The sequence below is a fragment of the Neoarius graeffei genome, chromosome 26, assembly GCF_027579695.1.
Source record: "Neoarius graeffei isolate fNeoGra1 chromosome 26, fNeoGra1.pri, whole genome shotgun sequence".
Lineage (NCBI taxonomy): Eukaryota > Metazoa > Chordata > Actinopteri > Siluriformes > Ariidae > Neoarius > Neoarius graeffei.
This window is the reverse complement of record NC_083594.1, coordinates 53,216,917-53,361,095: the sequence shown is the minus strand read 5'-3', so window position 1 is coordinate 53,361,095 and position 144,179 is coordinate 53,216,917. Positions and strand designations below refer to the sequence as shown.

Here is a 144,179-nt window from a genome sequence, read left to right as displayed (position 1 = left end):
TCCATCTCCTCCTGTCCTCTGTATCTTTTTCTGTCACACCAACTGTCCTCATTTCCTCCTTCACCACATCCATGAATCTCATCTTTGCTCTTCCTCTTTTCCTTCTACCTGGCAACTCCATCTCCAGCATTCTTTTCCTAATATACCTTAGATCTCTCCTCTGTACACGTCCAAACCGTCTGAATCTTGCCTCTCTTATCTCACTTTGTCTCCAAGCCATCCTCCATGTCCTGCCCCTCTAATATACTCATTTCTAATCCTGTCCAACTTTGTCACTCCCAATGAGAATCTCAGCATCTTCAGCTCTGCTCCCTCCAGTTCAGCCTCCTGTCTTTTTATCTCCAAACCGTACAACATCGCTGCTCTTACTACCGTCTTGTACACTTTCCCTTTCACTCTTCTGTCCCAAATCATTCCTGATGCTCTCCTCCATCCATTCCAACCTGCTTGCAGTCTCTTCTTCACTTCTCTTCTGCACTCACCATTACTTTCTACAGTTGACCCCAGATATTTGAACTCCTTTGCTTTGACCACTTCTATCCCTTGAAGCTGTACCATTCCACTTTAGTCCTGGGTATGACTTTAAACTGCAACTGGTGGTGAGTCTCAGGTCCGGGAGGACTTGAGTATTGGGGAAAGTGGAGTTACCCCTTAATCACCGTTGCTCCTAGGTCCGATCTGACCCGGAGTGGTAGCACTTGCCTGGGTTCCAGCTATGGGTTAAATAGTACATTACCAATAAGGCACTGGCAGCATCAAGGGCGTAGGTTTGCATATGGACCATAGGGACATGTCACAACCAATATTTTAGGATGGCAAAATGGTCCCTACCAATATTTAGCATTTTATTTTTATATAACAAAATATGAATTTATTCACATATTTTTTGCGAACTCAATAGTAGGCTATAATCTTAGTCACTAGTTTTTTCGACGTGCCAGAGTGACAGGGTTATCCATGCTGCAATTTCATTGGCTGAAACAGAGTGTCTGCAGGCTCACGTTCTCCTCACATGGACGTAAACAAAGCGTTTCTAGTGGTGGTAACGACGAAGAGACCACAGGCCCATGTGTTGTGCTGATAACGTAAGTCGTCTGTGATAGCCTGCTACTGTATGTCTTCAGAAAAGTGTACAGCTTAACATTACTGTTACCTTGGTATTCAAACTCATTTTGTCCGATTATCTGCTTTGTAGATAACCTAGACAATGCCACCAAAAAAGAAAAAAGATATACAGAGCTATTTCAACACACAGAGAGTAAGTAGTGCCCAGAACAGGTTGACGTTATTTAGCTATAGCCTACAACGCGACGCAAACCTATCATTGCAAAATGTTATAGGCTAGGCTACCACCAGTCTTTCTACTGTGGTAAATTGTGAGACTGCTAACGTAGCCTACATATTAATGACAAGGGGTAATAATATTAACCATGCAATTCATGCCAAAATGCTAACCATCTCCCGTTTTGCTGTAGAAATTGGTAGGCTAAAGTTAGCATAGCCGGTTACTAAGGCTACTATTAAAACTGACACTATGAAAGCTAATTAATGAATCATTTGTGTACAGGAAAGACAGCATAAGGCCGATGCAAACCTAGAACAGGTTAATGAGGAATCAGTGCTTGAGGTGAGGATGTCATCATGTCATAAGGGGTGTTCACACGGCAACTTTTACTCCGGTGTAGCGCCGGGGCTGCCCCGGTAGAGCGTTCACATGGTACAAAGTTATACCGGTGTAGCCCCTGAAAGCTGCTTAAACCGGTGCAAATCTAACCCTGCTCGGGAGGTGGTTTAAGAAATTTACTCTGGAGTAAATGCTAGTTTGCGGGGCAGCACCGATATAAAATGGGACATCTGAACGCTACAGGGGTAGACTTGCTACGCGCGAGGAGAGTTGATTACATACGGGTATTACATAATTTGCATCCTGGTATTTTGCGCTTCCAAAATGGCGAATATCAACAACAACAGAACTGCGTGTCTTCCAGTGTTGCCAGATTGGGCGGTTTTAAGTGCATTTTGGCGGATTTTAACATATTTTGGGCTGGAAAACGTCAGCAGTATCTGGCAACACTGGTGTCTTCATCCACGTTGTTTTCCCGGCGCTTGGTGATGCCATGACAACCGGGAAAAGGAAGTACATTTTCACACATGCACATATTTAATTTCCACATTATTACTATCGTATAGCACGGTCGCAAAAACTGCCGTGTGAACGCAAGTGGGGCTGCACCGGTGCTAACACGCTTCTCTCTAGTAAGCAGGTTTGTGACGTGTGAACGCTCCACAAAATTTACACCGGTGTAAGATATATCGCAACAAAATACATCGGTGCAGCATCGATGCAAATATGTGCCATGTGAACACCCCTATATTAATATAGTCATGTCAAGTCATGCCATAATTTCGGTTGTTTTATTAGTAGCTTAGGCCAAATACATTTGCATGATAAAAGGTGTATTCCTACTAATGTTAGGTTTCTGGTTAATTTTCATTAACACATTATTTGATTACATAGGAAACTTAGAAATCCAGTACAAAGGATCAAGAGCAGGTTGAGAGAGAAGAAGCTGGAGGGCTTCAGGTGAGGTCTGAATGTTAAGGCATTTAGAAGCATCAAAGGATTAGCAATGAAACGGAAGGCTCTTTGGAAAATTAGGACTGTGCGTTTTGGTTGTGATGTATTTTGAATAGGCTAGCAGAAAATTTCAGCTTATTTTCTTAATATTTCAAATTGATGTGAAATAAATGTAGGTGTAATACATAGAACTATGTATCCCAAGATAGGTCTGCAATTTATTCAGTATACAGTATATATTTTTTAACATATAGGATGTTCAGACATCCTGTGAAGATACTATAGGACGGGTAGAGTCAGAAGTGGCTGAAACTGCAGGGCTCCAGGTGAGATTTTGACTCGGTGATGGGAGATGCTATGCATTACAAGCAAATTATTTTAGTCAACCTACTTCGTTGTTAGTGTTACTCTTTATAAAATCTTGCTACTGTGAATACAGACCAGGTTAAGTTTTGTTTGCTCTCTAGGAGACAGTCAGTGTGAGTGACAGTGACTCTCAAGCAAGTCAGTGTAGCAGTGACAGTGTGGACTGTACGTGGTCAAGCTGTTCAAATAGTACTTAGTCAGTATGAGGCTGTCTTGACCAGTCTGGAGGAAATGGCTGCAGTTAGTTCTGACGCCGGCACTAGGGCCAATGGTCTCCTAGAACGCTTTCAGAAGGGCAAGACAGTTCTTGGACTGCTTCTAGCCACAGAGGTGCTCGGAGAGCTAGAGCGTTTAAGCAGGTCTCCGCAAAACCGCTCCCAAACAATTGGAGGTATGCAGACTGCTGTTGGCTATGTAAGCTCAACTCTTCAAGACAAAAGGAGTGAGGAGAAGTTTACAGAGTTGTTTGAGAAGGCAGTGTTAATGGTTGATACTCTGGGAATTGAACCAATTGAAATCCCTCACCAAAGAACCCCCCCCCCCCAAAAGATTTACTGGTGGGACTAGTCACCATAAGTCAGAGACACCAGAGGAATACTACAGAATTGAATTTTTCAAGGTGTTGGACAGTTTGGACATTCAATTTAAGGATCGATTTAACCAACCAGACATAGAGAAACTCAAGCAAGTTGAGAATGTGCTCCTCACAGGGAAAATGAGTGATGTGATTGGAGAGTATCCAGAGATGGATAGGGAGAATTTGAGAGTTCAGCTTTCAATGTTTCACTCAAAGCATACATTCATGTCAACTGGAGAAGCTGCAGATATCCTGAGAGGGATGCATAGTGAAGTAAGAGGCTTGTTTGATGAGGTTGAGAAGCTTGTTAAGCTCTTGTTGGTTGTCGCTGTGGCCTCAGCTGAAGCTGAACGAAGCTTTAGTGCACTGAAAAGGCTAAAAAACTGGTTAAGATCTACCATGACACAGCAGTGCCTTAATAATGTAAGTGTGTATGCCATGTGCATCAAACGGAACTTGACCTAATAGATCTTGAAGATCTAGGCCAACAGTTTGTGTCTGTGAATGACAGACGGAGGCATCTGTTTGGAATGTTTGAATGTAATTATGTATAGAATAGATTATTCATTTCGGGTGCAATTTTGTTTCATCAGCTCAATATGTCACTATTTTTTTTGTTCAACTGTACTCGAACTTTGTGTACCATTTGCAGTGTTTGTCATTAGAAATAGTAAATAAAGCATTAAATTGTTCAGCATAGGCGGCACGGTGGTGTAGTGGTTAGTGCTGTCGCCTCACAGCAAGAAGGTCTGGGTTCAAGCCCCGTGGCCGGTGAGGGCCTTTCTGTGTGGAGTTTGCATGTTCTCCCCATGTCCGCGTGGGTTTCCTCCGGGTGCTCCGGTTTCCCCCACAGTCCAAAGACATGCAGGTTAGGTTAACTGGTGACTCTAAATTGACCGTAGGTGTGAATGTGAATGGTTGTCTGTATCTATGTGTCAGCCCTGTGATGACCTGGCGACTTGTCCAGGGTGAACCCCGCCTTTTGCCCGTAGTCAGCTGGGATAGGCTCCAGCTTGCCTGTGACCCTGTAGAACAGGATAAAGCGGCTACAGATAATGAGATGAGATTGTTCAGCATTATGTCGTCATATCATATGTATTATGCTCTACTTGTGCATGTAATAGTATGGGTGGTTAAGTAAGTAGTTCGGCAGAGGATTGGTGTTGGGGGGGGGGGGGGGATTGGTATTGTCCCTACCAAAGCTGAGACCAAACCTACGCCCTTGGGCAGCAGGGTGCTTTTCAGTGCAATATGGCAGATGAACCCAACAGAGTCAATGGCACATCACCAGATAGCATGCGGAAGAACCACTCAAATGGCCAGTGGATGGCATCACTCTGCAAGTCAGTTGTCACTGCGGGGCAACTTCCATACCCGTCAGGTCTATGGCACTTTTGTGCACCACTTGGCATCAGGTCTGGAGGTCCAGAGAGACAACACAATGGGGTCACGAGATCGCTTGTCTTGCCTTAATGTGCAAGGCGCTTCATTAGGAAATCATGGTGCATCTGCGTTTCTGCGCATCCTAATGAAGCAGTCACCATTGCTAGCGATGGACAGCCGATGACCATTCCACTGTCCTCACTCTCGTTCACGCACATGTCCTCCGTCTCTCTCCGACTGATTTTCATTCCTCTTCTCTCTAGTGCATACGTCCATGTCTCTCAGTTTTCTTCCACTTGCTCCCTGATCTCACTACAGATCATAATATCTGTCTCAACAATATCTGACTACAATACTTTTAGTTTTATTTATTTATTTATACAGAATTTGAAGCTCAGTCAAATCCCTTTAACTGCTGTCTCCTTTGACTCTTGCTGGGAGTTTTCTCAGGTGGTCAGAGCGATACTGAGGCGCTGTGCTTCTGTCATTGGTTTTCACATCCAGACGGCACGTTCATACACAGAGGCACCAGCCATCATTTAACATCTTACTGGAGTCCAGCGTTAAAGTCCATCCCCCTTTCACTGGTTTATCGTCCAGCATCACTGATCATTACCCATCATTCAGGGAGATTTAATAAACTAAACCAAATTTTATTCTTGGTATACAGTAGTTTTATTACTGTGACTCAGGAAATCTAAGTTGTTGTTGTTCGACTTTTCTCCCTTGATGTTACAGGTTGCAGGATGCTCAAATGTTTCAGCAACAAGATGGAAAGAAAAACTCAGTCGACACCAACAACCCTGGTGACCGGTTCCCAAAAGCATCGCCAAGTTACGATCTTAACTGGTGTTCGATGTGCTGCTCACTCTGACATCTCCCAGTGGTCATTGTTCTGGGACACCTTTTGGGAAACGCCACCCTGTGTGGTTGGGAGGCGTCTCAAACTTAATCCTCTCCTCCCAGTTTCATTCGGCTGCTCAGTTTTTTTTTTTAAACCAAATTACGAAAATCCAACAGACAGCGAAGCTTGAACTTTCATGAATCAAACATATCAATTTTTTTTTAATGGAGTTGTGAAGATTGTGGCATTTTTTGTTTGGTTGGTTGTTTATTTTTTAGTTGGGGGTTGAATTTTAAAAGACAACCCCCCCCCCAAAAAAAAAAAAAAGCTGTTAGGTACTGTATGTGGTGGTGCAGTGGTAAAAGCCTTGTCTTTCATCTGTGTGGTTGTAGGTTTAAACCTCCGAGAGGTTGTGTGAGTTGCTAATGAGAGGCATGAAAGTGGGATGGAGGAAGAAGAAGAGGAGGTTGCAAAGGTGGTTATGAAAAGGGAAAGCTTATTATGAAAATATTTCTTCATTTGCCATCTCAACTGTCCCCCACTTTATCACCTCCAACCCCTGCTCATCTTCCATTCACCACACTCACCTGAGGCAACCACTTGCCCCTTTGACCCTGATTTTCTATTTCAGGGGGCACTACCACTCATCATTCCACTTTCACCAGCCCACCTGCTCAGCCAGCACTAACACTCATCCACTGTCCCTTTCAACGGGCACCGCAATTCACCTCTTTGACGTGCTCTCATTGGCCGTCGCCACCATTTGCCTCTTTGACGCGCTCTCGTCGGCTGTCACCACCACTTGCCTCCGTGTCACACTCTCGTTGGCTATCGCCACCACTTGCCTCTTTGACACGCGCTCTCGTCGGCCATCCCTCCCAGTGGGCACCACCACTCACCCACTAACCACCCCACTATGGGTGTTACACTTTGAGGGTGACTCCTCGACCAGGGCTTTGCTCCGACAACCTCTCCTACCAGAGGTAACCTTCAACCCACTGAGCCGGTAACCCAACTGCTTTTTAAAAACTTTTCTCTTTTTGATTCTTAGTACAGTGGTGCTTGAAAGTTTGTGAACCCTTTAGAATTTTCTATATTTCTGCATAAATATGACCTAAAACATCATCAGATTTTCACACAAGTCCTAAAAGTAGATAAAGAGAACCCAGTTAAACAAATGAGACAAAAATATTATACTTGGTCATTTATTTATTGAAGAAAATGATCCAATATTATGTATCTGTGAGTGGCAAAAGTATGTGAACCTTTGCTTTCAGTATCTGGTGTGACCCCCTTGTGCAGCAATAACTGCAACTAAACGTTTCTGGTAACTGTTGATCAGTCCTGCACACCGGCTTGGAGGAATTTTAGCCCGTTCCTCCGTACAGAACAGCTTCAACTCTGGGATGTTGGTGGGTTTCCTCACATGAACTGCTCGTTTCAGGTCCTTCCACAACATTTCGATTGGATTAAAGGTCAGGACTTTGAATTGGCCATTCCAAAACATGAACTTTATTCTTCTTTAACCATTCTTTGGTAGAACGACTTGTGTGCTTAGGGTTGTTGTCTTGCTGCATGACCCACCTTCTCTTGAGATTCAGTTCATGGACAGATGTCCTGACCATTTTCCTTTAGAATTCGCTGGTATAATTCAGAATTCATTGTTCCATCAATGATGGCAAGCTGTCCTGGCCCAGATGCAGCAAAACGGGCCCAAACCATGATACTACCACCACCATGTTTCACAGATGGGATAAGGTTCTTATGCTGGAATGCAGTGTTTTCCTTTCCCCAAACATAACGCTTCTCATTTAAACCAAAAAGTTCTATTTTGGTCTCATCCATCCACAAAACATTTTTCCAATAGCCTTCTGGCTTGTCCACATGATCTTTAGCAAACTGCAGATGAGCAGCAATGTTCTTTTTGGAGAGTAGTGGCTTTCTCCTTGCAACCCTGCCATGCACACCATTGTTGTTCAGTGTTCTCCTGATGGTGGACTCATGAACATTAACATTAGCCAATGTGAGAGAGGCCTTCAGTTGCTTAGAAGTTACCCTGGGGTCCTTTGTGACCTCGCCAACTATTACATGCCTTGCTCTCGGAGTGATCTTTGTTGGTCAACCACTCCTGGGAGGGTAACAATGGTCTTGAATTTCCTCCATTTGTACACAATCTGTTTGACTCTAGATTGGTGGAGTCCAAACTCTTTAGAGATGGTTTTGTAACCTTTTCCAGCCTGATGAGCATCAACAACGCTTTTTCTGAGGTCCTCAGAAATCTCCTTTGTTCGTGCCATGATACACTTCCACAAACATGTGTTGTGAAGATCAAACTTTGATAGATCCCTGTTCTTTAAATAAAATAGGGTGCCCACTCACACCTGATTGTCATCCCATTGATTGAAAACACCTGACTCTAATTTCACCTTCAAATTAACTGCTAATCCTAGAGGTTCACATACTTTTGCCACTCACAGATATGTAATATTGGATCATTTTCATCAATAAATAAATGACCAAGTATAATATTTTTGTCTCATTTGTTTAACTGGGTTCTCTTGATCTACTTTTAGGACTTGTGTGAAAATCTGATGATGCTTTAGGTCATATTTATGCAGAAATATAGAAAATTCTAAAGGGTTCACAAACTTTCAAGCACCACTGTATGACCCTGACTAAAAGCAGATTTGAACCAACAATATACAGGACAAGAAAACATGACTCTAACCATTGTGTTAGGAAAGAGCCAGTGGGTTCTTGGCAATTTTAAAATACAAACTCCTCACCAAAAACAAACAGTGATGACAAAAAACACAACTCGCAGAAGACTTCGTGGTTCTGTGATCTTCATTTTGCCTTCTCTCTGGAGGTTTGCTGGTTCAAATCTCACACTGTTTGGGTGAGTTGATGATGGGCAACCTGAAGTTGTGCTGGAGAGCAATGGGAGGTTGATGGAGAAGGAAGTTGAAGGATGTTGGACAGGGAGAAGGAAAGCAAAGGGGTGGGGGGAGAAAGAAAAAAGGAAGAGAAGTGAGTTGCCTTACTCTCTCAGTGCACTCCTTTGTGAAATAGTGGATTTTCAAGCCCTGAGTAGCCTTCAAACTAATAACCTCAAAGGCAAAGCTGAACCAGCTGAGCCATGAATCTCAAACCTTGCGTGGATTTTTTTAAACAATTCTCTTTCAAATCCAGGTTATTCAATCAGCAACTGACCAAAAGCAAACTCAACCCAACTACATGAGAGCATTACTGTAACCAGCACACTATAGAAGGGCAGGAATAACTATGGCTCATTGGACTTTTGGCTTAATAAATGACTGGCGTTTCATTCCATCATCACCAAACCCAACACTCTTCAAACACACACCAGTGTGAATGCTGATCACATTATCCCTCAGTCACCCTGGCTGTCTTGGCACACAGTTTCTTTTAATGACACCGTACAAGTGGAGATTGTCGGGTTGGTCTTTCCTTCACATTTGACATCTGATTGATTGATTGCTCAGTCCATTTCCTCACTGCTGGTCCAATCATCACCGTCCTCCAGCTGATTCAACCAACTTACATTACTGTTGTGTTTATACAAAAAAAAAAAGACTTTGGCTTTATCAGTTAAACTATTTTCTAAACTTTCACCACAACAGACCAACATGGTGGAGAACTAATGCTCACTTCAAATCAATTATTTCACTTTAAACATAAGCCTCTGACTTTTCTTGCAGTTTCATTGATAACTGTTCAGTTCGTAAACATGAAGAAATAATTTATTCACCAAACAAGACTCAAAAGCCACAAACACATTTAATCTCCAAGACCAACCCAACGTTCTCATTCCAAGTTGGAAGAACAAGCAGTTATTACAAACTCTCCAGACACACACCACTACAGAGAAGACAGGGGGAAGCTTGCAAAGCGAAGCAAAGAAAATCTACGCAACCATTTTCTCTGAGACTCTCCCAGATTGGAACCTCCTCTTTCTTTTCCTCATAAAGCACTGCACATAGACATATAAACATAGACGCCGCATTGAACTGGTGGCCCGTTGCTGGGATACGTCAGAGTGTCCGCCATATTGCATGTGGCAAATCTTCCCCGTAAACCAATGCAAGTAAATGACTGAACTTCATAAAGCCCCTTTCTACAATAATATTTAACTTGATGCCTTTTATTCACCCATTAAGACACACACGTATATATTTGGGAAACAAACAGGCATCAAAACAACACATATAACTTTTAATGTGATGGTTATAAATAGTGGGCGGCACAGTGGTGTAGTGGTTAGCGCTGTCGCCTCACAGCAAGAAGGTCCTGGGTTCGAGCCCCGGGGCCGGCGAGGGCCTTTCTGTGTGGAGTTTGCATGTTCTCCCCGTGTCCGCGTGGGTTTCCTCCGGGTGCTCCGGTTTCCCCCACAGTCCAAAGACATGCAGGTTAGGTTAACTGGTGACTCTAAATTGAGCGTAGGTGTGAATGTGAATGGTTGTCTGTGTCTATGTGTCAGCCCTGTGATGACCTGGCGACTTGTCCAGGGTGTACCCCGCCTTTCGCCCGTAGTCAGCTGGGATAGGCTCCAGCTTGCCTGCGACCCTGTAGAAGGATAAAGCGGCTAGAGATAATGAGATGATGAGATGAGATGATTATAAATAGTGTGCGAAATCCCCTGTACACTGCAAACTAGCGACAGATACACGATAGGTAGCTCAGGTAAGCTAATCAGTCAGCATACCGTAGCAAGCTACCAAAACCTGAGGCCACAATAACCAACCGACAAGACTGAATATGATAAATGATGGAAATAGTGGAAAAACTGGAAATAGTGAATGAAAATAAAAATGTACTGTTTTATTTATTGAGTCACCACACAGACCTGCTCTCGCTGAATAAAGTGAGCTGAATGAGCGCCAAACTGAGTTCAGCCAGGTTCTAACGTCATACCAAAACAAAATACATCACTGATTCCTTCACATTCAGAAAGGTTAAAAACATTCATCATACGTTCAAAAACGTTCATCATAGTGTGGCACTGTATTCTCTAATTCTCACTGCTTATAACTCTACACCCCCCCGGTGGAGATGAGCTGGGAAACTGAAGACTGAAGGAACAGCTCCCTCTCTGATCCTGACTGTCTCACCTGTTCTGTCCAAATCCTCCGTTCTGAAGTGTTCACTGCAGAGCATGGATGACGGAGTAGCAGAAAACCCTTCCCGTCGCACAGCTGTCTCCCACTGCTTTTTCATCTCTTTATTTTTGGGAAACCTACATAGTATGTGAAAAGTTAGCTAAGCAACTAACAACAATCAGTGTAGTTACGAAGGAAATACTTCGTTGTTTGGAGACAGGTTTCACCGAGCGGCTATTATGCGCGAGACTTCATATTAGCCACAAAGTCAGAAAAATCTGTTCGTAAAATTACATTATAATGACCAAATACAATGAAAAGTATTTTTCCAGTCTCACCTGTGAAAGGTAATCCCATGTGATCTCGTTTGGATGGTAAACCTGTTGGTACAGTTAAACGCAGCACATGAATGAGGCATCTTTATTCTCGGCTACTGTCTAGACCAGAGGTGGGCAAACTACGGCCCGCGGGCCACATCCGGCCCGTTGGCGTTTTTAATCCGGCCCGCGGAAGACAATCATATAAACACGATTGAGCAGATCTATAAACTATAAGCGTCAGTGTTATCACGTAGACAGGTGTTCTAGAGATACATCTTTCCAGTCAGTCGTATTCACGCGAGATTACATTTGCAGAGTGGTGCAGCGGTTGCCATGGAAGTCATTCTGGCGCCCGTGCCACTGATGATCTTGAGAACACAGGATAAAACTTTACAATGAGTGGTCCTAAAAAAAGAAAAGTGGACAGTGAGTGCAGGGTGTTCAATAAAGAATGGACAACTAAATATTTTTTTGCTGAAGTCCGATCAAAGGCTGTATGCCTTATTTGCAAAGAAACCGTTGCAGTTTTAAAGGAATATAACATCAAACGGCACTTTTCCTCCAAGCATGCTAATTATGCTAACAACCAGTCAGCGCAAGAACGGATGAATACAGCTCAGCGGTTGCTGAGTGAATGTGAGTATTAACACTTTCTCTTTTTACAACTATGTTGGAGCTGTAACATGTTTACAGACATAATATAAAAAGTATAACTCTTAGTAATTTTGGTTGTCGTGGGTGGCTGCTGTAGTGCTGGTGTTTGTTTTTAAGTACCATGTGCTTTTGGGTGTCTGCTCCGCCCCTCATTTATAGCCCTGTTCACACGGCACATATTTGCATCGATGCTGCACCGATGTATTTTGTTGCGATATATCTTACACCGGTGTAAATTTTGTGGAGCGTTCACACGTCACAACCCTGCTTACTAGAGAGAAGCGTGTTAGCACCGGTGCAGCCCCACTTGCGGTCACACGGCAGTTTCTGCGACCGTGTTATAGTAGCAAAAACTTTATTACTATCATTTCCTTTGATAGTAATAAAGTTTTGATATCATTTCCTTTTATTATTATCATCATTTCCTATCATTATTACTATCATTTCCGATAGTAATAATGCGGAAATGAAATATGCGCATGCGTGAAAATGTACTTCCTTTTCCCGGTTGTCATGGCATCATCAAGCGCCGGGAAAACAACGTGGATGAAGACACCAGTGTTGCCAGATATTGCTGACTTTTTCCATCCCAAAATATGTTCAAATCCACCAAAATGCACTTAAAACTGACAATCTGGCAACACTGGAAGACACGCAGTTCTGTTGTTGTTGATATTCGCCATTTTGGAAGCGCAAAATACCAGGATGCAAATTATGCAATGCCCGTATGTAATCAACTCTCCTCACGCGTAGCGAGTCTACCCCTGTAGCGTTCAGACGTCCCATTTTATATCGGTGCTGCCCCGCAAACTAGCATTTACTCCGGAGTAAATTTCTTAAACCACCTCCCGAGCAGGGTTAGATTTGCACCGGTTTAAGCAGCTTTCAGGGGCTACACCGCTATAACTTTGTACCGTGTGAACGCTCTACCGGGGCAGCCCCGGCGCTACACCGGAGTAAAAGTTGCCGTGTGAACACCCCTTATGTCCCTGTCTGCTATTATAGGTGTATTATGAGCAGCTGACCTTGCTTCTGCTTATATCTGTTCCTGGACTTTTGCCTGTGGAGGTTATTCTGATCTATGAGTGGCCTTTTGGAATATGAAAACCTGTTTGGAACCTGTGTTTTGATTTTTTGAGGACTGGAAATATTTCAGTGAGTGACTTTGAACCTGAAAACCAGTTTGGAGTTTTTTGCTTTCTTGAGCTGTTTTGTTTGATTTTGTGGGCTGGATGGATCCAGTGCCAAACCATTGATCTGCAAACATGTTGGCATGGTGTGGTACCCAAACTGTTGAACTGCAAACATTCTGGAATGGTGTGGTACCTCTCCTACTAATGGTGGTTGGTTGGACTGGCAGGCTGGAAGTGGATGGTTAAAAAAAAAAACACTCAGGTGTAAATCTACGAGTTCAGTGAAATGTACAAAAATGATATGTACTGATATGTAATTTAGTTCAATTTAATGATATGCAATTTAGTTGTATGTGTAAAATGATACAAATATACAAATACACTGGCATCCTACTCATCCTGGCAGCTCAAAGATGTAATTTAAGAATTAAGTGTGCTACTTTTCTTACTGTCGTGTGTGTGTGTGTATTACTTTTCTGGATGGATCCTGTGCCAATCTATTGAACTGCAAGCATTTTTCTGCTCTGCCTTTGTTGACTGAGAACTAAAATAAATGTCAATCTGATCTGCATTTGGGTCTCTGTCAGTGAAGGCCTTACAATAACACTAAAGCTTTTCCGGTTTATGTTCGATATGTATGAATTTGGTGTTGGCCCGGCCCGCCTGGCAAATTTCAAAAGTCAATGTGGCCCCTGAGCCAAAAAGTTTGCCCACCCCTGGTCTAGACGCTATACCAGAGATGGTTGAAGAATCTCCACTTTGCCACATCCAATATGGCGGCGAGGATGACGTATGATTCTACGCAGAATGCGGCGTCTATGTTTATATGTCTATGGCACTGCACATGAATATGCAAATGAGGCCATTTCTGATTGGATGCCAGTTGGATTCATGAGTAAAGTTTACACTGAGCCACCTTCAACTTGGCTGGAATAAATGACTGAAGTTTTCCACATTCTTTCTGAAAATCCCACCAGAAACAGACTGAATGAAATACGAACTGTTCCATTATAAATGGAATATAATATTCAATATGACATCAAAGGAAAATAAAAGTACGTCTAAAAAGTCGGAAGGTGAGGGTCGTTGTGAAATGATGAGTTAAAGTTAAAACATGTCATTTAATTATCCTGATTTTTTTTAAAAGGTCTTCAATACACATTTGTTTGTGACTCAGTGCGTCTTCATTATGTAAAAATCCACCGAGTTGCTGTGTGTGTGGAATGTTAAAAGCTGTTTGTTTTCACCAATTATGAATAAATTACCTCCCATTTGATGGATTTTCTGGCTCTGCTCCTATCATTATCACGGACTGGCTTCGTTTCCATCATGCCTTCGTTAATGTTGACTTTAAACTGCAGCAGGTTCGAGGTGTTGGTGCATTTGTGGAGGTTGGAAGCAAGTCGCAGGGAAACACAGAAACCCAACACGGTCTCATGCAAACAATCTCGATTCTGATGAAAAAGGGGTGGGGTTAGGGTTCAAACCTTTTCTTCTGACATCATTTGAATAAAATAAAATATAATCTAACCGCTTTTGAAAACTCGTACAAATCTTTTCACAAGCTTCATCACATTAACACCAGAGTAAGAGGATAATGAGTAAATATCATCGTCACTAAAGCGAGGACAGAACGTTCCCTGGCATGGTTCAGGATTACACTCATCTCTTCATGGGATGGATGTGTGCTGTACGATGTTGCATGGATGTTCACTGTCTCGCTTATTTTCCAAGTCAAATTCCGATGCAGTTAGTAAATAATTTGATGAGCTTCAAATTTGGATTTCATTTCAGTACCTAAAGCTGAAATTCAGAAGCCAGCTGTTGATGTTTATATTTTTTATTTAAAATGTGGACGCTGAATAACATCTGCAGCAGAAACACAACCAGGACATCGAACAGTGACAGCATCAGTAAAAACCGGTCCCCTATGGGTCCATGTGGCTACTGCTTATAAATAAAATAGCTTTCTGATCCCATGTCCATACAGTCAATATCGCATATATACATGTTATTAATGATATTCGCTTCATCTCTTACAAGCATCACCAAGCTGTGAGCAGCATCAGGGCTTGGAGTATTCTGGTTACCAACTTTATTTACTGTGTTTTGTTCAAAATACAGCGCTGTGAACGAGATCTGTTTTCAAAAGAGTAAGAAAGCACTTGTTCATGAATTGCCTAAGAAGCATTATTTTGTACTAATGACCACATTTTGTTTCACAAGTGTAGTGTAAAGACTCTAAAAAATAAAATTTAAAAATTAAAGTGAAAAGCAGAAGTTTAACCAATTATACTTTTACCTTTTAGTTTTCACGAAGGCACTGATTTGTTCCCACATGGGACTTTTGTAATTGCAAACCGAGCGGATCGCTCAAAAGATTCCAACGTTGTCTTCGCTGCCTTCTCAAGTTTTCGTTGAATGGCTGGAATTCTTGGTGTAAATATCTGCCACAAAGCTAAAAAAACCTTACAAAACCTTTTCATTTGACCTTGCAGAAGGACCAAACAAAAGCTGTGATAATCGAAAGGTAAATTTTCTTCAAATAAACACCACTTACTTGATATCGAATCAGTAGCCTTGGCGAACCACGAGGTGAATTTCGTTTATCTTTTTATCTGCTGATTATCTTCCGATACTACGAAGTTATAATGAGGTTTCTCTTATTTCGTTTCTGGTTCTGTAATGTTTATGCGTATGTGTATGCACAGTGCGCTATTGTTCCACTCATTCTTACATTCTTACAACATGATGACATCGTGGCTACTGCCTCGCTTCGCTTTTATGAGGCAGTAGCCACAAAAATGAAACCTATAGAGGTTTTCGACCTGACGTCATAGGGTCACGTGATACTGTTTACGCTGCCATTTTGGAGGTCAAACAAAGCCACGCTTATCAGCAAACAATGCTTGTAATATCCATCTTCTTCATCGCTTACTTTTATCGTAGAATGCCTGATACGTGTTGTGCAGTTAGCTGCCACAACAGAAGAGGGGATAAACCTGGATTAACGTTCCATAGGTTCCCGGCCGATCGACAGCATCGCGAAAAGTGGATCGTGGCGATCAGGTGAGAGAATTGGCAGCCCACCGAACACATGCGTTTGTGTGGCGAACATTTTGTCTTGGGTAACTTTTCCAAAAGTTTAAAGATATCGTATGTGAGATAAATGACAAATTATGCATGTAGCCTAGCACCCAGCCTACACGTAAGCCCTGTTAGGCGGTGTTCAGGCTACCTGGCACCTAGCCCCACTAGTCAGGCTACGATGGTTTTATCTTTATACATCCATGGTTTTATATACGTGAAACGGGGACCGCTCGGCCTCATCAATGGGGCTGCCTGGCACCGGGCTTCTTACTAGTGTTTGGGCGGCTTACGTGTAGTCTAGGTTTAACATACACGGTGCCCTCAGGCGAGGCAGAGCCATGTTGTTGGGTGGGTTGTACTTTTTAGATGTGAATATGCAATGGACAAAACTAGAATTCGATTTTAGACATATTAATTATTATGCATTTTTCTATATGATTAATGTAACTCTCTCTCTCTCTCTCTCTCTCTCTCTCAACCTGGACACTATTTTTCTAACTGCAATGAATTTACTTTTATTTGGTATCACGTTGAAGTAGACTGTTATGGAATTTTTTTGCCACAAAATGTTGGAAATCTTTGCATATGTTGCCATGGCAACCATTCAAACAGTGCATGCTGTGAAAAGGGAAAAGACATATTTTTTGACAAATCTTTAAAGTAGGTTTTTCTATTTAAATATTAAAAGTAGTAGCCTACTTCTTAAAGTTATTCAATTTAGGTTTAGTAGCATATTGACAGTGTAATGTCGCTCGATAACCCACATGTTGGGCTAGCGGGAGTCGCCATTGTTGTGACTGCCAAAATGGCGCCATCTACTACTACCTCTATAGATAGTTTGCACATGACGTCACAGAGTCGGGGATTCCCTAGTGGCGGCCATCTTGTGGGTCAAGCTTACCGTACGGGTCACTGAGCACACATTGTAATGCGCTAGTACAAAGTCTTCAAAAGAACCCAAGCAGGCTATTTAAAGCTAGCAATGGTGCACACCTGTTGTATTCACGGCTGTCGTAATAGGTCAGATGATGACGTCAAGCGGAGCTTTTCTGGAATTCCCACTGTACAGGAGCATGAAGGTGAGCAAACAAAGAAACTCAGCATACAAAGGAGAAATCTATGGCTTGCGAGAATCAACCGCAAGGATTATCAGCCTTCCAAACACAGCAAAGTCTGCTCCGATCATTTTATAAGTGGTAAGTTGTTTAAATAAACAATCAATTGTGTTTAAGTTTGTTTTTGGAAACCAAAACATCGTGTAAACAATCTCTGGAGAATGCTTAACTGGAACCGCTGAGTTTACGTTTACATTGTAATGTACACTTAATATCGCTTGTTTGTCACGTTTCTATTTGACACTTGTCACTTCACTCACGCAAGGGTCATTTTTGAAAAACATTTTAGGTCTATTCTGTATGCAGGGATGCAAACAGCGCGCCTTTTGTCGGATGCCGCCTTTTTCACGGCTGAATCGCGCAGATCCGATTTTTTTTTTTTTTTTTAGGGGGGGCGTTGGAGTGTCTGATTATAATTTCAAAGTAAATTCTGTATTAAAATTACTAAATAAGCAAATCCGTTACAGTCCATGAAACAGGAAGTATAAGGATGAGAAAAAAAACAGTGAATCGGAAAGCTGCGCACATTTGCGCGAAGCTGTGCAAATGTGCGCAGCTTTCCGATGCAAAGTAATATTGCACAGTATTCATAATAGTCTTAAATCAACTCGATATTATACACACACATATATTTATATGCAGTGTTGAGAGCTCTAAAATTCCAATGTTTACATACCTTGGCTGTAATTAGGACACGACTGTCGCTTGCTTTTATATGGTGGACTTCACGGACCCAGCCACAGACAAAATAATTGTATGACTCCAGCGACTTGTATGCTTTGAGGTCGTCAAGTGTGTAGGCACTTTTACTATTCACGAAAGAGTTCACAATATCAGGGTACGATATGGATGGCAGCCCTGCATAGTCACTTGAAAATGCATCTTTGTCCACTTCGTAGGGGTCAATTCCCCCAATCAAGGCCAGTTTGGCTGCATACCGTTGTTGTGAAATGTCGTCCAATGTATCTATATACTTCTGTTTGCTTGATTTTGCCGACATTGATCTTTATTTTAGAAAACTGACTATATAACTTCATAAATTCGTCCGAGATAACATAGCCGGTAATGGCGATGGTCCTTTGTTTGCCCCACAATATGGCGGCTGGAGGGCGTTCCCCGGAATGCCGTGACGTCAGTGAAAACTATCTATAAGGAAAGAAAAAATGAGTGTTGCACTGAAGATGGAAGGTGACGGTAATTGTGACATCATCATTGATGTGAGACACTGAGTAATTCTGACATCATAAATGAAACAATGTAATTGTAACATCATAAAAGAAACAAAAAAAGGTGTGACATCGGAAATGAAATGCCAAACGTATTTGTGACATCATAACTGACAATATAGTTGTGAAAAATAATTGTGATATAAATGAGCACCAAAAGGTGTTGCAACATCATAAACAAAACACAAAAAGTAATTGTGACATCATAAATGTATTAATTTTAGTTAGGCACTGCCCAAACTGATTGTCGCTTCATCAATTTTTCTTTGGCTAATCAGACACAAGGTACACCACCACTCTTACCAGAACAGAGGAGCCTTGCTCAAGGGCACTTCAGCCATGCCTGCTGGTGCAGGAACTCAAACCAGCAACCTTTCAGTCCCAAAGCTGCTTCGCTAACCACTGGACCATGGTCTCGATCAAAAATCCACCACTAGAAGTAATTGTGACATCATAACTGAAACACAAATCTATTTGTGATGTCATGAATGAAACACAGACGTGATGGTTGCATTCCAAATGGAAGGTGAAATAAAAAGTAAAAGTAATTTTTTTTGTACAGTTGTGACATCATTAAAAAGATAAAATGGAAGGTGAAGATAATTGCTCAACCCTAAATGAACCATGCAGTAATTGTGACATCATAAGCATAAGCTAAACACGAAACGATTTACGCTCTGAACACACCGTGTGTGCTCTGTGTGGTGTTTCGCCGTGTTCTCACACACAGTGTACAGAGAGCGTGGTGTGTGTCACTGGAGAGAACACAGGCCAAATGTGTCGTGTGTGTGTGTGTGTTTGGATACAGAGTCAATTTGATTTTCAGTTCTGCACATATTTCCCGTTTGCATTACACACACACACACACACACACACTCAAGGACTTTTCTTTTTTGAAATTTATTTCTGCTTAAATCTTTCGCTCTGTCATTTTTCTCTGTATTCTCTGTTCTGTCTCTCTTTTTTTTCCTCTCTGTGGAGATGGCACTCTCTGGATGAGTACAGTACACACACACACACACACACACACACACACACGTCCTTGCTTACGTAAACCTGTTCCTGCAGCACTTATGCCTCCTCTCTCGCTCTCCATTTATTCGGCCCTCAGCGCAGCCGCTTTGTGGTGCTCCTGTTGCCTTGGTAACTGCTGTCCTGACAACACGAATGCTGGAGGTTGCCAGAGCAATGCTCAGATTCCAGTATGTAAAGAGAGATACAGAAATGTTGCGTGCCTTCATTTATCTTTCATGTTACTTAGTGTTTAGATAAGATTGAAAGCACCCTCTCTCTCTCTCTCTCTCTCTCTCTCTCTCTCATTTACAGAGCTTCTGAACACAGTTGAGATGCTCATAACTGCTTTCAGAGGTGTAAATGTTGTGAATTATGGATTAGGATCAGCATGAAGAGAAGTGTGTGTGTGTGTTTGTGTTTTCATGTGTGCACACAAGCTTGAACAAACTGAACTCGATGCATAAAAAAAGCATTTTTCATCCAGAGCAAATTTTTTATTTGATCAGAGGAAATGAGAAACACACACACACACACACAGAGCTGTGTCGAGTTTCGATCTAAGACCAGTTATGCCGACTTGCATGCTTTCACAAAAACACTGCAGAGTCTTTGCCATTTTGTTTGTGTCCAAAAGAAGAGCGGATAATTTATCCAGTCGATTCATGACATCCCATAATGCACTGCACCAGGTCAGCATCCGAGTAATGTTATCCATAATCCTCTTTAATGGGAACATGCGGTGCTGCAGTGTGGAGGAAAAAAAATTTCATCTTTCCAAAATATCATAAAAAAAGCCTAGATTTAATTTGCCCATTTATTAGGGGCTTTACGGTAGCCATGCTACTCCAGTCGTTACGGTAAAGCTATGTACATCAATGTTAGCTTGAAAACCCCATAGTCATGTGAGCACATCGCAATATGTGCTTCCTGCTAATAATTGAACAAACAAACCACAAAAAGATGTTCACGTGAGGATGTCCATCCCAGATTGGCTCAAAAGTCCAGATTTAAGGATGTTTTGTTTGTTGATCACTAACCAGTCAAACATCCTGCAAAGACTCGTCCTTTGCAATCGTTACAGTATAAACTAATTTATTAATTAATATGAATTTAAAATCCTCTCAGAAATCATGTCAAGTTTTGAATTTTTTAAAAATTTATTTTTATCTGTTTTATTTATTTATTTTTTCTTTTCCCTTTTCTCATTTTTTCTTTTATTTTAAACCCCATTTATGTTTCTTGTGTCTTTTATAAATTGTTTATCTTACTTTAATATGCTTTGTCAGGGTGGCACGGTGGTGTAGTGGTTAGCACTGTTGCCTCACAGCAAGAAGGTCTTGGGTTTGCGGCCGGCGAGGGCCTTTCTGTGCGGAGTTTGCATGTTCTCCCCGTGTCCGCGTGGGTTTCCTCCGGGTGCTCCGGTTTCCCCCACAGTCCAAAGACATGCAGGTTAGGTTAACTGGTGACTCTAAATTGAGCGTAGGTGTGAATGTGAGTGTGAATGGTTGTCTGTGTCTATGTGTCAGCCCTGTGATGACCTGGCGACTTGTCCAGGGTGTACCCCGCCTTTCGCCCGTAGTCAGCTGGGATAGGATCCAGCTTGCCTGCGACCCTGTAGAACAGATGATGGATGGATGGATATGCTTTATCATATTGTACGGTAAATTTGTAATGGTTCAGATTGCCAATATTATCCATAAGGATTATAATCAGTCATGAATATTTTCTCTAAAGTCTTGTCAGGTTCACTAATGTTCAGGAACTTTAGCAATTTAGAAATTTAGCATTCAACACTGTGAGTAAAAATCTCAGAAATTCAGCGAGGATAGTTAAGCTAGCTAATGTTAGCAGTAAACACAATACTAAGCTCTAACTTAAAAAAAAAAACTCTGAGAAATCCTGTCATCCTGTTAGCTCGTGTTTTCCAGCTAGCTTGTGTTAGCAGTGTGGAGTTTGAATCTAACATCCAAGAATATGACTAAAATCCCATCAGGTTAGCTTCTAGCTCATGTTAGCAATGACTCCTAAGAACATCTAAACTATTCCTTCAAAATGGCTTAAAAATCCTGTCATGTTTTCCAGTGACGTGGTGTGAGCAGGAAAGATTTTTAGCATTCAAGAGAATGGTGTAAAATCTCCTTCCCTAATGTTGGCCAGCTAGCTTGTGTTAGCAGTGAATGAGCTCGCTAGGAATATTTATAAACGTGGCTTCAAATTCGTACAGAAATCCTGTCAAGTTAGCTCACATTCGCCAGGTAGTGAAGAACCCTGACTGAAAATCTCCTCAGAAATCAAGCCAGGTGAGATTCAAGCGAAGTGTGTGAGCAGTCAAGACAAAGAAAACAGAAATAAAGAAAAAAGAAGAAGAAACCTTTATTTGTCACATGCACACTTCAAGCACAGTGAGATTAATCCTCTGCATTTAACCCATCTGAAGCAGTGAACACACACACACACCCAGAGCAGTGGGCAGCCACAGTACAGCGCCCGGGGAGCAGTCAGGGGTTCGGTACCTCGCTCAAGGGCACCTCAGCCCAAGGCCGCCCCACATCAACCTAACCGCATGTCTTTGGACTGCGGAGGAAACCGGAGCACCCAGAGGAAACCCATGCAGACACGGGGAGAACATGCAAACTCCACACAGAAAGGCCCTCGCCAGGTTCAAACCCAGAACCTTCTTGCTGTGAGGCGACCGTGCTAACCACTACACCACCGTGCCGAGGTTAAGCTATGTTCTGTAGAAATATAAATACACAAAAACAAAGTGTTCTTTCAGTTCAGGTGAATGAAGTGGCACATTAACGCGAATCCATCATCTCATGAGTTTTATGCAGTGATAACTTTCCGGGAAAAAAACGGCTCATTTGTGCAATTGTGAGGCTGAAGTGCTTTTTTTTTCTTTTTTAAGAAAGAGAACATTCATTAAAGAGTCCGAGTCCAAGTTCGTCCCGTTCATTTCAGTTTCATCATCATTATACACTTTCACACAGTGTGTCTGGAAATGATTATGTGTGAGATGTGCAGTAGTGCCACACACACACACACACACACACACACACACACACACATGCTGAGAGAACGTGTGATGATGATAATGCTGATGATTATGCGACTCCTCGTACAGAAACCACAGAAAAGCTCTAAATTATTCACCTTTCTCCGGCTCACCGTTGGTCTTGCCTCAGGCCTGTGGTGAACGCCGCAGAGGGAGCGCGGTAATTACTGCTTCCTGTCCACAAGTGCTGTTAATTACAGATCACCTGATCAGAACCAACAGGAAATCTGGATGATATTCAGGAATCATCTCGGATTGAATCCGGAACACACTTGCATCACATGTAAGGAACAAAACGCTCCGTCTTGTTGCGCAGTTGTCGGAAAATCATCAGTGACAGGGTGGTGAGATGAAGCGGAAATACTTTTGCTTCCCTGAAGGTGGTTATTTTGCGACAACAACACATCGCCGTCCTGAAGCATTTTATTCCTTCCACACCACAGCAGTTTCTCAATGAGAGGAATTTTTCATTGAAGAAAGAACATGTCGTACTTTTTATCCATTTACAGTCACAGTTCAAGGTGCTGACTGCAAAGTCGTCTGAAATTTTTCACAATTTTTTATAGTGCGTGGCATTTTCCTACATCTCAGAAGAACAATATCATGCGGACGAACGGGATGTGATCATTTTGATGTCCTGAGGGCTGCTTTTCTCCGTTTTGGGATTGTTTTCCTCCATTTTGAGGTAAACAGTACAGCTCTACGGAAACAGGAAACAGCCGGGCGTGAGGAACTTGGACGAATTAGCATGACTGTGGAACTGTGTCACACCAAGATGGCGACACGCGGAAAACATTGTGACTCTGTATCGACCTTGGACAATTTTGAATGGCAGGAATTTGTGTAATTTCTTGTTGACGTTTGCGAATAGATCCGTGAAACAAAAGAAAGACGAATATTTATATCTTTTCTCTGTTCCTGCTTTTGTGTTCTCGTTTCTTTCTCTCTATAATCAAAAGATTAGGTGTAGAACTCCATACTCATGACTGTGAAGTCAAGCCCATGCATTCTAAGGCTAAGATAGCTAAGGCAAGGCAAGGCAAGTTTATTTATATAGCACATTTCATACACAATGGCAGTTCAATGTGCTTTACAGAAGTAAAAACAAAAACAGTAAACAATAGAGAAATAAAATTACATAAAATAATTTTATTTTTATTCTAAAAACAATTAATTAAAAGAATTAAAAGAAAATAATAAGAATTAAACAATAGTAGAAATAAAATAATAAAATGAAGTAGAAATAGGAGGAGAAAAAAAAGAAACCAGCAGAATAGAATAAAGAATAAAATAGAATAAAGTTAAAATTAAAGTAAATTTAAAACATGCAGAGAAAGTAAAAATTATTAAAAAAAAGAAGACAATATTAATTATTTAACAGAAAGCATCTGAAAACAGCTTGGTCTTTAACCTAGATTTGAAGCTGCCAACAGCAGGAGCATTTTTAATGTCCTCTGGCAGTTGGTTCCATAGCTGTACTGCATAGTAGCTAAAAGCTGCTTCACCACACTTTGTTTTAACAACAGGTTTTAATAGTAAATTTTTCTGTTGTGATCTGGTAGATCTGATTGGGTTAGGCCGCTGCAACATATCAGAGAGGTAATTGGGCCCTGAACCATTTAGAGATTTGTACACCAGCAGCAATGCTTTAAAGTCAATTCTGTAGCTTACTGGAAGCCAGTGAAGGGACCTTAGAATTGGAGTAATGTGCTCTGTTCTTTTTGTTCGTGTGAGAACCCTCGCCGCTGCATTTTGAACCAGCTGAAGTCGTTTGATGGTCTTTTTTGTCAGGCCTGTGAAAAGGCCATTGCAGTAATCAACCCTACTAGAGATGAAGGCATGTATTAGTTTTTCCAGATCATTTTTTGACATAAGTCCTCTTAGTTTGGAAATGTTTTTTAGGTGATAAAATGCCGTTTTAGTGATTGCTTTCATATGACTGTCAAAGTTTAGCTCTCTGTCAATGAAAACACCAAGATTTTTAACCATTTCTTTAGTTTTCATCCCTTTTGTGTCAAGAATAGTGGTAATCCTGAGTCTTTCATCTTTTTTCCAAATAGAATTACTTCTGTTTTATCTGTGTTCAGCTGAAGAACATTTTGTGACATCCAGCTGTTGATTTGATCGATACACTGGTAGAGACATTCAAGGGGGGCATAATCATTAGGTGATAGAGCAAAATAAATTTGGGTGTCATCTGCATAGCAGTGATACAAAATTGAATTTTTATTGATAATTTGCCCAAGTGGGAGCATATAAAGGTTGAAAAGTAATGGTCCAAGAATCGACCCCTGGGGGACACCACAGGTCAAGGACATTGACGTTGAGGAACAATTTCCCAGGGTAACAGAGAAGCTTCTATCTTTTAAGTATGAATTTAACCAATTGATAACTTTACCAGTCAATCCAACCCAGTGTTCAAGTCGATATAGCAGTATGTTGTGATCAACAGTATCAAAAGCTGCACTGAGGTCCAGTAATACCAGGACCGATGTTTTGCCTGCATCAGTATTAAGACGTATGTCATTTATAACTTTAATCAGCGCTGTTTCAGTGCTATGATTGGCACGAAATCCTGACTGAAAATTATCAAAACGGCTGTTTGCTATCAAGAAGGCAGTTAATTGATTGAAGACAATTTTTTCAAGGATTTTCCCAATGAATGGTAAATTTGATATTGGCCTGTAGTTATTTAATACTGAAGGATCCAGATTATTTTTTTTAAGAAGGGGCTTTACAACGGCTTTTTTTAGGGACACAGGAACAACGCCAGTCTCCAGGGATGTATTTATAATTTGAAGCACATCTGTAATTATAAGATGAAGAACAGACTTTAAAAAGTTGGTGGGCAGAATGTTCAGTTCAGATGTTGAGGAACTGAGATTTTGTACAGTTTTTTCAAGAGTCTCATAATCAATTAAACAAAATTCTGACATTGTGTTAAAGTTATCTATCTGTGTCATTGGTGATTGCAGTTTTTCAATTTTTTGCAACTGAGATATATTATGAGCAATATTCTGCCGTATTTTATCAATTTTACCTTTGAAGAAGGATGCAAACTCATTGCATTTATTAACTAAGAGAAGTTCAGGTGCTAATTGTGGTGGGGGATTAGTAAGCTTCTCTACTGTTGAAAATAGCACACGGGCATTGTTCATATTCCTGCTGATGATGTTGGAGAAGAAAGACTGTCTTGCTTTACGAATTTCATAATTATAATTACAAAGCATCTCTTTATGGATTTGATAATGGATGTGAAGTTTAGATTTGCGCCATTTTCTTTCAGTCTTTCTACATTCTCTCTTTAGCAGTTTAACAGCCGGGTACTGCTTCCATGGTGCTTTCTGCTTATCATTGACTCTTTTGATTTTGAATGGAGCAATATCATCTATAATTTGGGTCATATTTAAATTAAAAAAATTCCAGTAAATCATCTACAGAGTCTGACATTTTGGTTGAGTTCTGAGAGAGAGCTTGCTCAAAGAGAGCACATGTGTTGTCTTTTATGACTCTCCTACCTATAGTCGTTGAGCTATTCTGAATGTGAGGAGGCATAGAAACATCAAAGAAAACACAGAAATGATCAGATAAGGCCAGGTCAACAACAGTATTAGAAACAGTAAGACCCTTTGTGATGACGAGGTCAAGAGTATGACCACGAGAGTGGGTCGGCCCCTGTACATGTTGTACTAGGTTGAAGTTGTCAATAATTGCAAGTAGTTCTTTGGCATAAATGTTATCAGTATTATCTACATGCAAGTTAAAATCCCCAGATATAATAAGACAATCAAACTCTAAGCAAATGACTGATAACAGTTCACCAAACTCTTCAAGAAAGACTTTGGCTGAATGTCTCGGAGGCCTATAAATAGTTAATAATAATATGTTATAAGTGCTAGCTAGAATGATTTAGTTATCTGTCCGGAAAAATGACACGTCATCCATTTAACCTTGCTCTATCTTGCAGTTGTACTCACTCGGCAGGCTTTCCTTTTCTTTTCTGTTGGCGGGAGAGCCGAGTCCGCCATGTTTGCCCACGTCGACTTGTTTTGGTTAAAAGTGAAAACGTTGATTAAAACACGCCTCACGATGGTCATGTGATGTGATGTTGTTGCTCACTTGCTTCAGCAATCTCCAGAATCGTAAAATGAGGGACGCTTTTTCTCTTGACAAAACATTTACACACAGGATATATGGTGTGTGTGTGTGTGTAGCAGCGGAACATCTTGAAACTCCAACAGCGACAGAAATAGAACATTTTGCCCAGAATTCAACTTTGCACTCAGAACCTTGAATGTTACATGACTGACACTGAAATGCTTTGTTTTCTCTTTGAGGACTCGAAGGCAGACTGCACCTCGAGATGAGATTAATGAAATCCTGGACATGTAAAAAAAAAAAAAAGATAAATACTGAGTGCTCTTTTAACAAGTTCACGGTCTCATTGATTGATAACCTGCTCTGCCATTATTCTGCCTCCAGGACCTTGAGGTCTTCAGGTCAGTTCCTTCTGGACTTGACGTCCCATGATCTGAGATAAATCTGAAATGCTGATATGGAACGATCCCTTTGTGTCATGATGAGATGAATGATATCGGCTGCGAACGTGCGCGTGTAAGTGAGATTATTATCAGAGGGAGAGGACGGATGGATGGAGAGAAACAGAAAAAAGAAAGAGCTGGAACAAAGTGGAGAGAGGACGAGTGCAGGAGAGCTGAGAGTTACTTTATGTAATTGAAGTGTCGTTGTCTAAATGATTCATCAGCACCGAGAGCCGGAGCGCTGGCAGGATGGAGTGATGAAGCACTCTTATCAGCTCACTCCATACAAATCACTGCGCCCCCCAAGCCCCGGTCCATGACCCGGCGACCACCAATAACCACATCATAGCATCTGCGGTTGCCATGGCAACATATAGAAGGTGTGTATCATGTGATCCTGCTGAAATCAGAACAGGAGACTCAATCATGAAATGTGAACACTGAAACAGAATCATTTCCGTTACAAACAGATCATATTTGATCATATTCTTTAGGTACGTGTAGAATCTGCCTTTTTATTTCCAGAAATAAATATTGTACTTCTTCCCACTCCTTTTTCGAACAATGTGCGGTGTATTGTAATGTATTAGCTCTTGGTTATTTTATTTATTATTTTTTATCACTTTTTTCATTTTCTTTCTTTTGTATATACAAATAGTTACATACATTTTTATCTCATCTCATCTCATTATCTGTAGCCGCTTTATCCTTCTACAGGGTCGCGGGCAAGCTGGAGCCTAACCCAGCTGACTACGGGTGAAAGGCGGGGTACACCCTGGACAAGTCGCCAGGTCATCACAGGGCTGACACATAGACACAGACAACCATTCACACTCACATTCACACCTACGCTCAATTTAGAGTCACCAGTTAACCTAACCTGCATGTCTTTGGACTGTGGGGGAAACCGGAGCACCCGGAGGAAACCCACGCGGACACGGGGAGAACATGCAAACTCCGCACAGAAAGGCCCTCGCCGGCCATGGGGCTCGAACCCGGACCTTCTTGCTGTGAGGCGACAGCGCTAACCACTACACCACTGTGCCGCCCCATACATTTTTATACATGTTCGAAATAAAATAAATTCATTCATTCATTCAGTAAACTTTATTGGCATGTGTGTGTGTGCGTTTTTTGTATATAATCTATAATCTGTATTGATATTCTATCTATATGTGTTATATCTATAATCTACAGTACACAAACACCGCTTGAGAGGAAAAAAAAACGAATCATGGGTTGGTGTGATGAAGCGGCATTCCTGTCAAAACACTGAAGCTGATTACTTTCCTCTTGCAACATGTTTTAATCCTCTGCATTTTGACAATCGTGACACTTTTTCCAAAAGTCAGACTTCTTTTTTAAAAAGAAATTGTTTATTGTTTCTGCAAAACAAGTCGCTTTATTACCTCAGCAGGACTCATCGTTCCCTCACCAGCTTCATCTTTCTCTCTCCTCACAAAATCCACAGCTTGTCACGTTCCAAGAAAAAAAAAAAACACAAAGTGTAAACATCCCGTCCTGTATTAGAAAACGACTCGACTCCTTCTGACCAATCAGGACACAGTGTTCCACAGCGGAATTGTGTGAATATATTTAATGCATCACTGATACAGTGTATGATTCTCAAACAGGAACAAACTGTCTTTATCAGACTGTTCTCTTTGACTGGATGCAGTTTTAATGAAAAAAAAAATAGAACAAGTTTTTGCTTGGAATGAAATGAAAGAATGATGTCTGACGGCTTTTTTTTTTTAAAACTTCCTGTGATGGCCGTTCAGACAGTAATGCAGTGTGTCTGAAAAAAAAAAGAAAAAGAAATCAGGTGTATTTTAAGGTTTTAAATGTGACAGAGTAAATATGTGCTGCTTCACGTCACAGGTGTAATCGCGACGGGAGTGAAGAGCCTTCTATTTTTAAGGTTCATTGGACACACATACAGAGTATTAGTCATTAAAACAGGGCGGGTTAATCTGGAGACTGTGGCTGGTTTCTTGTGTGTGTGTGAGTGTGAAGGTTGTTTTTTTTTTTTGCCTTCTCTCTGCTGTATTTTTCCACTCTTCTCCATAACTATGGCAACCCGGTCGAGTTGAAAATCTGGGTCTGCAGTCGAAAAATCAACATGCAGGCAGATGTGGACTTTCGGCGGTGTGGAGTCTCTGTCCATCACACTGTCTGTCCACATCTGTCTGGGGTGTGAATGAAAGACAGGGGGGACTTAAAACAAAAAAGCTTGCCTTGTCTGATCCCAGCTGCCTGTGGTATTAGCAGTGTATGTGTGCGTGAGGATGCTGAGATATTCTGAGGTCTCTGCACATCACAATTCCATCACTCCTCCATTCACTTTTTCTTTCCAATCTCTTTGAACATCAAGGAATAAAAATTATTTCCAAAATTCGTTCCTGTTTCCGTCATTCAGGTTCGTTCATCTTTGCACCGAACCCACAAAGCTCCAACGATGCTAATTTAAGGCTCGTGCGCTGATGATGCACTGAATACACACCGGAACTGGCTGTAATCTGTATCCATGAAGAGAATTTTACAGCATCGCTGAATGACGTGATGTTCTCTCACGTCACTCAATAATTTTTTTTTTTTAAAAACTACGTACGCTAAACATCGCTGGACTTAAAACGAAACTCCGCAGCTTGACATGCTGATCCTCATGTCCATCACCAGGCACCTTTGGTCTAAACATATCATTAGAGTGAGTCCTCCTGCAGAGCTCAGTTCATGAAACACTGATGATTTCACTGGACACACTGCAGGGGAATGTAAAGCACTTTCCAACATGCAGCAACACACTCTGACTTCAGAAGCTTCCGGAAAAATAACGACGAACCAAACGGACTGGAGGATAAGAATCATCACAAACACACTACAGGAACAGTGACAATCAAGTGGTCCATGATATTGTTGGCAGGTTATACAAGATAGTCAATCAATCAGAACAAAAAGGGTGCCATTAATTACTCATCAATCATGTTGCCTGGTGATTCAGAAAGCTCCACCTTTTCTGCTAGCATTCAGGTCTTCCAGCCAAGGGATTTTTTTCTTTCTGAGGTGGTGTTTGAGATGGAACACTCAACAGATTGCTGATGAAGGTTATTTTAATATTTTCCTGTTTCCAGTAGTTTGCTACGCTGATTTTAATAAAACTCATTTGGCTGAAGTTTTCATCCAACATGACTTACAATCTGCGTAGTTGATGGTTAAAGGTTTTGCTCAACAGTTGCAGCTTGGCAATACTGTGATTTTGAGCTTATGACCTTGTGCTAAATAGTCCAGAACCTTCACCACTGTGAGAACCAGTCCCAGGTCTGTACTCTGAACCGTGGAGGCGATCAACTCTCATGCCAAATCACAGGATTGGTCTGATTTACTTCCTGCCTCAAGTTTGGTCATGGTGTAGAATGAGTTGTTATGGTTAGTGGAGGTGATGGAACGGCTTGTTCCATTGTCCAAATAAAGATCTTCATTGGGGGAAGCCATGACCTTATGGTTTGCAAAGCAGCTTTGGAACCCAAAGGTCACTGGTTCAATTCTCTGGACCAGCAGGAATAGCTGAAGTACCCTTGAGCAAGGCACCTAATCCCCAACTGCTCCCCAGGCTGCTCTGGCTATGTTGTCCATCACTCTGGATAAGAACATCTGCTAAACGCCTGTAATGTAATGTAAGCACTGGAATTTGAGCACTGGGTGCTTGAGAGCATTAAGACTGTGGGACTCCATTCCTCAAAATCTGATATGAGAATGGCTCTTTATTTGTAGGTATTCTTGCACAATGACATGCCATGCAACCAAAAATCACTGTTCATCTTCACTTGATTGTTGGCACCACAGGAAAAACCCAGCAGACAGATGTAGTGAGTGGTGGCCATTTTGCAAAAGTGATGTATAGAATTGTATAATGCCTATTAGTGCCATTGTAGCTTAAAAAAAAAATCCAGCCCTTGCGGAAGGGTTAATATTCCAAGAAAACCTCTGAGATTAAAATCATTGATTTCTGAGAAAAAAACCTTGGATATTCTCTCAGACAACAATCACACGCTTCTCGGCTTCCTGGCTGCAGTGCATTCTGGGAAATATAGTTGAAACTCCCTTTGTGCTTTATTCTTTATCCTGCGTGATCGAGGAGGAAAGACTGCACTTCCTAGAACTCTCGATTCAGCCGTAGCATCTGTGGTGCGATTACATTGATCCAAACTTAGCAAATTGAAGTAATGTCTTTCCAAAAGAAAAAGCACAATTTTTCTGAGTTTTTTTCCCCCAGAAAGTTACAACATTAATCTCAGAGAATTTCTCCATTTTTTTTAGCACATTTATGACTTTAAAACCTCAGAGAATATCCAAGTTTTTTGTTGTAAATTTCCAATGTCAATCTGAGGAATATTAACATCTTCTTAGAACATCACCCCTCCCCCAGCTCTGTATTTTTTTAACCTCCAATGTCCCTCAAACACCATCGTAGAATTGAGCAGGAGTTCAGGAGAAGCTCTTCGATGAGAACGTAAACCTCTAATTAAAAGCTCCGACCCCAGAAACCCAGAATTGTATCGTATTTAAGTCGAGTGTGAAAATGTCCCATATCTGGAACCATAAGTACTTTTTTTCTGCAAGTTGGCTCGCGAGAATTGCTCAATGTTTGTAATCGTATCCGCACGCACAGTTGACAAAGCAAAAACAAAAAGATCAGAGGTGAAATAACAGAATTCTTTTTCTCAAGTATAAACACTTCAAGGACAAAAGGAACAGTGTGGAAAATGTCATATCTGAAAAATCTATTATTGTCTCGGTTCTATCTGTGTGAGCCCCTGAGAAAGACCTCAAGGAAGCAATGACTTTTCCTTTTCCTCCCATTCCTCCATTTCCAGCACCAGCAGGTGAGAATAGCGACTTCCCGCTGACCTCCAACTCCTCTGAGAGGAAAATGGGAGAAATGTGACCCCTGTTCCCAAGAATGGGGGTCCCTCAGGGCCTGAATGCCGTCACCCTCCATCAGAGAGGAAGCACATGACCGGCACATCTTTATCTATAAGTGCTCTCAGCAAACAGATTTCAGGCTCATGGGAACAGAAGGCGATCTCTATCTGCTATCACGTTGCCACCGAGTTTTTTTCTCTTTGCATAATTTGCCTCATCATGTTTTACACACAAAATAAAATCCAGAACAGAGTGAAGCTTGTTTCTTTATTGTGGTCGGAACAGCTGGAGGTTCACAAAATAACTTGTGAAAAAGATCACATTTCTATAATATTTTATTTTCCCCAAACGGAGTGAATCAGTGAAGCCGTGTTCGCTGGATGAGCTTCATGCCTCGAAATTTGCAGGTAAACAACAGTGTAAGGATAACGTCTGTCTGTCTGTCTGTCTGTCTCACCAAACACACAGCCATTGTAGAAAACCAACCTCATTTTTTTCGTGACCACAGTTTGGAACTCCATTAAAAAGTGTGAGGAATGATGTAGATCAGAACTTTAACATCCAAAAACACAAATTTCCTGATTTTTCCTTGTGAATGGTCTTTTAATTAGGGGTGGGATTGCTATTTTAAAATTTTATCCAATACAATTACTAGTAGGGTGGCACGATGGTGTAGTGGTTAGCGCTGTTGCCTCACAGCAAGACGGTCTGGGTTCGAGCCCTGTGGCTGGCAAGGGCCTTTCTGTGCGGAGTTTGCATGTTCTCCCCGTGTGGGTTTTCTCAGGTTTCCTCCAAAGACATGCAGGTTAGGTTAACTGGTGACTCTAAATTGAGCGTAGGTGTGAATGTGAGTGTGAATGGTTGTCTGTGTCTATGTGTCAGCCCTGTGATGACCTGGCGACTTGTCCAGGGTGTACCCCGCCTTTCACCCGTAGTCAGCTGGGATAGGCTCCAGCTCGCCTGCGACCCTGTAGAACAGGATAAAGCGGCTAGAGATAACGAGATGAGACAATTACTAGTTACCTGTTAAAAATGGATTGAAGAACCCAAATATCACAATATTAAAGAAACGTAACTTGGAAACTTATTTTCCATTAGTTTTGTTCCCTCTTTCTGCTTTAAACACAAAATAATGAAGTTTCCATCCAGTAAAAGCATTTTTTTTTTCCCCACTTGAAGCCATGATAATGAATCAGGAACTGTAAGATTAGCTTTGGTCTCACTTGAGAACAGAGTACTGTTGTGAGACTCATGTTGTAGTGTGTGTGTGTGCAGGAGTGTATCAGTTTAACTCACAGTTTAGGGAAACGAAGAAAAGGAAGACAGGCTCGTGACAACTCAAAGTGTGTTTTATTTCTTTCCTAGTTTTACTTTTCAGTGACTTTATTTCACTCCATGTGTGTATGCACACACACACACACACACACACACACGGTGCTGGGCTGCTCAGCTCTCTGTCTCTGTGGTTACTGGCTTCTCTCTGCAAACACACACCCAGAACACACGTAAATAATCTGCTGGTAATCCAACACAGGCAGGTTCACGTGTTACCTGCTGGTCCTACCTGCCTCCTCTCTGTCCACAGCTGATGCTCAACCACACTTCACTGCCACATAGCCCCGCTGCCTGAATCTAGCTGGGGACCTGGCCATTTTAACCAAGCAGCAACGTGACCAAGCTTAAAAGTATTCAAACCAAAACAAAGTGTAGCGAAGCAAGAGAGCAGTCACCTTGTCCTGCCTAGGACCCAGGGGGCCAAACCTGCACCTTAACACCAAAGAGCCAGGCCCACACACTCATGCTTCACCCATCTCTGGGGTCCCTCTTACAGCTCACACCCCACTTCTGACACCATCTGTAGCAAAGTGAGATAACAGTCATCTTATCCTACCTTGAGCCCACATCTACGGTACAGGGTACCAAACCTGCACCCTGACCACAACACCAAAGGACCAGGCTTGATGGCATAGCAGTCAGGGCACATACTCAACTGTAATGATGGGCACTCTATCACACCAAGTTTAACCAAGTGACAATGTAACCAAGCTTAAAAAAGTAACAATGTAACCAAGCTTAAAAAAGTAACAATGTAACCAAGCTTAAAAAAGTAACAATGTAACCAAGCTTAAAAAAGTAACAATGTAACCAAGCTTAAAAAAGTAACAATGTAACCAAGCTTAAAAGTATACAAACCTCACAAAGTAACCAGGCAGCAATGTAACCAAGTTTAACATTGGAACAGAACTTAGCGATGTAGCCGTGCTTAACAATATCACCAACCTTACCAAGTATCAATGCACCCCAGATTAACAAAGTCCCCAGGCTCAATAACGTAACCAAACTTCACACTGTAACAAAGTCCCCAGGCTCAATAACGTAACCACACTGTAACAAAGTCCCCAGGTTTAAAGTAACAGCGTAATCGAGCTTAACTAAGTAACAAACTGACAATGTAACAAACTAACAATGTAACAGTATCACAAATTAAAGAATCATGTAATCGGTTTTGCACTCAGGTTTCCGTCAGTTGAAGAGTTACTGAATAACATCGACGAAACTGACTTCATGTTAAAACTGTTAATGTTATATAATCACGTTGTTTGTTATCACCCAAATGAGGATGGGTTCCCTTTTGAGTCTGGTTCCTCTCGAGGTTTCTTCCTCATGTCGTCTGAGGGAGTTTTTCCTTGCCACTGTTGCCACAGGCTTCATCATTGGGGATAGATTAGGGATAAAATTAGCTCATGTTTAAAGTCATTCAAATTCTGTGGGGCTGCTTTGTGACAGTGTCTATTGTTAAAAGCGTGATACAAATAAACTTGACTTGTAAAAATATAACAGTGTAAAAAACGAAAAGCAGAAAAACTTCAGGGTTTCGTTTAAAGCAAATATATTACGATTTGGAATTGGGAATTTTTGGGAATGTTAAGCCTTTATTCATGTACATTAGAGCACAGTGACATTCCTTCTCTGTATTAAATGTTTCTGAAGTAGTGAACACACACACACACACACACACACACACACACACACACACACAGAGCAGTTGGGGCTGAGGTACCTTTCTCAAGAGCACTTCAGCCATGGACGGAGAGGAGATGTGTTTATGAAAATGATTTTGACAGAGACGGCTGTTCCTGATTTGGAGAGTGTGTACACTTCCTGTGAGCAGCGATAATAAAATCATCGCTCCACTCCTGAGCCACTGTGTTTTGTTTGTGGTCACGTCACACTGTTGATTTGCGGATGTGCGTCACCTGTGTGTTTTCCTTCACTCTTATTAAATAATGATGACGAATGAACATGCGTGTGTGTGTGTGTGTGTGTGTGTGATAGCTATTTAACATCACATACACACCCCCTCTCTGCAGGCGTCTTCATGTTAGCGAGCTCTTGAGCCTGTAGTCATTAATTTGTCAGGAATGACTGTTTTATTCTGGTGTTAAAATAATTCTTCAAATGTGCGTTTGAGTTTGAGGATTGTTGGGAATGAAATTCACACACACACACACACACACACACACACTTTCAGGTGTGTAACTTTTGAAGGTGGAATTATTTATCCTGTATTATAATCATACTGAACCACAGCACTGTTCAATTCTGGATCCTGATGGTTCACCAAGTGGGTGTTGATTAATTCTCTCGAACAGCAGCTCTGACAGTCATGCAGCTGCAAATCACGGCTTTATATGAACACGCTCATTCTAATACATTATTGTTTCTATAGTAACAGTTCATTCTGTATCAGTGAAACTCCACATGTTTATTTCACACTGATGGAAGGAGTCTCCAGTGTCAGCGCTGTGTAACAGTCAGAGGTGAAGCTGTAACTTTACGTTCAGGGCTAAAAATTAACTTCAGTGCTTGGTCACCCCTCGGGCCACTATCACTGAATTCTGAGTGGCCCAAGCCAAATTAAAGTAGCCATTAAATTTCCTCTAGTTGAACACAAAAAAATTTAAAACCATTTTTACTTGAATAACACACCACGGTGTTTAACGTACACCCCAGAAATGGATTAATCAACATTAATTCTCTGTAATTGTTTAGATATTGTACAACCCCGATTCCAAAAAAGTTGGGACAAAGTACAAATTGTAAATAAAAACGGAATGCAATGATGTGGAAGTTTCAAAATTCCATATTTTATTCAGAATAGAACATAGATGACATATCAAATGTTTAAACTGAGAAAATGTATCATTTAAAGAGAAAAATTAGGTGATTTTAAATTTCATGACAACAACACATCTCAAAAAAGTTGGGACAAGGCCATGTTTCCCACTGTGAGACATCCCCTTTTCTCTTTACAACAGTCTGTAAACGTCTGGGGACTGAGGAGACAAGTTGCTCAAGTTTAGGGATAGGAATGTTAACCCATTCTTGTCTAATGTAGGATTCTAGTTGCTCAACTGTCTTAGGTCTTTTTTGTCGTATCTTCCGTTTTATGATGCACCAAATGTTTTCTATGGGTGAAAGATCTGGACTGCAGGCTGGCCAGTTCAGTACCCGGACCCTTCTTCTACGCAGCCATGATGCTGTAATTGATGCAGTATGTGGTTTGGCATTGTCATGTTGGAAAATGCAAGGTCTTCCCTGAAAGAGACGTCGTCTGGATGGGAGCATATGTTGCTCTAGAACTTGGATATACCTTTCAGCATTGATGGTGACTTTCCAGATGTGTAAGCTGCCCATGCCACACGCACTAATGCAACCCCATACCATCAGAGATGCAGGCTTCTGAACTGAGCGCTGATAACAACTCGGGTCGTCCTTCTCCTCTTTAGTCCGAATGACACGGCGTCCCTGATTTCCATAAAGAACTTCAAATTTTGATTCGTCTGACCACAGAACAGTTTTCCACTTTGCCACAGTCCATTTTAAATGAGCCTTGGCCCAGAGAAGACGTCTGCGCTTCTGGATCATGTTTAGATACGGCTTCTTCTTTCAACTATAGAGTTTTAGCTGGCAACGGTGGATGGCACGGTGAATTGTGTTCACAGATAATGTTCTCTGGAAATATTCCTGAGCCCATTTTGTGATTTCCAATACAGAAGCATGCCTGTATGTGATGCAGTGCCGTCTAAGGGCCCGAAGATCACGGGCACCCAGTATGGTTTTCCGGCCTTGACCCTTACGCACAGAGATTCTTCCAGATTCTCTGAATCTTTTGATGATATTATGCACTGTAGATGATGATATGTTCAAACTCTTTGCAATTTTACACTGTCGAACTCCTTTCTGATATTGCTCCACTATTTGTCGGCGCAGAATTAGGGGGATTGGTGATCCTCTTCCCATCTTTACTTCTGAGAGCCGCTGCCACTCCAAGATGCTCTTTTTATACCCAGTCATGTTAATGACCTATTGCCAGTTGATCTAATGAGTTGCAATTTGGTCCTCCAGCTGTTCCTTTTTTGTACCTTTAACTTTTCCAGCCTCTTATTGCCCCTGTCCCAACTTTTTTGAGATGTGTTGCTGTCATGAAATTTCAAATGAGCCAATATTTGGCATGAAATTTCAAAATGTCTCACTTTCGACATTTGATATGTTGTCTATGTTCTATTGTGAATACAATATCAGTTTTTGAGATTTGCAAATTATTGCATTCCGTTTTTATTTACAATTTGTACTTTGTCCCGACTTTTTTGGAATCGGGGTTGTACATTATTCAAACATTCTAGAAAAAAAATAGAGAAATTTCTGAACGAAGAAGGGAAAAACGGGGGAAAAACATTCAGTGGTGTCGAAAGGAGAGGCCAAAAACCTGATGGTATGCTCACTTCATTTCCATGAAGGTAAGAATAAAAAAAAAAATTCACAAATGCAGCGTGGTGCTCATTCTGAAACAGTGAAGTGAAGACGAGCCTCTGCACAACCAAACCTTCACTAGGACTTAAAGTGCATTTGCATTCAGGGATCCTTTGGAGCATGTTGTGCACTACAAGCATGCCCCCTGTCATGGTGCCCTAGTTACTGTTGCTATGGGGTCAGGTGACGGTGCAAAGCCTCGAGTCTCACTATACATTTAAACAGCACGACAAAATGGTGAACTCACTATAGTAGTGAGTGATTTCGGACACAGCAAGGGATATTGTGGAGCGATCTGAAAACTCACACACAGCTTTGAATTTTGCACTTTAGAACTAAACTTTTACTAGAATTCATGAACTTAGAGTTGAGGAAAGGAAAGAAAAGAAAGGTGCTCCAAAGAAGGAGCATTTTATTTCACTTTTATTGTAATTTTTTTCTTACTTTTCAAATCATCGTCGCCCTTCAGGCGACCAAACCTCAACTTTTAGTGGCCCTGGTCAGTTTTTAGTCGCCACTGGTGACCGTGCGACCGCCAAGTTTCAACCCTGTTTACGTTTTCTAACATCTTCCAGATGGAGGAGTTTACACTTCTTTGTGGTTTCTCACTAACATGACCAGCTGTTACAAGACAGAAAGAGAGAAGATGAGAAGCTGGAGAGGGAAAGACTGTTTATAGCTGCTGCAGTCCTGTGCAAAAGTCTTAGCCCCCCTCTTTTTTTTCATCCAAACTTTGTTGTAGATTTCTATTTTATGACTTATACGTTCATTATCGAGTCACATTACAAAAACATTTTAGAATTCCAAACATTCTTTTTTTTTCCAGTACAAAATTAAATGTTACAGAAAAAAAATGTTTGTAAATGTCTGAGCAGCATATTCCATCCATAAGAGAGCACTTTTCAGATTAAAAAAGAAAACATAATGAAGGCTACTGCAAAAGTTTTGGTGCAAAATGAAGAAGCGAGTGTGACAAAGTGTGCAGAAGAACTGTGGCTGGTTCTGTAAGATGCTCAGTAAAACCTACAGCTCATTTCCGCATAAAACTGCACTCACTAGACCGGAGACGGATTTTTTTTTCTTTTTAAAGCAAAGGGTCGTCTCACAGCAAATATTGACTTTGTTATAGAGATTTATTATGGCTTACTGCTTACTGTTTATAGGTTTTTTATGTTGAAGCATTTCATTTCATTATTTTTTAAGCCATTTTTGGTTGACAGCATTTCTTTACATGTGCTTAAGACTTTTACACAGGACTGTTTGATGTAAGTTAAATGAGAACAGGACTAAACTTGTTCCACAATGTTATAACTAGAAATGGATAAAAGATATGACGTGCTATTCTTTAATCCATAAAAATCTCACATCAATTTTGGAAAATTGATGTGGGCAAAGAGGAATCTCAAACTTTGAGTTGTGCTGTTATTGGAAAGTATTCAGCGCCATGGTGGGAGCAGTAACTCCGCTTCTTCCCACGACGACATCTTTAATTATTCTATCCACAGTCACTGGATATGAGTTAGGATATCAGCTCATATACCATGAATAGAGAAAAACAAAATGGTGGAGTGTGTTGCTGAACCAACCGAGGACGAAATAAAAACTCTAATCAAAAACAAAACCTCCCAAAAATACAAAAAAAAAAAAATCAACAAAATATGGAATAAAAGTATTTGATGGCAAGAATGTCTCATCTCATTTCATCATCTGTAGCCGCTTTATCCTGTTCTACAGGGTCGCAGGCAAGCTGGATCCTATCCCAGCTGACTACGGGCGAAAGGCGGGGTACACCCTGGACAAGTCGCCAGGTCATCACAGGGCTGACACAGAGACACAGACAACCATTCACACTCACATTCACACCTACGCTCAATTTAGAGTCACCAGTTAACCTAACCTGCATGTCTTTGGACTGTGGGGGAAACCGGAGCACCCGGAGGAAACCCACGCGGACACGGGGAGAACATGCAAACTCCACACAGAAAGGCCCTCGCCGGCCACAGGGCTCGAACCCGGACCTTCTTGCTGTGAGGCAACAGTGCTAACCACTACACCACCGTGCCGCCCTGGTAAGGATGTATCTTTTTTTAATTTTCAAGAATTATTATTATCACATTTTTCACAAATTGCTCCTGTCATTTCGCCGGTTTGTTTACGTTCTAAGTGGAAATGATTTTGTCGGACGTTTTGTGTAAAGCTTTTATTTATCAAATTTGCAAAAAATAAAAATGCTCTGTTTGTCAAAATCCAGTGAATGTGGATAGAATAAAACAGTTATTCCACTCAATCTCATCGTACATGGCTTATAGTACTATCAGCTAATGTACGACTTGATTTCGTGGAATAACTGTTAATTATTTTCCTTGAACAGCGTAACCTGGAGTGGTTTATTTCTGACATAACATAGTTCTATAATTCTTTTTTGACATTTCTAACTGCATTTAATCTCCATGATATAATTTCCAAAATCAGTTTGGTAAAAGTGAGGTTATGGAGCTCGTCATTTGAAATTTCGGCACTGTTCATGATGTTCACAATGTTAGCTATGATTGGCCAGAGCAAAGCTAAAGAATCAAACATCAACCACTTCAGTATCGTTTGCGATCAGGGAGAATTTACAGCATGTACACACTTTCTTTTTACTGCACTTTTCACTTCAACGCTCCACCATTTCACTTCATTTTCTCCTGCTGGATGATCTCATCAGTGTTTTGACTTTTTTTTTTCTGCCTGCTTCCTGTTTAATCCTTCAGGAACATAATCATTTCTAGGATCTTCTTGGCTTTGGCTCTCCTGAGTTACCAGTTCATTTATATTTAATTAAATCAAATCACATCGCACAGCTGCGTTTAATCCCTCAGAAATTCAGGATTAAGGCTACAGCCATACGACAACGGCAACGAGATTTTTTTTTTAAATATCGCGTCCACATGGGCAACGGATCAGTAAAATATCAGGTACATATTGCAACGCAACGCTTGCTGAAAACGATGCAATACACATGCCACACCTCTACGTGTGCTGTAAGACGGTCCCATCGGAGACACCAGAACAATAGAAGAAGTAGGACGCATGCGCATAAACCCCTTCTTCTGTAGCATTAGCCACATAAAGTTTTGATTATTAATCAGTAGCGTAAAACGAAAGACGTGGAAAGAGGAATGAACGGGGGTAGATGGAAGCCGGTACGCCAACATCCTCCAGAATTCTTTAATGGTCCGGAATAAATTGAATGCTACACGTTGATGGATTACTTTGTTCTTCTACGCCCTTTTTGAGGAATGTATTGTCAGACTTAAACCAACATCTGAAGAGGTGAGATCGCTCCTTTTTTTTCCCTGTTTTTGCTGGCGGGATTGTTTTTGTTTTTGGAAAGCGCACGGGCGGTGCGCGGTTTGGTTATACTCAGTACTTCCGCAGTGTTTGAACTAAAGACTCTGTCCTAAGGGCTATTCTCTCACTCTCTCTCTCTCTCTCTCTCTCTCACTTTGCACCATTACACAATAAATATTCACAGTGAAAATATTTTGTAAGCGCGTTTCATGAAGCAAGTTATAGGATTTGTTGACAACTCGCATCGAGTTCGTTACACTTCTACCCGGCGTGAAGCACTCACAGTCATGTGGTTATGACGTCATCGTAAACAAATCCGTTCTACTCATCCAGACGACTTTGCAACGGCGCCGTTGCCAGATTTTTCCACTCTGGAACCCGTTCTCAAAAGATTTCGTTTTGGGGCACCCAAAACGCCGGTGCCATGTGGACGCCAGGCCGAAACGATAAACAATTTTATCAGATTCACCTGAATCCGTTGCCGTGTGGACAGGGCCTGAGTCAGTAAGTTTCATATGATCATGAACTGTGCATCATGTTGCATCACTTGTAAACATAAATAAATGAAATTGTGCACTGCGCCACCTCAGCCCCTCCCTCTTGGAGCAAAAATTAGCATCTTCTCTTCTAATAAAAGCCAGTGTCTCACTTCTCACTTTCTCTCCCATCATGAAAACTGACATCTAAAGAATTGTGGGAAAGAAAGAATCTCAGCGGAGAAACAAAAACGTGGAGAAGCAAAATCCCAAAGTGAGCACGCGGTTCTGTAAAGCTGTACTGCACAAGCAGCCAAGGTGCCTGAGGCGTCAACAGTGTGTGTGTGTGTGTGTGTGTGTGTGTGTGTGTGTGTGATACTCAGAGAAAGGCTTTGCAGTGAAGAGCTATAAAAGGCAGCAATATAAGGTGTTGGGTTTCACAGTCAGCAGTGTGAGATATAAAAATGTCACACAGAGGCTTAACATGCCGTTTTATTCTGATACAATACAAACAACACGCACACATCACAGCTCAGGCTCTTCACTCCAGTTCATAAGGAATAAAACACTGTCGTGTCATGCTGGAATCAAAAAATAATCAACGATGCACTCGTGTGATGAAGCAGAGCTACTTTTAACCACAACAATGGGAATTGTTTTAATTTAATATCACATCCTGATGTACGATGGCATATTTTACCACTGTAGGTAAAAAAAAAAAAGGGCTCAAAGTTGGGGGTAATATTCTGAGAAAAAAACCTTCAGAATTTCTGAGATTAAAATCATACATTTTTGAGAAAAAGCTTTGATTAAAATAAATAAATAAATAAATAAATAAACCCTCACAAATTTACCAGAAAAAAAAAAAACGAGCACGCTTCCTGGCTTCCTGGCTGCAGTGCATTCTGGGAAATAGAGTTGAAATTTTCTTTGCACTTTCTTCTTTTATGTTGTGTGATTGAAGTGGAAAGACTGCTGAACCATGGTGTATGGTGTGATGGTGTTGATCCAGCCTTGCACAGTGAAGCGATGTGGTTTCTGAAAAAAAAAGGTTTTTTCCATTTTTTTGCATAAATTTGTATCTTTTTAATCTCAGCACTTCTGATTTTTTTTCTCGTTAATTTGTGACATCTAAATCTTGTCATTTCTGACATTTTAGTCTCTGATTTTTTTCTGATTTTTTTTCCTCCTCACAAATTCATGACTTTATAATCTCTGAAAATATCCATGTTTTTTCTCATCAATGTCCGAATTTAATCTCGGAAATTCTTCTCAGTTTTTTTTTCTTCTCAGAATCAGAATACACTGTGCCTCAGCTCTGTTTTTTTACCCTCAATATCCCCGAGACAACACTGTGTTTTGACACTTTTTATCCGTTTATGGTTGCATTTAAGGTTGTAGCACCTCCATGAAACCGGTTTGTTCCTGTTCTCTTTCCCTCACAGAACAGAACATTATCAGATTAATATTTACAGATTGCACACGTTTTGCAAACGTATTCGAACACGTCGTGCATTTACACAGATAAACCTCTTATTGTTTCTCGTAAAGATTGTTTTATTTCTGCCGGTGGGCGGCACGGTGGTGTAGTGGTTAGCGCTGTCGCCTCACAGCAAGAAGGTCCGGGTTCGAGCCCCGGGGCCGGCGAGGGCCTTTCTGTGCGGAGTTTGCATGTTCTCCCCGTGTCCGCGTGGGTTTCCTCCGGGTGCTCCGGTTTCCCCCACAGTCCAAAGACATGCAGGTTAGGTTAACTGGTGACTCTAAATTGAGCGTAGGTGTGAATGTGAGTGTGAATGGTTGTCTGTGTCTATGTGTCAGCCCTGTGATGACCTGGCGACTTGTCCAGGGTGAACCCCGCCTTTCGCCCGTAGTCAGCTGGGATAGGATCCAGCTTGCCTGCGACCCTGTAGAACAGGATAAAGCGGCTACAGATAATGAGATAATAATACTTTCTGACATGTGACTGTGTGCACTTTGAGCCGTTCAGGTTCCACAGGTTCACAGGAAGACGAAGGCAGATGGAGATGTTTCTGGACCGTGAGTCTGGGATATGATGAGGAAGAGGGACTCTCTCTCTCTCTCTCTCTCTCTCTCTGTGTGTGTGAGACAGAGATGGAGAGAACCGAGCACCACATAATGGATGTTGTTCCACTCGAGTGTGTGAGTTAACTTCCTCTCTCTGATCCGAACCGTGTTCAGTATAAATGGACCTGTGCTGTGTTTATGGCTCGCTCATTTACAGTAACTACGCCGCCGTTTCTAAAGCCAAGCCAAGTCAGCAATATTCGTTCAAACACAAAGCTTTTTTTTTTTGCCAGTTTTTCTTTTTGTGTCAGAGTGTTACGGTGGTTTCAAATAAGACAGGGCCTCGTTTACAAAGATGTTCCTCGAATAATCCGAAATGAAACATGCGTCAATGTTTCATCATTACTGAAACGTTCCTACACTCTTAAAGGTGGTGCCTGGAAAACATTTGAAGGTTCTATGTAGTACCCTATGGCACCCTTTCAGAAATGATTCTGAAGAACCTTTTTTGCAGGGGTTTCAACCAAACAGCCTGTAGGAGCCAAATTTAGTTTAACTTGCTTTGGTTGAGAGACTCATATTTTTGCTTTTGATTTCCCAGCAGGGCGGCACGGTGGTGTAGTGGTTAGCGCTGTCACCTCACAGCAAGAAGGTCCGGGTTTGAGCCCCGTGGCCGGCGAGGGCCTTTCTGTGTGGAGTTTGCATGTTCTCCCCGTGTCCGCGTGGGTTTCCTCCGGGTGCTCCGGTTTCCCCCACAGTCCAAAGACATGCAGGTTAGGTTAACTGGTGACTCTAAATTGAGCGTAGGTGTGAATGTGAGTGTGAATGGTTGTCTGTGTCTATGTGTCAGCCCTGTGATGACCTGGCGACTTGTCCAGGGTGTACCCCGCCTTTCGCCCGTAGTCAGCTGGGATAGGCTCCAGCTCGCCTGCGACCCTGTAGAACAGGATAAAGCGGCTACAGATAATGAGATGAGATGAGATGAGATTTCTTGGTAATTAGGTTGGAACTTTTATTTTGACAGAGCTTTAGGTCACCTGTTCAGGTAAAGATGGTGTCTTCCATGTGCTTAGTCTAGTCTCAGTTAGACAATGGAAGATGCTGGTGACCAATAGTTTTTTACCGCTATCAAGCTATGCTTGGACAATTTGACGTAACTCATAGGTTAGTTTGATCTCGCCTTTTGCGACGTACACCTTTGGAATAATTCTTTTGTGGGTCTCAACAAACAATTGGATTTGACACCACTGTGTGCCAGCTGCTTGCCTGCCTGCTATCTACCTCTCTCCATCCCTGCCTTGCCTGCCTGATCACCCGCCCGCCCGCCCTCTTCCTGCCTGCCCTCTTCCTGCCATCTTTGAACACAGGTATGAGGAACAGCCGGACACAGTGTTTGAGATAAGCGAAGCGCGTAACAATTAAACAGCATCTCAAGTTCTTGGACTTTGTTTGACCAATACACAGCCCTTGAACTTTTTCTTGCCAAGCAAACCCTCTTTCTATTGGCAACACCCTTCTGCCATTTGAACAGAAACACCCTGTGAGCCACACAGATTGCTGCTGCTCTGCCTCCGCCTTATTAGCATTCGCTGACTCGCCTGTGAAGAGTCATGTGAACGTGTATCTGATCCAAACTCCACTTCACTGAACATCTGCCGGTTCTTCAGAGTGACTAAGATTTTCATCCGCATGATTGTGTCAGAGTTCTGCACTGATTCTGCACAGGAGCATCATCAGAAATGTGTGACTGCACACACTGAAAACAAAACAATAACGATGACCCGAGCATATTGGATGTTACGAAGCAAGAAGGATTTTTTTTTCAGATTTGCACCAAGCAGCAAGAAGAAAACCGCAAAGTAAAAGTCTGATGAAGTTAAAGTTGCTTCCATTTTTACAGACTTCCAAGACCACAGCTCTGTCTGCTTGGTTTCTGTTGGTTCACAAGTTCAAGGTTTCACCTTGAAAATCTTCCATGAATCAACATTTCTTCCAGGCTCACTTTCTTTGTGATGGTCATCATGACCACTCAGTAAACTCAGAAAGCAGAAAAAGTGTCTCTTTCAGGCGTTTCCTGTCTTGCTGTCCTGAATGTCAGAACCTCCAGAAGTGTCCACATCAAAGCTGAGGAGGTCCAGTCTGGAGGACAAACTCCACACTTTTACTCGTATTCTTCTTCATACCTGAAATCGAACCTGTCAGGGGTTTTTGGTTCATTGATCCGCCTTCATACGTCTGTACAGTTCAATTCAGAAGGTTTTCAACGTTTCTTTGGATAATTAAGAATTTTTTAGAAGAACTCCTGAACCTGGAACCCTGTCTGATTCGAACCGAGAGATTTGCTCTGATGTTCTCTCCATGTGTCCATGTGTCAGTTTTTATTTGAAAGTCTTAACAGACAAGAATCCAGTTATTTTGTATTTTATTCATGTAAATTTTCCACTTTTAATATATCTCTCTATTTACCTGTTGTTAAATATTTTTATTGGTGCTAGTGAACTAAGTTACATGTATTTTTTATAATGGACCACAATGGAAATAAGTACATGTACTTTCTTGTGTTATTCATACATTATTATGTTTATTTGCACAAACGTTTTAATATTGAATAAAAAAATCAAATCAAAGTCCATGTGGGTTTTCTTTTTTCTTTTTTGAGTTCTATGGAAATTGCGAGGTGATTCAAGAAGAACTGGTTTCCTGCATCTTCAGTTCTTTACCTGCTTTTGATCTCCAGCTGTTGCGACTATTTCTGAGGGGGAAAAAAAACGATCAGAAACAGGAACGGTCCGGGCGTGGCGCGGGTATAAAGTGATTTGTGGATGTGCAATAACCGGGTGGAATAATAATATATCTCACTTTTTTTTCTGAAGCAATCTTCTGGAGAAAGAAATTTGTGCTTCGAACATCACAACGTGTGCTTACTCAAAAAAAAAAAAAAATCGTTCTGCTTGAGTTTCAGGGTTTCATTTGTCTTCCAGCTCTGACTCACACTGCTGTGGAATCTTCTGAAAATGCAGAGCTGCCAGTGATATTGATAGTTTCTCCCCCTCACCCCTCTTCCACTCCCTTCTGCCCTCCTTCCACCCCCCTTTTCTCCTGTCCAGCATAAAGCAGAGACTCGAACCCTGAGGGACACCATCGCTCTCTCTTCTCTCGTTTTTTTTTCGTCTCCGTATGCATTCCTGAGATTCCTATCAAACGGTTTGTTGTGATTTATTGATACGATGGGCATTGTTACGGCTCTGGTGCCGTCAGATTTCACACATTTACCAGGGCATTGCAGCATCTCATCATTTCCTGGAGTTATTAGCTCAAGCACATATCCATAGAGCAGAATTCAGGTCTTTCCTATTTTCTTTTTATGCTAATTGCTTGATATTGTCTGTGGTTCAGTCCTCGCCCCGGGCTGTCGACAGACTTAACCGAAACTCAAGAGCTGAAAAGCATTTAAACACAAATTACAACCTGATCTCGCTCCATTCATTGTCTCACACTCTTCCAGTCATTTACAAAATTACGTAAATGATTGTGCTGAAGTGGGACAATCTCTCTCTCTCTCGCTCTCTCTCTCTCTCTCTTCCCACCTCTGTATCGTGTATTCTCTTCAAGCTGAAAAAAGGGTGTAGGCTTTCAAATCTTTCCATTAACGAGCATTCATCGTGAGCAGCAAACGAGGTGATGGCTTCTTTTCTTTCCATCTGTCTCCCACACTCTCTCTCTCTCTCTCTCTCTCTCTCCCACACCGCCAACCACCTCAATAGCAATCATATCTGATGAAAAGGTGGAGGGTTATTGTCTGATTTCTTTGTACACGGCTCCATTAATGGGTGAATAAAAGACGAACGATGAATGATCTTTCTCCCACTCTGTAGGCTCTCTCAGAGAGAACAGGCCTGCTAATTAAGGTGACGTCCAGGAGCGTAACTTTCTTTCTTTCTTTTTTTTTGGGTCAGCTCGTTGTCTTTCTCGTTCCGTTTATTCCTTACCCTCGAGGACAGAATCCAGGGTCCAGTGCTGTTTCTTAATTGCACCTTTAACCAGCTCGGTTTTGTCCCCCTGGGTGCTGGGCTGATCATCAGACTGATCTTCTGAAGGAAAAAAAAAAAAAACGAAGAGGAGCAAAGGAAGGAAGGAAGGAAGGAAGATGAAAGTGTAGAAAATCAGAGTAAATGAGTAAGTGGTGTGGAGAAGGTCATTAGCGCTGGCTTCTGTTGGTGCTGATCAGGCGGAGACGGCAGCCTGGCATCGCTGTACAGGACAATTCTCATTAAATATGCTCGCTCATGATCAGCTTTCTTTTGCACTCTAAAACCAAGATGAAAAAAATCTGTGCGTTTTATTAACTTTTTTTTTTAAATACAACCCTAATTCTTTAGTTCCAGCTCTTCAGCATGCTGGAAACTGTGCATATCAATATCAGCAGTGGACTCATCGCAGGTTGGCGAAGTTCCTGAAGGATGGCTAAAAATGTCGAGCTAACTGATGAATCATTAATTTATTTGCAAGCTCACCAGGCGTGTGATCACCCAAACGTGCCCAAATTACCCAGACGAGAACGAGCAGGCGAACGTAATTTAATAATTAGCCATAAATTTTTGATGAGCTCATCCGATATTTGACACAAATGAATAAAGACAAGGCGTGGAGTGCGGAGATGCTGAGTAATTTTCTGTAACAGCAGCTCTGACATTAGTGTCACTGCAAATCCTGGGTTCGTATGAATGCTCTCGAATTACTACAACGTAATACGTGATCGTTTCTATAGCAACAGCTCGTGTATGGTAGATGCTATGAACGTATTTTGAAAAAAAAACGTGTAATCGTAGAAATGGTGAGGTTTTGTGGATGGAGTTGTTTCTGTGGAAGGAGTCTTGAGCGTCAGCACTTTGGAACAGTCAGGAGGTTTTGCGGCTGAGGAGTTCGTGGTTAACATGACAAGCTGCATTTTTTAAAGAGAGAGAGAGGGAGAGAGAGAGAGGCTGGTGAGGGAACAACAGGAACGAACTTGTTTCACAACTTAAAAAGTAAACGTGGCTGTGGTGTAAGAGGAATAAAACACGTAACAATCATAACAGTAACTCCGCTTCAACACATCACCACTACCACACCTGTTGCTGTCGTTGATTGTTTTCCTGTAACAGCATGACACAGAGTGTTTTATTATTGATTTGTCTGCCCGATAAACAGCTTGGGTTCATGATTTGTCTCATAAACCAGACTTCGAAGCTCTAGTGCAGTGGGCCGTAACCATACTGTTTGTAGATTTTGATTTCAGATTTAAAGAATTTATATCCAGTACGTAAAAGAAAATACAGGCTTTAAATTTCTCAATTGTGAATCACTGTGATAAAATCATGATGATCTCAGTATTGTCTCATCATCATGCCTGCGTCTTTGCTGAGCATGGAGATTTTTCATGAAAAAAGCAGAATGTGTGCAAATCTTTTTGTACCTTGTGCACCGTTGATCTCCACATCTCCAGCACTGGAGGTCTGCATCTCCTCGCTCTTGACTCCATCACGCCTAATTCAGATGATGATGATGATTGTGTGATGTGGATGAGCGCTGAAGCTAATCGTGGTGTGTGAGTTTTCACTCTAAGAGCAGCACCTGCATGTGCAGGACTTAAGGAACACTTGCTCAAAGCTCCTGTAGAAAGCAGAACCAAGAGCACCTCAGAAGTGATGGGTGATGTTTGTCCTTCGGGGTCAAAGATGACCATGACTTCAATTTGGTGGGTGGCGGTTGTGGGTTTGGAGGTGACTGATGAGGCCAATCCGGGCTTTGAAGGTACGCCCACGTGTCAGGCACGCGTGGGTAGGTGCTGTAGTGGTGATAGCTTCCATACAGCTCGTTTCTTCTGGGCCTCGATGATGCATTTAATCTATTGTGGGAGCATAACCATTAATCAATGTTGCATACTTCTTGCCTCCAAGTGGGAGTTGAAGAGTCATCAGGTGATCATTGATGGGAGTTTGGTCAGTTTCTGGCTGTGGTGGGACTTTACAGCAAATCCAACGCCTGCGTCTCACCGTTCAGTGCTGCTCCAACCACTCCAGAAGAAGGTATAACCACCACCACGTTCCATGAGCTGGCCCTTGTCCAATAGACGTGTTTCGTTGAGGGCAGTGATGTCCACATTGTCGCGAGCTAGTTCCCTGTGCAGTTCTTCTCTCCGGCCTGTCTGCTTTGATGTTGTCTTGTAGAGTGCACACGTTATACGTGCCAAGGTTGAGTCCCTTCGCCATGTCATTTATTTTCTTCACACCTCAGAGGTATGGAGTGAAGGAACCTCCTGAGTGTGAAGCCTTGCTTTGATTCGCTGCATCAAAAAGCCAAGCTGGATTTAACACCTCAACCCATAGAGGCACAGAGGCGGAGCGCTTTGACCTGTTTTCGGATTCATGAAATGTTGCCTGTCGATGAATGACACGTGCAAAATAAAGCCATTTCTTTCCAAGCTTGCTGAATATCAGGCGCTCTGTCCAGGCTCGGAGCATCTCTGAGAATCTAATTTAGTTCGATCTGGATCCCTTGGCCTTGAAATCCCTTTTGAATATTTACTTTAATGCAGTGGAACATTGGATTATCAATCGAACAACAAGAAGTGGAGAATGGAGATGTGCATGTGCCAAAGTGGGGGAGATTCAGGATCGCAGTGCTATTTTTATCCCACTGATTTTCCACGCACAGGGTCATCCTGGACAGCTGAAGATTGCCTGGCTTGTTTTTGTTTGTTTGTTTTTCAGTCTCGTGTTGCATCAAATTCCTGTTCTTGGTTGTCAGGAGTAGAACCTGATGAAGCCTTCTGCTGTTGTCGTTGCTCTGCCTGAAGGTTTGATGTGTTGTGCATTCTGAGATGCGATGCTTTTCTGCGCACCACGGGTGGAAAGAGTGGTGAAATGAGTTCCTGTGGACTTCCTGTTCAGCTCAAACCAGTCTCGCCCATTCTCCTCTGATCTCTCATCAACAACTCACAGAACTGTCTTTCGCTTCATTCTGTGGAAACTCTACAGTTTCTGAAATACTCAAACCTGCCCGTCTGTCCCCGACATGACATTTTAACCCCGGTGTGAACATTACCTGAAACTCTTCACCTGTATCCTTTGGATTTCATGCACTGTATTGTGTATGTATGAAATGTCTCATCTGATCTCATTATCTGTAGCCGCTTTATCCTGTTGTACAGGGTCGCAGGCAAGCTGGAGCCTATCCCAGCTGACTACGGGCGAAAGGCGGGGTACACCCTGGACAAGTCGCCAGGTCATCACAGGGCTGACACATAGACACAGACAACCATTCACACTCACATTCACACCTACGGTCAATTTAGAGTCACCAGTTAACCTAACCTGCATGTCTTTGGACTGTGGGGGAAACCGGAGCACCCGGAGGAAACCCACGCGGACACGGGGAGAACATGCAAACTCCGCACAGAAAGGCCCGCGCCAGCCACGGGGCTCGAACCCGGACCTTCTTGCTGTGAGGCGACAGTGCTAACCACTACACCACCGTGCCGTGTATGAAATGTAAAAGTTAAAAAAAAAAACAAAACCCACAGCTAATGTGTCCTTCATGTTTCAGATAAATAACTAAAACATTAATAAAATCTGCACCATTGAGAAACGTGTCCCCACCCACACCTACTATAACAACACGCCTCCTATAACGACACTTTACCTTTGAATTATCATTATTAAAACATTTCAAAAAGTCATATTTTTTGTCCTGTCTCCATTTAGTGCATCACTTCCCACAAGTCTTCGACAAAAAAACGTACATTTTAGTTCTTATTCACTCAACCCTGTTAGCTGAACCACGATGAAATATTTGGAATGTTCTACAAGTTACATGTTCAACAGGAAGTTGCATCATCTGTATTTCTGGGAGATAATGAGAAGCAGGAAAGTAAGTCTTTCTTTATTTACATTGATATTGACTGACAAGATCACTTTGATAATACAAGGAACTCTCAATTAAAAGTAAATTATTCATTAAAAAATGCATTTTAAGGTCATTGTGAGACGGCCCTTCACTTCCTCACGTTGTTAGCATGGATGCTAATCAGCCACATTTTTATATACTTACAATTTCTCTGCAAAAATAAAAATAAAAAAATCAACCCTGTTACTGAATTAAAAGCAAACTGCAGTCAGGCACCATGTAAAACCTGAGCGAGTTTCCTGAGGTGGGCGAGCCGCTGCATGTTTTCTTAGATTTAATGCAAAACAAAGAATGATAGTTTAATTTTTATTAAGAGTTTTAACCAAACCCTGATTGTGGAATCATACAAAATCAAACGACTCATCGTGGACGGAGGCAGGACTTTTTGCGACCAGCTCTAGGTGGAATCTTCCAACCTCATGTTTGTTTTTTGGGCCATATTTGAAGTCTTTCCTTGTGTCTTTGGATATCACGGTTGGTTTTGATTGAGCGTTTTCCACACTGACACAACAACGCCATGTGAAATTAGCCAAAATGTCGCTGGACTGCGCCGAGATTCGCAGATCTTCATGTTTTCAGGAGCTTTCTGAGTTTAAACTCCAGATTCATTTCCTCAGTTCTACCAAAATAGACGTTTGGATGATGATCTCACTGCCGGTTCTGGCACGTGAATCCAGCCTGGGTGCTTCAGCAGATGCCTCTGTTTGCCCTCTGACATGCACGACCCGAGAGCTGGCGCCTCATCCCAACACTGATGTTTTTCTGTCGTGAGCTCAGCGGAAAGAGCCGGACGTCATCTCTGTGGAGCAGCACGGCATTGCTGGCACACTCGCCTGCGTTCTGGAGTCCCGCCGAGAGGACAGACTCACGCTAAAAGCTTCCGCTTGGCACCGAGATGGGCCTCTCATGCTTCCGGTGCGGTGGGGGACTCATCGACCCTGCAGACGTCCAATTTGTTGAACTTGCTCTCTTCCTTCCAAAAAGTAAAGTATGAAGTAAAGCCAGGTTGAAGATTCTTTTCAGAACGTTGCTTGCCACAATGTATGAGATCTTTTTAGGATCTTGTCCAATTTCTGTAACACAGTCAGTACGTTTACATGCACATCCAAATCGAGCTGCTGCCGGTAATTGAGCTAAGGGTCCCAGCAGGGGTGCCAGAGAAATCCAATCCTACATGCACACAAGGAAATCGAGCTATTGTGTGAGGTACATTGTGCACCTGAGCCACAGGTGGCGCTACACGCCCCATCGTGTTGGTACACTTCCAGTTGTCGTCACGAAGAAGAGCTATTCAAGAGTGTAAACAAAGTTATCAGTTCCGTGTTCTCCATTGCGCGTTTTTCTCCCGTCCATGAATTTTAATATATTCAACTCCTTAAGCTGAATGAGCATGAACTCTGTCTCCTCATTGCTCCAGAAGTGCACGTTTCTGCTTGCCATTTTCTCTTCTTCGTTTGTTCCTCCTGACCTCTTCTGCTGCTCGCTACTACTGTTGTCATGCCGACCGAGGCTGTCGTGTTTCCCGCTTGTGGTCTCGTCACTTCCGGAAGGGGCAGTGCTGAAGTAAGTAGCTCGAATACGTAGCTCGATAGGGTTTACATGCACTAAGTAGCTCGGCAAAAATCGCATAATCTAGGTCGTGTAGCTCGATTACGAGAAATCAAGTTCGGTTCAATTTCAGCCGAGCTAAGGTGTTTCCATGGCATTTAGAACTTCGATTTCAGTCGAGCAACTGCAGAAATTCGATTTTCTCTATGTGCATGTAAACGCATTGAGTGTGATCATGTGTGTTGTGTTCGATCAGACAACAATAAACCAACGATTAAAGAAAATCCATTTTGCCGTCCCCTTTACCATATTTGGAGTTGTCCTCTGAGCTTGGGGCCATCTTGTGCTGCACGCTGACTGGTGGCTTTTAGAGGAGTGTTGCTGCAGCTTTCACACTCTGAGGTTTGAATCAGAAAATTTCAGACACTTCCAGAACTTCAGAACTTCGACTTGAAATTGGTCACATGATGCATTGTAAGACTCTTAAATGAGAAAAATCAGATTAAACCCGGCTTATGTTTCGTTCAGACGCTTCTTTAAATCTGTCCACGTTCCAAAGAAAGAGACCGGCTCGTCTCAGCAGGTCAGAACGGCTTCTTTTAAAAGCAAGCATAATTCATTAGGAAGGTGGGAAAAAAAAAATTTTTTCAGTCTCATTTTCTTCCACTGCAAAAAAAAAACCCTAATGCGACGGTTTAACTGAAGCCTCTTGAGGGGGAAATGGAAGCAACTGGAAATGAAAAACAGCCTGAAACTGAGTGCCTTTAAACACGCAGTGTGCCATTTCTTATTTTTTTAGAAGGAAGGAAACAAACCATTTAATTTATGCAAATTTTAAAAGTTTTTTTATCTCTAAATTTGTAGTTTTTATATATATATATATATATATATATATATATATATATATATATATAGTGTGTGTGTGTGTGTGTGTGTGTGTATATATATGTATCCTTTTTTGTATACTTAGTACTTTTGCACTACTCCTTCACTGTCATCTTTTCTCTTTATATATTTTGCTGCTGTAACAATGTAAATTTCCTCTTGTGGGATAATAAAAGGCTCTCTTATCTTATCTTATCTTATCTTATCTTATCTTATCTTATCTTTAGCCTCAGATAAAGAGTGAGAAATTAACAAATTAATGATAATGATGATAAATTAAGCCAGAGGGTTTTATTATTTTTTTTTTTTTACAGCACAGGAGTAAAGCGAAGGCAAAATGACATTCATATGCTAATGCTTACAAACTCTAAAAATACAGCGACAACAAGAAAATCTTGTCTCTGAGACACAGGGTAATGATACGGACCATAAAAGCGTCTTCCTGCCAGTGTGCTCGGCTGCCTTGTTAGACCCGAGTGTCTTGTCGTTTCCAGAGCGCCTGCCGTGAGTTTCCATTTGCACTTGTTCTGCAGGCTGAAGGTCTCATTAGGGACTCGGTGGAGCTCCTGGACCAGTTTTACTTCATCGAACCCTCAGGATTTTGTGTGAAATAAAACAGGAAAGCCGTCCTTGGATCGTCAGGGGACATGGTCCTGTGAGGGGCTCACGTGCTGAGAAATGTGTGAAAAGGGTGACGGAAATTTCAGCTGAAAACGTGTTGGACAGATTGTGTGATGTGATGTGAAGCTGAAGTGCACTCGGAGACATTATCACCACCAGCCTAATGGCAGAGCATTACGTATCAGAACATCAGCAATTTCAGCCCATAAACTCTGTTGCCTGTGGTGAAGAGCGACATTTCTGTCCTTAAAATGATCCAAAAGTTTTATTTGATTCATTTCATAAAATTAGTGCTTTTCTTCTGAAGAAGTGATTCATTCACGTTTAAACAAATGGCTCTGAATCTGTGCTGCTGAATCTGATTGTTCAGAAGAATCGCAAATAAAAATGTGTCATTGGTGATGCGGTGAAGTTTTCTGTGAGAAATGTGTTGATGTAACATTTATGGAAGGAGTCTCCAGTGTCAGAGATGAAGCTGCACGGCAACAAATGATCTCCTGTTCAGAGAAAACATCTTTAATATGGGTGAATTTATCTCAGAGTTCTGATTGGAAGATTATTAGAACCAGGCTTGTAGTACTCGAGTCTGACTCGTGCCCGAATTTTAAGGACTCGTGACTTGACTTGACTTGACTTGACTTGAGCCCTGATGACTCGGACTCGTGCATTAACTGCATTCTGACTCATAAATTGGAGATGAGGATTCTGGATTTTTTTTCTTTATTTTTTGTAACATGCCATAATAATTTGGCATGAGATATTTATAGTTACATTAATTTTTATACTAATTTTGTGCAAGAGAATGCACATTCATTCACCTGTTCATACGTCAAGTTCAAGAACAAACTAACGTTAACGGCGCTAAAATGCCTGGAGAGACGCCGCTAGGATTGTCCGCTTTGCTTATACAGACTTCTCATGCAGTGGGAAAAAAAATGCGCTGCTGTGTGTTCCATATGTAGAAGAACTATCGAGGAGACGACGGGGACAACCTCGAACTTCAATCATCATTTGGTAAGACTCCACCCAGAGAAGGAAGTGACACGCTATGTTCATTGCTCTGTTGATAGTGGGCGGGGCTTGCTGAGCGATGAACTAGCTAGTGTTAACCCTCTCTCATGTTATTTGCCCTGTTGATGGTGGGCGGGGCTTGCTGAGCGATGAACAAGCTTTTTATCTGTAGCCTGTTAACTAAAATGGAGCAGTCGAGCAGTAACGTTAGTCCGACACAGTAGCAGAGACGCTTTCACATAAAGGCAGCACCAGACACGGTCAAATGGTACGGATGGAGTCTTGTTCTCGACTTGACTTGAAATTCTCTTTAATGACTCGGACTTGAACACTGGGGACTCGAGACTGGACTCGGACTCGACTACACCACTGATTAGAACTCAAATATAAGATTATTTATCTTACTTTTAGACCCTTTTACTCATCTCATTATCTGTAGCCGCTTTATCCTGTTCTACAGGGTCACAGGCAAGCTGGAGCCTATCCCAGCTGACTACGGGCGAAAGGCGGGGTACACCCTGGACAAGTCGCCAGGTCATCACAGGGCTGACACATAGACACAGACAACCATTCACACTCACATTCACACCTACGCTCAATTTAGAGTCACCAGTTAACCTAACCTGCATGTCTTTGGACTGTGGGGGAAACCGGAGCACCCGGAGGAAACCCACGCGGACACGGGGAGAACATGCAAACTCCGCACAGAAAGGCCCTCGCCGGCCACGGGGCTCGAATGCGGGCCTTCTTGCTGTGAGGCGACAGCACTAACCACTACACCACCATGCTGTCCTGTGTGGATTATGAGATAATTAAATTATGCTGATGCTTTGCATTAAGGTTCCGTTCATTAACATTATTTACTGCATTAATTAACATTCACAAATGTTATCCTGAGCATTATATAAGGAACAAAACAACAACAAACAACAATAACTAAGTGGTGTGATGAAGCAGAGTTACTCTTACCACGCTGGAATTGATTATTTTTCTTTAACAGCATGTACTGGTGTGTTTTATTTCTCTTATACCAATAATGACAATTTTTTTTATTGATTAAAGAATGACACACTTTTGATCCTTTTATGATTACATAGTTAAAGTTGTGGGATAAAGTTCTCGCTCATGTTACAGCAGTTATAAAGAGTCATTTCCTCACAACTTCTCGTCTTGTTACCAAAAAATTGTGAAGTGTAAACTCTTCTGTTCTGAAGGTATCTGAAAATGTGATGCAAAAAATGATAGCTTGTTAAGAGAAAATCATTCATATGGGTGAATTTATCTAATATTTCTGATTAGAAGATTATTAAAACTCAAATATAAGATTATTTAGCTTACTTTTACATGTTTTTACTCATTTCAAGCTTTAAATTTTCTACTGACAGATAACTTTGCTAATTTTAAACATTTAATTCTCAAAAGAAGCAAAATAATCTGTCAATAGAATAAAAAAATTAAAGCTTGAAATGAGTAAAAGGGTGGGGCGGCACGGTGGTGTAGTGGTTAGCGCTGTCGCCTCACAGCAAGAAGGTCCGGGTTCGAGCCCCGTGGCCGGCGAGGGCCTTTCTGTGTGGAGTTTGCATGTTCTCCCCGTGTCCGCGTGGGTTTCCTCCGGGTGCTCCGGTTTCCCCCACAGTCCAAAGACATGCAGGTTAGGTTAACTGGTGACTCTAAATTGAGCGTAGGTGTGAATGTGAGTGTGAATGGTTGTCTGTGTCTATGTGTCAGCCCTGTGATGACCTGGCGACTTGTCCAGGGTGTACCCTGCCTTTCGCCCGTAGTCAGCTGGGATAGGCTCCAGCTTGCCTGCGACCCTGTAGAAGGATAAAGTGGCTACAGATAACGAGATGAGATAATCCATGCAGTATAACCTGGATACAGGTCAGCGTCGTATGAATTGCGTTTCTGTAAATCAAGTGTTTTTATTCTGTGTATCTTCATAAATAAATGATCCTAACTTTGCACCTTGTTTAATCTATTGTTGGGATTTGGATTCCTTTCAAACCTCACCACTCGTCTTTTCTTTATTCTCTGAAAGCTGTTGCTGGTGCTCAGCTGGATCACTGCCAAGTCCCGTTAATTAATCAGCACCTTCAGGCTTCCTGTTAAAGAAGATCTGACCACAGGTGCATCTTTTAACTTCTTGATCTTCACCTCAACCAAAACAGCATGAAGGTCAAGGGTGGGAAAAAAAATTCCCTCCAGGGATGTTTGCATGTTTAAGGTTCAGGTACAGTGTGTGCTGATAAACTGATATTGTTAAACACACAATATCATTCTCGTTATCATCCTCACCAACTGTCAAATACATTTTCCATTCATATCCGACCTGACATCATTCCAGTTCCACTCAAGAGGAATTGTTATGATATTTTTGTGGCCATGCAAATATTACAGTGTAGCCTCGTGATGTGCAAAAGTATCTACCAGCTTTTTAAATTTCCACATTATGCAGTGCTGAAGCTGAAATGGACTTCACTGGGATTATATGCCATGAATCTTCATGAAAGAACATCATGATCGAGCTTAGTTTCAAAATGATTTACAAATAAAACATATAAAAGAGCATCATCCATATCTATCCATACAGTGAAGCCTGGTGGTGGGAGCATACAGCTGTCAGGATGCATTTCATCAGCAGGGTGTGGGAAAGTGGGCTGTCAGGAGATAGATGGAACCAAATGCAGCCCCAAGCACACTGCCAAAGTGACTGCCAAGTGTCAGAACGACCCAGTGAAACATCCAGAACTTGGTCTGAGAGGGTATAGACAGTATAAACTTGAAGGGCTCACTGTAGAGTTCATACGTCTGCCAAACCACATATTATCAACATCAAAATCAAATCACTTGAACCTGGGATGGTACTAAACCTGTCCACCAAATTTCATCCAAATCTGTTTACTACTTTCTGAGTTATGCTGAAAACAGCAAAAAAAAAAAATCTTGGCTCCACGTACACATCTGGATTTGCATCAAAATCTAGTCAATCGTTCCTTGGACCAGGGCTCACCTTTCCTCCAAATTTCATCCAAATCTGCTCACTACTTTTTGAGTTATGTTGGGAACAGACAAACAAACAAACAAAAGGAGGCAAAAACATCACCTCCTCCAACAACACTGGCGAAGGTAACAAGGCAAGGCTTGAAAATTGTTCCATCAAATCTGATAGAAGGGGCGACATGGTGGTGTAGTGGTTAGCGCTGTCGCCTCACAGCAAGAAGGTCCGGGTTCGAGCCCCGTGGCCGGCGAGGGCCTTTCTGTGCGGAGTTTGCATGTTCTCCGCGTGGGTTTCCTCCGGGTGCTCCGGTTTCCCCCACAGTCCAAAGACATGCAGGTTAGGTTAACTGGTGACTCTAAAGTGAATGTGAATGGTTGTCTGTGTCTATTGGGCCTTTTTCAGCTCACTTCAGCCCAACACGGCTCACGTTTCGACTACCTCAGAGCAGCACGACTGAGCTCACTTCAGCCCTACTCAGCACCCAAAACTCACACGGTTTTTGAGTGGGGCTGAAATGAGCCCAACCGAGCCGAGTGGGGCTAGGGGCGTGAGGAGACACTCCCCTGTGCACTGATTGGTGAGGAGGAGTGTCCTCACATGCCCAAATTTAACTGTTAGCTTACCATTACATGTTGTCTCTTGCTTGAACTCCATGTCAGAAACTGTTCCATCGTCTGTGTCGTCCGTATCGTCTGTGTCCTCGTTGTCTTCATTGAGAAAGAATTGAAGAAGTTCCCTCTCTTTCTGAAGCCTTATGCGCCTCGCCTCATCTATACGCTCTTGCCAGTATCTGTTGGCGTTGTCGGTGACAACAAGCCACAGCACCAAGACCAGCAACACTAACGACTCCATGTCCTCCATGTTTATTGTTTACTATCCAGGTCGTGAGACTACCGCTTAAAAGGTCACTAATGTCACTGTTTGCGCCGCCTAATGACATCACGTGACATCCACCCACTTTTGCTAACTCCACCCAATGTGTCCACCCACTTCCAGCCAGCACGGTTCAGCACGGTTGTAGTCGAAATGCAACCCCAACAGCCCCGCTCAGCTCGACTCAGCCCAACTCAGCACGGCACGGCTCAGCCCAACTCAGCCGCGTTGGTAGTGGAAAAGCCCCATATGTGTCAGCCCTGTGATGACCTGGCGACTTGTCCAGGGTGTACCCCGCCTTTCACCCGTAGTCAGCTGGGATAGGATCCAGCTTGCCTGCGACCCTGTAGAACAGGATAAAGCGGCTACAGATAATGAGATGAGATGAATCTGCAGCTTGAGCTTGAGAATGGGCAAAAATTCTTCTCAAAGAATACTTCTGTAAAGTACTGTAGATGGCCAATTCGATCACGTCTCCCTTACACACACACACACCATACTTTCTTATTCAGGGACACTCTGCACAAGAGATTATGAATTTCAAAGTATATCATACCCTCTTCATTGCTCCAAATAGATTACAGAAACAAATGTAAGACACTAAACGGCAGCCTGTGTGTCATTAGCGCTTCTGCGAATGCTAATGGAAGTCCTGTGAAGGCCCGTGGCGTTGATCATGAATAAATGCGAGTCTCAAGACTCTGAATGCTCTGTTTACAAAAGCAGGAATTATATTAGCTCCTGGATAGCAGTGAGTGAGCGAGCAAGCAAGCGAAGGTCTAAATTATTGTCGCTTTGCACCAGTAGCAGCTGATTTAGAGTAGATTTTATTTTTAATCATCCATCTTGTGGAGAGGGTGATAACAGGATGTTGGCTGAATGTCCTTTTAATTTACATCTGATTAATCTGCGGATGCAACAGACCCTGCCAGAGGGGGAAGAAAGTCACATTCATAAACACGCCAGTGCCATGACAAAGGATGAGTTTCTGGCCGAGAGCTCGACTGGTTAAAGAGCAGAGGGAAAACGGGAGTGAGATTTGAATTCCCCGTCCTCCAGCTGAAAGCTCACTGAAGTGATCTGGTATAAAACAATCACTGCAAGATAACAAATCCTACAGGAACTGCTAATTATGGAGTCTTTCACTTAAACTAAATTTTATTTGCTGAATTATTCGACACATCAGCAAATCAGGAGACATGTGAGAACTGGGATGACTCAAAAAAAGTGCCAGGAAACAGAATAAACACCATTAACACCATCAAAATTAACTGGAAACTGAGTGTGTGGGTTCCATTTGACCTCAAGTGGGTGGGGCAGTGGAGATGAGGCGGGGTGGGGCAGTGGAGGTGGGGCGGGGCGGGGTGAGGTGGGGCGTTGGCGTTGGGGCAGAGCAGGACGGGGCGGTGGGGATGAGGAATTATATACTCTTAAATACAGACCTGTTGAGTGAAATATTTGGATCAACACACCAGTCTCGACCACAAGTTTCTGTTTTATTATTATATTAATTTAAAGTATTTTTTTGGGGCGGCACGGTGGTGTAGTGGCTAGCGCTGTCGCCTCACAGCAAGAAGGTCCGGGTTCGAGCCCCGTGGCCGGCGAGGGCCTTTCTGTGTGGAGTTTGCATGTTCTCCCCGTGTCCGCATGGGTTTCCTCCGGGTGCTCCGGTTTCCCCCACAGTCCAAAGACATGCAGGTTAGGTTAACTGGTGACTCTAAATTGAGCGTAGGTGTGAATGTGAGTGTGAATGGTTGTCTGTGTCTATGTGTCAGCCCTGTGATGACCTGGCGACTTGTCCAGGGTGTACCCCGCCTTTCGCCTGTAGTCAGCTGGGATAGGATCCAGCTCGCCTGCGACCCTGTAGAACAGGATAAAGCGGCTAGAGGAGATGAGATGAGTATTTTTTGAACAAAAATGTGTTTAAGAATAAAAATACAGCGATTCAGTTAATATGAAAGTAATACACTTTAAATGTCAGACAAATAATAAAAGTGAGTTAAATGCCAATGTAAAAAATATTAAATATAGAATGGAAATAAAGTCTCCACACCCTCGTTACAATTACAACTAATAAAACACAAGTGGAAAACAAATAGAAATGTTTTAGGAGGAAAAACAAAGGGGAAGAAACCTGAATAACATGGTTGCATAAGTATGCACACCCCTTTACTAATACTTCATGAAAGCACATTTTGCTTGTAAGACCACATTCAATATTTTTGGCTCAGAGTCTACCGACTTCACTCATCTTGATTTGGTCATTTTATTCCACTTTTCTTTGCAAAAATGCTCCAGATCGATTCAATTGTGAGCAGATCTTTAACATGTTCTTCACCTTCAGCTGTCTAAAGGAGACCTGCATGTTTTGTGTGAAAGCAGATTGATACTGTATTTGGAGCTCTCTACACTCGAGCCCCAGTCCGAGGTGAAGAGAAGCAGACCCACAGCATGATGCTGCCACCACCATGCTTCACTGTGGGTGTGGTGTTCTTTGGGTGATTCTTTTAGAATTATGTCTGAAAAGTTCTTCTTTGTTTTCACTGGATAAAAACAGATTTTGCCACATGGTTTAGAGTGATTTAGTCAGGCTTGGATGATTGATTTTTTTCATGAGAAAGGGCTTTCATGTAGCCATCTTACCTCATCACTTAGAGATGTGAAGAATATAAGATGCAGGAGGGAGTTTCAATGATTTGCCAGATATTCCTGCAGCTCCTGTAATATTGCTGGCGGTCTCTTGGCTGGCTCATTGATAACTTTTCATCGTGTCCTTCCATAAATTTTGGAGGGACGTCCTGTTCTGGGAAACATCACTGTGCTGCTCCAGCTTCTCCACTTGTTGATGGTGGCCTTCATGGGGTTCCTTGGTATATCTCATGTTTTAGAAATGCTTTCATACCCCACTCCTGATGAATATCTTTCAACAATGAGATCCTGCACATGCTTGATAAGCTCTTCGCCGACCATGACTTTCTTCAGCAGTCAGATAAAACCAAGAAGATGTGAAGAAAATCATCCAGAAACAGCTGATCTTTACCTGGGCTTAATCAGAATCCCTTCACTGATGACAGGTGTGTGGATGATGATCACTTCTGCACATGAGTTTGTCACAGTTGTGCCAAAGTTTTTTTTTTCTGTTTTGAATTTAAAGTGAAACTGACATCATTACAGAAGGTAAAATAATAAACGAGACCGTCAGTGATGGTGTAGCTCACTCTGGCCCCGTCGAGTCCAGAAAGAATGATCTAAAATGAGCCACATTTGTGCAATAAACGTTTCAAGCGAAATAATACACTACCTGTACTGTATCTACAAGCTATATATAGAAGCGATATCCACCCTAGAAATACTGACCTATTTACCAGAAAGAATTCAAGACGGCGAGGAATTGACCGAGAAGAAACGATGTATGTTGAACTGTTCATTAAGACTTAATTAGTCCATAACTTCATTAATAATTGTAATGAAGCAGATTTGGGTAGAAGCTATATGCACCCCAGGCAGACCTACCTTCCTGCCAAAAAAAAAATTGGTGAAGAATTGAGGGAGAAGAAGTGATTTTCGTGAAATGTGGACGACGCCGGACAACACATGATGGCATAAACGGATGAGCTCATAATAAATATTCTTTTCCATTCCGCGTAGAGCACGGCTCTGCAAATATCTTTACAAACCCGAGGTGCTGTAAAAATCATAATTAATTCACTGCACGTCATTCACCAGCTTTTCTGTACTGCAGCTTATAGCACTCGTGACCTTATCTTTCAGAAAAGCACAAGAATATTGACGGTTTGAGCGAGTCGCTGACCACACAGAGCCGTACGAACCCCACCATCAGGGGGAAAGATGAAGACGAGAGGTAAAATGTAAAGTAAAGATAGCGATGGTTCAATCATATCATTTCTACAGCGGAGAGAAAATGAGGCCACTGAGTGGAGAGGGTTTTGCAGAGAAGGACCGCAGCCTGGAACTCGATCACATCAGGCCAGATTAGAGAGAAATGCAGAGGGAGTGTGTGTTTTTACTGAAACAGGATTTCCAACCTGAAAGATTACAGCAGTGAGAGATGACAGTGGTCGAACCGGAGTCTTGCGAAAGCACAATGCGGTCCAGTTTCATGCACTGGTTTCATGTTGATGGGTGTGGTTCAGTGCGGTTTGCAGGGATGTGATTTTTCCGCGAATTTGCGGAATTCCGCTTTTTTCACCTCAAAATAAAAAAAAAAAATTCCGATTTTTCGCTCAGAAATCCTCATTCATATCCTATTCGTTCCGACTTTCAGTAATTCCATCATTGAGATGAAACGAGGTACGTGATTGGCCCATCGCTGTGTAACAACCAATGAACGCGCTTGTTAGATAGCTGTATGTAAGCTCGCTTCAAACAAAGAGTTGAAAGATGGCAGCCTCCGTGATCGAGCGTAAAGATGCACCTGATCATCAGTTTGGTGTGTGTTTTTAAAGTAAATAAACATGGGGAAGAAGAAAAAACAACCCAGCTCATTTCTTTCCCCATAATAAACCTGTGAGTGGTGATGGTGTCACTGCACGTGCGACAGTTGGGTATGTTTTCGCGGAGTGACGAAGGTTGCCGTGGCAACGGGGCCTCGCGCCATCTGTTGCTTCCTGGATGCGCATACGCACGCTATGAAAGCTGTGGCGAAAAGGTTAGCATCGGAGGCTAAACCTTCTGAGGAGAAAAGAAGGGGCGGTTTTTATTTCAGTTTGTTTTAGTTACGTCCGAAGAAACAGCAGTTTAAATCACGGCTCTAGTTTACAAATCAAAATGGTTACTCAGTGAAAACAAAACAAAAGCTAGAGAGAGGGGGAGTGGTGTAGAGAGAGGGGGAGTGGTGTAGAGCGAGGGGGAGTGGTGTAGAGAGAGGGGGAGTGGTGTAGAGAGAGGGGGAGTGGTGTAGAGAGAGGGGGAGCGGTGTAGAGAGAGGGGGAGTGGTGTAGAGAGAGGGGGAGTGGTGTAGAGAGAGGGGGAGTGGTGGGAGTTTAACCCGAGAGAGTGAGTCTGTGAGGCGGCAGTGATGCTTGACCCCTCCCCCCTCCCGCCTCCTCTCACTTTACCTCAGAGTCTCTGCCAACTTCATCACAGATTATTTCACCTTTTTCACTCGAAGTTAGTTTTAATTTTCGCTCAAAACTTTTCCCACAGCGTGGATGTAAGGTAATTATACACAATTTTGATTTGTTTATTCAATATTAAAATGTTAGTGCAAATAATACATACTTGCCAACTTTTCAAAATTCTCATGAGGGAGAAAAGTGCACGAAAGACATTTTCAGTTGGCCGAGGGTCTGATGCGCGGTTGAAATGATAAAAACAGTGGAGCCCAATTAAATGCAAACACATTTTTTGTGAATGTTGTTTAGTGAAAAAGTGATTTTTATTCTTGCATATGAAAATCCTCAAGTGAGTGAATACTGTACAGTTCTGTATATGAGTCAATTTCACAGAAAACGTATTTTTTTTTTCCGGACGTGTTTTGTTTACATTTTGAGATTTCTAAAACCTTTTTATGGTCTCATATGATAAAACATTATCAGTTCTACCGTGCATTTCAAAATTTGACTACTTTGGTTCATAAATGTGCATTTTGTAGCAAATTTTAGGGTCGAAAATGAGCAAAAATGGCTGTTCCACTGAAAAGAGACTTTTTTCAGACATGATTCTTAATGTTAGCCAAAGGTGGAATTGAAACTTTTTCATGTTCAACGACAAGACTGTGGAAACCACAATGGACATATGATGTCACAAATTGAAAATGCCATTAAGAAAAGATATTTTTCGATGTTTTGTTAATTTTTGTACCTGTCCCAGAGGTTTGTGTCAGTTCTGTTACCGTGATTAATCACATAACAAAAATAAATGCTCCCAAAAGCTATTATTGAAATTATTTGTTGCCAAGGATCTACATATTCTCACCTTTTATATGGATGGCAGAATGAACTGAATCTGAGAATATTTATTTAAAAATTTCAGTTTTGGTAAGTTAAAGTCCTTCCCACGCCTTACAGTACCTGGTATTCCTAGGCAGTCTCCCACTCAAGTACTAACCAGGCCCAACCTGTATGTGGCGCATCAGGCGGCGCCGATCTCCGTTTCCATAGCCCTCGGCCTCTCGCCTATTACATAGCTAGGGTTACAGTGGGGGGGCTAGTCCTCTGGTAACCACAAGAGTTTAACTCCCCATGCACATCTGTATTGCAGCGTGCCTTGCCAGATGGTAGTAGGTACCATCTTTATGATGGTCTTTGGTATGACCTGACCGTGAATAGAACTCATGATCGCCCGATTGAGAGGCGGACACGCTACCACTAGGCCACCAGTCGGTGTTTTGGTAAGTAGTCTATGCATAACTAAATTTTTTTTGTGTCAATCCTGTTACCCTGTCTAAACAGGGTGTGCAGTAACTTAATCAAATATTAGAAGTTGCCATACATAAGAAGCAAACCGGGAGACTACCAGGAGCAATAGAGTTTAATAAATAATGGTGGATGAATTCTTATGTTGCATCATGTTTGTTTGAAAAGGCGCATTTAGGTATGTTCAACTTCTACAGTAACTGAAAGTATAAATTTTGTTTTTCCTTATACAATTTTACACCGACTAGTGGCATAGTGGTAGCATGTCCGCATCTCGATCGGGAGATCGTGAGTTCTGTTCACGGTCGGGTCATACCAAAGACCATCATAAAAATGGTACCTACTGCCATCTGGCAAGGCACGCTGCAATACAGATGTGCATGGGGAGTTAAACTCTCGTGGTTACCAGAGGACTAGCCCCCCCACTGTAACCCTAGCTATGTGAGAGGCCGAGGGCTACGGAGATCAGCGCCGCCCGATGCGCCACCATCAGAGTTGAGCCTGGTTAGTACTTGAGTGGGAGACTGCCCAGGAATACCAGGTACTGTAAGGCGTGGGAAGGACTTTTTTTTTATACAATTTTCTATTTATTCTAATGCAGATGATTTAATTTAGAATGACATTTTTAGGTTTCATGTTTTGGCTTTTTGTCAGTTAAGAATCATTGAATTGACTATAGGGGCTCAGAGTTGCATGTTGACCATTAAATTGGCTTGAATTTGTTAATCATGACAAGTTTTTTCTTGTGTGTTTGCTTGCCATTTTAGTACAATTTTTAAGTCAGAAAACCCCAGAACCCAGGAGCTTCAGGGGGCTTCGCCCTCCCTTGTCCCCCCACCAGGGCACTGCCCTGGACCAGCTGGGGGCCTGCGGCCCCCAGACCCCCGGCTAAAATTTTCAGATAATTTCACCAGCCCCAAATCACATCCCTGGGTTTGTCAGAAATGCAGTCCTTGGACAGTTGTTGGAAAGACAAACTACAGACGAGCAAATCTGTGGCCTTTGAAACAGCTATTTCGTCTTGATTTTTAGTAACGTTGACAGCAAAAGATCTCAATATTGATTTTTTTTAAATAAATACAACTCCTGATTTAAAAAAAAAAAAAACAGCACAAAATTATGGAACTCAGACCAAACATGAATAAAATACACCTGAAATGATATTGATAATTATTATGTTTATCACTGCAAATTTAATAGTGTGTCTTCCACGCTACTTATTCAGGAGCTTGTAGAATAGCACTTGATCCAGCACATCTTATTGTTTTATTATTATTATTATAATTATGTTTGCATTTTATTTGTTGTCATATCATGCACTGACAATTTACTCTGGCCATAAGACACTAAATAGAGGTCTTAAAATTATAATACACACTGTCAGAAATAGGGATACAGTTACAGTCAGAGTCCATTTCCTAAGGTACAATCTACACTCATGTACCCCGAGGGCTCATTATTGGACCTCAAGGTAACGACGTGTACCTTTTTAGGGCCAAAAAGGTACAAATATGTTCCCAGTCTGTATATAAATGGTACAAATAAGTACCTCAGAGGGTCCTGCCCCAGTGACAAGCCACTGTACCCCAAAAGGTACAATAATGTACTTTGTTTCCTGAGGGTGTGTCCGTGAGGGTGTAGGTGACTTTATTGTACGTTTAATCTGCTGTTTTTATTTGTTGAATTCATAAAATATTGCTCATGATTTTTGTTCGAGGAAACATGCTGACGGTTTGAAGGATAAGCTGACCGAGCGCTCACCTGCAACACTAATATTCACAAGATTTTGATTGTAAATAAAATTGGTAACCAAAATACTCAAAGCCCTGATGCTGCTCACAGCTCAGTGATGCTTGTAAGAGATGAGGCGAGTATCATTAATAACATGTATATATGCGATATGCATATATATATATATATATATATATATATATATATATATATATATATGGACATGGGATCAGAAAACTATTTTATTTATAAGCAGTAGCCACATAGATCCATAGGGTACCGATTTTTGTCTTTGTTTTGAATTTTCATCGAAGCTACGTTCACATTACAAGCCTCAATGTTCAATTCTGATTTTTTGCTCAGATATTGTTGGTTCACGTTCAGAATTAAAAGTGAGCTGTATCTCATTGTAGTGTGAACACATATATCCTCTGAAGCTGCACACACGTGCACACTGATGCATTTTTGCACAAGTCATCTGCATCACCAACAAAAAAAAACATATTTGTGAGACGACTCATGATTTTAAACCGACTAAATGGACGCGCGATTTGCTAATACACGCGTCACATTTTGCTCTGGCGGACAAACAGTTTGTCAGCTGCACATGGTCAGGTCAAGAAGATGGAAAAAAAAATGCAGACGGCTTGCTTTAGATGTTTTCACAGTATTGTATCTCTCCTGCATTGTTGTTTTGCGCTGCTGATGAACACAGCTATCGGTGCATGTGCATACTCAAAAAGCCATATGAAATCCGATCTGAGCGTTCACATTCATGCTGCACAGCCATGAATCAGATATCCAATCTCAGACCAAAGTGACTCGAATCTGATGTGAAAGGATTGAGGGGGGTTTTATGTCCACACAGCCCGGAAAACATCAGATCTGCGTCACAAAAACCTGAGTCACGTCAGCCTGGTGTTGTCTCAGCCTGTCTTTCCTGTTTATCATTCCCCATTCCCATCCTTTCATTCCCATTTCTCTTACCCCTGCTTGGAATTATGATGATAAAAAAAAAAAGCCTTAATAAAGAATGCGCTGAGTTTACAGATCCTAAACTGCACACTGCACAGCTGAAACTTCTTCATGTTATGTTTCACTCTCACAATCAAAGGAATGAAATAAATCTCGTCCTTTCATCCTGCGAAGTTTTTATGATACTCTGATGACACAATTTGCAAGCACAGTATGCATGAGTGTATTTGAAGAAGAAGAAACAACCTTTATTTGTCACATGCACACTTCAAGCACAGTGAGATTCATCCTCTGCATTTAACCCATCTGAAGTAGTGAACACACACACACACCCAGAGCAGTGGGCAGCCACAGTACAGCGCCCGGGGAGCAGTCAGGGGTTCGGTACCTTGCTCAAGGGCACTTCAGCCCAAGGCCGTCCCACATCAACCTAACCGCATGTCTTTGGACTGTGGAGGAAACCAGAACACCCAGAGGAAACCCACACAGACAACATGCAAACTCCGCACAGAAAGGTCCTCACCAGCCGCTGGGTTCGAACCCGGAACCTTCTTGCTGTGAGGCACCCGTGCTAACCACTACACCACCGTGCCGCCCTGAGTTTGTACTTATCCAACACGTGTGTGTGTGTGTGTGTGTGTGTAGTTGGGTTGGGTAGATCACACTGTTTCCCTTTTATAAACTGTAAAGGATGCAGTGTGCTGGTTTTCTGGAATAAAGCTTTGGTGTGGTGTGATTATTGGCATGAGGTGAAATAATAATGACCCCCATTATTACTCTTCCATACATCTACTTTCGTTAATAGCTGAGACAATTACGCCATCTTTAGCTGCTGTTCAGTCCTGAATAATTTTATGCCCCTCTTATGCGCCTTCTGTTTCACTGACGGAGATCCAAGCTGTGCATATTTTCCAGTAATAATTTGTAACCATGGAAACGATGACTTGTGTAATGTAACGCGTGATGTTTCGGTGCATCAGGGGATCACTGTGATGTCACCATCCATCTCGGTTAAAGCTGTGGAAGCGCGGCGTGAGACTGCTTTGACGCAAATGTGCTCCTGGCTGTTAGGAGACACCCAGAGTGTCAAGTAAATCACCAATTTCTTCATCTTTCCACTTGAACACAGTCAGCAATGTCGATGTATTCCATATTCGTTGTGCCACGCTGCTGACACCGGATGATGACAGTGAGGTGGACACGTGCAGTGGGAAAAAGCTACATCAGTTCTGATCTGACCTTTCTCATGATGTCACTGATCTCATGTCTCCATTTCCCAAGACTCCTGTGGTTGAAAAATCATCACAATGTCATGACATTTACCCCTTTTCCACCAAATCAGTTCCAGGGCTGGTTCGGGGCCAGTGCTGGTGCTGGTTCACAACTCGTTCAACTTGCGAGCCAGCTGAGAACCAGTTTGCTTTTCCATAGCTCGCGGTGCTAAGGGAAGCCACATCATTACGTCGCTATATACATCAGTTATGTCGTTGTATACGTCATTACGTCGCTGTATACGTCAGTTACGTCGCTATGTTTGCATAAACCTTGGCACGAATATCGAAGCAAAAACAACACAGAAGAAGCAGCAGCAGCAACAACAATAATAATAATGGATGACTTCGCGTTTGTACAGCTGCTGCTTCTCGTCGCTTAAAAATGGCGATCTTTCGCCGTCTTGTTATTGTTGTTGGTCTTAACAACTTAAGTGGTTCTTTCCTCTGGCTCAGCAGAGAGTTGGTGCTAGCCTGGAACCGGTTTTTCTGGCCCCAGAGCCAGTTCTTTGTCAGTGGAAACAGAAAACCCGGTTCCAAACTAAGCACTGGCCCCGAACCAGCCCTGGAACTGCTTTGGTGGAAAAGAGGCAGTTGAGATTTAATACAGGTCCTGAAGCTCCAGAGCTCTCCTAACAGTCACATCATCCTTTTCATGGATCTCTCTGAGGTTCTTCTTGGCACTCAAGCAATATGGATCAGCCAGCAGCCTTGTGATGGGTCTGGGGATGGACACTGGTGATGGCTGCACCACATAGTCAAAACAGATGTCACCAAAAGCACCATGACAAACCATCGATCATCTTCCACATGGTTCCAGGGTCAATTTAAGAACTGGATGTATCTGCAGGAAGGCCACAGTCAATGTTCCTATCAAGGCCTTGATCAGCAGAGGGCTGTGGTGGTATCGAGGAAATGAGTTTCTCCAAGCACCTCGAGGCAGAACAGCTGGTACCCAGAGAGGGATGGGTTTATGAAAAGAACATTGAGTCATTATTGGTTATTCTCGTAGATTAGCGGAGTCATTATCACTTGCATAAGTATCTATTTGGCTAAAAAAAAAAGAGTGATAGAAAGAGCTTGGAGCCTTCATAAGTATAGGAGATGCTTTAGAGCAAATATATATATATATATATATATATATATATATATATATATATATATATATATATATATATATATATATATATATATAAAATGACAGGGAACCATTTGTGGCCAACATCATGGAGTGTGGAAGCTCCTCCAGGTTTTTTCAAGCACCCCTAGATCGACTCCAAAGTGGCACAGGTCATATCCTAATGCTCCAGGTGGCTTATCATACTTTCTTCCTCTGGATTGCAGGATTTCTAATCATCTGCTGTGGATGAAGAAGTACACAGACAGGAATTTGAGGAGCTGAGAACCTCGAGAACATGTAGAAGATACTAAAGAAAAAGTACAGAGGTCAGAGTCCAAAGCAGATGAATCTCTTGAATGTATTCTTACATTTTAATTCATACAGATTAATACATGCTCTCTGAGAAGCAGATGTTTGGGTCAAAATGGTGGAAGTGGTGCTCCTTTGTGTTTCTCCAAGAGCCGCTGGCCTCCTGATGGTCATCATGGTGAGCACATTGGATCATCACCAGCTCTTTGTCTGGATTGATGAGTCAAATATTATCTGCTGAACCAGCTTCCAGGTCCAGGAAGAGCAAAGGAGAATCTGAGAAGAGAATAAAACTATTCGGGGAATGCAATTCGATGCTCCAGGATTCAAGCTTGATCTTGGGTTTCTGTCTGTGTGGAGTTTTCACACTCTCAACGTATCTACAATGAGTTCCTCAAACTACTCTGATATTTTCCACCTCACGAAAACCCACCTGTAGTTGTCTTGGCCTGTTGCTGTGAATGAGAATGTATGATGTATTGGTATCCCATCCAGGGCCGATGACCCACCCAGTGTTCAGTGTTCTCCAGTCACCACGGCCCTGACCAAATGAACAAACGCCATGACATCTGGCCAGAAAGACGGCTCTTGTTTTGCGCCAGAGGTTTTGAGATGAAACTTCCTTGTGAAATTGTTCAGTTTTTTCCATCTCCAGTGTCCTCACCATGACTGGTCGCCATCACGAGGTGTTCGGAGGAGCAAAGTACACCACCACCACATGCCAACACAGTGCTCACAACAGCTGTTTGTCTACTTGTAAGGCAGCGAAAGGAGTTTTATTTTTATTACGATGCAAGAAGTCATTACAAAGTCCTGTTTCTTTGGTTCTGGAACTTCTCCATGCTCACACTCCTTCAGGTTTTCTGGTGTGGTTCCACCAGCAGTGTCTTCTTCGACACTCTCAGAGTGGTGCAGGAATCTACTGCACCTTTGGTCACCTGGAACTGTGGATCTGTCGTGTACCTTTTTATTTTTTTTTTTCTGACCTCCTGCAACTTTTTTGGTTGGGTCATGCAGGATTCCAGGGTTCCTGATCTTTGATGCGCAAAAATGTCAGCGGCTGATTTCTGAATTTGATGAAATTAACCGAGTGAGGCGTTTCTCTCTCTCTCTCTCTCTCTCTGAGTTCCCTCCTCTCTCTCTTTTTCCCCCTGCACCGCGCGCGCACAGCGGATGGGTGAAGAGCGACCGAGAGCGCAACTCGTGCGCGCATCTGTACCGAGATTTAACCATCAGAACCATCCGAACCCATCACCGGACCGTCTCGGCCTGTCGGACCGAGAACTCAGCGGGGGTCACCGGAAAGCTTTCAAAGCGCGCGCCACCGCAGGAAAAAAAGTAAGTTTTTAATTGCGGAAAATTTGAGTTATTTAAAAGATGCGCATTGTTCAGGATATTAAGGAAGATCAAACAGTGCACTGTCGCATTATCGTTGCCATAGTTACCAGAGATCTTCTTGTCAGCAGCGCGTGATTTTGGAGGACCGGGTTTGCGGCTGCGGTCTTTGGAGCACTTTCACGCGTTCAGGGACGTGGCATTTTAGTGGACTTTCTCTTGAAAAGACATTAAAAAAAAAACAAATAAATTAATAAGTTAATTGAAATCACATGTCTGGGGGGGAAAAAACTGAAAATGCGGCTTAAAGTCGCCTTTTCACGCGCAGTTCAACTCATTTAACTATGACGTCATAAACATAATCAGATAATTGGAGTGGATGGATTGAAAGTGAGAGGGCTGAGGTGGAGATGAGGCGCGTGGACGGGTCGGACTCCTCGGTGTCAGGTGATGATGCAGCAGCTGCGTTTGCGTCTCGGGACTCGAGCGCAATCATCACCGGCATCACCGCGCGGTGCCCAACTTCTGCGGTCTGGACTGAATGAGCTCGACGCGCGCGCGCGCTCGGTGTGATCGGTTTCACGACGCGCGTGCGGTGATTGATCGGATTGATTGATCGGATTGATTGATCGGATTGATCCATTGATCGATGAACCTGTCGGAAGCAAACCTTGATGCGCGCGCGCGCGCGCTCATCATCATCATCATCATCATCCTGAAGAGACCTTCAGCGCGCGCTCATCATCCCATTCGCACCCGAGCGAATCATTTCATCAGCAGGAGTTTGTCTTTTCTTTTCAAGCGGAGATGCAGCCTGGAAATCTAAAGCGTTCTAAAGCGCTCTGTTTCTCCTCTTAGCATGCGCACAGGGGCTCAAAGAGCTGAGGGGGGGAACAAAACATCTGCGCTGTGAGTCAGTGTCACTGAAACGGAACTGAACCGAGTCTGAAAGTGATTCACTCACACACACACACACACACACACACACACACACAGAGTTATAACCTGTGTGTGTGTGTGTGTGTGTGTGTGTGTGTGTGTGTGTGAACTGAATGCCTGGCCACGACCGAGTCATAAAAATAAAAATGTTAACAAGACCATTAAGTCTTGACTGATTGAAATAATGAAGTCGTGGCCACAACTGAGGAACCCAAAGGCACGAGATAATGAAGCGCAGCTGCATATTAATAAGGTGTGATCTGTGTGTTGTGAGTGTAAATACTGGGTTTGACAAAAACCATCATGGGCTCATGTGGAGGAAAAAAAAAACCCAACAACCCTCAACTCATTTGCTCTTAAATATGAATTCAGGCTACGTTCACACTGCAGGCTGAAGTGACTCAAATCCGATCTTTTCGCCCATATGTGACCTGTATCCGATCTTTTATTGACAATATGAACGACACAGATCCGATTTTTTCAAATCCGACCCAGGCCGTTTGGATGTGTGGTCCTAATTCCGATTCCTATCCGCTCTTTTCATATGCGACTTCAGTCTGAACCGCCAGGTCGCATTCATCCGACTTACACGTCATCAACAAGCCACAAACGTCACTATTCTGCGCTGAAGTAGGCGGCCGGTCTCTCAAAAAAAGTTACAACAACATGGCGCATAATCACGGGCGCAGATAGAGGGTGGGACAGGTGGGATTCGTCCCACCCAGATTTAAATTCACTTCGTTCGGTCCCCCCCACTTTGCATAAGGCAAACCTCACGGAAAAATCAAAAGACTAATTACCATTCGGTTTATTGAGGTGCACGGCAGTGTATACATAGTTGCAACAACTCACATAAAACAAAACAAAGACTGATATTCGGTTGGTTGAGCTGCGCAGACTGCACAGGTTGCAAGCTCGAGCTTGGTTGCTATAGTAACCCACAACAAGTTTGACAGGCATATCGGGGTTGGGGTTGGTTTGCTGGCAGCTTTGTCCCCCCCCCCCCAGTTTTTTGTCCCCCCCCAGTTCAAAAAACGTATCTGCACTGTAAAAAAAATATTTGTTGTTTTAACTTAAAAAAGTTAGTGCAAGGGCTGCCTTAAAATTTTGAGTTCACTGGAATTCACATAGTAAGTTAAATTGTTGTGAACTTACTATATTAATTTCAGTGAACTCAAAATTTTAAGGCAGCCCTTAAGGCAACCCTTGCACTAACTTTTTTAAGTTAAAACAACAAATCATTTTTTACAGTGTGCACCCCTGCGCATGACATCAATGCGAGGGACGCTTCGGGCTGTGAAGGTTCTGAATCTTCTCAATGGAAGGACGCAGAGGTTAGGGAGCTGATTTCCATTTGGGGGGATGCAGCTATTCAAGCTAGATTGGATGGGTCATACCGCAACCGGGCGGTTTTACTTCCGTAAACACTGGCCATGCTCACTGCGTGTGACGTCGTCGTATCCTGCAATGCGCATGCGGAACACTTTTAGGTCGCTTTTCGTTCATACTGAGGATCACATACAAGTCGCATATATTTGTTAATGTGAACGACCTCACAAAAAAATCGGATTTCACAAAAAAATCGGAATTGAGCATTAAGCCTTGCAGTGTGAACGTAGCGTCAGACTCAAATCTGATCGGCCTCAGGATTGAAGACTTGCGTCATTTTCAGTGAAGTGACTTCATACATCACCATGAGCTGGCCTTGTGGTTAGCATGTCCACTTCTGGACCTGGAGGTCGCTAGTTCTACTCACAGTCGGGTCATACCGAAGACCATCATGAAAATGATTCCTACGACAAGGCACACTGCAATACAGATGTGAGTGGGGGAGTCAAACTCTCACGGTTACCAGAGGACCCGCCCCTCACTGTAACCCTAGCTGTATAGGCGAGAGGCCGAGGGATATCGAAACAAAGATCGGCACCGCACCCATACGCCTTAAAGAGCTGGTTAGTATGGGGCCTGGGAAGACCAGATTCTGGTGTGAGAGGGACTTTGACGTGACTTGCGTTCGAGTAGAAATTTTTACCGTCACTCCATCATCTGTTTATCAGATGGATAGAGAGATAAATAGATAGATCGAGTGAGCCCTGCGATAACCTGGCGACTTGTCCAGGGTGTACCCCGCCTTTCACCCATAGTCAGCTGGGATAGGCTTCAGCTTGCCTGCAACCCTGGAGAACAGGATAAGTGACTACAGATAATGGATGGATGGAGTGTCATGTGGAATGAATCCATCCATCCATTGCACTTATCTGAAGCAAGGTATTCCAGACGTCCCTCTCCCCAGCAACGCTTTCCAGTTCCTCCTCCAGTTCTGACAGCAAAGAAGGAGCTGCAGCACCTCACCTGGGAGCAGGAAACCAGGGCCTCGTCCTGGAGCCAGACCTGGGGGGGGGAGCTCATCGGTGAGCGTTTGGTGGCCGGGCCTTGGCCCATGGGCCCCAGCTGGGCACGGCCTGAAGAAATTACATGGAGCTGCCGTTGCCATGTGGGCTCACCATCCACAAGGACAGGTCCCGGGGTTGGGTGCAGTGTGAGCCGGGTAGCAGGTAAAGGCGGGATCTGATCCTCAGCAGCGCAGACATGGAACGAAGTGACAGTTAATAACTCGATCAGTATGGAGGTGTGTTAGTGACCTCATGCTCGATTAAACCATCTCTGAGACGTTCCTTGTTTTGTATATGAGCTCAGTTTCATCGAACAAACATATAAATGAACTCTACATTCGAGGAAACAGACTTTATGTCCAGTCATCATTCATGTCATCATCCACAGTGTCTGTATCTTCAAGGGCATTCAATTATGAAATGATTAAGATCGCTTTAACTTGTCAGAGCAGTGATGTCACTAAAGTCTGGTATCCGAGGCGAAATGGACTGAAAACCAGGTTTAAAAATCATCACTTCGATTACAGCAACGTCACTTCAGAGAAATCTTGTTTTCAATTTCAAGAAATGAAAGTTCAGTTTTTTTCTGACGTGATTCCGTTACTGACTTTTCTTTCCTCGGAGAAGATTTTGTGCTCAGAGTTAAACAGCCAATTTTTCTCTACTTTTTTCAGGTCAGTAGACGCCATACAGTGTGAAAGGTCGATTGAAAACCATTATGTTGAGTACTGCAATGAAATACCCCCCCCCCCCCCCCGAGCTGCTGGACTTCCCATGCAACATCATCACACACATCACTTATTCGATATGAAGTACAGGTTTATCCTTCTCTTCAGCAAGCGCTCGACATTTCCACTGAAACCAAAATGAGTCCAGTGATATCAGCAGCCGTCACTGATGAAGACATTAAAATTTAATTGTTTCTGTGATTAATGTTGATTCATGTGTGACTCACAGGCTGTTGGTGTATATAATCTATACGCTTCAGCGTTTCCTGATGTGCTCAGGATGATCAGTGCATCATTACTCATCATTAGGAAAACATGAGTTCGGTATTAATGTTTGACTCATTAGTGTGTTTTATCGGAAAGTGTACTTCAGCAGGAAACGGAGCACGTCCATGCACTTATATATTCGCCGGCCACTTTAATAGGAACCTGTTGTTGATTCTAAGATTCCTGGAACCCAATGTGTTCTTCTGCTGTTGCATGCTGAGATGCTTTTCTGCTCATCACGGTTGTAAAGAGTGATTATATGAGTTACTATATCCTTCCTGGCAAAAAAGCAGCTCAGATCACCTCAAATCTGACCATTTTCCTCTGAACTCTCTTATCAACAAGGCGTTTGTTTCCACCCACAGAACTGTCACTCACTCACTCACTCACTCACTCAGTGTTTTTTGTTTTTCGCACCATTCTGTCTGTGTAAACTCTAGAGACTGTTGTGTGTGAAAACCTCAGGAGATCAGCAGTTTCTGAAATACTCAAACCTTCACACTCCATCTGGATCAAACCAACACCCATGCCACAGTGAAAGAAAGGAAGTCATACTTTGAGATCACAATTTTTCCCATTCTGATGTTTGAGCATTGTGAACATTAACTGAAGCTCTTGATTTGTATCTGCATGATCCCAGATAGCACACTTACGTTGGCCCACCGTCGGCTGTGCTGACGGTCCACCAGAGGCATGACCAGCGGGCCTTCGTCGGGCTGATGTCGGCAAGCTGATAAAGGGGGAAAAATAATGAGATCTCGTTACTCTCGCGTGTCCTGCCACCTGCAAGCTGCTGGTGGTCCAATAACAGACCACCGGATGTGTTTGCCACTCACTGTCGCTAGCCGGCCACCGGATTCTGAAAATATTCTGCAGATTCTGAAAATAAAAAGTTACAATACTACCCTGCTGTTGTTATAATTGAAGAATCTTTAGAATAAAAATATGAGAACAGTTAAAGTGAATATCTGCATCCTTTTTTTATCGGCTTGCCGATGTCGGCCCGACAAAGGCCCACTGGTCATACCTCTGATGGACTGTCAGCACAGCTGACAGTGGACCAATGTAGGTGTGCTATCTGAGATTTGATGCTTTGTGCTGCTGTCGAGTGATTGGCTGATTAAAGAACTGCATCAAACAGAACAGCAGGTGTTCCTAATGTGTGTTCCTAATAAAGTGGCCGGTGAGTGTATATACAGTATAAATGATAGTGTATAGACACATATACATACACTACACACTTTATACATTTGTATACAATTCAGACTGTATCATGAATGTCTTTCTTTGTAACTGGGATCATATCCTCGAGAGGCTGTGTGTCGGATGTATTTTTAAAGGAATAAACTTTCAGTAGGATGAATTCAGAGATCAGAACCGTTTCTGAACTGTCTAAGCTTTAACGGGATTAATAAAACAAAATCCGCAACATGAAACGTTTCTGAAATCCGCAAAGCGTCGAGTATATGTGTGTGTATAAATGAATCAAGTTTCTATCACATTCTACACATGCATGACGTCGCATTTTGTCTTTTGCAAATTAAAAAAAAAATGTTGAGTAATTTGGTGCACAGATTCACTGGTGTAGAATTTGATTTTACTCTGTTTAAATCCTTGTTTATTTGTCGCATCAGTAAGTGACATTTCAGTGACAGGAATTTAAAAAAAATCTTCTCCAAACTTGTCATGTTCTATTTGACTTCTAACTCTGGGTGAACATAATGATCAATAATTCATTTCTTTTTAAGAAAAAAAAAAGTTTTCTAAAAAAAAAAACCCAACCCAAACACAGCCTTTTCTAAATGAAGTATTAATCAAAGGAGAGAAATATGAGGCGGCACGGTGGTGTAGTGGTTAGCGCTGTCGCCTCACAGCAAGAAGGTCCGGGTTCGAGCCCCGTGGCCGGCGAGGGCCTTTCTGTGCGGAGTTTGCATGTTCTCCCCGTGTCCGCGTGGGTTTCCTCCGGGTGCTCCGGTTTCCCCCACAGTCCAAAGACATGCAGGTTAGGTTAACTGGTGACTCTAAATTGAGCGTAGGTGTGAATGTGAGTGTGAATGGTTGTCTGTGTCTATGTGTCAGCCCTGTGATGACCTGGCGACTTGTCCAGGGTGTACCCCGCCTTTCACCCGTAGTCAGCTGGGATAGGCTCCAGCTCACCTGCGACCCTGTAGAACAGGATAAAGCGGCTACAGATAATGAGATGAGATGAGAAATACGAACACTCAGACAGAACATTGTGTCATGTATTTCTTTCAGTAGCAGCAGAACACGGGTTTATTATTATAAAAAAAAAAAACAATAACATTGACATCAGTCTCTGAAATGATTTCCACACAGAACACTAATGAAAAATCCGAAGCGTATTCAGTTGTAGGATGTAGAAGTGATATTCTATTTTTCCCAGTTTACTCCACCTTATTCCCCTGATCATTACATTTCATTAAACACAATTTAATGCACATAAAATCCAACAATGCACCATTTAACCACAGTTCAACTTTATATCCTGTTTTCCTCTCTTCCACTTCCTGTATTTTAGGAGCCATGTTTGGTCATTTGGGACACCTTGGAAAATTATTAAATTATAAACATCAAAAACATCCTGTAGATCCATGATTTGACTTTCCTTTATGGTGGTGTTGTTACGGTTGTACAGTAATACCTCATGCATCATCTTCACGTGTAATATAGTGTTCATCTTATAAACATATGTGCCATCTTATAATGATGGCCACACCCAATTTTGTGATGTCACACAAACGAAGTTATGTTGTTCCTTTTGACTCGACTTTCTCGATTATCTCATCTCATCTCATTATCTCTAGCCGCTTTATCCTGTTCTACAGGGTCGCAGGCGAGCTGGAGCCTATCCCAGCTGACTACGGGTGAAAGGCGGGGTACACCCTGGACAAGTCGCCAGGTCATCACAGGGCTGACACATAGACACAGACAACCATTCACACTCACATTCACACCTACACTCAATTTAGAGTCACCAGTTAACCTAACCTGCATGTCTTTGGACTGTGGGGGAAACCGGAGCACCCGGAGGAAACCCACGCGGACACGGGGAGAACATGCAAACTCCACACAGAAAGGCCCTCGCCGGCCCCGGGGCTCGAACCCGGACCTTCTTGCTGTGAGGCGACAGCACTAACCACTACACCACCGTGCCACCCTTTCTCGATTATAAATGGCACAAATTTAAAACGGACCTGAGCTCATTAGACTGTGTAATAAGTGTCTGTTAGAGATGATTATATTCCGTCCACATTCACTGGATATGAGCAATCATGCGCTCTGATTGGCTACTCTACTACTCGGCTATCAGCTCATATACCGTGAATAGAGAAAAACAAAATGATGGAGCGTGTTGCTGAACCAACTGAGGACGAAATAAAAACTCTACTCAAAAACAAAACCCTAAAATATACAAAAATTAGCTCATGTTTTAAGTCGTTCAAATTCTGTAAAGCTGCTTTGAGACAATGTCTATTGTTAAAAGCGCTGTACAAATAAACTTGACTTGACAAAAAAAAAATCAACAAACTATGCAATGAAGGTATTTTGATTGATTGATTACTTTATTCTGAACAATAAAGAAGATATAAAAATAAAAATTTAAATAAAAAATGCAATAATCAAAACATCGTCATAAACAAACAGGATAGCGTAGCCACGAGGCAATAACATAACAATGTTCAGAAAGGATTAGGAAGAAGTAATAACTTATCCAATCCTAACCCTCTATACCACCGCTAATCAAATGTCACTTTCCACCATAATAAACTATATATACAAAAGAAAACAAAAGCAATAAACAAAAAAGAAAACATACCAACATACCAAAACATACCGACATGGTATAATATCGACCAAATCAAATCATATATACAGATACTTATGTTATGCATATAGACACACATACAATACATATATACAGTACATACATATACACATACCTATAACTATACACTAAATACAAGAAGACCAGTCACAGACTTACTCTCAATTTCATCATCACCTATATAGTCTGCCTGTCCTCATTCTCATATATTTTTATTAACATGTTTTTATATAATTTTTTAAACAGTTTTATGTTGGGGCGGCACGGTGGTGTAGTGGTTAGCGCTGTCGCCTCACAGCAAGAAGGTCCTGGGTTCGAGCCCCGGGGCCGGCGAGGGCCTTTCTGTGTGGAGTTTGCATGTTCTCCCCGTGTCCGCGTGGGTTTCCTCCGGGTGCTCCGGTTTCCCCCACAGTCCAAAGACATGCAGGTTAGGTTAACTGGTGACTCTAAATTGAGCGTAGGTGTGAGTGTGAATGGTTGTCTGTGTCTATGTGTCAGCCCTGTGATGACCTGGCGACTTGTCCAGGGTGTACCCCGCCTTTCGCCCGTAGTCAGCTGGGATAGGCTCCAGCTCGCCTGCGACCCTGTAGAAGGATAAAGCGGCTAGAGATAATGAGATGAGATGAGTTTTATGTTGGTGCTATTTTTGAGTTCATTTTCCAGACCATTCCACAATTTCACCCCACAGACTGTTATGCACATACTTTTCATAGTTGTTCTAACATTTACTCTCTTAAAATTCATTTCCCCTCTCAGGTTATACCCACCCTGCCTTTCCATAAACGTATTTTGTACCTCACCCGGAAGAAGGTTATGTCTTGCTTTATACATAATTTGTGCAGTCTTGTGTTTAACCAGATCAGTGAATTTCAGGGTATTTGATGGTAAGAACATCTTTTTTATTTTTTCAAGAATTATTATTATTATTATTTTCACATTTTTCACAAATTGCTCCTGTCATTTTGCTGGTTTGTTTACATTCTAAGTGGAAATTATTTTGTCAGACGTTTTGTATAAAGTTTTTATTTATTGAATTTGCAAAAAATAAAAATGCTCAGGGCGGCACGGTGGTGTAGTGGTTAGCGCTGTCGCCTCACAGCAAGAAGGTCCTGGGTTCGAGCCCCGGGGCCGGCGAGGGCCTTTCTGTGCGGAGTTTGCATGTTCTCCCCGTGTCCGCGTGGGTTTCCTCCGGGTGCTCCGGTTTCCCCCACAGTCCAAAGACATGCAGGTTAGGTTAACTGGTGACTCTAAATTGACCGTAGGTGTGAATGGTTGTCTGTGTCTATGTGTCAGCCCTGTGATGACCTGGCGACTTGTCCAGGGTGTACCCCGCCTTTCGCCTGTAGTCAGCTGGGATAGGCTCCAGCTTGCCTGCGACCCTGTAGAAGGATAAAGCGGCTAGAGATAATGAGATGAGATGAGAAAAATGCTCAGTTTCTCCAAATCCAGTGACTGTGGATAGAATAAAACAGTTATTCCACTCAATCTCGTCGTACATGAGCCGCTGTCAGCTCACGTATGGCTTGATTTCATGGAATAAGTGTTAAATATCCGTTTGCTTATCATATCATCATTTTCAAGTGATTTCCTGAGAAAGCAGATGACAGGAAGAGCAGGAACAGGAGGACATGAAGCAGAGACGAATGATGTTAATGAAAAAAAAAAAAACAGCCAGGTGCAAAAGAGATTGTTTTCATTCCAATAGAGTCCAAAAACCGTACATACATCCTGTATAGTGGATTTAAAGCTCTGTATCGAGTCGACGTCCCCTGCTTGAAAATATTTCACTCTGACAATATTTAACAACACTCACAGTCAGATATAAATCCTGTGAACGAGGTTCTCGTATAATAGCTGCGTGCCAGCGCTGCGCTCGCCACTCTTTGTCTTCATGTGTTTACGCCGAGCCGGTAAACACACACTTCATCATCTTAGAGAGAGAGAGAGAGAGAGAGAGAGAGGACGTGGGCGTCTTCAACCACTCAGAGGCCAGAGTAAAATCTGCCAGATGGATGGACCACTTCATAACAATATAATTTACTCGATTACACTTACACTGTAAATCTTCGTTTAATGATTCCTTGTGTAATGAAACTAATTCGTTATGTTTACAGTAACATTTACAATCATCACTACGTTAAAGGCTCTTGTACTACAAAAGCAAGCAAAAAGATTTAATCTCGTATCCTGAAGGGTTCTTCAGCTTTGTAGATCTCCATAACTGTGTGTTTATTTGTTTTCTCGATGAGTGTGACTGTCATTTCACTCGCTCGTCATCTGTTTTAAAAGACGTTTAAAGATTTGTTTTGGAAAATCTGCAAGTTTGGGAGAGCAGGGAGACTTGGGACGAGTTTTCAGCTCTTGTAGATCGGGTGAAATTCTTTGCAGGTAGCGTCACATTTATTTTGCATCAGAGGGTATGTTTACAAAATACGGATGAGTCACGGAATACGGATTCACGGAAAATAAATATAGTCCAAAGCACGGATCTTTTATTCACGGATATGTGATATTTTCCGTGAAATATCAAGCATTAAAATTAAATCGTAAATTAATAAAGTCAGCATGGAAATGCGGGCGGCGTTTCATGGTGTAGTGGTTAGCGCTGTCGCCTCACAGCAAGAAGGTCCGGGTTCGAGCCCCGTGGCCGGCGAGGGCCTTTCTGTGTGGAGTTTGCATGTTCTCCCCGTGTCCGCGTGGGTTTCCTCCGGGTGCTCCGGTTTCCCCCACAGTCCAAAGACATGCAGGTTAGGTTAACTGGTGACTCTAAATTGAGCGTAGGTGTGAATGTGAGTGTGAATGGTTGTCTGTGTCTATGTGTCAGCCCTGTGATGACCTGGCGACTTGTCCAGGGTGTACCCCGCCTTTCGCCCGTAGTCAGCTGGGATAGGCTCCAGCTCGCCTGCGACCCTGTAGAACAGGATAAAGCGGCTAGAGATAATGAGATGAGATGAAATGAGTTTACAATTCTGGCATCTCGGATGGAACTATTTCCTGCATTTTGTACAATGAAACATAAATCCATATTCTGGCTGATTAGTGAGTATCGGTTCAACTTTATCTGGCGCTTCAACCTCCATCATGTAACTACTGTTAGCAGGTAACGTCACCATGGAAACAGTCATTGTTCCGTAGACTCAAAGCAACGTTCATAAAATTAACCATCTGTAATCCATCATCCAGTGTAACCAGTCTGTAATATACTGAAATGTTCGTGACCAATCCGTAAATTATGAGCATCTGTGATGCATCCGTGTTAAAATCTGTAACCATGACATATTTTGTATCCTTTTTATTATATTTCTGTAATCTGTAGTCTGTGACTCATCTGTATTTTGTCAACCACCTCAGACTTTACTTTTTCTGTCATTATTTTTTTTGCACAGAGATGTGAGACATTGAGGGGAGACATTATGGGACAATATATCGTGGGGTGATATGGAACAAAAATAAAATAAAATAAAATCTCTTGCTTAATCTGACACATTTAATTTTTAGTTATTATTAAAACTTGTCCCATAAGAACTGGATGAACACATGAAGCTGGGACAGTGACGGAAAAATGTCAGTTTACCCAAAATCTGACGAGACAAAACAGTTCCATTCTCAAGAAAGAATGAAATAAGCTTCATCCTCATGCAGGGACACGCCCACATTTTTAACAAAAATATTTAAATACGTTTATCTTTGTAAACCACAAGAACAAACCTGTAACATGATGAACTGTCCCAACTCTCCCCATCTGGACAGTTTGAAAAAACAACCCTTCAATGTTTTTTTCTCAGAATTTAAGCTGAATAGATAATACTACATCTGGTAACTCGAGGCTACATCATTTAATTCCGAACAAATCCCGAATTCTATGGAATCAATTTTGTGCCAAAATGTTCATACAATACTTTTGAAATATCAAACAAAAACGACAAATCAAAATACAAAAAAACAAAAAAAAGTCAAATTTTTTAGACTGGCAAACAAATTATTTGTGTAATCGTGCAAAATATCAGTCTATTACTCTTCAGAAACCTTTTATTTTTGTTCCGCGTCTTTCTCGGTTTTGTTTGACGTAATTTATTTTGGTTGCGATTCCAGCTTTCTCGTTTGCGCTCCCTGACTTTTTGCTTGCAGTTTTGGCACAAACAGCGTACATTCCACCAGGGAGTGGAGGTGAAGGTGAAGGATAAAATACTGAGAAGTTTTGGTTGATAAAATATTGAACTGTACAAACCTTACAGCAAAGGAAGTCGGTTACTCCAAGGAGCAACATCTAACATCTGATATCTGATGTCATCCAAAACCTGATTGGTTGAAATTAACTTATGAGAATACAAACTGTCCCTAGTCTCCCCTCAATGAACTCACAAAAATTCTGAAACTAAAATAAAAAAAACCCTATATAGTGCCTTGCAAAAGTATTCATACCCCTTGAACTTTTTCACATTTTTCCACCTTACAACCACGAACTTAAGCTTTTTATTGAGATTTTATGTGATAGACCAACACAGAGTAGCACATAATTGTGAAGTGAAACGAAAATGATAAATGGTCTTCAAAATTTTAAACAAATAAAAATCTGAAAAATGTGTGCATTAGTATTCAGCCCCCCTGCGTCAATACTTTGTAGAGCCACCTTTTGCTGCAATTACAGCTGCAAGTCTTTTGTGGTATGTCTCTACCAGCTTTGCACATCTAGACACTGAAATTTTTGCCCATTCTTCTTTGCAAAATAGCTCAAGCTCAGCCAGATTGGATGGAGAGCGTCTGTGAACAGCAATTTTCAAGTCTTGCCACAGATGCTCAATGGGATTTAGGTCTGGACTTTGACTGGGCCATTCTAACACATGAATATTCTTTGATCTAAACCATTCCATTGTAGCTCTGGCTGTATGTTTAGGGTCATTGTCTTGCTGGAAGGTGAATCTCCTTCCCAGTCTCAAGTCTTTTGCAGCCTCCAACAGGTTTTCTTCCAGGATTGCCCTGTATTTAGCTCCATCCATCTTCCCATCAACTCTGACCAGCTTCCCTGTCCCTGCTGAAGAAAAGCATCCCCATAGCATGATGCTGCCACCACCATGTTTCACAGTGGGGATGGTGTGTGCAGGGTGATGAGCAGTGTTAGTTTTCTGCCACACATAGCGCTTTGCATTTAGGCCAGAAAGTTCAACTTTGGTCTCATCTGACCAAAGCACCTTCTTCCACATGTTTGCTGTGTCCCCTACATGGCTTCTTATGCCTGTCTTTCAACAATGGCTTTCTTCTTGCCACTCTTCCAAAAAGGCCAGATTTGTGGAGTGTACGACTTATAGTTGTCCTGTGCACCTGAGCTGTGGATTTCTGCAGCTCCTCCAGAGTGATCATGGGCCTCTCGGCTGCTTCTCTGACCAGTGCTCTCCTTGCTCGCTCTGTCAGTGTAGGTGGACGGCCATGTCTTGGTAGGTTTGCAGTTGTGCCATACTTTTTCAATTTTTGAATGATGGATTGAACAGTGCTTCTTGAGATGTTCAGAGCTTGGGATATTTTTTAATAACCTAACCCTGCTTTAAACTTCTCCAGAACTTTATCCCTGACCTGTCTGGTGAGTTCTTTGGTCTTCATGATGCTGTTTGTTCTTCAGTGTTCTCTAACAAACCACTGAGGCCTTCACAGAACAAGTGTATTTATGCTGAGAGTAAATTACACACAGTAGGACTCTATTAACTAATTAGATGACTTCTGAAGGCAATTGGTTGCACTGGATTGTATTTAGAGGTATCAGAGTACAGGGGGCTGAATACTAATGCACACCATATTTTTCAGATTTTTATTTGTTTAAAATTTTGAAGACCATTTATCATTTTCGTTTCACTTCACAATTATGTGCTACTAAAAAACTTTTAAGTTTGTGGTTGTAAGGTGGAAAAATGTGAAAAAGTAGTTTCAAGGGGAATGAATACTTTTGCAAGGCACTGTACATATATATATATATATATATATATATATATATATATATATATATATATATATACACACACACAGTGGGGCAAAAAAGTATTTAGTCAGCCACCAATTGTGCAAGTTCTCCCACTTAAAAAGATGAGAGAGGCCTGTAATTTTCATCATAGGTACACTTCAACTATGAGAGACAAAATGGGGGGAAAGAATCCAGGAAATCACATTGTAGGATTTTTAATTAATTGATTGGTAAATTCCTCGGTAAAATAAGTATTTGGTCACCTACAAACAAGCAAGATTTCTGGCTCTCACAGACCTGTAACTTCTTCTTTAAGAGGCTCCTCTGTCCTCCACTCATTACCTGTGTTAATGGCACCTGTTTGAACTCGTTATCAGTATAAAAGACACCTGTCCACAACCTCAAACAGTCACACTCCAAACTCCACTATGGCCAAGACCAAAGAGCTGTCAAAGGACACCAGAAACAAAATTGTAGACCTGCACCCGGCTGGGAAGACTGAATCTGCAATAGGTAAGCAGCTTGGTGTGAAGAAATCAACTGTGGGAGCAATTATTAGAAAATGGAAGACATACAAGACCACTGATAATCTCCCTCGATCTGGGGCTCCACGCAAGATCTCACCCCGTGGGGTCAAAATGATCACAAGAACGGTGAGCAAAAATCCCAGAACCACACGGGGGGACCTAGTGAATGACCTGCAGAGAGCTGGGACCAAAGTAACAAAGGCTACCATCAGTAACACACTACGCCGCCAGGGACTCAAGTCCTGCAGTGCCAGACGTGTCCCCCTGCTTAAGCCAGTACATGTCCAAGCCCATCTGAAGTTTGCTAGAGAGGATTTGGATGATCCAGAAGAGGATTGGGAGAATGTCATATGGTCAGATGAAACCAAAATAGAACTTTTTGGTAAAAACTCAACTTGTCGTGTTTGGAGGAGAAAGAATGCTGAGTTGCATCCAAAGAACACCATACCTACTGTGAAGCATGGGGGTGGAAACATCATGCTTTGGGGCTGTTTTTCTGCAAAGGGACCAGGACGACTGATCCGTGTAAAGGAAAGAATGAATGGGGCCATGTGTCGTGAGATTTTGAGTGAAAACCTCCTTCCATCAGCAAGAGCATTGAAGATGAAATGTGTCTGGGTCTTTCAGCATGACAATGATCCCAAACACACTGCCCGGGCAACGAAGGAGTGGCTTCGTAAGAAGCATTTCAAGGTCCTGGAGTGGCCTAGCCAGTCTCCAGATCTCAACCCCATAGAAAATCTTTGGAGGGAGCTGAAAGTCCATGTTGCCCAGCGACAGCCCCAAAACATCACTGCTCTAGAGGAGATCTGCATGGAGGAATAGGCCAAAATACCAGCAACAGTGTGTGAAAACCTTGTGAAGACTTACAGAAAATGTTTGACCTCTGTCATTGCCAACAAAGGGTATATAACAAAGTACTGAGATGAACTTTTGTTATTGACCAAATACTTATTTTCCACCATAATTTGCAAATAAATTCTTTAAAAATCAGACAATGTGATTTTCTGGATTTTTTTTTCTCATTTTGTCTCTCATAGTTGAAGTGTACCTATGATGAAAATTACAGGTCTCTCTCATCTTTTTAAGTGGGAGAACTTGCACAACTGGTGATTGACTAAATACTTTTTTGCCCCACTGTGTGTGTGTATATATATATATATATATATATATATATATATATATATATATATATATATAATTTCTTATACTGCTCAACCACCAGTGCTAGGATTAGCTATGCTATAATTAAGCAACAAACAAAGATTTTGTTCTGATATATATCACAAGTGTGTCTCGTGTATAAACAGTACTTTTCCAAATGCCTTTAATCAATCTTTATTACATTTCCAAATCAGGCCAAAGTATCATCACGAAGGAAAAAGCAAAGAAACAAATCCCTATTTCCCAGGAACTGTCTCCCCGAGCCGAATAATGAGATGATCAGTAATTCAGTGTCATTGTTTTTCCTGAGAACACACTTACTTACACAGGAAAGCATTTTCAATATGGTTTGAAACTGAGTAAAACAAAACGCCAGTCGAGAAAAAGTGCAGTTTGGTTCAGCAGATAAAATCACCAGCACAGAGATTTCAACACCAGTTTCATTTTAAGTTAAAAAAGATAAATTGTGATGTTTTAGTCCCTTTAAATTTGCATACTTGTCTATGTGCTTTCTGTCTTCTGCTTGTGTTTGTGTCCAAGCACGCTTCCTGGCTTTCTACTCGTGAGAATCCCTGCAAGGCAGCATGCAGGAGCGCGACTGTACAGTTACTCGGTCACAGTCCAAACAAGATCGAACAGGAGCAGGCTCCATCCTGGATGAACTCTGATCTCGACTGAGGATTAAACTTGTTAGTGATTTATTCTGAGGTTGTGCATGGCTTCGTGTGGAAATTCCTGGATAATTTATTGCCCCTGGATGATGGAACATGATGGAAGAATGTGACATGTAGCCAGACTGATGTCACAGACAGAACAGCGTGTGGTTCTTCTCAAACAATCAACCGGAATGGAACAGACTCGTACAAAGTGTGTCAATGTTCAACATTACACTGCTGGGCTCCCAGAGAGAGTGCAGCAACCAGATGTTTATGACACAGGAATCCTGTGTGTGTGTGTGTGTGTGTGTGTGTGCTTTGCTGATCAAAACAGGGTTCTTGCTCTTGGGTTTATGAACATTATCTACTTGTTGTTCCTGTGCCTTTGTCCTGTCCGTCGCTGCCTGTGTTTCTGGCCTCTGAGTTTGACTCATTCATTAAGTTTCTGGCCGCCAGTTTGCTGTTCCTTCATCTCCTGCATGCTGATTTCTCATCTGTCTGCTGCTAAACGAAGTGCCGTCTGGTGAACAAAACCCACCACACAGTATCGGAACACATCCTTTTACTGCTTCCAGCCAAAATATATTACTCCTTTCACTCCCTGTTCTTGTTTTTTTTTTTTTTTTACCTTCCAGTTTTTACTAATAAAGGTTTATTATCATCCCCGGAGCTCACAGACTGTGACTGCATCTCAGAATAGGAACATGTAATGAATGTTCCTGCACTTGCTCTCTTCGAAATAAATAAACAGGTCCTATCTCTCAGCCACTGGCTTTAAATAGTCACCATCCCAATGGCCCAATGAGATGCCATTTTTTTCCCTTTCTGTTGTCAGCTCATTTATTTCCAGAGGTCTCAGTCAACCCGTTACTGGATAACTGCTCTGTCTGTTCATGGCCTTTGATGTTCCCCAAGAGGAAAGAACGGAGGTTAATCATTTTCTTTGGCTCTTTAACCTCCTCTCAGAGGGACCAGACTGATTTGGCAGCACAGCAAAAAAAAAAAAAAAAGAAAAAAAGAAAAAGTGAACATGGAGGAAAAAAAAGAGAAACCACCAGTCGGGCTGAAATGTCACACCGTGAGCAACTGCAGTGGAACCAATAACATTCTGTCTGGCAGAAGGATCTCGTTTAGCGCCGTGGAGCCATGAGTGCAAACGAATCAACAGCCGAAGATTTTTTACTCATTTTCTCTGAGATTTGTTTCATTTACATCACAAAGAGAACATCATATAGTGATATCAAACACAGTTTGTAATGTTACATCAGAGAAGGATGTAATGTTATATCTCAGACAGAATGGTGTTACATCACAGGCAAAATGTCATGTTACACCAAAGACAGGATGTCATGATGTTACATCTAAGGCAGGATGTCATGGTGATACATGAAAGACAGAATGCCATGGTGTTACCGTACATGACAGACAGAATGTCGTGGTGTTACATGAAAGACAGAACGTCATGGTCTTGCGTGAAAGACGGAACTTCATGGTGTTACATCAAAGACAATGTTATGGTGTTACATGAAAGACAGAACATCATGGTGTTACATCAAAGACAGAATGTCATGGTGTTACATCAAAGACAGAATATTCTGTGACATCAAAGACAATGTCATGGTGTTACATGAAAGACAGAACATCATGGTGTTACATCAAAGACAGAATGTCATGGTGTTACATCAAAGACAGAATATTCTGTGACATCAAAGACTGAATCATGGTGTTACATCAAATACAATGTCATGGTGTTACATCAAAGCCACAATATTCTGTGACATCAAAGACAGAACATCATGGTGTTACATGAAAGACAGGATGTCATGGTGTTACATGAAAGACAATGTCATGGTGTTACATCAAAGACACAATATTCTGTGACATCAAAGACGGAATATCATGGTGTTACATCAAAGACAGAATATCATGGCGTTACATCAGAGACAGAATATTCTGTGACATCAAAGGCAGAATATGATGTTACATCAAAGACAGAATATTCTGTGACATCAAAGACAGAACATCATGGTGTTACATGAAAGACAGGATGTCATGGTGTTACATGAAAGACAATGTCATGGTGTTACATCAAAGACACAATATTCTGTGACATCAAAGACGGAACATCATGGTGTTACATCAAAGACAGAATATCATGGCGTTACATCAGAGACAGAATATTCTGTGACATCAAAGGCAGAATATGATGTTACATCAAAGACAGAATATTCTGTGACATCAAAGACAGAACATCATGGTGTTACATGAAAGACAATGTCATGGTGTTACATCAAAGACACAATATTCTGTGACATCAAAGACGGAACATCATGGTGTTACATCAAAGACAGAATATCATGGCGTTACATCAGAGACAGAATATTCTGTGACATCAAAGGCAGAATATGATGTTACATCAAAGACAGAATATTCTGTGACATCAAAGACAGAACTCCTGTGGGTTCACCACCCACAGAGGTAGCAGTAGGGGTTTGGTGCAGTGTGGATTGGGTGGCAGTCGAAGGCAGGGGCCTCGGCGACCTGATCCCCGGACACAGCGGCTGGCTGTTGGGACATGGAATGTCACTTCGCTGGGGGGGAAGGAGCCTGAGCTTGTGTGGGAGGTTGAGAGGTACCGGCTAGAGATAGTCGGGCTCACCTCCACGCACAGCTTGGGCTCTGGAACCCAGCTCCTCGAGAGGGGCTGGACTTTCCACTTCTCTGGAGTCGCCCGTGGTGAGCGGCGGCGGGCTGGTGTGGGCTTCCTTATAGCTCCCCAGCTCAGCCGCCATGTGTTGGAGTTTACCCCAGTGAACGAGAGGGTCGCCTCTCTGCGCCTTCGGATTGGGGAGAGGGCTCTTGCTGTTGTTTGTGCCTACGGGCCAAATAGCAGTATAGAGTATCCGGCCTTCTTGGAGTCCCTGGGAGAGGTACTGAGGGGTGCTCAGACTGGGGACTCCATTGTGCTACTGGGGGACTTCAAGGCTCACGTGGGCGACGACAGTGACACCTGGAGGGGCGTGGTTGGGAGGAACGGCCTCCCCGATCTGAACCCGAGTGGTGTTTTGTTATTGGACTTCTGTGCTAGTCACAGTTTGTCCATAACGAACACCATGTTCGAGCATAGGGGTGTCCATAAGTGCACGTGGCACCAGGACACCTTAGGTCGGAGGTCGATGATCGACTTTGTAGTCGTGTCATCTGATCTCCGACCCTATGTCTTGGACACTCGGGTGAAGAGAGGGGCTGAGTTGTCAACTGATCACCACCTGGTGGTGAGTTGGATCCGCTGGCGGAGGAGGAAGCTGGACAGACCTGGCAGGCCCAAACGTATGGTGAGGGTCTGCTGGGAACGTCTGGCCGAGCACTCTGTTGAGGAGGTCTTTAACTCCCACCTCTGGGAGAGCTTTTCCCAGCTTCCGAGGGAGGCGGGGGACATTGAGTCTGAGTGGACCATGTTCTCTACCTCCATTGTGGATGCAGCTGTTCGGAGCTGTGGCCGCAAGGTCTCCGGTGCCTGTCGTGGCGGCAATCCCCGAACCCGGTGGTGGACACCGGAAGTAAGGGATGCCGTCAAGCTGAAGAAGGAGTCCTATCGGGCCATGTTGACCTCCGGGACTCCTGAGGCAGCCGACGGGTATCGGCAGGCCAGGCGTGCTGCAGCTCGGGCAGTTGCGGAGGCAAAAACTCGGAACTGGGAGGAGTTCGGGGAGGCCATGGAGAAGGACTATCGGTCGGCCTCGAAGAAATTCTGGCAAACTGTCCGGTGCCTCAGGAGGGGGAAGCAGTACTCTGCCAACACTGTTTACAGTGCGGGTGGGGAGCTGTTGACCTCGACTGGGGACATTGTCGGGCGGTGGAAGGAATACTTTGAGGATCTCCTCAATCCCACCGTCATGTCTTCCACTGAGGAGACTGAGGCTGATGACTCAGAGGTGGACTCGTCCATTACCCAAGCCGAAGTCACTGAGGTGGTTTGCAAGCTCCTCGGTGGCAAGGCACCGGGGGTGGATGAGATCCGCCCTGAGTATCTCAAGTCTCTGGATGTTGTGGGGCTGTCTTGGTTGACACGCCTCTGCAACATCGCGTGGCGGTCGGGGACAGTGCCTCTGGAGTGGCAGACTGGGGTGGTGGTCCCTCTTTTTAAGAAAGGGGACCGGAGAGTGTGCTCCAATTATAGGGGAATCACACTTCTCAGCCTCCCAGGGAAAGTTTACTCCAGGGTACTGGAGAGGAGAATTCGACCAATAGTCGAACCTCGGATCCAGGAGGAACAATGCGGTTTTCGTCCTGGTCGCGGAACACTGGACCAGCTCTATACCCTTCATAGGGTGCTCGAGGGTTCATGGGAGTTTGCCCAACCAGTCCACATGTGCTTTGTGGATCTGGAGAAGGCATTCGACCGTGTCCCCTGTGGTATTCTGTGGGGGGTGCTTCGGGAGTATGGGGTTCGGGGGTCTTTGCTAAGGGCTGTCCGGTCCCTGTACGAACGGAGCAGGAGTCTGGTTCGCATTGCCGGCAGTAAGTCAGACCTGTTCCCAGTGCATGTTGGACTCCGTCAGGGCTGCCCTTTGTCACCGGTTCTGTTCATAATTTTTATGGACAGAATTTCTAGGCGCAGCCAGGGGCCGGAAGGAATCCTGTTTGGGAACCACAGGATTTCATCTCTGCTTTTTGCGGATGATGTTGTCCTGTTGGCTTCTTCAAACCAGGACCTTCAGCATGCACTGGGGCGGTTTGCAGTCGAGTGTGAAGCGGCTGGGATGAGAATCAGCACCTCCAAGTCCGAGGCCATGGTTCTCGACCGGAAAAGGGTGGCTTGCCCTCTCCAGGTTGGTGGAGAAGTCCTGCCTCAAGTGGAGGAGTTTAAGTATCTCGGGATCTTGTTCACGAGTGAGGGAAGGATGGAGCGTGAGATCGACAGGCGGATCGGTGCAGCCTCCGCAGTGATGCGGTCGCTTTACCGGTCCGTCGTGGTGAAGAAGGAGCTGAGCCAAAAGGCGAAGCTCTCAATTTACCGGTCGATCTACGTTCCGACTCTCACCTATGGTCATGAGCTTTGGGTAATGACAGAAAGAACAAGATCGCGGATACAAGCGGCTGAAATGAGTTTCCTTCGCAGGGTGGCTGGGCGCTCCCTTAGAGATAGGGTGAGAAGCACAGTCACTCGGGAGGAGCTCGGAGTAGAGCCGCTGCTCCTCCACATCGAGAGGAACCAGCTGAGGTGGCTCGGGCATCTTTTTCGGATGCCTCCTGGACGCCTCCCTGGGGAGGTGTTCCAGGCATGTCCCCCCGGGAGGAGGCCCCGGGGAAGACCCAGGACACGCTGGAGGGACTATGTCTCTCGGCTGGCCTGGGAACACCTCGGTGTTCTTCCCGAGGAGCTGGCCGAGGTGTCTGGGGAAAGGGAAGTTTGGGCTTCCATGCTTAGACTGCTGCCTCCGCGACCCGGTCCTGGATAAGCGGAAGAAGACGAGATCAAAGACAGAATATCATGGTGTTACATCAGAGACAGAATATTCTGTGACATCAAAGGCAGAATGTCATAGTGTTACATCAAAGACAGAATGTCATGGTGTTACATGAAAGAGAATGTCATGGTGTTACATCAAAGACGGAACGTTACTGTGTTAGATGAAAGAGAGAATGTCATAGAGTTACATCAAAGGCAGAATGTCGTGGTGTTACATCAAAGACAGAATGTCATGGTGTTACATCAAAGACAGAATATTCTGTGACATCAAAGACAGAACATCATGGTGTTACATGAAAGACAGGATGTCATGGTGTTACATGAAAGACAATGGCATGGTGTTACATCAAAGACACAATATTCTGTGACATCAAAGACAATGTCATGGTGTTACATCAAAGACAGAATATCATGGCGTTACATCAGAGACAGAATATTCTGTGACATCAAAGGCAGAATATGATGTTACATCAAAGACAGAATATTCTGTGACATTAAAGACAGAACGTCATGGTGTTACATCAGAGACAGAATATTCTGTGACATCAAAGACAATGTCATGGTGTTACATCAAAGACAGAATATCATGGCGTTACATCAGAGACCGAATATTCTGTGACATCAAAGGCAGAATATGATGTTACATCAAAGACAGAATATTCTGTGACATTAAAGACAGAACGTCATGGTGTTACATCAAAGACAGAATATTCTGTGACATTAAAGACAGAACGTCATGGTGTCACATCAAAGACAGAATGTCACTTTGTGACACAAACAGAACAGTATTTTCTTCCCTCACAGACATGTTCCGTATTTGATGGAACCTTCTGTCATATTCTTACATCAAAGAGAGAATGTCATGGTGTTACATCACAGACAGAATGAATGATTGTATTCACCGTTTTAAGTGAATTAACACTGTGTTTTTTTTCATCGATCATGTCCACTTTAATACAAAACTAAAATATATTTAAAATACATAAACACAGACAGACATTTATTTGATATTGTGTTTGTAAAAATCATGTAATCTTGGTTCCTCAGCAGTCACAGTGCGAACTGCGACAGAGGTGTTGTCATTTTTCTTCTGCAGTATTTATTTTGTGAGTTGATCATACAGAGAGAGAGAGAGAGAGAGAGAGAGAGAGAATATATGAACTACGGCGCTCAGATGAAGATCTTCAGGATGAGATGCGACAACAACAATCAGCCTTGGTTGATGTCATGCATCAGTCGTGACACGCCACTCGTTTCACTGAAGGCTGTTCTTCACAAAAGCGAGCGCTGAAAGGCTCCGGAGCGCATCGGAGTGACTGAAAGAGTTCTGTCTGTTCCGTACAGTGCCACTGATCCTTGTGTTCGAGTGGAAGAAAAGATGAACTTGACAGAAAATGAGACATGAATTGAAGGAAGATGAGAGGAAGTGAGAGGGACTGGGGGATCAAGGAAGAGAGATAGAGAGAGATAAAAGAGAGAGAGAAAGGCCATAAAAAGCTGCAGTGCTGAGCTTCAGAGAAAGAGAGAGAGAGAGGTGGTGATAAGCTTCAATTGACACCTCATATCAGGCATGACTCGTCACTCAGACGCTCGTCATCGTGACGGAAAACAGATCAGTCTCTTACTTAGAGTGACACTGATTCCTGTATTCAACTGACAGCAAAGATTCCAGAGAGAGAGAGAGAGAGAGAGAGAGAGAATGAATCCACACAGAGGGTCACTGGTGGCATAGGGGACTTCAAAGCCTTGCTCCACAGTGAGTTTGAAGGGGAATTTTAAATGAAAAATTGATTAATATTTCACTTAGGCATTGACTCATCGCTCCACTGCAGGCGTTTTCGTGTCTTTCGCTGAATCAGTGATGGTGTGAATTCAGAAGCTCGTGCTGCTCAGTCCTCCTCTTTACCACCGACGATGTTTTTTTCAGTCTGTCTCTCATAATGAGTGCATTTTCTACTCAAATTTATCTTTTTTTCTTAATCGTTCTGTTCTGTTTTGACCCACAGTACAAAAAAGGAAAAGGAATGTGTCAGGGGAAAGAGTTTTTTTTTCCTAGGTCTTATCTCAGCTGGACAGGGATTGCAGGGATTGGAGAGTGAGTGAGTGAGTGAGTGAGTGATACACTGACAGTGGATATGAGTAGAATTAAAGCAATGCTGCGAGAGATCATGGGTTTAACCCTCTGCTTCATGAACCAATGCAGTCCTGCAGCGTCGATGCAGCATCTTAGTCCACATCAGTACCTTCTCTACTCTCGACCACACGTCGTCCGACAGTTGACTTAAGTCTTTTTCACACATTACACTGCCTCCTTTCAGCCAATACTCACGTTCCATGTAAATGAAATTGAAATAGAAATCTATCCTACGATGTGACACGTGTATCTACGCAATAATTAGCGCAAAACATCGTTTATGTGCGTTTACCAGTGTTGTAGTCGAGTCACTAAACCTTGAGGCTCGAGTCCCCAGTGTTCAAGTCCAAGAGTCCACTACTGATCTGAGTCGAGTCCAAGAACAACACTCCTGCCGCACCATTTGGTGGTGGCTGTTTATTTTAGCGCCATTAACATTAGTTTGTTCCTGAACATGACGTATCTACAGGTGAATGTGCTTCTCTTTATCAGGGAGCATGAAGTATTCTGTCAGAGATGGTTGGGAGACGGATGTAAGTGCAGAAGGTGTGTTTATTAATACAAGTGAAGATGGTAAACAATCCACAGGCAAAATCATAAAATGGTGAAACAGGCAATAGGTTGAGCGAGGCACAAGCAGGCTATTGTAGACTCGGCAGAATCAAAGACAAGAAACAAGAAATCAGGGATCAGGAACCCAAACAAGGAAATAAGGCTTGGTAATGTGTCAGCAACGCAACTCAATACTTTGCAAAGTAAGTATGTTTTCACAGTTTTTATATCCGTGCACTGATTGCGCCTTAATCCTGTGCAGGTGCGAGTCGTTTATGGCATACGTGAGAGTCTGCTCGGCGTGCTCGCTGTCCGGAATGCGCCCGAGAGTCTATCTGATGCATGCGCCAAGGCACTCTTGCACGAAATTAGTACAAAAATTAAGGTAGATATAAATATATTAAGCCAAATTATTATGGCATGTTACAAAAAATAAAGAAAAAACGTGAGTCCTTGTCTCCAATTTACGAGTCCGAATGCAGTTAATGCACGAGTCCGAGTCCAAGTCTGAGTCATCAGTACTCAAGTCCAAGTCGAGTCACGAGTCTTTAAAATTGGGGCACGAGTCAGACTTCAGTACTACAAGCCTGGTGTTTACTTCTACATTTTTATGCACAATACAAAATCAGTGTTTGTTTTCTACAATATGTAACTTGACCTTCAATAAGCACATCAGCCAATCACGGGCTACGCTGTGAAACAATTCAATAAAAATGACAAAAGGAGCAGAAAAAACTGTAACCTCAAACTGTTTCTGATCATTTTTATAAAGGAAAAAAAAAGTCATTAAAAGGGATCATGATCCAAGTTTTATCACGATGCTGATATTATTGGTCGTATTGCCGAGCCCCACGTGTGCACTCGGACATGCTGAATATGCCGTGAGTGTACTGGAGGAAGTCTTGCATTTGAATTCTGATCATGTTACAACACTCATCTCAGGGGTTTCACTGGTTGTGTCCAGGAACATCTCGTTTGGATTCTGTGTGGGTTTTCAGACACCAACCAGTCGCTGAGCCCTGACTGAAGGAGGGCAGGATTCTCATGCTGTCGCTCCAACAAGCAGAACCAGTTATGGACCTGTTCTACAGAGTCATGCACTGACTCTCAGGCTACATCCACATGACAACGGCAACGAGATTTTTTTTAGCGGGTAAAAAAAATATCGCGTCCACATGGGCAACGGATCAGTAAAATATCAGGTACATATGGCAACGCAACGCTTGCTGAAAACGATGCAATACACATGCCACACCTCTACGTGCGCTGTAAGACGGTCCCATCGGAGACACCAGAACAATAGAAGAAGTAGGACGCATGCGCATAAACCCCTTCTTCTAGTCATGTGGTTGTGACGTCATCATAAACAAATCCGTTCTACTCATCCAGACGACTTCGCAACGGCGCCGTTGCCAGATTTTTCCACTCTGGAAACCGTTCTCAAAAAATATCGTTTTGGGGCACCCAAAACGCCGGTGCCGTGTGGACGCCAGGCCAAAACGATAAACAATTTTATCGGATTCACCTGAATCCGTTGCCGTGTGGACAGGGCCTCAGGCTACATCCACACGACAACGGCAACGAGGTTTTTTTTTTTAAAATATCGCGTCCACATGGGCAACGGATCAGTTAAATTTCAGGTCCATATGGCAACGCAACGCTTGCTGAAAACGATGCAATACACATGCCACACCACTATGTGCGCTGTAAGACGGTCCCATCGGAGACACCAGAACAATAGAAGTAGACGCATGCGCATAACTGCGCATGCGCACAGTGACTATCCCTGTCACTGTCACACGCACACACTTTCTCACTCCCTATCCTATGGATATAGTCCCTTTAAATCACGTGCTCATTTTTTGAATGGAGACACGGAAAAAGGAATGAACGGCCCTTTTTGAGGAATGTATTGTTGGACTTAAACCAACATCTGAAGAGGTGAGATCGCTCCTTTTTTTTCCCTATTTTTGCTGGCGGGATTGACTCTGCCCTAAGGGCTATTCTCTCACTCTCTCTCTCTCTCTCTCTCTCTCTCGCTCTCTCTCTCACTTTGCACCATTACACAATAAATATTCACAGTGAAAATATTTTGTAAACGCGTTTCATGAACCAAGTTATAGGATTTGCTGACAACTCGCATCGAGTTCGTTACACTTCTACCCGGTGTGAAAAACATGTGGTTGTGACATCATCGTAAACAAATCCGTTCTACTCATCCAGACAACTTCGCAACGGCTCCGTTGCCAGATTTTTCCACTCTGGAACCCGTTCTCAAAAGATTTCGTTTTGGGGCACCCAAAACGCCGGTGCCATGTGGATGCCAGGCCGAAACGATAAACAATTTTATCAGATTCACCTGAATCTGTTGCCATATGGACAGGGCCTCAGACACCACAGAGCTGTTCTTGATAATAAACTCACACTGAAGTTAATTATGAACCCAGAATGACTTATGGAGGACCAGCAGCGTATAGCGTCTTAATTCATGATGCCTCAGCAGCACAGAAGTGGATTTACGAAAGAGGGGAAGTCAGGAATAGGGCAAAAAAGGCACATCGGACTCATCGGGACGCTGCGAATATGGAAGACTTGTGTGGGTTCGCTGGCAGGAAGCAGGAAAGCAGAGAGAGAGAGTATTTAGTAAGTCGACAGTAACCTGACATGTTTCTTGTTCATAGCCCTCTGTGGTCGTAGTACAAAAAAATTTGACTCGTCACGGAGGCTCATGACTCAGGCTTCATAATGCAATCTGTTGCAGTTTCATCTGTTATTTCCCTCGTTACTTCTCGACCATATGATGTTTCTCCATTTCACGGTCTGTTAGGAGAGTGTGTTTGTTTCGCACAAGTTAACTCATGTGTCTTTCTTTTCCCCTGATCACCATTCATATGGATCACAGAAAAAAAAAACAGACAGATGAGAAGCACGTTGCTTTGTAACGTCTGCCAAAAGGTCAACAACCAAACTATTAGTGCTGAGTAATGGTGACACACACACACACACAGAGATGGGTTTTTGTTTCTGCATTCAAACCACGGTACTGTTGTGTGTCCGGTTCTGTAGCTTATGCTTCGATTCGACAACGTGTGCTTTGTGTATCTACTTTCAGTTTCTCCTCCAAACAGATTTTGGTCAAAGACTGAACTCGGTTGAGTGTATACCTCCGCCAAGCCATATATTAAAATATCCAGATGTTTACGAATCTGAAAAATTGATCAGGATCCAAAATCTGGATCCTGATTCAGATCAACACCAAAATCAAATCACTTGGAACTCAGATTATACTCAAGCTGTCCACCAAATTCCATCCGAATCCGTTCACTTTTTGACCTACGTTGAGAACAGACACACAAGTGGAGGCGAAAACATAACCTTCTCCAACACAGCTGGTGCAGGAAATATTCCACCTTGTTTGTAATTATATATCACATTTCCATCAGTGCTCTTCCATCAGGAGGCCCCGGGGAAGACCCAGGACACGCTGGAGGGACTATGTCTCTCGGCTGGCCTGGGAACGCCTCGGTGTTCTTCCCGAGGAGCTGGCCGAGGTGTCTGGGGAAAGGGAAGTCTGGGCTTCCATGCTTAGACTGCTGCCTCCGCGACCCGGTCCCGGATAAGCGGAAGAAGACGAGACGAGACGAGACGAGACGAGATTTCCATCAGTGCTCATGATGTGCTTTATGGAAGTGTGTGTGACAAGCTAAAGGCGTGTCATCACTCAACATGACTCACTGATTCAGGCTGTATGAGTGTACGGTTTGTGCAAGAAAGAAATCAGCCTCGCTCTCGCATCCTCACATTATTGGTTCATAGTTTTCAGCACTTTACAGCATGAAAGAGAAAACGTGTCTGAATCGGATTCAATTTTTTTCAGGCTGCTCACGAGGAAGGTTCTCAAAGCTGCTTTATTTTTTGACAAATTTGAAGCAGCATCAGTTGCTGCAAGTGAGACAGTGAAGAAAGAAAGTAGCGAGAGATTCTCTCACTTTGTGCTGGGTGATAGCGTGCTCCTCTGGCTCGTCGATAACTGAAGCTGTAATCTGATTATGATACTTGAAATGTCTGAGTGAATGATGCAATGCATCTTACAGCAGCATCTGAACTTGCTGAGTCCATAAAGCCCTACAAATCTATTACAACATCCCGCAGATGGGTGAAGCATACCATTAAGTGTGTGTGTGTGTGTGTGTGAGTTCATGCAACAGTGCCTGCTCTAATTCCTTCATTCTGCCCACACCGTGTGAGATCCATGTGCTTCTCCATGCACTATTTGCAATGATTAAAAAAAAAAAAACAAAAAGAAAAAATGATGCTTACTCTCCTCCAAATTCTTCGAGAACATCACAAGAGCAGGAGGCACCTAAATTTAGCCACGTATAACACGGTATACATTCCCCCCCGAAAAAAAAGCATGTGATTTCTTGTCATGCTCTGCGATACTGGAACCTTACAGCGAATGCACCAGTGAAGGGCCGTATCCAAGGCAACGCAAAAAAGAACCTCAGACACACAACAGGCCTTGAAGCAGGATGCTCTGATTATCGTGCGAAAAATGCAGTGCTGGAGATTTCACACCGCTGCTCAGATGGTGAGGTGGGAGACAAACTGTCGCTTTAACTGCCCCCGAGATCACACGCCGCGCCACTTTGTCCAACCTGTTACCCGAGCGACATTTATTCCCAGACCAACGAGGCGAGCGGAACGGATTCCGACTTTCGGATGTGTTCAGCTTCTCGACAGTAGAATAAGGAGATTATGGAGGATTTGGAATGAAGTTCTTCTGAGTCTCGTTCCAACCTCCGTATATACCGTAGGACTGTATATCATTTTGACGTAATGGCAGAACCATAATCAGCCGAAACAGATGTCGCAGTGTGATGAAGCAGAGCTCCTTTAACTGCCCTGAAGTCCTGGTCCTAAGAACGTTTTCTCCATGATCCATGAGATAATGAAGAAAGTGCTCTCTGTCTCTGTTTGCTTTTATGTTTGGATCAGCGAATTGTAGGGTTGTAGGGTTCCAGGAGCGCCTGAAGAACCTGTAAGATGATATATACAGGATGTTCAGGAACAGGATGGATGCTACACAGTGGTGCTTCAGGGTGATTTGCAGGAATCAGGATAGAACTAGCTCAGGTTTCACGACCCGTCTTTTGAGTACTCGGAGGTGAGGTGGAGCATGCTGAATCTTTAGCAGCTGTAAATAGTCGTTCTCTTTCTGTCCTTTCTGCTTCCCTTTATATCTACACACACACACACACACACACACTACTAAGAGGTGCTTGGTACAGTGATTTAGCATCGAGGATGGCGCGTGGGTGTTACCCTTTATTACCGGAGCAGCTTCACACCTTTCTCACTTAGTGCTCTTCACATCCCACCTCACTGCCCTTCGACCCCATCCACTTGGTGACTCACGCCTCTCTATCTATTTCTGTCTCTCTCGTTCTGTCTCTCTCTCTCTCTCTCTCACTCTCTTCCTTCACATTCACCCACTCTAATGCTGCTCTTCTCCTTGTCTCTCTTCTTTACCCTATGTTTCTCTCTGTCTCATTTCCGTCCGAGGAAATGACAGAATAACACTGATTAATCACAACCCGGCTCCAGAACAGAAAGCCCGGAGTGTGTCATGTTTGCTCTAAAGAGCCCTTGTGCACTCTCTCTTTTTAATACACACGCACACACACAGACATGCCAGGAACAACAGTCTTTCACTCTTGTGGGAGCGCAGATGTTTAAAGCGTTGTGGGTTTCTGAGAGCAGAGGAACCGCTCTGACTCTGATTAACCTCGTGCACCAGAGGGCATTAGTGCTCAGAAAGAGATCTTGGTGCAGTTCAGCCTACGCAAGCAGGAATTCATGCTTATTCACTCTGATCTCACCGCCGCATCAGTGTCAGCATCGGCATCAGCTCTGCACAAACACTTCTTTCTTTCGCTTTTAGTGTTTTTTTTTTTTTCTGCAGCACACCTGGGTCAAGCTCTCAGCTTCACCATGGGAACGATTTTCCAAAAAAAAAAAAAGGAAATTTTTTCATAAAGACAGTGATAATTTTCAGAATCTTACAATCTGATTCACCTTGATTGTTAGTCACCACTTTTGACATCCATACGTACAGTATGTGCAAATTCCATGCCGTATTACACAGGGTGCGTTACACACCTACAGCACCAGGGTCCAAGGCTCGATCCTGAGTGAAAACGCAGAGTTTCACCATAAATGTTCTTTCCATGTCTGTATGGGGTTCTTCAGGGTACTCCGGTTTCCTCACAACTCTCAAAACCATGCCAGAAGGTGGAATAGTGTGTTTGTGTGGTGGACTGGTGTTTCAGGTATTTCAGGGTGTATTCACACCTGGTGCTGAGCATTTCTGGGATAAGCTCCAGATCCCCCTCCACCCACCAAGATCGTTGACTAAGATTAGATCATTAAGACTGGGAGGAAAATATGAGGAACAAACGCTGACACAAACACAATCACATTCAAACTGCTTTCACGAGGCAAAACATCTGTCATCTCTCCGCACTCTTACACATACAGAGAGAAGATGGCATGAAAATCCTTTTATAAAGAATTCATGAGGATTTTAATGATTTACCGTGGTCTCGTCTAACAGTTTTGTTTTTCCGAATAATGTCCTCTGATTGTTTTTACTTCTTTTTGAGGATGAGATAAAGTATGAAATGTTCATGTGAAAACAACCAGGAACTGCAACCCAGAGAGAGAATGAAAGTGTTTAATATTAATATCATCAGACGAGACTCCAGCATGAGGTGAACTCCAAAGAAATTATCATAAAAAACACAATAAAACTGTGCCCAAGTTCACAACTTAGTGTTGAAAACATTTTACATCATCTGAGCTTTTACATCGTCTGCACTGAAAGCGAAGGTTGACGGTATTGACTCATTTTCTCCAAGATTCAAGTCGCTCCTCTGAATGATGATTATAGTTGTACTTCTTTTTTCGAAGCGCTTTCTGGTTATCCAGTAAACTAAATGAAGAAAAACACTATCCATTATCTGTAGCCACTTATCCTGTGCAGGGTCACAGGCGAACCGGAGCCTCTCCCAGCTGACTGTGGGCGAGAGGTAGGGTACAGGCTGGACAAGTCATCACACAACCATTCACTTTAGAGCCACCAATTAGCCTAAACTAGGGGTCTTTGGGGGAAACCAGAGCACCTGGAGGAAACTCACACAGACATACTGTAGGGAGAACATGCAAACTCCACACAGAAAGACCCCTATCAGTCACTGGGCTTGAACCCAGAACCTTCTTGCAATGAGACAACCGTGCTAACCACTTACACCACCGTGCCACCCCCAGAAAAAATGTCATAAACGTGTTAATATTTTGTTCTGATTCAACTTCAGAGCAAAATTCATGAAAATATACTTCAGACAAATCATATCCTCCAGAATGTTCTCAGAGAATCAGAGTTTACTCCGATCAATTTGATTTCATCTCCATTTGAAGTTATGATCTTCTTTGTTGGTTATATAAGACAGAAAAACTTTATCCAGAAATTTCTGAAAATCGAATTAATTAGCTCAACTTACGCTTTGATATCTGAAGGTTAAAAGGATGGTGGCTTTTGAAGGGGACTGCTGAGATGAGCCAGCGCTTTGGCTTGCTTATTTTCTTTTGGCACTGCAGTGGCACCATGGGCCAAGGATATATTTCAAGTCTTGCGAAATGTATGACTTTGGCTGCCTCGGCGCAGACTAATGTGTTTGGAAGCTATGTCCAATCTAATTACAGCAGCTCCCGGATCTTGTACGCTATCCATAAAATGAGCACTTACAGATCCGGCCGAGTTTTAGGAAGTGAATGAGAGTATCATAAGCACCAAATTATTATTATTTTTTATAAAGGAGTAAAATTCTAACTCTGTAATAAAAAACTGCAATATCAGAGGGTATTTAGTGAAATAATGGCCATGATAAACATGATGAGTTGCTTTTTTTTTTCTAATGAACTCAGAGAGAGACAATAAAACAGGCTGGTGAGGGAACGACTGTTTATAACTGGGGATGCTCACGTCAAGTTCTTAATTCAACCCAGAAAAATGTACAGTTGCTGAAATGGTGATGTTTTCTTTGAGGTAATGTTAAAGCATTTTGGAAGGAGTCTCCAGTGTCGGTGCTTTCGAACAGTCAGAGTTAAAGCTGGAACTTCAATTTTTCTAACATCTTCATGATATATTTATTTCTTTATTTTGAAAAAATATTAAAATATACACAGGTTTTAAAAGGACTTGTTCATTTTGTAAGTGCAGATTTCAACCCCAAATCAGAAAAAGTTGAGACGGAATGGAAAATACAAATAAAAAAAAAGAAAGCAGTGATTTTTAAATGTACTTTGACTTGTATTTCATTGCAGACAGAATAAACCCAAGATATTCCATGTTTTGTTGGTCAACTGCATTTCATTTGTTAATATACATCCATTCCTTTTCTTCAGGCCTGCAATACATTCCAAAAAAAATAAGTTGTGACGGGGCAATTTAGGGTGAGTAACGAGGTAAAACAATTAAGTAATGATGTGATTTGAAACAGGTGATGTCAACAGGTGATTGTAATCGTGATTTGGGACAAGATCAGTATCCAGGAAAGGCCTAGTCTTTGAGGAGTAAAGATGGGCCGAGGATCTCCAGTTTGTCAGCAAATGTGTGAGAAAATTATTGAAATGTTTCAAAACAATGTTCCGAAGGGATTTAGATATTTCACCCTCTACGGTGCATAATATCATGAAACGATTCAAGGAATATGGAAGAATTTCGGTGCATAAAGGGCCCAAGCCTAATCTGAACCCCCCTGATTGCTGATCCCTCAGATGGCACTGCATCAAGAACCATCATTCATTTACAGCTGATAGGAGCACATGGGCTTGGGATTACTTTGGCAAACCTTTATCAAGCTACAATACAGAGTTACATCAACAAACACCAATTAAAACTTTACTGTGCAAAAAGGAAGCCTTATGTTAACTGCGTCCAGAAGCGCCATTGACTTCTTTGGGTTTGGAGGCATCTGGGATGAACCATCACACAGTGGAAATGTGTTTTGTGATCAGATGAATCGATATTCCATGTCATTTTTGGAACAAATGGACGCTTTGTGTGCTGGACCAAAGACGAAAAGGACCATCCAGACTGTTACCAGGAACAAGTCCAAAAGCCAGGGTCTGTCATGGTATGGGGTTGTGTCAGTGCCCTTGGCTTACACTTACACTTACATTTTGGAGCAACATATGCTGCCTTCAAGCTGACATCTTTTCCAGGCAGATTTCAACGAGACAATGCAAAACCATGTTCTATGCACATTACAAAGGCGTGGCTGTGGGAGAAGAGGGCATGTCCCCTCTGTCCCCAATAGAGAATGAAATGAAAAATATGACAGTGATGACCCCGTACTGTTGAACACCTTAAGACCTATTTGAGGGAAGAATGGGACAAAAATAACATCTGAAACACTTCATCACTTGGTATCTTCAGTCCATAAACATCGTTTAAGTGTTGTGAGAAAGAATGGGAATGTTATAAAGTGGTAAATGCTTTACCGTCCCAACTTTTCTGATTTGGGTTGTAAATCTGCTGTATGTTGGATCCATCACCAGCTGTTCTGGGGGTCTGTTATATAAACTATATTCAAGACTGGAGCGCTACAAGACTGTGGTTTCAACTGAAATTTCCTACGATATACATTTCCTTTTCAGTTAAGACCTTCATTAGTTGTGCAAGCCTCCAGGTTTGGATCTGTGGTCCACTCACATCCACGAGCAGGTCCAATAGAGATAATATATCACTACCCATAGGGCACGGCAATGCAGCCCAATAATCACGAATGGAAAGATTGATTCCTCTTTAACACCAAAAGAAGTGAGTGTTTATCACACAGCTGGAGCCATCGATTTGAAGTTAAGTAACTGCTGTTGTGCTTTTTGTCTCATTGTGTCTGCAGGTTAGTTGAATCTATACAGAATATATTAACGACATGAAATGTGAGAAAAACTTCATTGTCCAGTTTTTCATGAAGACCCTGGATTTGATTACACTATCTGCAATCCATTTCCTTCCACATAAAAGCTGTTTCAGGAAATAAAAACTTTATGGCTGTGGGTCCAATGTAAAAATAAAGCAGACAGCTTTGGTTCTGAAATCTGATTGGCTGAGTATTGAATTCTGGACTAAACCAATTTAAAAAGCCATGTTACACTTTGTTCTGTTGTCCTGTCCATGGTACAGCCCAATATTAGTCCTGGATATGACTTTAAACTGCAACCGGTAGTGAGTCTCAGATCCGGGAGGACTTGAGTATTGGGGAAAGCGGAGTTACCCTTTAATCACCGTTGCTCCCAGGTCCACTCTGACCCGGAGTGGTAGCACCTGCCTGGGTTCCAGCTATGGGTTAAATAGTACATCACCAATAAGGCGCTGACAGCAGGGTGCTTTTCAGTGCAATGTGGCAGATGAACCCAACAGGGTCAATGGCACACCACCAGATGGCATGCGGAAGAACCACTCAAATGGCCAACGGATGGCATCACTCAGCAAGTCAGTTACACTGCGGGGCAACTTCCATACCCATCAAAGCTGTGGCACTTTTCTGCACCACTTGGCATCAGGTCTGGAGGTCCAGAGAGACAACACGATGGGGGCACGAGATCGCTTGTCTTACCTTAATGTGCAAGGCGCTTCGTTAGGAGAGAAGATAGGCCATTCATGCTGCCGCTGCGGATGAATGCGGGCATTCTGGTGCGGGCATCGCGGCCCATCTGCGTTTCTGCGCATCCTGATGAAGATGCCTGATGCCAGCCAGTAATGATAACAGCCCAATGTTTTCTGTGATATTGAGCTCAACGATACCTAAAAATAATTCTCACAATATTTCATTCATAAAGTATCGTGAAAATCAGTAGTATCACCCAGGTACCAGCGTCTATCAGCTTTAAAACAAACAAACAAACACTGCAGCAAGGACTTTTATTTGTGATTTTATCATGATTACAGTGGGCGTGTCATGTTGTTATGGTTACAGTGTAAGCCCTTTTTGTTTATACTTGGATATAATAAAAAATATACAACAAAAATGCTTTTATCATGATTAAAAACCAAAGATTACTGTCAACAGACCACATTGTGTGGCTGAAGAATTATTTATTACAAATATTAGGAATCAATTATTTTTAATTATTTATTTATTAATTATTTATTTTACCAAATTGTTTTTATCGCACATTATAAAAACATGCAAAGAGCTTTCTTTGCCTCTGAAGAACCCCCTGAGCTACAATCAAATCACCGTAACATACGCCCTTTCACCGCTTATCAGTTTAACATAAATTGCCTTGTTCATGTCAAACATTCATCGTGTTCCTGCTGAACAATCTCCTACAGATTGCCAGCCATGGGGGGGAAAATCTGAAAAGTTTCTCCTGGACTTGTGTAAGCAATGTCTGTGCAGGTGTTCTGAGCTGCAGGTCATCATACACCTTTGTTCTCGCAGTAAATAAAGCTGCTCAAAACCCTTTGGAAAAAAGCAAAAGAGCAGGTCTACGCCTCCACAGCAGGCCTACCAACCTCTGACTCACACTCATTCTCCAACTTCTAGATTCCGGAGTGTCTTAACATCCATCACCACATATCCGATTGCTCAATAGGGTTCTTTTGTGGACGTATCTTTAATGACCGTCACATTATTCTAATGACCATTATTCAGGCTAATCGGCCCTCGAGGCTTCGTGAGCTTTGAGATATTACTGGAGTATATATTACCGCCTGCAATCAGGGCGCAGTTAACTTGGAAAAATCTTTGGACTCACCATTAATTGGTTACGCTATTGATGTTCTTCTCAAATTACAGGACTTCCAAGGCCTGAGAAAATGGCTTGGAAAATGAATGAAACCATGTTTCATTTCCTAAATATGAAACAACGGGTTTGATTCGAGACCCAGCCATGAACTCGAGACATATATCTCCAACGATATAAGTAAAGCCATTCATCCAGATCTGCGTGGAGGTTTAATAAAACCCCACACGGTTTTACATCACATATTATGAGTTTTCTTGTATGCCAGTTGTATCTACATTCAGTCTGAAGTGAACTAAAGGTTTTCTGAAAGAATATGGAAAGTTTAATTATTTTATTTTGGTGTCGCTGAGAGGTGCGATATATTTGTGTTGGAACATTGGGTTGGTTCAATTTGTGAATGGCACCCATCTGAGGTGTCATAGTCCACATTTGTATAATCCCAGAGGTTGATGGGAAATGAAAAGAAGACCTTACCTGGTCAGGGAGACCCTCACTGGAATTTGTTATGAAGTTGGAGTTTGATGAGCTTTTTGTCAGGTGATTAAACAACCTTTGGTATATGTGAGCTCTTCAGCTAGGTGGTGGTTGCAGCTCTGTGGTTTAGATGTTGGCTTTCTGCTTAGAAGGTCATGAGTTCAAATCCCCATACTCATCTCTTGATAAATGTGTTAATCAAACACTGAATGATAAGGTTTGTGTTCATAAATTTCCCTTTTAACATTGATTGAATCATCATTGTCCTTTGATTCTTGAATGAGTCTTCAAACTGTTTGGTTGGTGTGGTGTGGTGTGGTGTGTGATCTCTGGCAAACGTCTCAAACTTCATCCAGAATTGCCAAAATCCAGCAGTGAGTGAGGTTCACAGGCATCCAAAAATGAGGGTTTGGTTTGGATTGGATTGATGTTGCTTCAGACACTATCACCTGCAGCTTTTGCTTCCTGACTTAAATCCCAGGGTGATGTGAACTTACATTGAAGATAAAATTCCAACTAACCCTCATCACTGCTATAGTGTAATGGTTACAGTGCTAGTTCCTGATGGTGTAATTTACAGGGTCAAATCTGCTGTTTTTCAATTTCTTATTAATAACCTGAAGGAAAAAGAGATATGGTTAAAATGAAGGTGTGGTATTATGAAATTTGTGACTCACTTGCTTGAGTCTTGATGGTGGTAAGTGTGTGAGATCAAAGCCCATCTCTTGGTTCTGATTCCACTCTGTTGCCCATTGTTTTATCTCATTTGTTTTCATCCCCCACCCACTCACTTTCCTTCTCATTAGAGGATAATTGTGGGACAACACCTTCAGAGTTTCTGAGAATCGCTTTGGCAACAACATTAATACATGCATTAGTTGATTAATTGAGGATGAAGGAAATAACTTCAGTGATGTTTCATGAAACTCCAAGTTCAACACATCAAATATCAGATCAAATGTTTCATCATGCCTCCTCAAACTTCCCATTATCAATATCAACGTGAGAAAGAGAATCGTGTCAAACTGAAATACATTGTGAGTACATGCTGCTCTTGAAGGTTACTCCATCTTCATTTGAGTGGAACAGCTGTAGGTTCTTCTCTACTTTCAGTCAGTTTTCAACTCATCTCAATCTGAAAAAGCATGTTCTTGTTTGAAGGTCGTTTTCATTGTTTATGCAGAACAAAGGTCCAGCGTGTCAACAGCAGCATCCCCCCCCCCGATAGCACAGTGGTTAGAGTAATGCTCCCCCAGTAGTGGATGCTGTGGGTTCTCCTCAACTTTTCGTCAGTTTTCAACTCATAATCTCAATCTGAAAGAGAAATTAAAAATGTGTTCTTGTCTGAAGGTTGGGTTCTTTGTTCAATCAGAACAAAAGTCCAGCATGTCAGCGGCAGCAGCCCCCAATGATAGCACAGTGGTTAGAGTAATGCTCCCCTAGTAGTGGATGTTGTGGGTTCTCAACTTTTCGTCAGTTTTCAACTCATAATCTCAATCTGAAAGAGAAATTAAAAATTTGTTCTTGTCTGAAGGTTGGGTTCTTTGTTCAATCAGAACAAAAGTCCAATGTGTCAGCGGCGGCACCACTTTTCTGTAGCACAGTAGTCAGTTTTCTATGAATAATCTCAGTCTAAAAGAGAAAAATGTCTTCTTGTCTGAAAGTTGATCTAATTTTTTTTTGTTGTTGTTGATGCAGAACAAAAGTCCAACATGTTAACCCCACCAAAACTTTTCTATAGTATAGTGGTTAAAGCAATGGTCCCTGGGAGTGTATGTTATAGGTTCAAGTCTGCTTTTATTCAGATTCTGACAAATAACCAAAATCAAAAGGAGAAATGTTTGGATTTTTTTCTTTTTAAAAAGGTGTTCTGGTGTGAGGTGGCTAGTTTTTGGATGACACAACACAAACATCTGCTGATTAGGTATGTTGTAGTACAGCGGTTAGCGTAACGTGCTTAAGACTTATAAGTTGTTGGTTCAAGTCTACTTTTTGTCAGTTTCCTACTAATTCGCCTGAACTTAAAAAACACAAGACAAAAGTCCAATATGCCAATTCCATTTACCTGCTTCTGTAGCAGTGTGGTTAAAGCCTTACTCCCTGGGTGTGTAAGTTGCTAGTTCAAATATGCCTTTTTGTCACGTTTTGACTAATAACCTAAAAGAGAAATGTTTCTAAAAAGGGATCCTTGGATATGAGATCTGTGGCTCAATCAGTTAAGGCTAGCCTGTAGTAGGACAGGTTGTTGGATCAAAGCCCAGATCTAGGATATCAAAGCACACATGCTGATTAGGGTGGTCATCAAGCAGGCTGAGTGGTGTGACTGGTGTTGGGTGAAGGACTGGCACGGTGTGACTGGTGTTGGGTGAAGGACTGGCACGGTGTGACTGGTGTTGGGTGAAGGACTGGCACGGTGTGACTGGTGTTGGGTGAAGGACTGGCACGGTGTGACTGGTGTTGGGTGAAGGACTGGCACGGTGTGGTGGGTGAAGGACTGGCACAGTGTGGTGGGTGAAGGCTGACAGCAGTTCAGGGTTTAAAAAAGGGGAGGGAATGGATTTGTTCAAAAGTCATTAGTGGAACCCAAGGGGAAGAAATAATTTTGTGAAATTAAAAGGCCTAAACTATTGTTTCCCTCCCCACCCCACCCCACCTCTGCACCCTCCCATCCCCCCCTCACCTTTGCATCCCCCCACACTCAAGCATTTCACCATCAACTCATACAGTCCACATGTGACTTGAACCAACAACCTCACAGGTGAGAGGCAGAGCTTTTACCACTGCACCACCAACTCTCACACAAACACCTTCTTTTTTTGGGGGGTTTGTCTTTTTAAATTAAACCCCTTTCTGAGGAAAGGAGGAAATCACCATTTGGATTTCAATCAGCAAATACTTAAGGGCCTTTAATCAGATAATTTCTGCAGTGATTAACATGCTTAAGCTGGCAACAACTATTTTAACCCTAACTGATGCAGTGAGTAGCTTCTTGTTTCTCAAACGACCACAGCATGGAGTAACAAAATGAAGTCAGCTGATGACCTGAAGGTACTTAATGACCGGATAATGGATTTTTTCTTCCCTGATGGCACCAGCATAAAATTAGGGCTCAGATTTTGAAAGAGTGTTTCACGAAGCATGAGGAATCATTTTCACAAATCAACTGGCCACCACAGTGTCCTGACCTTAACTCTGTTGAGAATTTTTGGGATGCTGGAGAAGACGTTACAGAGTCAAGAAAAGATCCTGGTGAAAAATTAATGGAAATAAATGCTGTAAATTTGAGCCCCATGGCTGGCGAGGGCCTTTCTGTGTGGAGTTTGCATGTTCTCCCCGTGTCCGCGTGGGTTTCCTCCGGGTGCTCCGGTTTCCCCCACAGTCCAAAGACATGCAGGTTAGGTTAACTGGTGACTCTAAATTGAGCGTAGGTGTGAATGTGAGTGTGAATGGTTGTCTGTGTCTATGTGTCAGCCCTGTGATGACCTGGCGACTTGTCCAGGGTGTACCCTGCCTTTCGCCCATAGTCAGCTGGGATAGGCTCCAGCTTGCCTGCGACCCTGTAGAACAGGATAAAGCGGCTAGAGATACTGAAATGAGATGATTCAGGAAAGTCCAAGCCTCACTGGTTGTTGGATTTTTGCAGTTCAGTAGGAAAAAACTGAGCAGCTGAATGAAACTGGGAGGAGAAGATGAAGTTTGAGACGCCTCCCAACAATCACATATCAGTTAAACACACCAACTTTTCCTAAAGGTTTCCCAGATGTGAGCAGCACATCAAACACCACTTAAGACTATAAACCAGTAAAAGGGGGATGGACTTTAACTCTGGACTCCAGTAAGATGTTTAATGATGGCTGGTGCCTCTGTGTATGAATCTATGATATGGATGTGAAAACCAGTGACAGAAACACAGCGCCTCAGTATCGCTCTGGCCACCTGAGAAAACTCCCAGCAAGAGTCAAAGGAGACGAAAAATCTTCTGCCCTGCAATGTTTTGGTTCATCTTTCAGTCTTGCAAATGAATGTTTCTCAACCAGAAAGAAAAATCTCGAAAGAACACCATCCATGTCCCGTAGCCAAATACACCATGTTAGCTCACAGCAAATTGTGGAAAAGTGGAAAAGAACTCATGACACCACATTGGAGACATTTCCGCTCGACGCACATACGCACAGCTAAAATCACTCAACCAGGCTAGCTTGCGCTTTAACACTCGGCAAACAAGAAAAATACAGAACGCCATACACAAAATTAGCAGGAATTACCTTCCAAACACACACACGCACGCACGCCCGAAGTAATTAACTCTTCATTGTCAAAATAAATCAGAAATGGCACACGTTCAGAGTTGATTAGCTCAAATTCCAACATCTTCACCGACCCATGGCTCGGCTCCAAGCCCCACCCTCTTCTTCTTTTCATTCCAAAAATGTTCAGTAAATTTCATCACCACCACAACAATCAGCTTTTAAAAAAAATAAAATAAAAGGTCTTAGTATCCTCCTTTAACCAATCAGAATCCAGAATTCACCAGCATCCAACTGTGCTGGAACATTTACTCATTCCAGAGCTTTCTTTTTAACAAGACCCATTTTCCCAACCTGAGACTCAGCATGACTCAGGATTGCTGTTCAATAATCAAAGATTGATGTAATAATAATAATAACCTCATCATCTCTAGCCGCTTTATCCTTCTACAGGGTCGCAGGCAAGCTGGAGCCTATCCCAGCTGACTACGGGCGAAAGGCGGGGTACACCCTGGACAAGTCGCCAGGTCATCACAGGGCTGACACATAGACACAGACAACCATTCACACTCACACCTACGGTCAATTTAGAGTCACCAGTTAACCTAACCTGCATGTCTTTGGACTGTGGGGGAAACCGGAGCACCCGGAGGAAACCCACGCGGACATGGGGAGAACATGCAAACTCCGCACAGAAAGGCCCTCGCCGGCCCCGGGGCTCAAACACAGGACCTTCTTGCTGTGAGGCGACAGCGCTAACCACTACACCACCGTGCCGCCCCAATAATAATCTCATCTCATCTCATTATCTCTAGCCGCTTTATCCTTCTACAGGGTCGCAGGCAAGCTGGAGCCTATCCCAGCTGACTACGGGCGAAAGGCGGGGTACACCCTGGACAAGTCGCCAGGTCATCACAGGGCTGACACATAGACACAGACAACCATTCACACTCACATTCACACCTACGGTCAATTTAGAGTCACCAGTTAACCTAACCTGCATGTCTTTGGACTGTGGGGGAAACCGGAGCACCCGGAGGAAACCCACGCGGACATGGGGAGAACATGCAAACTCCGCACAGAAAGGCCCTCGCCGGCCCCGGGGCTCAAACACAGGACCTTCTTGCTGTGAGGCGACAGCGCTAACCACTACACCACCGTGCCGCCCCAATAATAATAATAATTTCAATTTACATAATGCCTTTCTCAAAACCCAAGGTCGCTTTACAATTATAGGGGAAAAAAAAGTCCACCAAATAAAGGTCAGGATGTCATTCCAATGGTGTAGCAGCCACAGTCCCACCAAAAGGTGCACGAAAACAAGTCCCACACCGCCAGCACAGCCGCCACGACGCCGTCGGGCAACATCACTCGGAACACCGCACCATGGATCCACAAAGCGAGCACAGACGCACCGCCACGCAGAGCACCGGTATGTCCCAAACCACCTGCACAGCCACAGCAATGCCACCGAGCAACATCGCTCGGAACATCACGCCAAGCACTAAAGCAGTGCTGCACTGAACGCTGGACAACCATGATGTTAAAATGAGCATCATGAGCAATGATGTACATGAAGAACGACATCACTGCAGGGTGGGCTGAGGAGAAGACGGACGATGGATGCACGTTCTCAAACCCATCATACTTTTAACACCTTGTCTAACGGCAGATCCGTTTCTCACGGCTTGCTCTGACCCTGGCCGGAGTCCATGATGACCAAGCTGCAGTCTATTTTTATCCTCGATATAAAGTGATTATATAAAGGACTATAAAAGATATGAGATGCACACAGAAAATATATATCTCTCCCTGCTGGCTGTGGATGGCTGTAAAATATTGCGCTCGCATTTTGTCATCCGAGTGACATAATGCCTTTCTGAGCTGAGTTGACAGTATATTGAAGTTCTTCTTCCTCGTGTGTGTGTGTGTGTGTGTGTGTGTGTGAGTGAATGAATGAGAGAGGGAGAAAATTTCAGATCTCTAAATCATTGCAGAATGAAGGAAAAAAACATCTTTCTGATCTGAAGTCAGTCAATCTCAGTGCCTCCATTCTAGCCCTTTCCCCGTGACACTGATGGTATTTACAGGCAGTAATCAGTCCTCTGGGTTCCATCTCTGAGTCAGCAATCTAACAGGTCCTTCAGTTAGCGCTCCTGCCATCCTAATGCCCAGCACCACCGTTATTTATCCTCTTCCACAGCTTCGGATAATTCATGGAATGCCGTTTTTATTGGGCGCAATTGCTGAGGCAGCAAAATGGACACATGGAGATGATGAGATTGGAGTCGCAAAAGCACTGACATCATCTTTCCCGGTGTGTCGTCTCACATGGTGATGCTATACAGCTTTGTTCGCACAATTAGAAGAGAGATTTGAATACCTTTTGTGGGTGTAAGTTTGGCTACAGTGGTCAGATTTAGTGCTGCCTCGTAACTTGGAATTTCACCCTCCAACTCAGGGGGGCTTCTCAACCTGGAACTTGCACTTGCGAAGTCAACAACCATCAAAGCATCACACCGTCAACAATACTTTACTGTTTAGGAGTAGGAGAATTTTATTTTAGATCCGTCTCCACAGGTGAAATAACACCGATCACACAATGACCATCAACTCACGATCAGCCGACTCGCGAACTAAACATGCACTGAGCCTGAAAATTCTGGCGTAATTCCGTCTGAGTTCAGACTTCCCGTGTGCTGCATAAATCCATAGTCGTGCCCTAGCCATGGAAACGACATGTCATGATGCGACAACTCGAAGAAGAGGAACGGTGTTTCTGTGATCAACTCTGTTTATAAAATACCACAAATTCATTCAGGATCTCAAAGTCGACTGACTTGAGATCGTGTGTTTAAGGATTAGTGGTGTGATGATGAGCAGAGTCTGATCAGATCTTCAAGAAAACCAACTCCAAGGTAAGACGCTGTGAATTCGGTGATGGACTCGTGCCTTTGGGTGGTTGGGGAAAGTGGTGTGTAATAGGGTGAGAGTGTGAGAGAGTACCTCTGCCATGAGGTTACAGCAGAAAAGGAACGTTCTGCAGTGTTCAAATACAAAGATGTTGTTGGAGTGGATTTCTCTCTCTCTCTTTCTCTGTGTTTCTGTGTGCGCGCTTTATCTAGCTAAGATAATGAAACAAGACGATCAGTGCCTTCTGCACTTTTTCAAATGAAGTGCTTCAAAATCTCAACACACTTCCTTTCCGTGCCAAACTCTTTCATTGCCTCTTTAAAATGGCCTCCATTATGCTCACTTTCAGAGTGTGTGTGTGTGTGTGTGTGTGTGTGTGTACGTACTCCACACTCCAAACCAAAGGGAATGCCGATTTATGGTTGCACCCATTATTTTCTGTTCCAGCAGATCTGCTTTAGAGCGGTTCTGGAGGAGTCATGCTAATACGGTTTCATGGCTAATGAAAAGAGAAAGAGGGAATAGAAAAGCAAAAAAAGATCAGCATGTCTCTGCAGCATGGAGAAAACACACACACATATTTCTGTAGTTCTTATATATTATTAAAGAACCCCAGACCAGCCCTCAGTGTTGGAAATGTGCCACTCTGCCTGCTCTCTCACACACACACACACACACCGTTTACTCAACCCAGGAAAGGGATTAATTCACTAATCAGGTGTGAGGCAAATGGGAATGTCTGAAATTTATTTAAATGTTTATTTATTTTGCAAAGGAAAAAACGTAATGAGCTGAATGATGGCGTTTGCAAAGCGTGATACTCTTCTTCTTCTTCCTCAGTGATTTACAGCTCGAACCATTTCACACACCAACTTTGCTCCCACTTTGTTCCATACGTTTTGTAAATGACATTTACGCTGTTATTTTCAGTTGAATATTCCACTCATTTCTCTCTTTTTTTAATCCCTCTATCCATCCCTCCCGTTTTCTCCATAGACTTTGAATGGGAAATTTTTCACACTGCTCCCTTCTCGTCAATTTTCTCAATAATATTTCTGAACTTCCTGGACATGTTCTGGGCAACTCAACAAATCACGTCACCTCTTTTCATCCCTCCATCACTCTTGCTTTCTCTTTTCATCCATCGCTCTTCTTCGATTGGCTTCAGTTCATCCATCTACCAATCTATTTCTGTCTGTGTTAATATCTAACTTCCCAGTCTATTTTCATTCCTTTATCTCTCTGTTTCACTCAGACTCTCTCTCTCTCTCTCTGTGTTTGTGTGTGTGTGCAGTTTGTCTAGCTAAGATAATGAAACAAGACGATCAGTGCCTTCTGCACTATTTCAAATGAAGTGCTTCAAAATCTCTCTCCTGGCACACACATCCATCCATCATGAACCTCACTCATCTTTTTTTTGCACTGAGTCATTCCTCCGTTCCCTCATATACAGTGGGGCAAAAAAGTATTTAGTCAATCACCAGTTGTGCAAGTTCTCCCGCTTAAAAAGATGAGAGAGGCCTGTAATTTTCATCATAGGTACACTTCAACTATGAGAGACAAAATGAGAAAAAAAAATCCAGAAAATCACATTGTCTGATTTTTAAATAATTTATTTGCAAATTATGGTGGAAAATAAGTATTTGGTCAATAACAAAAGTTCATCTCAATACTTTGTTATATACCCTTTGTTGGCAATGACAGAGGTCAAACGTTTTCTGTAAGTCTTCACAAGGTTTTCACACACTGTTGCTGGTATTTTGGCCCATTCCTCCATGCAGATCTCCTCTAGAGCAGTGATGTTTTGGGGCTGTCGCTGGGCAACACGGACTTTCAACTCCCTCCAAAGATTTTCTATGGGGTTGAGATCTGGAGACTGGCTCGGCCACTCCAGGACCTTGAAATGCTTCTTACGAAGCCACTCCTTCGTTGCCCGGGCGGTGTGTTTGGGATCATTGTCATGCTGAAAGACCCAGCCACGTTTCGTCTTCAATGCCCTTGCTGATGGAAGGAGGTTTTCACTCAAAATCTCACGACACATGGCCCCATTCATTCTTTCCTTTACACGGATCAGTCGTCCTGGTCCCTTTGCAGAAAAACAGCCCCAAAGCATGATGTTTCCACCCCCATGCTTCACAGTAGGTATGGTGTTCTTTGGATGCAACACAGCATTCTTTCTCCTCCAAACACGACAAGTTGAGTTTTTACCAAAAAGGTCTATTTTGGTTTCATCTGACCATATGACATTCTCCCAATCCTCTTCTGGATCATCCAAATGCTCTCTAGCAAACTTCAGACGGGCCTGGACATGTACTGGTTTAAGCAGGGGGACACGTCTGGCACTGCAGGATTTGAGTCCCTGGCGGTGTAGTGTGTTACTGATGGTAGCCTTTGTTACTTTGGTCCCAGCTCTCTGCAGGTCATTCACTAGGTCCCCCTGTGTGGTTCTGGGATTTTTGCTCACCGTTCTTGTGATCATTTTGACCCCACGGGGTGAGATCTTGCGTGGAGCCCCAGATCGAGGGAGATCATCAGTGGTCTTGTATGTCTTCCATTTTCTAATAATTGCTCCCACAGTTGATTTCTTCACACCAAGCTGCTTACCTATTGCAGATTCAGTCTTCCCAGCCGGGTGCAGGTCTACAGTTTTGTTTCTGGTGTCCTTTGACAGCTCTTTGGTCTTGGCCATAGTGGAGTTTGGAGTGTGACTGTTTGAGGTTGTGGACAGGTGTCTTTTATACTGATAATGAGTTCAAACAGGTGCCATTAATACAGGTAACGAGTGGAGGACAGAGGAGCCTCTTAAAGAAGTAGTTACAGGTACGTGAGAGCCAGAAATCTTGCTTGTTTGTAGGTGACCAAATACTTATTTTACCGAGGAATTTACCAATTAATTCATTAAAAATCCTACAATGTGATTTCCTGGATTCTTTTCCCCCCATTCTGTCTCTCATAGTTGAAGTGTACCTATGATGAAAATTACAGGCCTCTCTCATCTTTTTAAGTGGGAGAACTTGCACAATTGGTGGCTGACTAAATACTTTTCTGCCCCACTGTAATAATTCACCTGGCAGATTTCCCACCTCGAGATATTGACCCCAAACCAACTTCAGTCACCGGCCGCTTCATTAGGAACACCCGCACGGACCGGCCGCCTCATTAAGAACATGCTAACAGCTAACAGGCTAAGGGCTAGCATTCTAATGGGCAGGCTAACATGCGAATGGATAACATGCTAACTAATCTATCTATCTATCTATCTATCTTGAAATTTTGAGGTTTTTGCTTTGTTAGCAGGAGAATTTCCTTCAGGAAATGCAAATCTACTTTGCTTAATTAAATTGCACAAATATTAATACTGTGGAAATAGGAGGCGTGGCCTCTGTGTCTGTCGGAACCTGTCAGTCACAGTAAAGGTGGCGTGGCCTCTGTATCTGTCAGTCACAGTGAAGGAGGCATAGTCTCCTACTCTCTAAGGCACTTTTACATTTTGATTTAATTGAAATTTCACTTTCGGGACATTCCTGAATCTACACCGAATTGTTGGTTACCAGTTACACACACACACACACACACACACCATACACTTTCTAAGGGAAAAAAATGAGAGAAAATAAGAGACAAATGATGAAAGAGACTCTGGGATGGAGTTGAGGAAACTCTACTGGACTCCAGATTGCAGTGTTGCTCCTCCATGATGTAACTCAGATGTGATGGAGCGTAAGAACGTTCACCTTCCAAACCCACCGAGCTGAAGTCTCGGGCCCAAATAATAACCCGCATCAAATATGATACAGATACCAGTCTCCAAAAACAAGCCCCTTGGTTTTGATGCAAAGACGCAGTGTGTGTGTGTGTGCAGATATCTTTCCAGAGCTTGAAAATGTCCCGTGTGCCTCAGAGGCTCGAGCTGTCGGAGTCTCAGATGACTGAGAAAATGATCCCATGAGTGAGACACGACACAGAGACGGCGCAGGGTGTGGGTGGCAGCGTGTGTGGGGTGTGTGTGTGTGGGGGGGGGGTCAGTGTGTGTCACGATAATGAGGTTAGAGAGAGAGAGAGAGAGAGAAAATGCAAGATAAATAATGCTGTAAAACTTTCTCATTTGAGTTTTTCCATCTCACTTCCCTCTCATGACTGTTCCGTCATCACCTCATTTATTTCTCTGAAGACCTTGACAAAAAGACCTTCATGTGGACAGCGAAATCTTGGAAAATAAAAATCAAATTATCCAAGTTAATCTGAATTAAAATGAAAATGATTCCAACAAGGTGGATTTTTTGTTTAATTAGGAGCTGAACAGAAAATTAGGGCGTATTCACACCTACGTTGTTTGGTCCGGACCAAACGAACCAAATTTCCCTTGGTCCGGACCTTTTGGGTTGGTCTGAATACAAACCACCGAACTCTGGTCCGGACCAAACAAGCGGACCGAGACCGAGCTGCAAGGTCAGACTCGGTCCGGACCAAAGGAACTCTGGTGCGGACCTTTTGGAGGTGTGAAAGCAGACCGGACCTAATCTGACAGTTTTGCTTTTTTGTACCTCGGGAGCTTCTGTCGTTTGTCGAGCATTATGGGAAACAGAGTCTTGACACTCCACCGCAAAGTGCAAACACTGTTTCGGTTGTCAAGGGAACCTTACAACAGTTGTGCAGTCATTCAGCCCAGTGGTAGGCTAGACTACAGAGTACAAAAAATGAGTAGGGGGCAAACGTGGGCCGAGGAAGAAACGCGTACCCTTGTGGATATATGGGCAGATGTCCACATATCTGAGCTTTTGGAGAGAACACACACAAAAATGCCGACGTGTTTGCTGTATTCAGTGAGAAAATGAAGGAGAAGGGGTTCACGCGCTCCCCAGAACAATGTCGGCTAAAAGTGAAGAAACTCCGTCAGACCTACATTAAAATCAGGGACATTCTTTCAAAAAGTGGCGGTACTAGCGACGCAAAAAAGAAATTCATCTATTACGATGGATAAGGCGAATATCCCGACACATACCTCCTCCGTCTTGCGTGAAGAGCCAGAACTGTCACAACATGATGTGCGCTCATCAGCGCTATCCTCCGTAGCCGCCTTGCCCTTTGAAGTCGTCGTTGATAAATTACTTGTACAACAGCATAGTAATCGCTAGCCTGGGCCCGCCCATCCTAAGCGTGAAGCAACATGAGGGCCTGTTGCGAGCTTAGTCTGGCCAGGCAAGCTATCTACAGCTCTTCCAAGCTCCCGAAAAATCGGGAACCAATCAACTTTGAGCATCTCCAACGGCCCTGGGTAGATGCGTGTTCAAGGCAGTGATGTAGTAGAACTGCGACCGGAAGCCATAGATTGTTTACAGAATCTATGCCGGAAGTGCTTCATTTACGCATAGATGCTGTATTGAAAGCATTCAACAGGAAGTTCTCATTGAAAACGGAGCAAAGAGCAGCCCTGGAGGTATTTATTGAAAGGAAGGACGTTTTCGCCTTGCTCCCGACCGGCTTCGGTAAGAGTTTAATCTACCAGTTAGCCCCGTCACGTCGCATACGTCAGAGGAAAGAGTGATGTGATTGGTTTAAGCTTCTTCACAGCCTTTTCTGGCTTCGACCAGTAGCAAACTGAGGCATTTCAGGGAGGCGGGTCAACCACGGGCTCTGGGAAACGGTTGGGCTTAATATCTTGGCCAGACCAATAGCTCGTAGAGCTTTGCAGTCGCGTTAGCCAGACTAAGGTGGGGTTTACATTAGACTGTATCAGCGGATCATCAGATTAACGTTTTTAAAAACGATTAGCGTGCACACAGCAACACCAATACACAGATACGCTAATCACATGACTAATTCGGCACGTAAGTTGAAATGTGTCAGTGCGGCTCATCGCTTCCTCCTCAGCGGCTGCGCTCCAAATCACTCCGCCCTGAACAGCGAGTGCCCTCTGGAGGGTGCGCACTCTGGCCCTGCGCAGCTCACAGAGCGCGCGAGTGTAGTGCACGAGCAGTGATTCGGGACTGAGCCGCTGTGCGCAAGTCACTTACCACTTGCAAGTGGAAGGATGGCAAGCCTAAAGACCATCATAACTACACAATGGGCAGTATTTGCATCAGTATTTGCAGTATTTTCATACTTTTATACTCTTTAATGAAAGGTGATACAAGGCGGAAGTCCGCGCCGTTTTTCAGCAGTCGCGTCACATGACCAACGCCAGCGAATCAGGAAGGTGGATGTCACAGTGACATTGTCCAATGACGACGCCAGCTAGAGCTCAGCACAGCGTATCCGCGTATTCTCAATGTTTACACAGGACCGGATCAGACACGATCTGGATTGAATACGTGGACCCTGGCGGATTCCCGTTTCCAGGCGTTTTAATGTAAACGGACAGTGCATCCGCGAAGAAAACGAGACAGATACGGTCTAATGTAAACTTGGCCTCAGTAATCGCACAATTGTGAAAACAGTAAAAACTGGAAAAAACATATAGCTTTGATGACATTAAAAAGAATAACAGCACGGAAAGCCTCCATGACTACTTTTGAACTTAACGCTTTGTGCGCGTGTCGTCTCTGACCAATAGCTGAACGACCTCGGGGCGCATGGCTTTGTTGACAGATTTTGGTCCGCTTACTAAAATGTACAGTGTGAAAGCGAACCGCACCAAAATGAAAAAATAAAAAAAACATTTGGTTCGGACCAAAGCAAGTGAACTATCGAACTATCCTGGTCTGAATACACCCTTAATCACAGTGTAAATCAATAAATCTGATTCATTTTGTCAGATTTTGGGGACACTGGTGAACACGGCAGCTATAAATAAGTCAGTCAGTCAGTCAGTCAGTCCCGGAAAGAAAGTAAGTGTATATTCTGGACTTAATTTACTTAAATCTCACTTCCTCTGACAGTAATATCAAGGCCTTGAACTGCAGGAAGTTATGAAACTGCGTCCATGGCACAGTAAACAGCGTAGCCTTCTTATGATTCGCCGACTTAGCATTAAAATTCACTTTAAACTGGACATTAAAATTAATTTGAGAAAAAAATCTTCCATGGCATTTTTTTTTTTTGCTGATAGAGTAACTTTTTTTTTTCTCTCCGCAGGGTGTGACGACTGAGCTGATGCTTTTATTTTTATTATTGAAGCAACAGACTTCTTTCTGTGGATTGATGTAATCGGACGCTGATCCTTCAGAGTCTCTGATCAGAACTGTATCCATAGCAACGGTCTGATCTTCAGAAATAACACCGTCGAATGCCATAATCGACCAATCAGAACCGAGTTTCCAACAAAGCCGTGCAATCGCTTAAAAAAACTCCATCGTGTCTGTTTACACTTCAGGATGTATGTATTGTTTTCACAGCTTGCGACTGAATTCTTGCGTACGATAAGAACGCGGTTTCAGACAAAACACAAGAGACGTGACGGCATTCTGACGTTCGCTGCTTGTTTAGCTTTGAAGCGACGCGCATGTTATCATCATGCGAACATTTTCACACTAAAGTCACCCTGTTGATGTGCACATAGCTCTGAAAATTATTGGCACCCTTGCAGTGAACTGGGTGAAATTCTTGCTCATGAAAACAACTGGAGAAAATCACTGATCTAACCCCAAATCATTCTCACCGGGTTTTTCCTTGAGGAAGATTTAAAATAAACGCGAAAGAAAAACTTGATTTTTTCCCCCTCAGAAAGTCTCTTCTGGCTTTGGGCTCAGATTGAGGAGATGCACACGGAACACGCCGTCCATCGCCGTGAGGAAAACCAAACAGCTTTCGACGCACAACACACAGACGGCTGTTGAGCCGATTTAATTCGCTCAGACTGATGAGATTCGTTCTTTCTTTCTTTCTCAGCCAAGTTCTGTCTCTTCTTTTCTCTTTCGCTTTCATGTTCTGATTCTGTCGCTCTGCTCTGGTCGCCTCAGTCATTCTTCACAGAGACCTCAGGAACTTCAGCATCGCTCTTCCCTCCTTCTCTTCTCAGACTCTTTCATTCAGGAGACCACAAGGAGATTACTCTGCTGAGACTCTCTCTCTCTATCCGTCTGTCTCTCAGTCTCCTTCTCACTCTCCATCTCTTTCTTTCTCATTCTTTGTGTCTCTCTCTCTTCAGAATGCAAAAAAAATGAATCCATTACTCAGAATGAACAGAAAACGTGTTAACTCTTCTTTTTTTAAACTTCACAAGCTATAACTGGGAGAATTTTAATCAGTCAGATGCTCTTTCATTCATCCTCAGTACCTGCCTGTTCAGGGTCTCAGTTTTTCAATTTTATATTGTAGTTAAACGCAGGAAAATACGCCACGCCCAGAAAAGACCACACCCCTTTCTTTCATTTCTAAGTGGCACACATGATTAAATGACATGAACAGGAAATAAAGTTGTGAGAATCGGGGCTCCTGACCACAAAAAAAAAAAAACACCCGTATTGTCAGATTGCTCAGAGGAATTCGCTGGAGCCAAACGTTTCGATTTTCCTCCTCAATCATTTCAAAAGTCAGCTGTGGAAATAATCTGTCCCTCTGTCTCTTTGTTGCGGAGACATGGCTTCGTCTCGCACACGCCTGGAAAGCGTCTGTGAATACAGGTTTAATGCCAAATAAAATAAAATAAAAAGAATAATAGTTTTTATTCACTCCACATTCACTGGATATGAACAACCGCACGCTCTGATTGGCTACTCTACTACAAGGATATCAACTCATATACTGTGAGTAGAGAAAAACAAAATGGCGGAGTGTGTTGCTGAACCAACCGAGGACGAAATAAAAACTACTCGAAAACAAAACCACAAAAAAACAAGCAACAAAATATGGAATAAAAGTATTTGATGGTAAGAATGCCTCTTTTTAAATTTTTCAAGAATTATTATTATTGCATTTTTCACATATTGCTCCTGTCATTTAGCTCGGTTTACATTCTAAGCGGAAATGATTTTGTCGGACGTTTTGTATAAAGTTTTTATTTAATGAATTTGCAAAAAATAAAAATTCTCTGTTTCTCAAAATCCAGTGAATGTGGATAGAATAAAACAGTTATTGCACTCAGTTTTGTTGTACATGGATTATAGCCGCGACCAGCTCATGTATGACTTGATTTCATGGAATAACTAAAATATCATGTTACATTCCAAAACGAACGTGTTCCTGTCCAGGCTGCGTTTCCAATGAAGAGGTTAAAGATGATTAAAGAGCGGTACCAAACAGGAACATTCTTCCCTGACTGTGAAGAACCTCAATCCTGAGGAACAGCATCAAGAAAAAAGTTCCTTTATGTTTGTAGGCCAGTTGTGGCTGGTTTGATGACAGCGATCATCGTGAGAATGAGGAGATGGAGGGTGATGATGCTGTTTGGAGAAGGACGATATGTGTGTGTGTGTGTGTGTGAGAAGGAGAGAGAAGAACAGCTTTCCTTCATTTTCTGTCAGGAAAAAGGAGCCACGACGGTCAGTTACAAACCCATCATAAATAAATACTTCAACGATTTATTTATTTATTTATTTGCGGAATCAGTCTGGCCAATCACATTTCAGCGCCGTGCTTTTTACACGACACACAAGCTCATTGATCTGGAGGGAAATTTCAATTTGTCAGTGGTGAGAGACAGAAATGAGCTTTGAGTGCCTTTCAGCTTTTCTGAACTCTCTCTCTTTCTTCATCTCTCTTTCCTGAAGCTTATCTGCAAATCCTACAACATCGATTGCCATCTCTGTTCTCCTTCCGGGGATTCAGTGGCCTCAGAGTTGGAGTGAGATGATAATAATGCAGTTATCCAGCTGAGTGCATGCCAGACAGTCCATTTATACACCCAATACCCCATCACACACACACACACACACCCCTCTGTATGGAGCCATCACTATCAAAGCCAACCTTCTTGAATTTTTTTTTTTTTGTGTGTATCACTTTACAAGAATTGTCTTTGTCACTGCAGAGGATTCTGAGACAGAGGGAAGGAATCTGTGTCTTACAGAAAAGTAATCAGTCCCCCAAGTTCCAGCACGTCCCACAATGCGTCTCACCACAATTTGCCAACAACGACAATTTTTTTCATCAAATTCTGACACTCCATATTTTTCTATCCATTCATAGTCACATTTAATGCCATGAAACGTCTGTGAAATGAGTTTGTTCCCGTTCTTACCTGCATTATCATAGCTTATAAACAGTCGTTCCCTCTCCAGTCTCTGTTTTTTTTCTCTCTGTTCAATTTATTCAGAGCAAAAAAACTCAGCTTGTCAGGTTCCTGAGAAACCGCAAACAACCTGAAGCCATCTAGCACTGGAGACTCCTTCCAGAAATATTAAATAAATGCCTCCTTCCAGAAAACGTCACCCATGACACGCGTTTTGTTTTGTTTATGTTACACCTCTGCTGTTCCTGTCCCGAGTCCCTATGAGTGAGCTGTTGCTATAGAAACCATAACATGTTCGGAGTAGCGCATTGAATATAAACCTGGGCTGCGTCTGAATTCTCAGTTTGTATTAACGATGGGTCAGTACCTCTGACCCCAACATTACAGTCATACGTTGTATGAGTATGTGAGCAAATACTAAGGACACAATTTGGACGCACTCGTCCTCCATCTTACCCGTCCTCTGACCCAGATGTTCACAGATGGCGTATTCTCACATATGCTGCAAAAAATATTGAAAAAAATTCTGCAAAGGCAGAAATGTTGAAATAATTCCTGATGCATTAATACACCACTGAAACAACCATCTTCTTTCCACTTTTCCCACAGGAATTCTGCTTCTTCAGTTATTCAGAGCTCCAGCTGGATTATGGGATAGCGTAGTGTAGAGTTGTGTGGTATGGTGTGGTACGTTTGCATCCTACAGATACAGTAGATCATCCAGGTAGATCAACCATCTGACTTCTGTTAAATGCTGACTGAGTACTCGGACACTTTAAATCCTGCTTTTTGTGCACGAATCATCTGGAAGTATGAATCTGAAGTATGAGCGCTTCTGCCAGAACTTCTGCTGGAGAAACTTCAACAACACCTTCTGACTCCTTTGAGTCTGGTTCCTCTCCAGGTTTCTTCCTCACATCTTCTCAGGGAGTTTTTCCTCAAAAATGTAGCAGATGTTTTCAAAAACTGGAGAATTTTTTTTTTAATGGATGATTGCAACCCGACCTGAACATTTCATGAATCTTCTTGTTATGTTTTCTTCTCTTCTCACTGCTCTGTTTCTCAGTAAAGTTAGGCTATCTTTTTTTTGCCTTCTCCTTTATTTCCCACGTATTCAGATTGCATTTTCACTGTTCGTTTTTATATTTTCTTTGGCTCTATTTTCATAATCATTTCGGGTTTTTGAAGATCACAGCTCCTTTCAGAATTTATTTCAGGAATTTGTGATGGTCTCTCCACTTCTTTGTCTTCATCTCCCTCCTCTCCCCTGAGTCCTGAGTCATTCTTTCGACGTGAATGAAACACGCACCTTCGGTGTGCCCATCTGCGGGCGTTTGGTGGTAAATTAATTTTACTGGCGGGTTCCAGTCCCATGGTACTGCACACTATTTCTCAGGCTCCTGAATTTGGAAACTTTGACGTTAACTCTATTCAGGCATCACGTTCATTTCCCCCGATGGGATTGGACGGTCCTGGAGATGAGCTCTGAGTGGCATTGAGTGTATGATGTCGATCACAGTGATGGGTATTATGGGATAGAACATTTGGAGGGTCTGCATGTGATATTAGACTCAGGCATTGTTTTGAAGGCCACTTATGCTGAATTTACATTTCTTTTAATGATGTTCTTTTGTGTGTATTTCTTTATAAACCTCTCAATTATTCTCTCTCTCTCTCTCTCTCTCTCCCCCCCCCCCCCAGGAGGGCCATGCCGTTTGGCTGTTTAACGCTCGGCGAGAAGAAGGACTACAACAGTCCCACAGATATCACAGACAGATATGATCTTGGCCAGATTGTTAAATCGTAAGCACCACTTACTTGAATTCATGATATTCCCCAAATGAAAACCAACAGGAATATTATTATATTCATGAAGGCTGGGATAAAGATGATAAAGGATAAAGATGTAAATGTCATGTTGGCCACTATGTGATGTGTCCCTCATGACTAGGTATCTTTCCCAGATCACACACCTACGTCGGCACAACGTTGGCCCACCATCGGCTTTGCTGATGGTCCGTCAGAGGTATGACTAGTGGGCCTTTGTCGGGCCGATGGCGGCAAGCCGATAAAGGGAAAAAAACGAGATCTCGTTATTCTCACATGTCCTGCCACCCGCGAGCCACTGGTGGTCTGATAACGGACCACCAGATGTGTTTGCCACTCACTGTCGCTAGCGGGCCACCAGATTCTGAAAATATTCTGCAGATTCTGAAAATAAAAAGTCACAATACTACCCTGCTATTGTTATAATTGAATAATCTTTAGAATAAAAATATATGAGAACAGTTAAAGTGAATATCTGCATCCTTTTTTTTCCTTTATTGGCTTGCTGACATCGGCCCAACAAAGGCCCACTGGTCATACCTCTGATGGTAAAAGAAAATAGGTCTGCACACTGCTAGATACGCTCCAAAAAATAAACTTTATTTAATTAAAACAAGCAACGTTTCGATCACCCTGGATCTTCATCAGGCATATGGGTAACAGGAAGAGGCTGTGGCCTATATCACATGACCCTGCTCTACACCCGCCCAGGCAAGGCACCCAAAGGTGCCAATCAATTAGACAGACAGGTGTCTTAACCTGTACCAGTCATACAAAAGGCAAAACCAAAAAACATTTGCAAGTTTGAAAGATTAAAAAGATATGAATATAGTACACCAACATATAAAATACATATCACGTGAAAATCAATTACAAAAAAGGTTTTAAATCAAAATACATATTCATTCCCTTAGGTGCAATGGTGTTCAAGGTATATATATATAAAAAGCCTCGCGTCTTAAAAGGAGATTATCAACATCACCCCCACGTCTAGGTGTAGCAACATGTTCAATGCCAATATATTGAAGGGTTGCGAGGTTGTGCTTAAACGTGTTAAAATGGACAGCTACAGGGTTCTTCTCATCATTCAACCGTATGTTGCTTCTATGCTCTGCGATGCGCGTTTTTAGACACCTTGTTGTTTTGCCTATATAGGCTAATCCGCAGGGACATTTAATCATATAAATTACATTTCGTGTATTGCACAAAATAACGCCTTTTATTTTAAAAGGCTTCCCAGTGTGCGGGTGATTGAAAGAATTACATTTGCGCGTAAAATTACATTGCGCGCAATTTCCGCACCTATAGTTGCCATCAGGAAGGGGAGGAAATCTCCGTGCGCGGTCTGGTGGTTGGTCGGCCTTAACGACAAGGTTGCGTATATTGAATGAACGCTTGTATACAAAACGTGGGGGCTGTCTAAACGAGGCATCGCTGAGGGTAGGGTCTGAGCTAAGGATGGGCCAATGTCTCCTCACTATCTCTTCAAAAAGCTTGCTCAGTGGCGAGTACTGCGTAATGCAGGATAGCCTATTATCAGGGGCCCTGTGTCTTTTTCTATTAAGACACGTCTCTTGGTCGATGTTGTGGAACCTCTCTACTGCATTATTAATCCAATGTTCAGAGTACTCGTGCTCCCTAAAGCGCTCGGACATAGCACTACATTGCCTTGTGTAGTCTAGGTCAGAGCTGCAGATGTGACGTATCCTATTAAACTGACTGATAGGTAGATTCCGCTTTAAAGTGGTGGGATGATAACTTTTGCCATGTAAAAGTGTATTTCTATCCGTAGGTTTTTTATAAAGGTCCGTTTTTAACCTACTACCATCTACGGATATCAAGAGGTCCAAGAAGCTGATTTGTTCTTTATTAAAAACACCAGTAAATTTCAGATTTACTCAAACGAACATACCTCTGATGGACCATCAGTACAGCCAACGGTGGACTGACATAGGTGTGCTATCTGGGTTGATTCACGTCAATTTTTCACTTTGAAATTTTACCCCATTTTTCGCCCAATTGGATCATTTTTCAGTCCACCTTCCCATCCCGCAGCTATCTCTCTCCACAGCGCCCAGTCACGGAGAGCAAAGGTGAGCATGTGCTTCCTGTAAAACACAGAAAGCTACTTGGGGGAAAGCACTAACTGCCTTTTTATCTCATCTCATCTCATTATCTCTAGCCGCTTTATCCTTCTACAGGGTCGCAGGCAAGTTGGAGCCTATCCCAGCTGACTACGGGCGAAAGGCGGGGTACACCCTGGACAAGTCGCCAGGTCATCACAGGGCTGACACATAGACACAGACAACCATTCACACTCACATTCACACCTACGCTCAATTTAGAGTCACCAGTTAACCTAACCTGCATGTCTTTGGACTGTGGGGGAAACCGGAGCACCCGGAGGAAACCCACGCGGACACGGGGAGAACATGCAAACTCCGCACAGAAAGGCCCTCGCCGGCCCCGGGGCTCGAACCCAGGACCTTCTTGCTGTGAGGCGACAGCGCTAACCACTACACCACCGTGCCGCCCTGCCTTTTTATGAATTCATTAATTCATCCATGCCTATGATTGGCTGGCATCACTTTGACTGACATGAGAGAGTAACGTAATCCCTCCTACCCAGAAATCAAGACTGCGAGCTCAAATCTGCTTCACTGTTGCACCCATTTTCTTTTTTCTTCAAGTGTACTATCCCATTTTATTTCCCATTTACGTTCCCAAAGACAATGTGAAGACACCATTGAAAATACACTTTCAGAAAAACCGAGTTCCTCTAGAGCTGTTCAGACAGTTAATGGTTTCAGCTTTTTATTCCTAAAGGATTCTTCTTGGGAAACCATCTGTTGAAGAGCCCTACAGGAAACATTTAAGGTTTATCTTCTTGGCCCAAACTGAAGAACCTCTTCAGGACCCAAATGGATGCCTGACACCTTAGGCTTTACGATCTTAGAAGGAAAAGAAAAAGCAAAAAGAACATTATGCGCATGTTTTGTACCTTGAGTGTGTAACTTCAACCTGGGAAAAGAGTGAAGTGTGCTCCAGGTGATCCACACTAAAGATACCAAAGCAAACCTGACTCATAAGTTGAACCCTGGGTTAGAAAAGTATACTTTCGAACCAAAGTATACTTTTGCACTTTCTCTGAGGCTTTTTCTAAGATACAAGAAATGTGCTTTGCAATCACAAAGTTTCAAACTCAACGAGGTCAGTTTATTACCGTTTTCCATTCAGTGTTAATTTGTTTGTTCTTTTTTCAAAGGGAAGAGTTCTGCGAGATCTTTCGAGCCAAGGACAAGACAACATCGAAAATGTACACCTGCAAAAAGTTCCTGAAGAAGGACGGGAGGAAAGTGCGCAAGGCTGCGAAGAATGAGATTTTCATTCTGAAGATGTGAGTTCAGAGACCGACTTGAGAGAGTTTCTGTTTAAGGCATGGGTTGTTGTTGTTGTTGTTTTTTTTTTCTTTCAAAGAGCAGTTATATTCCTTCAATTTCACTGCGGCTGGACTTGAAGAAGAAAAAGAAATTGAAAATTACATTTGTTGGAAAGCTTTATAAAAATGCAGTTCCAGGCTCAGGTGCTTTCTCGAGTTGCATTTTTGGAGATGCAGCAGTTTGGACGAGACAGAGTGGTGAGAAAAGCAGACATGGAACAGATGTTCTTGAATTATTTCTGTGATGAAGCACACCGATGTCATTGCACTACAGACAGTCAGAAGTGCAGGCTGAGATTCTTAATCACCCATCCCCCCTCCTCCATATTGTGTAGCGTTATTTGCAATTTCCTAAAAGCTTTACTCTTTGAGATTAATCACTACCCATCGATGATCATCTGCAGAAAAGCATGATGAAATAAGTAACAGGGTTGGCAGAAGACTTAACACTGCTTTTACTGAATGACCGTTATATTTATATACTAATGCCATCATGACGAAAAGCTTGAGAAAGCATCATCTCAGTGTGTTAGGAATTCTGTTTCTGTGACAATACAGTAAACAATATGACACATTAAAAAACTCATTTAAATTCAACGTTATATCTCGACTCAGAGCTGTTACACTGAGATATGATGGAATACCTTTCGGTTCAGTTCAACTGTAAACAGTTTAATGGTCATAGAAAGGAGCCTTGGGGAGTTGAAGGCCACACCTACTTCACTGGGATTGAGACAGAGAGGCCCCACCCATTTTACTGAGACCAACAGACACAGAGGCCACACCTCCTTGACTGGGACTGACAAAAATGTAGGCGACACCTCCTTCATGGAGACTGAAACACACAGAGACCACACCTCCTTGACTGGGACTGACAGACACATAGGCCATGCCTCCTTCATTGAGACAGTCACAGAGGCCACACCTCCTTCATTGAGACTGACAGACACAGAGGCCACATCTCCTTGACTGGGACTGACAGGCACAGAGGCCACACCTCCTTCATTGAGGTCGAGAGAAATAGAGGCCACACCTCCTTGACTGGGACTGACAGGCACAGAGGCTACACCTCCTTCATTGAGGTCGAGAGAAATAGAGGCCACACCTCCTTGACTGGGACTGACAGGCACAGAGGCTACACCTCCTTCATTGAGGTCGAGAGAAATAGAGGCCACACCTCCTTCACTGAAACTGAGAGGTACAGAGGCAACACCTTCATTGAGACCGACAGATACAGAGGCCACACCTCCTTCACTGGGACTGACAAAAATGTAGGCCACACCTCCTTCATTGAGACTGAAACACACAGAGACCACACCTCCTTGACTGGGACTGACAGACACAGAGGCTACACCTCCTCCATTGAGACTGACAGGCACAGAGGCCACATGTCCTTGACTGGGACTGACAGGCACAGAGGCCACACCTCCTTGACTGGGACTGACAGGCACAGAGGCTACACCTCCTGCATTGAGGTCGAGGGAAATAGAGGCCACACCTCCTTCATTGAGACTGAAACACACAGAGACCACACCTCCTTGACTGGGACTGACAGACACAGAGACCACGCCTCCTTCATTGAGTCTGATAGTCACAGAGGCCACACCTCCTTCATTGAGACTGACAGACACAGAGGCCACATCTCCTTGACTGGGACTGACAGGCACAGAGGCTACACCTCCTTCATTGAGGTCGAGGGAACTAGAGGCCACACCTCCTTCCCTGAGACTTAGAGACACAGAAGCCACACCTCCTTCATTGAGATGAACAGACACAGAGGCCACACCTCCTTCACTGGCACTGAGAGACACAGAGTCCATACCTCCTTCATTGAAACAAAAAGACACAGAGACCACACCTCCTTCATTGAGACAACAGACACAGAGGCCACACCTCCTTCACTGAGACTGACAAACACAGAGGACACACCTCCTTGACTGGGACTGACAGACACAGAGGCCACACCTCCTTCATTGAGACTGACAGAAACAGAGGCCACATCTTCATTGAGACCGACAGACACAGAGGCCACACCTCCTTCATTGAGACTGACAGACACAGAGGCCACACCTCCTTCATTGAGACCGACAGACACAGAGGCCACACCTCCTTCATTGATACTGACAGACACAGAGGCCACACCTTCATTGAGGTCAAGAGAAATAGAGGCCACACCTCCTTCACTGAGACTGAGAGATGCAGAGACCACACCTCCTTCATTGAGACTGACAGACACAGAGACCACACCTCCTTGCCTGGGACTGACAAACACAAAGGCTACACCCTGTGTTTTCAAATTCGCATCCATTAAAATCCCAACAGCAGTAAATTATCTTAATCTGCCAGACAGCAGCCGTCTATTTGCTTTACCTGTAAACGATCAGTAATTTGACTCATCTGGCTGGAATTTATGACACAAAATTTGAAAATGCTGGAGGCTCAATCAAGACCATGAGGTTTATCATTGATCACAAGCTAGCTGTTCATGTATTCACTGAAAAAGGTTTTAAAATACTTTCCCTTTCTGCTGTAATGCCTCTCCTAATCCAGTTACCCCATTTCACATTTTCATTTCAGGGTGAAGCATCCTAACATTCTCCAGCTGGTGGACGTCTATGAGACAAGAAAAGAATATTACCTCTTCTTGGAACTGTAAGTCAGACATGGAAAATTCTAGATTAACACAACACATTTCCAAAAGCATTCAGCTTCAGTCAGATGGGGTGTTTCTCCAGAGGTTAGACCCTGTGCAAATGGGAGATACCGTTAATGGGATTTTTTTTTTTTTTAACTTCGTGATCGGCACAGCACGAACAAACTGACAGGGTTCTCTCACAGGGACATGGATCAATTTGAAAGGTTTTTGACTTCTGCCTGGTACTCGACAAGCAAATCTTGATCAAAAGGAAAGCAGATGCCAGTGTGGATATCTGGAAGATTCTGAAAGGTTCTTCATGTGTCTGGCAAATTTTGCTTCCCTAAATGCAGGTTTTGACTATGTATCTCTTCATAGTTGTGTTTTTATAGCATAATAAATGTTAGGAAACAAAGCCAAGGAAACCATCAAAACCAAACAGACTGGCACTGGATGGTAAATACAAACATCCATACAGTGAAGCAATGCATGGTACGGACAACCCAACATTACGTTACGTTACATGGTATTTAGCAGACGCTCTTATCCAGAGTAATGTCCAACAAGTGCAAAAGTCAGGTACATGAAATGCTGAACCTCTAGACAAGAAAGTTCTAGTGCCAACTGAACAAGTGACAGCAATACCGAGTGTAATATTCTGTTGAAGTATAGCCAAGACAGCCAAGAAAACAAACCAACCATATAAAAAAGTACAACTAAATAGAGAACTCAAACAGCTACCCCAAGGCTAGACAGTACACAGCCTGGGTTGGTCTCAACTGAAACACAGTTACACAGTGGGCAGGGAAGAAGGGGAGAGGTGCAGCCTGAAGAGCTGAGTCTTCAGTCTGCCCTTGAAGGTGGTCAGGGAGTTGGCAGTTCTGACCTCAATGGGAAGGCCATTCCACCAGCGGGGGACCAGGACAGACAGCAGTCTTGAGCGGAGAGGAGGGGCCAGGTGACCAGTAGTCACGGAGCGTAGAGATCTGGTTGGCATGTAGGGGTGGAACAGACTCTGGAGGTATGCTGGCCCTAACCCCTTGAGAGCCTGGTAACAAACATTGGTGGTGCTGATACACCACTGGCAGAATATCAGACAGCCAATGGGGAGTCACGGGTCTGCAACTGAGTGCAAGGTAAAGGTGCAGCGATGCTACTGCGAAGACTTAACAAGTAGCTTGAGAAAGAGTTTCAGTCATGAGGATGTATTTCCACTTGAATCCCTGTTCCTGCCAACTGTGAGCTGCTGCTCTCCTTTTCTCCAGCTGAGCCTGCAGCACTGAGGCAGATCTTGAAGAACCTGAGCGCATGTAGCCTGAGGATATGTCAGATAGAAACACTGTACAGAAATCTCTCCCTCTCTCTCTCTTTCAACACAGCTTTCTCTCTCTCTCTCTCTCTCTCATCCCACGAGACCCTTCTGCCATGTTCTTTTCTGTCCCTTTGAGTTCGGATTTGCATCATTCAGATTTCTGCAGGCCACTGCATATTTCCTGATTGTTATACCTCAATGATAAAGTCCTTCAACGTGATCATTATTTGTCCAATTTAGAAATGCAAGGACGCCGTAATAACCACGGCCCTGATTCCGGGCTTTTGTTTTGCATTTATTTTTGTGTTGTGTTACAACAGCGTGTCCTTGCTCAGGCGAAAAGCAAGGAATGCACAGTATGGGTTAAAAATGAGAACGGGTTCATAACTGGAGGATCTCTAAGCTCAGGCATGCAATAAAAAAGGGAAATAAACTCCAACTAAGGTACACAAAAGACCCTCCTGCTCAGGATTACATCACAGATGACAATATGAACGTCTGTTCTTTCTGATTGTGTTTCAGTGCAACAGGCAGAGAGGTATTCGATTGGATCCTGGACCAGGGCTACTACTCCGAGAAAGACACCAGCAACGTGGTTCGGCAGGTGCTGGAGGCAGTGGCATACCTGCACTCCCTCAATATCGTCCACCGCAACCTGAAGGTACGTGGCACTACTCCCCCTGGTGGTCACATGTTCAAAATATTATCAATTCATAGTTTTTATTTAAAAAAAAAAACAATTGTTATTACACATTTTATATTTAAAAAGCAAATATTTATATTTGACTAATTTTAATAACCCTGGTTCTTGTTTCAGTTGGAGAACCTGGTGTATTACAACCGTCTAAAGCACTCGAAAATAGTGATCAGCGATTTCCACCTGGCCAAGCTTGAGAACGGGCTTATCAAAGAACCATGTGGGACTCCAGAGTACCTGGGTATGAGGCTTTGAACATGTCATGAAGGTGTACTCCAAGAACCTTGTGTAGAACCTTTAAGGGTTCTTCGGTTGTCCCTGTGGTTCTATGTAGGGTCTGACATCAGTGTTTCCGATCAAGAAGAACTCTTAAATATCCAATCAACCCTGAAAGAATGCTTCAAGATCCCCTTTTTTTTTTCCAGTGTGTTGATATTTTAGTCGGTTTTGATTGGACATTAATAATGGTATGTGGCTTTTTATCAATATACTGTATCTGAGTAATAATTTTGTATTGGTCTTGTAGGTCGAACTTATGTGCTCTCTCTATGACAACATATCCATACTGAGAACTCAGACTTCTGCAGAACACATACAGTAATACACAACACCAACTGGGATCTAATCAGAGTTCCAATGGTGATCAAGTGTCCAACGGTGTTTCTCAGCTCAGCTTTCTCAGAGTTACTTGGATATGATGTGTTTAAGAGTCCATCGGATAATTATTGCGCTCTCGGAGGTGATGGGAGGAAAGGACACTTTGTAGGACCGGAGTGCAGAAATTCTGCTCAATTGAGAATGTCCGAGTTACCTGATGCTCTTTTTTTTTGTCCTTCATTTAGCTCCAGAAGTTGTTGGGAGACAGAGATATGGCCGACCTGTGGACTGCTGGGCTCTCGGAGTGATCATGTACATTCTGTGAGGATCTAATCTCAAATCTTATCTGAGAAACCTTAATTCATTGGCTCAGGTACATTGGATTAGCATTAGAAAGAAATATTCCCAAAAAAAGTAGTGCGAGACGTCATGTGGAGCCAATATCTACAAAATATTCCTTAAAATACTGATTGTCTGCTGAAAAACAAGCAAACATGGAAACAATGTGAACGATAAAACCTACTGGACAGCACTGGGAAATACGAGCTTTCATTTAAAACGCAGGTGCTGGAATCAGGTCTAATATACTCATGTATCTGCAAAAAAAAAAAAAGCTTATTTGGTTAATTCCAGGAACTATGAGATGCCAGGCTGACTTCAAAAGTTGGCAAAAACACTCAGTAGGAGGAAACGCACAAAAAAACCCCCAAACAAACAGAAAACCATAAGAAACTGAGGAGAAAAAAATTAAATAAAGAGAATGACCCAGAAAAGCACCACAAAACATGAGACTAGAATGACAACGATGTCAAGTTACAGATTCCTCACTTCCTCTGAGCAGAACCCAAATGAAATGAAAAGCAGACAGAACCAATCACTCAAGAGAATCAACCAGAACAGGAAGCTTTAACCATATAAGGAATGTTGATGAGGGAAAGAGGTGGGCGGAGAATCAAATTGGACATGAAAATACCGTAAACGAAATACTGACGGAAACGTTTTCCCCCGCAGACTTTCCGGCAACCCTCCATTCTACGATGAAGCAGACGATGACGATTACGAAAACCACGACAAGAACCTGTTTCGCAAAATTCTCGCAGGAGATTACGAGTTTGATTCGCCGTACTGGGACGAAATCTCTGACTCAGGTTATTTACCAACACCAAGAAAAACTACCTCAAGTTGAACATTTTTTTTCTGCCATTAGTTCAAGCCTCATGTCATTGATTTGCAGCTAAGAGTTTAGTCGCGCGTCTCATGGAGGTTGACCAGGACCAGAGACTCACAGCGCAGGAAGCCATCAACCATGAATGGTACTGATGTCTTTCTCTTCTTCTTCCTTTTCCACCTTGCCATGTTCTCTTCAGAGTGTATGATGTTTTGCTGAGGTGTACTTTTTTTTTTTTTTACTGCAGGTAATTAATATGATTTAAAAGATTTTCTTGGCCATATCTAAATTTGCTTTATATTCTGTAGGATATCTGGAAATGCTGCGTCAGATAAAAACATCAAGGAAAATGTGTGCGCACAGATGGAGAAGAATTTTGCGAGAGCCAAGTGGAAGGTAATTATTTCTGTTCCAGTCGTATTCCGTTAGGCTTCCTTCATGTCATGGGCTTGTTTTGTTTGTTTATCAGCTTTTATTACTGCATGTTCCCGGATTGCACTGTTTTTCTTTTCGCTGAGGAATACAGCAAGATGAATGTTTACCTCCGATCTGACTGGAGGACGTTCTTGCACTTTGGGATGCGATCCTGTGATAGCTGACATTATTTACTTTTAGCAGATAAATGACTTGCTCATGCTTTAGATGGAAATAATGATGACAATTTGTATAAAACGAATGAAACTGTGAGTCAACAGCTTGCATGTCCTTAAGAAGTAATCAGACAAAGTAAGGTCAATATGCAAGGAATAAAATACACCATTTTATGCTTTTCAACATCCATCCGACCCCATTCCCCTCGGAGTTTCATTCCATCACAGCAATTGATCAACAATTTCAAGATTTGTTTATTTATTAAATGACACATCATACTTTCTATCCTTTTATAGTTACAGTTAATGTTTTGGAACATCTACGAAACAAGTCGGTTCATGTTCGCACTTACGTTACAGCAGGTTGCAATTTTACTCATCTCATCTCATTATCTGTAGCCGCTTTATCCTTCTACAGGGTCGCAGGCAAGCTGGAGCCTATCCCAGCTGACCACGGGCGAAAGGCGGGGTACACCCTGGACAAGTCGCCAGGTCATCACAGGGCTGACACATAGACACAGACAACCATTCACACTCACATTCACACCTACGCTCAATTTAGAGTCACCAGTTAACCTAACCTGCATGTCTTTGGGGGAAACCGGAGCACCCGGAGGAAACCCACGCGGACACGGGGAGAACATGCAAACTCCATACAGAAAGGCCCTCGCCGGCCCCGGGGCTCGAACCCAGGACCTTCTTGCTGTGAGGCGACAGCGCTAACCACTACACCACCGTGCCGCCCCTGCAATTTTACTATTAAACATAAATTTATGAACAGATTTCAAAATTTACAATTGTGTCTTCAATCAAAATTCACATCTTTACAAAAGTCATCTCGCAATTAAGAGAATCAATTTCACAATGGGCGGTACAGTGGTGTAGTGGTTAGCGCTGTCGCCTCACAGCAAGAAGGTCCTGGGTTCGAGCCCCGTGGCCGGCGAGGGCCTTTCTGTGTGGAGTTTGGATGTTCTCCCCGTGTCCGTGTGGGTTTCCTCCGGGTGCTCCGGTTTCCCCCACAGTCCAAAGACATGCAGGTTAGGTTAACTGGTGACTCTAAATTGAGCGTAGGTGTGAATGTGAGTGTGAATGGTTGTCTGTGTCTATGTGTCAGCCCTGTGATGACCTGGCAACTTGTCCAGGGTGAACCCCGCCTTTCTCCCGTAGTCAGCAGGGATAGGCTCCAGCTCGCCTGCGACCCTGTAGAACAGGATAAAGCGGCTACAGATAATGAGATGAGAATTTCACAATGACATTCATCCAACATTTACGATACCTTATCAATCACAGGCACAACCTTTTAAAATTCTTAATTTTAAAATTGTAATTGTAATAATCCGAGAGGAGAAAGCCTTTTGGATGGATGCAGAGAGCTGACTGGGCGGGGCTTAAATAAAAAAAAAAGTGATGATTTGCAGCTGTCAGAACTTTGCCTGTGCAGATTCTGATTCGCAAACACCTCAAGTGAAATTTGCATTCTCATCAACAGGAAACCTGACATAGTATTTAACATATAAAGATGGACCTACTGACCTGAAACTTTATGTTCTTTGGATTGCTCTTCCTCAGAAAGCTGTGCGAGTCACGACCATCATGAAGAGGCTGCGAGCTCCGGAGCACCAACAAACTGCCGCTGCAGCTCAGTCCAGTGAGGGAGCCACAAACCCTGCAGGAGGAGCACAGGAAAATCCCCAGGCTCCAGCTGAGGCCTCCACGGCCCCCGCAGCCACAGCCCCTCCTGCTGGTCTGGAGGTGCCTCATGCAGAGGCTTCTTCATCACGGTGTAACGGTGACTCTCCCGCTCCCTCGCCTTTCGCCACACAGACCGGAGACGAGCGGAACGGTTAAAGTCTGGCTCTTGATTCGACCTTTCCCACATCCCTCACAGCAACCCCTGAGCTCTGTAAATTAGCATTTAGCATGGTCGCCGTGAGCCTGCTTCGCTCTCACAGTCACATTCGCAGTGCCAGCGTCGTCTCGCAGAGCCTCGTCGACGTCTTTTCCTGAGCTTTGTCTTTTCTTGTTACAAAAGCTGTATTTGCCAATCTTAGAAGCCATATTGCCACATACTCGATCAAAAACACAAGGAATTGATTTGCGCTTATAGACACACATATATTTCAGAAAAAAGAAATAAATAGGAAAGGGTATTACTTTGCAAATTTAGGAATTTTCATGGGATTTTTGATTTCAAGTGAAGTAACAGACTCTTTGATGTACGCCTTACGATATTTGTCACTACTCAGAGGTGCCAGCATTCATATTCGTGTAGCTGTCGTATTTCTGACTCTGACGACGGAGAAAACTTTCTCTGTCAGACCAAATATAGAAATAACTCACTTGGCGGAAAAGTCACCGAAAGGTTAAAAGACAGATCTGCTTGTGTTACAGGTGAAGACACAGCAATCTGTAAGCAAGTGGGCGGGGCCGTGGTCTCGTGTGACGAGCTGCTTATTATTAATTGGCGATCCTATCAACCATTTACCTCGCATGTTTTCATTCATGTTGGCACCTCTGGGTGCAGCTTCGCTCCTGTGCTCAGGAAAGCACGCCGTGGCTCGTTCGCGATTGTAAAAATGTCTGTAAATACTCAACTCCAGAGAGACGTAGCCAAAAACCGCATGCGTTTTATGATTAATGTTGATTTCATACAAGTCTGTCGACAAACGTGTCTGACTATTGGCCTTACACGGAGAGTTTTGTTCCTCCCGGTTCAGCCATTTTTATGTCCTGTCATATTTAAATATTAAACATTAACTGACATGAGATTTACCTGGAAAATGCGCTACGTGCTGTAGTTTAGCATCCCGGCTGCAGCTTGTTTGATCGTTAAGAGATTTGAAGTGTGCAATGGGAACGTGTTTCACAGCGAGCTTTAGATCTGCATGGTAGCTCAGCAAATCAAAACACAGTATTGACAAATCGGGTGTTATCGCATTGCATAAGGAAAAGAAAAGTTCTTTTTTTTGTTGTTGTAAATTCCACTGATGACATTTTAAACACCATACAAAAGCTATACGTTTATTTGTTTTGGTTGGGTTATATTAATAAGCCATGCTCTGCTGTATAATACCACGATACTTGTACTGTTTGTTAGTTAAATGTGACGTGTTCAGTGTTTTAGCGACTATGCATTCGAGGTTGGCAGTTTAAACCCGTGAAACCGAATGCGATGTCAGACACACAGCTGCGTTCAGCATTTATCATGAGAAAACTTTCATGTTTCAACAAAAGTTTCAGCCAAGACACGCCTCGTGGATTATTCTTGTTTTTTTTTTAAGCTACAAAGCTAATGGAGTGCAAATCTATATGTAGTGAAAATTCATTATGTCTGATTATTATAACTATTCTTTAAGTTCGTTTCTTAAGACACGTATTTACTAATACGTAACATACTAAAAAAAATACGTGTCTTAAGAAACGAACTTAAAGAATGGAGTGCAAATCGTTTCTACGGTACGTCAAAGGTCATCAAGCTTCGTAATTTCACTTTTAAAAGACACGATTTTGTAACATCGCAGCTCCACATTCCACTTTGGGAGGCGGAGCCTGAGGGGGATTTGGTGTTGAGACCAAATAGCATTTTGGGAAAAAAAAAAGATTCTTGTTTTCCAGGATGGCCGTCCAAATCTCATTCCAGTGTTCAGCTCCATGGTGATGTTTTGTCTGTGTTTACAGATTAAATTACGTCTTCAACGTTTAAGACTTGCGTAATTTTGGATTTGGAAAAAGCGAGACGTTATTTGTTTACGACATCAGCGTTGTAGCCCATCGCTACAAGAACGTCTTGGCTGATTAAGGATATTTACACAATTTGGAGGAAATTAATCTTATTCATTTCTTTCTTTGCTTGTTTGTTTATTTATTTAACCCTTTGGTGACTGACCCCTTGAAAATGGTTCCTCCAGGAACGATGACGTTTCAGTTGTCAAGACAACGGAAAAACTAAAATACAAAAACAGAAAGATACGTCACAATGCTCTTGTGCACAAAACAAAATGCTCTTGTATTTGTATTTTAGTTTTTCCGTTGTCTTGACAACTGAAACGTCATGGTTCCTGGAGGAACCATTTTCAAGGGGTCAGTCACCAAAGGGTTAAAACTATTCCTTTATTCCTGAAACCCATGCTGAAGACGTAGTCGGTTTATAATTTCTTGAACTTTACGAAATACTCACACATACGATACAAATATAGGCGATAATATGGAAGAATTAAAAAAAACACCATATTTTATCATTTGTTCCATAAAATAACATTATTTCTGTACTAAAATATTATAACCTGCAGATATTTATGAATCCTTTGTACAGTGTTCTGTTCTAATTATTTACAGACGTGTTTGATATATTTTGTGTGCGCAAGCGCGTGTGTTTTATTTATTTATTTATAATATATTTAGACATTTCCATGCATTTTAGCATGAAGTACATGGGAAAACTCACAAGCTCGGTCTCCTGCTTCGGTTTGGCCAGCGTGACGGAGGAGACGGATGTGTGTGTGTGGGGTGGGGGAGGGAAAGTGACAGGAGTGCGAGTGTGTTCAGCATAAACCAGAGCAATAGTCGACCTACGGCGATACTGTGACGCGTGTTCTTGCTGTTTGCTCTTGAGCCGTTCAAACGGCCTAAATGTGCTCGTGTTAGTGTCGGAATACCGGGAAGTTTGCCACGTCTGCGTTCCTGTACTGTTTCCGCAAGCCCTCGTTAAGCATTTTTACGTCGGGTCAGACGCAGCGTGACACTGTTACATTGCCGTATGATGTTTACGGAGCCTCCTTGGAGTCCAAATGTACGTTCAGACAAGAAATAATTTGTCTCTTGTGGGCGTGAAGCAACTGTGATGATCGTTGCTTGTGGGCGTGGCCTATCCAGCGCTTTTATTTCATTCTGACGAGACGTATTTGTGTTAAACTCGTTCAACACAAATAAAACAACTCTCAAATCCTTTACGTGATTACTGTGAGTTCTGTGATGTGATGTGCTTGGCTCTGTTGGCTGATAAGCACGAGCAACACGACTATCGCATGAGGCTCTGAGAATCTGGGCTCATTCCTGACACAGTTTTTTCTCTCTTCGTAACCTCCAGACGCATTGAATGAACGGTGAGATAAAACACGTTGTTTTGTCATCAATGTAA

At 42.8% G+C, this 144,179-nt stretch overlaps 1 protein-coding gene across 1 annotated transcript; it reads left to right on the top strand.

Moving 5' to 3' along the window:
* Positions 1–72,508: 72,508 nt before the first annotated feature.
* Positions 72,509–141,161, top strand: camkvb (CaM kinase-like vesicle-associated b). Its single transcript, XM_060911038.1, has 11 exons — positions 72,509–72,591; positions 128,479–128,580; positions 131,870–132,001; positions 134,621–134,695; positions 136,513–136,651; positions 136,808–136,928; positions 137,530–137,605; positions 138,296–138,432; positions 138,519–138,597; positions 138,761–138,848; positions 140,612–141,161. Exons 2-11 carry the CDS (start codon positions 128,486–128,488, stop codon positions 140,888–140,890), a joined length of 1,221 nt encoding a protein of 406 aa, XP_060767021.1. The 5' UTR covers positions 72,509–72,591; positions 128,479–128,485; the 3' UTR covers positions 140,891–141,161.
* Positions 141,162–144,179: the final 3,018 nt, after the last annotated feature.

Excerpts from the sequence above, each read along its gene's own strand:
- camkvb (XM_060911038.1), top strand. The coding sequence starts at position 128,486 with ATGCCGTTTGGCTGTTTAACGCTCGGCGAGAAGAAGGACTACAACAGT. Across the intron at positions 132,002-134,620 it reads GAGATTTTCATTCTGAAGAT|GGTGAAGCATCCTAACATTC; the intron begins GTGAGTTCAGAG and ends TTTTCATTTCAG. Across the intron at positions 137,606-138,295 it reads GGAGTGATCATGTACATTCT|ACTTTCCGGCAACCCTCCAT; the intron begins GTGAGGATCTAA and ends TTTCCCCCGCAG.